Source organism: Pongo pygmaeus, chromosome 7, assembly GCF_028885625.2.
Source record: "Pongo pygmaeus isolate AG05252 chromosome 7, NHGRI_mPonPyg2-v2.0_pri, whole genome shotgun sequence".
Classification (NCBI taxonomy): Eukaryota; Metazoa; Chordata; class Mammalia; order Primates; family Hominidae; genus Pongo; species Pongo pygmaeus.
In genome coordinates this window covers 40,448,113-40,592,291 of record NC_072380.2, presented here as the reverse complement: position 1 = coordinate 40,592,291, position 144,179 = coordinate 40,448,113, and the positions used below count along the sequence as shown (strand labels likewise).

At 38.8% G+C, this 144,179-nt stretch overlaps 1 protein-coding gene and 1 long non-coding RNA gene across 3 annotated transcripts; both read right to left on the bottom strand.

Annotated features, from left to right (window-relative positions):
• Nucleotides 1–69,643: 69,643 nt before the first annotated feature.
• LOC134740104 (uncharacterized) lies at nucleotides 69,644–137,679 on the bottom strand. 2 transcript variants are annotated; one of them, XR_010127340.1, is made up of 8 exons: nucleotides 137,444–137,679; nucleotides 115,490–115,701; nucleotides 113,952–114,040; nucleotides 80,187–80,444; nucleotides 79,300–79,397; nucleotides 78,110–78,216; nucleotides 70,926–71,002; nucleotides 69,644–70,414 (listed from the first exon to the last, which is right to left on the bottom strand). It is a non-coding gene; the product is annotated as an uncharacterized LOC134740104 (long non-coding RNA). The 2 variants fall into 2 exon arrangements; XR_010127339.1 differs by lacking the exon at nucleotides 80,187–80,444 and adding an exon at nucleotides 75,271–75,614 and having other exon boundaries at nucleotides 78,022–78,149.
• TCIM (transcriptional and immune response regulator) lies at nucleotides 86,058–87,440 on the bottom strand. Its single transcript, XM_054499605.2, has one exon. The coding sequence runs from the start codon at nucleotides 87,330–87,332 to the stop codon at nucleotides 87,012–87,014; it is 321 nt and encodes a 106-aa protein (XP_054355580.1). The 5' UTR covers nucleotides 87,333–87,440; the 3' UTR covers nucleotides 86,058–87,011.
• Nucleotides 137,680–144,179: the final 6,500 nt, after the last annotated feature.

Here is a 144,179-nt window from a genome sequence, read left to right as displayed (position 1 = left end):
TTATTTTATCGGTTCTAGGAGATTTCTGGAGGAGTCTTTAGGGTTTTTGAGGTAAACAATCATATCGTCAGGAAACAATGACAATTTGACTTCCTCTTTACTGAAACAAGACAAGGATGCCCACTCTCACAACTCCTCTTCAACATAGAACTCCTCTTCAACTGGAAGTCTAGCCAGAGCAGTCAGACAAGAGAAAGAAATAAAGGGCATCTAAATCTGTAATCCATTTTGATTTAGTTTTTGTGTATGATGATAGTCTAACATCATTCTTCCTCATATGGATATCTAGTTTTACCAGCACCATTTATTGAAAAGACGTCTTTTCTCGGTGTATGTTCTTGGTGCCTTTGTCAAAAATAAGTTGACTATAAATGCATGCATTTATTTCTATGCTTTGTATTTTGTTTAACTGGTATCTTTGTCTGTTTTTATGCCAGCATCACACTGTTTTGGTTACTAAAGCTTTGTAGTATACTTTGAAATAAGGTAGTGTGATGCCTCTAGCTTTGTTCTTTTTATTCAGGATAGTCGTTAGCTATCCTTAGTCTTTGTATCTTGAGTTTCTACATAAATTTTAGGATTATTTTTTCTATTTCAGTGAAGAATGTCATTGGCATTTTAATAGGGATTGCACTGCATCTGTAGATAGCTTTGTGTAATATGGACATTTTAACAATGTTGATTCTATCTGTGAATATAGAATATCTTCCCCATGTTTTGATGTCCTCTTCAATATCTTTTAGTAATGTTTTATAATTTTCATGGTAGATAACTTTCACTTCTTTGGTTAAGGTTATTTCTAGGTATTTTATTTTATTTGTAGCTACTATAAATGGGATTACTTTTAAAATTTCTTTTTCAGATTGTTTGCTCTTGGCATATATACATCCTACTAATTTTTGTATGTTGATTTTATGTCCTGAAACTTTACTGAATTTGTTGATCACTTCCAAGAGTTTTTTTTATAGAGTCTTTAAGTTTTTCTAAATATTTATTTATTTTTCTGGTTCAATTGCTCTGGTTAGGACTTCCAGTACTATGTTGAATAGAAGTGCTAAAAGTGAGCATCCCTGTCTGTTTCTAGATCTTAAAGGAAAGGCTTTCAGTCTTAGGGCACCTCTTAGTGCTGAAACAGCTGCAATGACAACAAGCTTTGGTCACAACACTCAATCCTCTAAATTCTTGGAAAGTCCTCTTAAGAAGGATGAATACAAACAAGCCCGGACTATGAAGATTAAAATAAATACTAACTCTTCAATTCCTAGACATTGATAAATGTCTGCAAACATCAAGTACGTGCAGAAAAGCATGACCTCACAAAACAGACTGAATAACATACCAAGGACCAATTCTGGAATGATGAAGCTATATGACCTCTCAGACAGGAAATTCAAAATAGTGGTTTTGAGAAGTCTCAACGAACTTTAAGATAGCACTTAGAGGGAATTCAGAATTCTGTCAGAGAAATTTAACAAACAGATTAAAATTTTTTTTAAAGTTCAAGAAGAAATTCAGGTGCAGAAAATTCAATTGACAAACTGAAAAATGCATTAGTCTTTCAACAGCTCAATTGTTCATGCCAAAAAATAATTGGTGAGCTTGATTATATAAAAATGCACAGTCAGAAGAGAAAAAATAATTTTAAAAATGAAGCACACCTACAAGATCTAGAAAATAGCTCCAAAATGGTAAATCTAAGAGCTTTTGGCCTGGAAGTAGATGTTAACAGAGTGATCAGATTAGAAAATTTATTCAAAGGAATAATAACAGAGAACTTTCCAAAACTAGAAAAAGATAGGAATACTAAGGTACAGGAAATTCAAAGAACCCTAAGAGGATTCAACCTCAAGGCATGTAATAATCAATCTCTCAAAGATCAAGGAAAAATAAAGGACTCTAAAAGCAGCAAGAGAAAAGAAGCGAATAATACATAAAGGAGCTCTGATACATCTGGCATTAGATTCCCCCGTGGAAATCTTACAGGCCAGGAGGGAGTGAGATGATATATTCAAAGTACTGAAGAAAAAAATAAAAACACATCTAACCTAGACTATTATATCCAGCAAATGTGATGGAGAAATAAAAGCATTCCCAGACAAACAAAAACTGAGAAGTTTTATCAACATCAGACTTGTCTTACAATAAATACTAAGGGGAATTCTTCAACCTGAAAAAAAGGGATGGTAATAAGGAACAAGAAATTATCTGAAGGCATAAAACTCACTGGTAAAAAAGTAAGTATACAGACAAATAAAAAATACTCTAACACTGTAATTGCAGTGTATAAACCACTCATCTCTTTAGTAGGAAGACTAAAAGACAAACCTGTCCAAAACAGTAAATAACACAATTTTTAAGAGATGGACAATGTAAAAAGATATAAATACAATGAAAAGTCCAAATTTAGGGGAGATGTTGATGAAGTATGGAAGTGTTAGTTTTCTCTTTGCTTGTTTTTTTTTTTTAAACTACATTTGTGATGAGTGTTAAGTTGTCCTCAAAGTAATTGGTTATGTTATTTTCAAACCTCATGGTAACTTCAAAATGGAAACCTATAGTAGATACACAAAAAATGAAAAACAAGAAATTAAAACGTGCTATCAAAGTAAACCACTTTTATACAAAGGAAGTTAGGAAAAAAGGAAGAGTGGACCAACAAAACAACCAGAAAACAAATAACAAAATGGTGGTAGTTAGTCCTTACTTATGAATCATAAAAATAAATATAAATGGACTAAATTCTCCAATCAAAAAATATAGAGTGGATGCATGGATTTTTAAAAAAACAAGACCTAACTACATGCTGCCTACAAAAACAGTCACTTCACCTATAAAGACATACATAGACTGAAAATGAAAAAAAAATTCCATGGAAATGAAAATCCATAAAGATCAAAAGTACTATTCTTATATTTAGATAAAATAGATTTTAAGTCAAAAACTGTCAAGAGACAAAGAATGTCATTATATAACATAATAATAAAGGTTTCAATTCATGAATATATTTTAAATATATTTATACCCAATGCTTAAGCACCCAGACATATAAAAATATTATTAGAGCTCATCCTATTTAAGAGAGAGAGACTCCCCCATACAATAATAGCCAGGGACTTCAACATCCCACTTTTAGCATTGGACAGATCATCTGAACAGAAAATCAACAAAGAAACGTCAGACTTAGTCTGTATACTATAGACCAAATGGACCTAAAAGGCATTTACAGAACATTTCTTCCAGCACATGGAATATTCTCAAAGATAAACCATATATTAGGCGATGAAACAAGTCTCAAAATATTTAAAAAATTGAAATCATATCAAGTATTTTTTCTAGCCATAATAGAAAATAAACTAGAAATCAATAATAAAAGGAACTTTGGAAACTATACAAACATGGAAATTAAGTAAAATGCTCCTGAATGACCACTGAGTCAGTGAACAAATTAAAAAGAAAATTTTAAAATGTCCAAAAACAAAATTGGGAACACAACATACCAAAATCTATGGGATACAACAAAAGCAGTACTAAGAGGAGGTTTGCAGTAATAAATACCTACATCAAGAAAGTAGAAAAACTGGAAATAAACAACCTAATGATGAATCTTAAAGAATTAGAAAAGGAAAAGCAAACCAAACCCAATATTAGTAGAAGAAAAGAAATAGTAAAGATCAGAGAAGAAATAAATAAGATTAAGACTACAAAAAATCAATGCAACACAAAGTTGTTGTTTTTAAAAAAAAGATGAACAAAATCAATAAACTTTTAACCAGACTAATAAGAGAGAGAAGATCCAAATAAATACAATCAGAGATGAAAAGAAGATATTACAACTGATACCACAGAAATTCAAAAGATTGCTAGAGACTATTATGACAAACTATATGCCAATAAACTAAGAAATTCAGAAAAAAGGGTAAATTCTTAAACATATACAACCTACTAAGATTGAACCATGAAGAAACCCAAAACCTAAATAGACCAATAACAAGTAACAAGATAGATATAGTGATAAAAATGATCCCATCAAAGGAAAGACCAGGACCTCATTTTCTGGCATTTAAGATCAGGAAGGAAGGGAGGGAGAGAAGGAATGAGGGAGGAAGGAATGAAGGATGGGATGGAGGGAGAGTGGGAGGAAGAAAGGGAGAGGAGGGAGAAGAAAGAGAGAAAAAGATATGAAGCTTCTATGTATTTTTTTCCCTCAGGAAGTTGCTACAAGATGTGCTTCACCAGAATGATGCGAATGTAAACCCCAGGAAACCAAGAATCCAACAACAGAAAGCGTAGTAAGAAAATTCCCAGAATGTCCACTATGCTGCCAGCATAGAAAGCAATCAATCCAGATGGGGAGTGGAGAAAGGAGGGATCTAGGATGGAACTGTCATTAGGAGTCAGGGAGTGGAGGAGAAAAAAAAGAGGAAAATGAAAGAAGAAAGGATGGAAGAGAGAAGAGGGAGGAGGGAGAGAAAGAAAGGAGGGTGGAGGGAGAGAAAGAAAGGAGGGTGGAGGGAGAGAAAGAGGAAAAATTGAGCCAATCTGTTTCCACATAGCTTAATTATCAGAACTAAGAACTGAGATACTCTCTGTCAAAATAACATTCTTCTTTTCATGCAGGAAAATAAGACAGGAAACAATAAATAATGTCATTGTTAACTTTAGGAAATTTCCGAAAACCAATTTGTCTGTGCAAATAATTTTTCATTTTGGCAAACAGCTCTTCAATCAAAAAAAAAATTCAAGCCACTTACTTATCAAACAACAGTAAACTTACAAAGACTCACTTTAAGAGCATGTCTCCTTGTTCTAACCTATTTTTTCACTAACATTGCCCAATCCCAGCAAATTCCCAACTATACATTATTTGAGCCCAAATTCCAAAGCCTTATAAAAATTCTCCTCTACGTTTTCTGACATACTATTACAGCTCTGTCAAGGTAGTGTTCTCCCTTACAGCAAGAAGTTTAATGAACATCTTTGCTTGACTCATAGGTTCTTCTGGTGTATATATACACCAGACCACCTGATGTATTCGATTAAACAGAAATAGTATTGTGAGGGGACCAGGCAGGGTGGCTCACGCCTATAATCCCAGCACTTTGGGAGCCAAAGGTGGGCAGATCACTTGAGCTCAGGAGTTTGAGACCAGCCTGGGCAACCTAGTGAAACTCTGTCTCCACAAAAAATACAAAAATAAGCCGGGTGTGCTGGCAGGCACCTGTGGTCCCAGCTACTTGGGAGGCCAAAGCAGGAGAATCACTTGAGCCCAGGAGGCAGAGGTTGCAGTAAGCCAAGATTGCACCCACTGCACTCCAGCCTGGTTGATGGGAGTGAAACCTTGTCTCAAAAAAAAAAAAAAAAGGAATGCTATTGTGAGAAATTTACAGATGTGTTGGAGAAAATTTTGTTATATGTATACATATTACGTAATTTCATATATAAATGTATACAAAATATGTGTATGTATAACAAAATTTTCTCCAACACATCTCCATATATATGTACACACATGTATGAAATACATATATATGAAACATCTGAGAAAGTTATTTACTCCAAGAAAAATAATAAAAATACAAAAAATAAAGCATAATCATAATTCATTAGTTGGGTTAGTAGCAAATAACATAATATTTTCATTGCTATATGGTAAAAACTGAATTAGGATTTAGATGGAAATTGTGACATAAATGTTAGGAGAGAAGAGAAGTAAGAATATGGGAAAGAAATAGTATAAAAACCCTAAATTCTCCTTCGCTGTAAGAGGAAATTGAAAAAAGAAGGGAGTGTATAGCACATATTGGAAGACAAATAGCAACAATTATAAAAGGTAAAAGAGCTAGGTGTGTTGGTGTGCACCTATAGTCCCAGCTACTGCAGAGGCCAAGTCAAGGGGATTACTTAAGGCCAGGAGTTCAAGACCTGCCTGGGCAATATAGCAAGACCCCATCTCTATAATTAATTAATTAATTAAGTAAAAGATTTGAAAGCATTGGCAAATCAACTGGCCCCAAATCCTTAGAACAGTGATCTAGCCTCCTAGGTAACAGAGAAGACTGGAGATTATATTGAATGCTAGAGAGATCAGAGGTAGCAAGTATAAAAGAAAGTCTCTTTCTTTTCTTTCTTTCTTTTTCTCTTTCTCTTTCTTCCTTTCTTTCTTTCTTCTTTCTTTCTTTTTATCTCTCTCTTTATAGAGAAATGTTGAGACTATATTCCCCAAATGTTGGCAATAGTTATTTCTGAGATTTTCTTTATTCTTTTTAACTTTTTTCACGGATAAAATACTTATAATAAATAAAACAAAAATACATGTATGTTTTTATAAAAGTAATAGCTCTTTTTTAATTAAAAAAATAAAAATGGAATTGGAGTTCAACAATAACAACATGAAAGAAAACCACGCTACCTAAAATAAAGTAAGTCTTTGGCTAGAACTCAATCACCTGTTCATGGAAAACTGCAAGACAGGTTGAGTAATGAAGGCTTGCTATTTGTGCAGGAAGTGAAGTAAGTGGTTTGGGTGAACAGCTACTCTGTCTCTGTTACAATTTCTTACAGTAAAAGAACAAATACAGAATCAGATGATTTAGCATGTAGCAGCTAGCACTCTGCCTCTCTCACTGCGGTGCTGCAGAAATCACAAACAGCTTTGATTGATATTTTAACACAACAGAGTTTATGCAGGTGTCAAATCATCCAAAGGAAAGCTAAGGAAACCTACAGGATTTCTAGAAACTCTTTAGTTCTGCCTGAATATTAGAATTTTGGCCAACAGAGCTGATAGAACTCATAATCATTTCATAAAATTCTTCCAAGCCCCCATTATCAGTTTTCTTTTTAAAATCTATATCTTCTTTCTCTACTCAGTAATTACATCTATTGCCACAAGTTGAGATCAAACCCTAGAGCTTCTGCAGAATTTCTGATGCTGCCTTTATGAGACTCCTGAGTCTCTTGGAAGAAACAAATTGAAGATCTTCAGGTTGTATGATCACAGGCAAAGCTTCTACCCATGAGATAGCCTGTAATTTCCAGCTGGTACTAAATATGATCAATGAAACATTTCTACGAGATTGATTTTATACAGGATCTTGGGAAATTCAACCTCTCAACAGATCATCCTTTACTGGCTGCCAACAGAATATGATAGATTGTTTTCCTTCTCTGTGTGATTCATTGTAGTCCAGGACACAGAACATCAAAGAACTTCTACTGAGCATGGAAAGAAGAGGGTAGATGCAGAAGATGCAGTGTCTGAGAATTTTCAAGCTTGTATTTCTCTCATAAGCATCAATCACAGTGCATCTTTTTTCATATTTTTTGGTACATACACAGGCGCAGAGCTGTGATTGTAGGGTCATGAGTTATCTCTCTTGTTCACCACCCTCCTCTGTTTAGTATCATTTTTCTTTTTAAGGATCATTAATTTACTGAATGCTGTTGAATATTGACATATGTTCACAGCATCATGGTTAGTACCTTTCTCCTCTCCATATCCCAAGGGCACAAGGATCCTATTTTGATGACATTTTAACTGGTGAAGCATATAAATTTATTATAAGCCTAATTCTTTCTGCAGCTAAGCATTGCTGCTCCCTGAAAAACAATCTTTATTCAGGTGACCCAAGCAACAACATTATGACATAGAAATCAGAACCGTCCCTATGACACACTGTTTGGTACATTTCTATGTTTAGCAATACCCATTACAATTATCTGGCAGTTTTTCCAGAGAAATGGTGTATTTCATTAGTTAAAAATACATACTTTGGTATCAGATTGCCTGAGTTTGCGTCTACCAGCTACTAGCTGTGTTTGCAGAGTAAGGATATTATAAAAATATAAGAAAAAATCAAAGGGCTATTTCAAGGATTAAATGAGATAATGTATGTAAAGCTTCAACAATATCTCACCACATTTAAATGTTGATGGTGATGAAATCCTAATTCCAATTCAGCATCCTGTTTCATTTCAATATCAAACAAGGTATTTAAAGAGATATACTTAGCTTCGAGTGGACTGAAGTCTACAGAACATGTTTGAGTGTGAGGTATTACAGTGTACTGGTTAAGAACTTAATCTCTGCAGAAGCCCAGATCATGAGATTCAAATCCTTATTTCACTATTTACTAAATATGAGCCCTGGGCAAGTTACTTATTTATTCTGTGTCCCACTTTCCCTAACCGTAGAATGAAGAAAAATAATGGTAGCTTCTTCATAGGGTTCACCTAAGCTCTTTAAATTTTATTTATACAAATTAAAACCTCTTGTTTGAAGCTGAAACTTCCCTGAAAAGTTTGAGATAAATAAACCATTGCTTACAATCACTAAATATCCAGCTCAATTTCCTACATCAGAAATTCCCCCACATCAGGACCCATTCCAAGATTGATATGCTTCATTGTTTTTTTTCCAGATAAGCTCATTTATTAACTACTATGTCCTGAGTATGATGACGGAGTGGTGGCAGGAATAATAAAGCATGGCTATTCCACTGACAAAACTTCCAGTGTAACCTGGAATAAGGCAGGGAAAGCTGGGGAAATCAAAATATAGTTTTTTCTCTGCATGATCTTGGGTGTGTTATTTCACCTTGGTTGGATTATGCTATTTCACCTTTATTTGTTGCTCATGTTTATCTAATTTGGGAACCTAATCTTCAGGTTATACTTTTAAATCTTCAAAAATCTCCATCTCTACTGGCTGTACATGACTTCAGGCTTGTACCATTATTTCATCTTCTTCTTTCCTTCCTTTCTCCCTCCTTTCCTCCCTTCCTTCCCTTCTTTCTTCCAATGTTTCTCCCATTCTATCTTTGTGTCTTCACTTTCCATTTTATATAAAAATATCTCCAAAAGATTTTAATAAATTCTATCAGGCAATTCCAACCTTATGTAATTTAGGTTCATCAGAGTTTCACTACAACTGAGAAAGAGCAGGTGCTTGAGGGCATCAGACTTTTTCTAGAAGCAAGAATGGAAACGTGCAATCTCGAAGCTGAGGCTGAGTTCTTGAAGGCATGGTTTGAGAGGAAAACTGATCAAAATTGGATTTTCCAGAGAATAGGAGGATGACCCAGAGTTCTTGGAGAAGAGTGAATTGGCCAGGCATGGAAAAGAACTGAAGCATTATTGGATGTGTAATTCAGACAAATTCAGGACAGATTCTTCCTGCCCACTGCAAATACAAAATCAATTCACTGAGACTGTGCTGTTGCAATAAAGTGTTTTATTAATGTGAGGCTGTTGAGTGGGAAGACTGGAGTTATCACTCAAATCAGCCTCCCCAAAGGCTTGGAGGTTAGGGTTTTTCAAGAATAGTTTGGTAGGCAGAGGACTAAAGAATGGATGCTGCTGATTTGTTAGGAATGCAATCATAGGGGTGTGGAAAATAATCTATGTACACTGAGTCCACCTTGAGGTGGGGCCACAGAACCAGTTGAATCATGAGTCATGAGTCCAGGTGGGAACAGTTGCCAGGATGCAAAAGTCTAAGAAACATCTCAAGAGACCAATCTTAAGTTCTACAATGGTGATGTTATCTATAGGAGCAATTGAGGAAGTCACAATTCTTGTGACCTCTGGCCACAGGACTCCCACGCAGTAAGGGATTACAGAAACTACATCTACATTTTAGCAGAGTTCAGACCCCTCTCACCATCCTTATTTTGTGGCCTTTTGTTAGTTTTCAGTCCCTGACCAAGACAGGGGTTAGTTTTAGGGAAGGATTATTATCATTTTTGCTTGCAAGTTAAACTATGAACTAAATTCCTCCCGTGTCTAGGTTGGCCTATGCCCAGGAATGAGCAATGACAGCCAGCCTGTGAGGCTAGAAGCAAGATGGAGTCATCCATGCCAGACTTCTCTTGCTATCATAATCTTTGCAAAGGTGATCTCAGAAGGACTCAGAATTATGTTTTTTTCAGTTCAATTTTTTTGAATGCTAACATTGGAAAAACGAAGGGTAGTGGTGGAAAGGAGGAAAGATCTTTATTGCCAGCTCTGTTATCAATATAATCTGGAATTTAATTTTAAGAATGTTTATTGAGCATTTGTTATATGTGTAGAGGAGGAAAAAATAATTTTCCCTCTCCTCTTTCTGAATTCGTAGCGGGAACTCCCAGTAACAAAAGACAGATTAATAAAAGAAAAGCATGCAGACATGTATTACATGATACCCCATATATACATGGAAGATACCCAGAAAAATGAGGAAATCTCAAAAATTGGCTTAGAATTCAGGCTTAAATACCATCTTCAGTTGAAACAAAAACAAAAGTGTGTGAGAGACCAATTATGGGAAGTAACCAAGAAAAGCTCAGTAGATAAGGGTAAAGTATATTATGCAGATTTAAGTTCCTTTTCCATTGATAAGATTCTTTTATGATTTAGAGTCACGCTTCTCTTCCTTGTACAGAGAGGGAGACACCCTTACAAATGAAGATTTCCTTTATAGATGGAAATTATTCTTACAAAAGGGAACTTCTACTCTGTTTTCAGAATTTCTCCTGTCTTTGCTGTTTCCCAAAATAATCAGCTTAAAATAATCCTTGTGCCAAAGAAGATATTTTGGGGTGGCATATTCTAGTCTTCCACTGTGCAAGGCACTGTGCCATGTGTGGGAGATACAAAGGTAGAAAAGCTGGTGAATGTGTCCAAATATATACACTTTTCATTCTCTTTTCTCTTTCGCAGTTTGATGTAGTACAGAGGTTCTCAACCTTTTCTGTCCTCCTCAACATTATTGAGGGATAAAACTTAACCACTTTCAGTAAGAGTAATTCAATGAAAACAATGATTTTCAATGGAGAATTTGGGGAAAGGGTATCTGGAAGCAAGCTATGCATACTTGGAGCTTGGTCAGGGGGTGCAGTTGGGGCATATGGGGTATGTGTAGTTTGGAAAAAGGTCCCTATGATTTGATGTTTATACTGTGAAATAAATAATTCAAATTAAAGCTGTTGGAACCTAAAATTATTTGAGCCTTAAAGAAAATGTGATTGTGGGACCTGAGTCATGTAACAGGCAGCTACAATCTTTGTTTCTCTGATGATAAATTAACTTTTTCCTTATCTAGATTGTTTTGTAAAATGTCATAAAAGACTAAGTGGCACCAGAAATAAGACCCTTTCCCTCTTAATTGTTGACTCTTATTATAGATTAACCTTCTTATTTCTTCTCTCACAGCAATTCAGAACAGATAGCGCAATAAACTATCATACTGCTCAAGAAATGTTACATATACCTTTTTCAGAAAGGAACGAGCTGTAACCAATTAAATGACTGTTAACATGTAGACCAGCCTTGTATGGAAAATGTTGTAATTCTGCCAAACTCCTTTGTTTATACCTATGTAAGTAAAATCTTAACTTTTCTTCTTCACAGCACTGAACTCATCCTGTTGGAGTCTGTATTTCCCAGGTGGTCATCCTTAAACTTTGCGCTTGAATAAACTTTCTAGAACTGGATTCTTCCCTTTCTGATTATTTCAGGTTGATAGTATTTATGGGTCAGGGTCATGGGGTCAGCTCTCCTCTCTTACTTCCTTTATGAGGATCACTGTCTATGAAATAAACCAGCTCCCATAAACCCCAAACACCAAATCTCCACACTCCTGGTCTTTCTTCAGTGTTCCATATAACTCACTTTGGTCAAACAAGAAAATAGGCAAGCACAAGCTTCATAAATCATGAATTCAAGGTTTGTGCTCTTTGACCAAAACCTTCCCTCCATCTAGCTTGTTTGGTAAGCTATTCCCTTGTGTCAACACCATCAGGAAATCTAGTTTATTGCTATTTTAAAATTGTTCTAAACCCTTACTCCTCTATCTTTTTCACTTCTATCCTTATCTAGTTTAGATTTCATAGTTCAACATTCTAAAAACACTCTTGCCAATATCATAAATTCTCTTGCCTTCCTGTGATTCTTGTCACACCCACCTGACATCAACCCCACTCAAGAAAAACCCAATCCTACTTTTCCTCTGCCAAAGATAGAAATCTTGCAGTCACTTAACACTTTCATCCCTTTTCCCCATACCCCAGCAATATCCAATCCAGTTAATTTTGAATGAATTTAGTCACTCTTAATTTTTTGGCTGCCATTTTTAACATCCCTTTTTATCATATCCCATATATTCAACTGATTAGCAGCTTCTACTGATTTTTTTTGCTCATCCATAACTTTGGGTAAAAAAATCTACAAGTTGATTTCTCAAGGCCAATTTGGCACAAATTATCTCTATCTTTCACATTTCAGCTAGATGATTTTTTTCCCCTAAATTGTAGTTATAAGATACCATAGTTATGTAGTTATAATTATACCATTATTATATAGTTATGTAGTTATAGGATACCATAGTTGTGTAGTTATAATTATACCATTCTTAAGTATAAATTGCTTAAGTGGAAGTTCATTTATAATAAAGATGAAAATACTTACCGTGGCCTACAAGTTGCTCATGACTTGGTGTATACCCTTTCCAACTCTATCTTACCTTTGCTCTCTGTACCTGAGCCATATGGGTCTCCTTTCAGTATCTCAATTGTGACATTTTTCTTCCAGATCACTTCCTCTGTCCGGAATGCTCTTTTTTTTAAATTTGATCACCTCCTACTCTTTCTTCAGATTTCATATCAAATATCATGTAAGGGTGACAGGAATTTTTCCCTCCCCCTCTAAAGGTTTGAATCTGCTGAAATAAACTGACAATAGAGTAACAGAAGAAAAGGCTAACAAATGTATGTGCAGATGTGCATGGGAGCCATGTAAAATATGAGACTCAAAGAAGGGCCAGATGGTTGAGGTTTACATACGTTCTTTATAAGGAGAGGGCAGTGGGGGAGGTAGGCAATTTTGAGAGGTAGTAAATGATTTTCAGGGGCACTGAATGGGCCCAAAGAACAGACAGGAGTTTGTAAATGATTCTCTCTAGAAGATGAATGAACAAAAGAGCAGAAAATAGCTTGTGACAAAGTCTGTCTAGGTGTGATACATTCTTCAGTCTTTCTTTCTGTAATGTGAGTTTAATAGCCCCTGGGTCATGGAATCTCAGGGAGTGGATCCAATGCAATCGTGTTCCTTCTGGAGGAGCTTCAGATGAGAAACTTCAGGGAGAGCTCCATCCCGCACTTGGGGAGAGAAACAGGAGAAGGTCAGAAAGTCCTTGGTTCTGAGCCTGCTTCTAAGGTCTTTTAATTTCCTTTGGCTCAAAGTGTGCAGCCTGCCAAAGAACCCCACTTTGGGGTATCATTTTCTACACTCCTGTGGTCACTCGCTCAAGAAGACTTCTTGTATCCAATCTAGATTGAGTTCTCTTCATGCACTCTTACAGATTCAATTTTCTTTACTTTGAAACATAACATTTTATAATACTATACACATTATTTTAATTATGTGGGGTTTTTTCTTTCTTATTACAATGTCAACTACATGATTTAGAAGCCATATTGAATTTGTTTTCCATTATGTCTCCAGTAAAGACTACAGTGCCTGCAACAGGGTAGAGGTTCGATATCAAGGAGAATCTACTATTCAATATTACATTTATGATATTTTTGTTTCTGGTCTAGCACAAATTCTACCAGTATTACACCCTTGAGAGGATTAGTCACTGTGGAAAGATGAAAGGTTCAGTGGTGGGTAGGGAATTAATTTATTTCCCCCGTTTCAGAGATCTACTTCCCTCCTGCCACACACAAACCTACCCTTTGGGAAATTAACTGTACTGTCCAAGAAGGGGGTTGTAAACAGCCTTTTTGTTAGGAATCAAAAAGTTAAAGCTGTCAGGTGAATATCTGCTCTGCTGACAAGACAATCAATAAATAAGCTTCTATTTTTGTTTCAGTCTGTGCCCCGTTGGAGTTGCTCAGTTGAAGGGAAGTATTAGAGCCTTTTTAGACTTTGAGGATTAGGACTATATGAATATATTCCTCATAAGACTCCCCATGATCAGGAAAGGAAAAAGCTGAGAGTTCTATTATGAACAAAGCTGTTACCAATGAAGACAAAGGGCGCAGCATGACCAGGCAGATGTATGAACAAAAATATGAAACATTAAGAAAATCCAGCAAAGTAGGACTAAGGAAGTAAAGCTACATTCCTCCTAAAGGCTTTGTTATCCTAGAAGCTGAGCAAGGGAGAGTTTGCTGCTAGGTGGTCCAGCAGGAAAGGAGAACTAGCACTCACAAGAATACTATGTGTCAGCAATGACTGTACCTGATTCTCAAAAGGGAGTTTGAAAAACATCATATTTGGAAATGTCTTCCAATGCTAGGTGGCTACTTCTCTTTACACCTTGAGAAGTGCAGGCTTTGTCTCACGGTTACTGAGGCTTTAGTAATTCTCAGAAGGTTGGTGCCATTGTCACACCCAATGAATCAGAAAAATATTTGATTGGAGAAACCAAATTCTCAGGCTTATTAAGGATGCCACAAAGTCCCTTTATGATTCACAGGGACATTATCAGTCCCAAGCCCAGAGAATTGCTAAGTTCTTTACATCTCATTTTTCAAACCAAAGATAGGCTGTGTGGCAGATCAAAGATGTCACCACATTCTTTGACATTCTTCCTTTCCAGAAGTAGTGTCTATTTCATCTTCCCTTTACCCTGGCCTTGCCTGTGACTGCTTTAACCAATAGAGTCAATGGAAATTATGCTATTCCAATTCTGAAGCTGATTTAAAATGATGATCACTTTCTGCCTTGCCCTCTAGGGAAGCCCTGAGCCGTGAAATAAGAGGTCTGACTATGCTGCAGAAGAGATCATAAGGAGAGATCCTGAGACTTCAGGGAGAGGAAGACAGAGTGATCCAGGGCAGCCTATCATTCCACCCACCTGTCACAGGCACCAAGCATGTGAATAATGCCATTGTGGCCCAGATCAGATGGATAGCAGACTGGCCACCAGCAAAACAGCACTGAGTTAGTTATCCCATGTGGTGTAGAAGTATAGCTCATCTGAGCCCTGGCTGAATTTCTGACCGACAAAATTGTGACATTAATAAAATGGTTGTTATTTTATGTCACTATCTTTGGGGATAGTTTGTTACACGGCACTAGTTAAATGGAACCATCTGGGTGGAAGTTGAAGACTGGTGATCCAATCAATCACCAAAGTGTTCATGAAACTCGTCTTTTGCTATCCCTCTGTCTATATTTTTATCACTGAGAGATTCTTTGTAAGGGTGAATATATCAGATCTAGAGGTTATAGGTTTTAGACTCTTATCCCTGGAGAAGGCATAGACTTGTAGCCTTGTATGCAATTTTATACCCTGAGATTCTAGTTCAGCAACTGGTTATAAATGTGTGCTATACCTTGTATATCTGCTGAAAATTTAAAACATAGCAATGATTAATTAAATGAAATGCCAAAGCAAATTGTATGAGAAGGGATCAATTTCTGTAATGGCAGTAAGAACCATGGCAAACTTGCTCTCCCTCTAAAACAACAAAAATACAGTCATTTTTTGGTCAACAACAAATTGCATATAGGAGAGTGGTCTTATAAGATTCTAGTACCATGATTTTATTGTTTCTTTTTACATTTAGATGTGTTTAGATACACAAATGCTTACCATTGTGTTACAATTGCCTACAGTATTCAGTACAGTAACATGCTGTACAGGATTGCAGCTTAGGAGCAATAGACTATACCATATAGCCTAGGTGTGTAGTAGGCTACACCATCTAGGTTAGTATAAGTGCACTCTATGTTCTCACAATGACAAAATTGCCTAACTACATATTTATCAGAATGTATCCCTGTCATTAAGCAATGCATAACTGTACAGGCAAAAATATTGAAGTCAACCAACTCAAAACTCAACAATTGACCAAAGCATATAGCAACCTGAAAACCATGTATCCAAGCAAAAGTATTAAATTTGAGTTACATGGAAGGAACTCTGTGAAGTTTTAACTTGGAGATATTTACATGTCCCTTCCTGTTCCAGCTCAGTGGCATGGTAGACAAAAGCCAGCAATGATGAAGGCAAAAGAGAGCTGACCACTTTTAGATCTTCTGTAAAGGCACCACTTCCAGAACACAGTCAATATTTTGTCCATGTTTGCAGCTTCCTGGGAAATCTTTATTCTCTGAGCATAATGGTGATGTGATTTGACTCAGCTCAGCTCCTTCCCAGCAGCATCTCAGCTGCTTAAATGAAAGGCTGTGATTTCAGTTGAGGCAAATAGCAGGCTGGCTGGGAATTTAAAAGAAAATCCAGGAAAACTAGACAACCATGGGAAACTCTGAAAAGCTTCCACATATTTCTGGGGGTTGAAAAAGTAGTGGGAAAGTCTAGAAAAAAAAAAACTGGGAATGGAGAAGGCACCAGCCACTCACCTCTGGCTGACTTTGAGGCCATGTACAAGTAGGAAGTGAGAGCGAAGGCTGTTTCATAAATTGCCTGTAGTGTGATGGCTTGCCTTCTCATACAGATTCCTTTTGCAAAGGGTAGAGATAAAAAGGCAAGGCATTTTTTTAAAAAATCTGATCTATTATGGCTGCTCACATATTGATTTCTGTGTGACCCCTAGGAAGCCAGCCTTAAAAATAAAAACAAGGACTTAAGAAAAAAGAAATTACTAGAGAACTCAACTCAAAAGCCATACACTGCGGAGAATACAAAATCTACAGAATTAGTCCAGGGAAGTCACTAAATGAATAAACAGAAACAAGAAAAACAATAGCAAAAACAACAAATCAGCTACAACAAACCTATGTGAACAGGAGAATCTGATACTAGCATTGCAACAATACATCTAAAATGTCCAGTTTTCAACAAAAAAAGACAAGAGGAATTGAAAAACATGGCGCATTCATAGGAAAAAAGAGAGCCAACAGAAAATATCCATGAGGATGCTCAGATTGTCTTCCTAGAAAACAAAGATTTTAAATCAGCAATTATAAGTAAAATATGTTTAAAGAACTGAAGGAAAGTAGGACAATGATGCCGGTCCAAATAGACAACATCAATATAGAGACAAAATTATTTCTTAAAAAACCTCTGGAATCCAGAAGTATAACTGCAATGAAATATTTGTTAGAGGCACTGAACAACAGATTTGAGCTGGGAGGAGAAAGAATCAGTGAACTTGAAGACAGATCAGTAGGTATTATCCAGTATGTAAAGATGAAAAAAGAATGGGAGAGAAAAAGAATGATGAAAAAATGAATAAATCCTCAGACATTTGTCAGAAACCATCACGTGTTCCAACATATACATGAGAACCCCAGAAAAATAAAATTGAAATATAAAAGGGCAGAAAAATATTACAGAAATATGCCAAATGCTTTTCAAATTTAATGAAAAATATGAATCAACACTTTAAACAGGCTCAACAGGCTGGGCACGGTGGCTCACGCCTGTAATCTCAGCACTTTGGGAGGCGGAGGTGGGCAGATCACAAGGTCAGGAGTTTGAGACCAGCCTGACCAGCATGGTGAAACCCCGTCTCTACTAAAAATACAAAAAATTAGCCAGGCGTGGTGGCAAGTGCCTGTAATCCCAGCTACTCAGGAGGCTGAGTCAGGAGAATCGCTTGAACCCAGGAGGCGGAGACTGCAGTGAGCCAAGATTATGCCATTATACTCCAGCCTGGGTGACAGAGCAAGACTCCGTCTGAAGAAAAAAAAACGACACTGAAGAAAAAAAAAAAGACACTTTAAGTAGAGTAAACTCAGAAAGACCCATAGCTAGACGTAACACAATCAAATTAATAAAAATCAAAGAAAAAGATAAAATCTTGAGATTAGCAAGAGAAAAAGGACTTATGACGGACATAGTATCCTTAATAAGATTAATGACTAACTTACTAGAAACCTTGGAGAGTAGAAGACAGTGGAATGACATCTTCAAAGTACTGAAAGAAAGGCACTGTCAACCAAGATTTCTACATCTAGCTAAACTCTTCAAAATTGAGGGAGAAATTAAAATATTTTCAGAAAGATAAAAACTGAGAATTTATCACTAGCAGACTACAAGAAATAGTAAAGGGATTTCCTTCAGACTGAAAGAAAAGGACACTAGATGGTAACTTGAATCCACACAAAAATACACAGAGGACCAATAAAATTAACTACATGGGCATTATAAAAAACAATATCAACATATTTATTATGTTTGTAACACTTTTCCTATCCCATGTTTTAAAAGGCAACTGTATAAAGCAATAATTAAAAACTGTGTTTATCTATTCACAATAGGAAAGGATGTAGAATCAACCTAAATGCCCATCAGTGACAGACTGGATAAAGAAAATATGGTACATATACACTATGGAATATTATGCAACCATAAAAAAGAATGAGAACATGTCTTTTGCAAGAACATGGGCGGAGCTGAAGGCTATCATCCTTAGCAAACTAATGGAGGAACAGAAACAAACTACTACATGTTCTCACTTAAAAGTGGGAGCTAAATAATAACTTATGAACATAAAGAAGAAAACAACAGACACTGGGATTTATTTGAGAGAAGAGGGCGGGAAGAGGCAGAGGAGTAGAAAATATAGTTATTGGGTACTGGGCTTAATACCTGGGTAATGAAATAATATGTACAACAAACCCCCATAATACGTGTTTACCTGCTTAACAAACTTTCACATATACCCTCAAACCTAAAATAAAAGTTAAAAAAATTAAAAACCTGTGTTTATATATTTATAATATTTAAAAGTATAATCAAAGGCCAGGCACAGTGGCTCATGGCTGTGGCTCATCCCAGCACTTCGGGAGGGTGAGGTGGGTGGATCATCTGAGGTCAGGAGTTCAAGACCAGCCTGATCAATATGGCAAAACCCTATCTCTACTAAAAATACAAAAATTATCTGAGTGTGGTGGCACGTGCCTATAGTCCCAGCTACTCAGGAGGCTGAGACAGGAGAATTGCTCAAACCTGGGAAACAGAGGCTGCAGTGAGCCAAGATCACGCCACTCTACTCCAACCTGGGTGACAGAGTGAAACTCCATCTCAAGAAAAAATATATATATGTATATATATATTCTATATAATAAAAATTGTGCAAAGGAGGAAGCAGAAAACTGAGATGTATTGGAGCAAAGCTTTACATTCTATTACAATTAAATTAGAATTAATCCTTACTCATTTGTTTTAAGTTACACCATCACCTCTCCTAGGTCTCAAGATTGCTGACTAAAGAGCTTGAACTTCTAGTCTCCATAATTGTATGAGCCAATTTCTTATAGTAATTTTATATTTCCTATTGATTCCGTTTCTCTGGAGAACCCAAACTTACACATTGATTCACAAATGAAACGCAATCTAAGTTCTATGAAAATCCTAACTTTTCTTATGGAAATCAATAAGCTGATCATAAAATTCATATGAAAATGCAACATATCCAGAATAGCCAAACAATCTTGAAAAAGAAGATCAAAGGGAGGAGTCACACTTCCTCATTTAAAACTACACTCATTGAAAAAGTGTGGCACAGGCATTAAAATAGACATATAGATCAGTGGAATAGAATTGAGAGTCCAGAAAATATTTATGATTAATTGATTTTAACAAAAATACCAAGACATGTCAATGAAAAAAGAATATCTTCTTCAACAAATATTCTCAGACAACTCTATATCCATAAGCCTTCAGTAAAGTTGAATCTCCATCTCACTCCATACACAAAAATTAACTGAAAATGAGTCATAGGCCTAAATGCAAGAGCTAAAACTATAAAACTCTGAGAAGAAAATATAGGAATAAATTTTGTGACCTTAGATTAGGGAATGGCTTAGTTAGTATGATAACAAAAGCACAAGTGATATAAGAAAAGTTAGATAAATTTTACTTCATAAAATCAAAAACTTTTTTGTGTTGGGCTGGGCGCAGTGGCTCATGCCTGTAACCCCAGCACTTTGGGAGGCCGAGGTGGGTGAATCACGAGGTCAGGAGTTTAAGACCAACCTGGCCAAGATGGTGAAACCCTGTCTCTACTAAAAATACAAAAAAATTAGCCAGGCGTGATGGCAAATGCCTGTAATCCCAGCTACTCGGGAGGCTGAGGCAGAGAATTGCTCGAACCTGGGAGGCGGAGGTTGCAGTGAGCCAGAATCACGCCACTGCACTCCAGCCTGGGTAACAGAGGGAGACTCCATCTCAAAAAAAAAAAAAAAAAAAACAAAATTAAAAAAAAACTTTCTTGTGTCAAAGTATACCACCATCAAGAAAGAAAAAATAACTCACAGAATGGGAAAATGTATTTGTAAATTATATATCTAATAAGGCAATTATATCCAGAATATATAAAAAAATTCTTAAAACTCAGCAATAAAAAGACAAGCCAGTTTAAAAACAGATAAAGAATTTGAATAGTTAGTTCTCCCAAAGAATATACACAATATATATTTCATGTGTTCATTAAACACTTGAAAGTATGCTCAATATCATTAGTCTTCAGAGAAATACAAATTAAACCGATAACGAGATACCATTTTGCACCCACTAGGATGGATAAAATTTAAAAGACTACCAAGTATTGGCAAGAATGTGGCAAATCATTGCTGGTGAGAACTTAAAATGGTGTAAAAATTTTAGAAAGTAGTTTGGAGTTTCTCAAGATGCTAAACATAGATTTACCATGTGACCCAGAAATTCTACTTCTTGTTTTATACCCAAGATAAATGAAAATATATGTCCACATAAGACTTGTACACACATGTTCATAGCATACTTATATTTACAGTAGTCAAAAGGTAAAAATAGCTTAGAAGCCCATCAACTGATGAGTAGCTAGCAAAATACGGTATATCCAAACAGTGAAATATTCAGAAATTTTAAAAAAAGAATTAGTGAAGTACTGACACATGCTAAAATATGGATGAACCTTGAAAACATTAGCTAAGTGATAAAAACCAGTCATTAAAGACCACATACTGTGTGATTCAATTTATGCTAAAGGTCCTGAATAGGAAAATTCATAGCAACTGAAAGTATATTAGCTGTTGCTTAGAGCAGGTAGAAATGAACAGTGGGAGACAGGGAGGAGCTGCTATTCATATGAAGCTTCTTTTTGCCTTGTTGAAAATGTTCTAAACTCAGGTTGCGGTGATGGCTGCTCAACTCTGTGAATATGCTAAACACAGTGAACATTTTAAATAGATGCATTTTATGATGACAAATGTATCTCAATAAAGGTATCAATACTGTATGAGAAAGATGAACCCAACCTCTGAGCTAGATTATCAGAATTATTTAACTGATTAGTAAATTATATCTGGTTTTTTTCCCTGACAAAAATCATTTTTAACCAAGGAAATACATAAAGATCCAGTTGTATATTCAGGTGTTTATCAAGTTTGACGTGTTTTCTTTTTTCTTTTTCTTTTTTTTTTTCTAGACACAGACTCTGGCTCTTTCGCCTAGGCTGGAGTGCAGTGGCTTGATCTTGGCTCACTGCAACCTCTACCTCCTGGGTTCAAGTGATTCTCTTGCTTCAGCCTCCCGAGTAGCTGGGATTACAGGTGTCCACCACCATGCCTGGCTAATTTTTTTTTTGGATTTTTAGTAGAGACGGGGTTTCACTGTATGTTGGCCAGGCTGGTCTTGAACTCCTGACCTCAAGTGATCCACCCACCTCGGCCTCCCAAAGTGCTGGGATTACAGGCGTGGGCCACCGCTCCCGGCCAACATGTTTTTCATGCAACTGAAATTGACCAAAAAATATAAAGCCCTTAAATAAATATTTCTCCAAAATGTATTTATTTCTTCTCACTTTGGCTTCATGAACTTTTTTCTTCCATGTTTTGCTCTTTTTTGCTTCAATGTTAATAGCTCCATTTCTGATACCATCATCCAAAACTCATGTGTGCACTGTGCTATCTCTCATCTATTACTTTCCTGATTACATTATCTGCTTCTCAGGCTTATCAGCTTCAGTAGGACCTTACAGCAGTGGCAAACTCTGAGGACTAGAAAATCAAGAGTTAACCCTGTACCTTAGCCTAGACTGTAAAATTAGTTCACATAGATAGTTTTGGTTGTTCGGTTTTTTTTTTCTTGTTTGTCTGTTTTTTGAGAAGGAGTCTCGCTCTGTCGCCCAGGCTGGAGTGCGGTGGCACGATCTTGGCTCACTGCAAGCTCCGCCTCCCAGGTTCACGCCATTCTCCTGCCTCAGCCTCCGGAGTAGCTGGGACTACAGGCGCCCGCTAACACGCCCGGCTAATTTTTTGTATTTTTAGTAGAGATGAAGTTTCACCGTGTTAGCCAGGATGGTCTCGATCTCCTGACCTCATGATCCGCCCGCCTTGGTCTCCCAAAGTGCTGGGATTACAAGAGTGAGCCACCACGCCTGGCCGGTTGTTCGTTTTTTAATCCTCTCTGGTAGTTGCCATTTCACTGTTCTATTTCTATGGCTTTATTTACAAATGAAAGAAGAGAATCAAAATTAAAGGCAATGGTGACAGAGGTGCTTCAGAAGCTTTTTATTCTGTTCTCTTTCTTTGGCTATGCACTAAGTGGAAACTATGGATTTCCTAATAAGGGTAGGAATATGACTAGAGCCCAGATCACTTTCTAGATAAGGATTTCATTAAACTGGAGAGGTATTCTTTTTTATGACTTCTAAATAAATAAGTCACTAGATTTACAAAAATTAAAGAAATGCTAATGGGTCATCATAAAGAGCCACATGGCTGTGAGCTGGAATTGATTTTCCATGAATCGAGCATGCTCCTAAACGGTCAAGGATGGATGCAGCTCTTCCATTTTACATTGGATTATGTCAGAAACAGTAAGCCCAGAGTCTGATTTAATTTGAAATATAATAAAATTATATTTCTCTGCTGATTCACCAGGTGGTAGAAGTAGATGAAGAAGGTTTTTGTTTATTTTTTTTTTTTGCTTTTTTTTTTTTAATTTCATTTTCCACCAGTCCTCCCTAAATTAATTTGACAGAAATGGCTTTTACAACAAGACAGCATGTGATAGGAATTGCATCAAGGATAATGAAAGTGTCAGACAAATGGCAAAATGTAATTGGGGTAGCTTGTTTTCTTTTCTCTGAAATTGTAATACATTTGACAAACCAAGATGTTGTGTCTGCTATGAAAACCTAAGTAGGCCAATTGTCTGGTAGTACTAGCTAGTTGATACTAATTAATAACAACAGGAAAAATATTCCAAACAAAATGTCTTAGAGATGTAGAGGAGATTAAATTTGTATGACCAAAGCTAAAATCGATGTTTTCGTTTCTCTCAGGGTAAAAAAGTGAGATTTGTGTTGAGGATATCTCAAAAATAATTGAGATGGGCATGGTGGTTCAGGCCTATAGTCCCAGCACTTTGGGAGGCCGAAGTGGAAAAATCATTTGAGCCAGGAGTTCACGATCACGCTGGGCAACATAGTGAGACCTTATCTCTACAGAAAATAAAAAAATAAAATATTGAAAGCACAAAGGCTTCTGTTTAGTTCTGAAGCAATTGACTATGTGACCTTAAGTAAGTTTCATTTTAATAATTGTTGCATACATTCTTTTTAGGCATGTATATACATATATATATACATATATATACAATGTGTGTGTGCATATATATATACACACACATACACATATATGTTTGGGTTTTGGGGCTTTTTTTTAAGGGTGTGTCAAGTCTTTTTTTAAATCCTCTTTACAAAAAACCATTAGATATGTCTTAAGAATCTCAATTCCTGGTTGAAAGAGCTAAAATGTTTGAGGGATTTTAGAGGATCCCCTTTATTATATCAAATGCTGATATAAAACATTTTCTAAAAATAGATCTAATTGAGGGGTTTAAAAGAAAAATTATACCATTTTATTTCTCTCTCATGTACAAGTGTCAGCAAGATTTGCCCAGATCAATGGAGAACTGTTGATTACAGTCTTTCAGGGATCCATGTCTCAAGTCACCACTTTGCCATGTTCTTTATGGTAGTGTATTAGTGCGTTTTCATGCTGCTGATAAAGACACACCCGAGACTGGGTAATTTATAAAGAAAAAGACGTTTAATGGATTCACAGTTCCACATGGCTAGGAGGCCTCACAATCATGGTGGAAGGCAAAAGTCACATCTTATATGGCAGCAGACAAGAAAGAATGAGAGCCAAGCAGAAGGGGAAACCCCTTATAAAACCATCAGGTCTCGTGAAACTTATCTGCTACCATGAGAACAGTATGGGGAAAACCGCCCCCACGATTCAATTATCTCCCACCGGCTCCCTCCCTCAACATGTGGAAATTATGGAATCTACAATTCAAGATGAGATTTGGGTCGGGACACAGCGAAACCATATCAGATAGTGTTGTTGTCTACACAGTGGACGCTGGGTCACTTTCACAGGAAGAGAATGTGTTCAACCAATGACTGAAAACCTGGGCTTCGAAATGTGCATATCACTCCTATTCATAGTCACATAGCCAAACCCCAAACTAAGGGAGTCTGGGAAATTTGCCCTGGCTTGGCAGCCATAATGCCCAAGAAATGAAGAGATGAGATTTTAGTGGCAACTAGCTTCCTTTGAGAAAGAAAGGAAGTTCGGAAAGCACAGTAGTCACTGTATTTCTCATCTGTAAAATATAATATTAAATTTAAGTTAATTTAAGTCTTTGAAAGGAAGGCCGGGCACAGTGGCTCATGCCTGTAATCCTAGCACTTTGGGAGGCCGAGGCAGGAGGATCACCTGAGGTCAGGAGTGCGAGACCAGCCTGGCCAACATGGTGAAACCCCGTCTCTACTAAAAATACAAAAATTAGCTGGGCATGGTGGCATGTGCCTGTAATCCCAGCCACCCAGGAGGTTGAGGCAGGAGAATCGCTGGAACCTGGGAGGTGGAGGATGCAGTGAGCTGAGATCAGGCCACCATACATCAACCTGGGCCACAGAACAAGACTCCATCTCAAAAAAAAAAAAAGGAAGGCTCTTTCGTACAAGACAATCTCTAATGTGCATAAAAACACAAAAATGTAAAATAAAAGATTACAAGTTTGAAAGTACAATACACATTTAAAAATGTGATTCTTTACACATATATTTATTTTAGATCCAAGAGGTACATGTGCCTGTTTGCTGCATGGGGATATTGCATAATGGTGGGAATTTTGCTTCTAATATACTTACCTTTCAGTCGTAAACTGTGGATCCAAGAGATACCTTCTGTGGCTAATTTATTTTTCTTTTTAATTATGATCATCAACAGTCATCCTTAAATAACTAGAGTCTAAATTCTGTGGCATTCTATGCATATTAGGCATCATAAATATTCTTTCCTGGCACATTTAAATGTTTAACCTAAAACATTTTTAAATGTTTGGCTAAGGTAAGTGTGGCTCTACCTTCAGTAGCCCCAGACTTATATTTTTGTTAAGATTGGAGGTCATCTTAAGGATCTTTTAAATCATCTCTACGTCCCTTTCTGTTCAAAAAGATTCTAGGTGTGGAAGTAGAGTTTAATGTTAGTTTGGTCCTTATTAGTATTAATAATAAATGACAAGTGATTACTGACCATGAGGACACATCAAAATCACAAATGCAAAATCCAAAATACATATGCTTGTTCAAAGCCCAGAGACACTGGTTCAATAGCTTTCTGCGTTCCCAGTGGCTTCATTTCTTGTAAATTCATAATCCTGATTGAGAATCATTATTATTGGAATTCCAAGAACAGAAAAGAGTAAAGAATTACTTTCCCCCAAATCTGAGCTGTTCTAAAGGTCTTCAAAGGCCTAAAGTGAATTGGACTGAGGCCATTAGAAGTGACAGTTGGAGAGAGGAAGAAAACAGAGACAGAAAGAGAGCACCTTTGCAGGCTAACCTTGGGTCCCCTTTTGAGGCTGTGCCCCTACCTAATTCAGAGAGTCTGGAACCAACCCCACTCTGCTTTGAAGTTTCTGTTTTGAATCAACTTTGGAAAATGTTTTCCCAAGAACCCTTTTTTACATGTTAGTCTATTACAGTTAGAATGAAACTATTTTTCTGAAGGAAATCCCTAAGCTTCCTGGGGAAGATTTGCTAGCTTTGAGCAGATGTGACACTTCACTTTTAGGTCAGCTCTGTAGAAAATCAGCAAGGTGAAACAGAGGATGGAATCCCACTTTCCTGGCATCTCATCTTTGAGTTCTTTAAGAAGGTAGCACAGGAAGAGAGATCTTTTCATCATTCAGAACTTATCAGTGTCACCCAAGGAACAAGTAATAGCATCAGGGGGATATTTAGGTCATCAACTTTTATCCACAAAGACTTGGCTATATTCAATTTTCCATGGACTTTAAACTCAATTTAATAAATACATTATTATTTTAAACATTTTGTTAATCACTCATGATAGCAGAATATTTAAATTCTTAAAACCAACTAATTAGATCAATTTATTTTGTACACCCATCATGGATAGAGTGGATGTAGTGGTTAAAGGAATCGAGGAAAATGAAGTAAGAAAGCCAGAATCTTTCTCTCCCCCTACCTCCCTTTTACTCTCCTTTACTCTCCACCCCTTTCTTCCCTCTCCTTCCTTTTCTCTTCCTCTAAATCCCTTTGGAATCTGCCTTCTAGGCACTTTTTCCACTGCACTGTGTTTCTACTTGATACCAGTGGGATGATTTTCATCCAAACAGACCATTTAGCAAGCCTTGCCTATGGTGCTTGACTGCTTGAATAGAAGCAGTTTAATCTGCTTTCAAGAGGACCTACCCTACTGTGGGAGATAATTATCATATTTACTCATATAATTTCACCTTTTAGTTTAATATTAAAAGTGAACTTTTTATTGTGTCAGTAGTGATGAACATGCTCTTGTCCACATAGAAAAAGCCTACTTATCTTTCAAGATCCAGTTAAATGCCTCTTACATTCTGATTCCATCCCTTGAAGATTGTCATTCCCTGCCTTCAGTGGAAGTTGGTTTTTCGCCCTTGCTGTTCTTATATTTTGTGCTTTCTTCTATTATATGACTACTTTTTCGTATGCCCATCTTCTACTGTAGACTGAGTGATATCCAATTTTATAACTTCAGCTACAAGGCTGGCTTAATTTTTTTTTTTTTTTTTTTTTTTTGCTAACTGAGTGATTAAACAAATGAATAGTCATTTAAAGCCTTTCTTTCTTGGCCAGAAAGCAGTTAAAGCAGTACAACTATAGCCGAACTTTTCTCTTTTTTCCCTTCAAATTTATTTAATTAAGTACAACAATTACCTAGTCTTCCAAATTTCAGGGCTAAGGACTGTTACTGTTAAATGTATTCCCTATTCCTTCCGGGACTTGGAAAAGCAAATTTTAAAAGTTGTAAATAAAGAAAGTACAAATATTCAAAACAATAATTTAAGACAACACTAAATGGTAGCATTTTATGTGTTCAATGCATTATACTTTTTGATCTATTTATTCATTTGACCTTGACAACTACTGTTTGAGGGAAGTAAATTAAGTATTATCTCACCATCTATAGACAGAGAGGGCAGGGATATTAGGGAACTTACCAAGGTTGCATAGCAAGTGGTGGTACCAGAACTATTCTCAGATTATAGGCGCAGTATTCGTTTCACTACATCTTCTTACAGATGACAAATGAGGAGACACTTAGTTAGTATACTTAATGAAAAATGGCAGATTCTCTCCTTTTAATCCAGACTTTTTGTTTTGATGTGTGTGTGTGTGTGTGTGTGTGTGTGTGTGTGTCTTTGTGCTTTAAATGGTCTGGATTTCAACTGCCCATTTAGGAGTTCTACAGTTGTGCCTGAAAGTCCAATAGACATGAAGAGAACAGAATAGGTTTTTTTTTTTTTTTGAACAGTCACGCAGCCCCTGAGCTGACCTCACCCGGCACTGCAAGGCGGTGCTCTTCCATGCAAGCGACTGATATTTGCAGAGTGACCTAAATCTAAACATGCACTTGATGACATGAGGTTTTGAAAAGTGGCTCGTTTCCCAGTTTTATAAGCTGCCTTTTACATTTTGCAAGTTTCATTTAATTGTCTCCATTGAATTGCCAAAGATAAATTATGCCACTGGGACCTTTTCCTTCTGGCATCTCTATCATTGCGGTATTTTATTAAAATAAATATCAAGAATAACCACGAAAGGTAAAATCAGCAGAGAAGCTGACTTCCCAGGGCAGCAGGCCCTGATGGAGAATTGTGGAAAGGGTGAGACATGCTTGCAAAGAAGCTTGGCCAAGCCCCATTCCTGTTGCTTTGGTGACGTCACAGGTGTCTATGTGAGTGGAGGTGATCATACTGCTGGTGGCCAGGCTACAGGAAGAAGACAGGGAAGTAATAAATACCAATGGTCAGCATCCATGTTTGTCCTCTGCTTCTCTAATGATGCAGAAATGCCAGCAACTTGGGGCTCACAGCAATACAGGCAGCCACTCCAATTTGCCAGGACATTGAGATGAATTCATGTAGAGGAGAACCTGAGTCCTTGATTGGCTTCTCAAACAAAAGTATAGTTTCCTGATTGTGATTAACAAAGCTCAGAGCAACTGTGCTGTGAGCTAGCTTTTTTTTCCCCTAATTTTCTGGTTATTACAGGAAATAGCTTACAAAACAGGAAACTTTTTTCTTGTTCCAGGTGATTTCTCAGACTTATTTGCCGTGAAATGTCACCTTTTCAGGTGAAAGAACAGGATTTATCACAGTTAAAGAAAGATTTGACATGTGACTTTAAGTGGTTCAAAAGTGTCTCTCAACTTTGAGTCTCTACATTTGTTAGACGTGCACATGTGCATGGAAAATTTATTACAACTGTAAATGTTACGTGTTCTTCAAGAATGATTATATCATTTTTATTGCTTTCAGCAGTGTCTGCTGCAAGAAAACTTTCTCGTCTTTGAGAAACTAATGAACCGTGTTTATGATCTACAAATGTGGACTGAGTAGTAAAGCAATATTCACTGACCTGCTGGAGCACTGGCTCTCCACCTTATGCTATATTACTACCCAAAGTGAGCAAAACAAATTAGAATAATTATTTGAGAGAGAGGCATATGATGCTTCCAAGTATAATTGTCTCCAACCAATTGATAAGGTGTGAATACATTAACATCTGATTATAGTAGATTAGAAAGGGACTGCAATTTAAGTCCCTGAACAGCCTTCTACATCTGGGATTGTTACATCCACTGTCTAGCAAACTTTAACAGAAAATATTGTTGCCCTCCATAGTTATTAGCTGTAGAATTTGATTCTTGATTGTGTTGGCTTCTGTTAGAAATTTGGAGGAGCTAATGACATCTTTCTTCTTTATCTGAACACATTGGGAAATAATCAAGGAGGCAAATGGGAATCAAATATGTTGCTAGTTTTATCAATGGATTCCTGATAGCTCTCAAAGCATAGGGCTCCCTGGTAACATTAAATTAAAGAAAGTATCAGGGCTGACTACCTCTTTCCTCTAACTAAACTTTTCCAATGAAGCTGGAGAAAGTAGAATATTCCTGAAGAGAGAGACCTTTCCCTGGTGAGTTTATTACATGAAGACAAGAAACACAGTAAAGTGTTAGCAAACCATGAAGATCAAGCAACTGGCCCCTTTGTTATTTCAGTGCAATGACCCCATTTCCTGGTTAACATTGTCCAGTGGAAAGCAATATTTTACCTCCCTGCTCTATGAGAAAAATTGAGTAGTGTGACAAAGAGAAGAACCAGATCTGCACCTCCCCACCTAGCTCCTTCTTGTGGAAGATAGGACAACACTCTATTAGCTCTTCTTCAAAGGATCCGCTTTGAAGCTTCTCCTGTTTAAGAAATCCTTAGAGTTTGGGTTAGTCTAAATACAAAATAAACAAACAACAAAACTTTGAAAAACTTTATAATTATAACTAAATTCCGTTAAGATAATTAAATAGGTCATCTTGTTTTTTTTTTTTTTTTTTTTTTTTTTGTGAGATGGAGTCTTGCTCTGTCGCCCAGACTGGAGTGCGTGGCGCCATCTCTGCTTACTGCAAGCTCTGCCTCCTGGGTTCACGCCATTCTCCTGCCTCAGCCTCCTGAGTAGCTGGGACTACAGGTGCCTGCCACCACGCTTGGCTAATTTTTTGTATTTTTAGTAGAGATGGGGTTTCACCGTGTTAGCCAGGGTGGTCTCGAACTCCTGACCTCGTGATTCACCTGGCTTGGCCTCTCAAAGTGCTGGGATTACAGGTGTGAGCCACCGCGCCCAGCCCATTAAGATAATTAAATAGGTCATCTTTTCTCCTTGCCCTTGGAGAATCAAGAAGCATCGGTCCCACTCCTTTAGCAGGAATGAAATCCATGTTCTTATAAAATAGTGCCAACCCAAGACAGAGTAGACTCGGGGAGGTGTGGATGGCAGTGGGTCAGAGTAGACGTCCTTCTCCCCGATCTTCACACTCAAATAACAAAGTCTGGTGTTCATTATTTACGTAAAATATTTCAAATTAGTTTTAAAATGTTTCAATATCATATAGCAATGAGACTAAGTAGATTTCTTTAGTCCAAGAATAAAATAAAATCATGATGAAGTAAACCAAGTTCTGATTTTCACATTCTCAGTAATAAGCAATCTAGCCTAGTGGGAACACCTTGGAATATGATTCAGGGACTGAAGTCCTTGTCTACTGCTGTTTAAATGTATGAGCTTGAGCAAGTTACTAAGGGCCTTTGCTCCCATCTGAATGCACTCTAAAAGAAAGCTACAGCATTTCAGTTCTAGAAGAAACTGTATATATAACCTATTCAAATTCCTTTTACTACAGATTAAAGATAAAAAGAACCTGAGGACAAAGCTTAGGGGTCTTTCCCAAGATCAGATCAATTAAAAAAAAAGAAAAAAAAAACAAAACACAAGAATAGGACCAAAGTCTCTTGCTTTAGAATGCCTTTTCTTCCAGTGCAGAGCTGTGGTGCAGATAATATCAGAATGCGTTATGCCAAAGAATGGCATTGTATAAATCTAAATAAGTATTACTAATGCTTGTTTGTGTATCACTGAGGAAAAAGAACCACAAAAATTGGATTTGATACATGGAACAGAAAGAAATCTGAGAAATTGAGTTTACAATAAAAAAAACACTGTCAAGATTTACTTTAGCATTTAGAGGGGAAAAGTTCCTTGGAAATGTTTTAAAACTACAGTTGATGGTTTCTTCCCATTCAGCATCATTATAAATACTTTGTCACTTGTATTAATTGTGTTTCATTGCGTTAATTCTGGCTCCATTGGTCTCTGCCAGTTCCGTTGCAAATAAAATGAACAAAGGAAATCTGGGATACAAAAAGTTTTCTAAGATATGTGTTAATGATAGTATCTAGAAGAAATAAGACCAGATCTAAAATCTGCACTCTAAAGGCTTTGGAGAAATAGCAGTGATTAAACATACATTAACGAGGGCTGTTACTACCTGGTGCTCATGACCCTTGGTCCACTGATAATTCGCCGTAAAGAGATTAAAATGTAATAGTACTTTTCTGAGGAGACTGCAGTAACCATCTTTAACAGGCATCCGTGGCTGTGTTATTGTGATTTGCAGTTTCCCTGGTGACCGCCCTTCCGGATGTCCTTCGGAAGAACAATCAACTTCTGCCCTTCCTCCAAACCAAACTGACTCAGATGATCTGTCCTCATTGAATTAAGTGGCATCCAAGCTTTAGGCGTCCTGTTCTTATCTCATTTGTGTCCTCTAAACCAGCCTATGTGCAACACCCACTGATACTTAGAGAATGATCACAGCACACATAGCCTCGGTTGCAGGCAGGTCCTGGTTTACTTGATGAATGTCTCCAGAAATTGTATACACACTACAGTCTGGTGAGTTAAATCACATCTTAAATAAGCTAGAAGAACTCATTTTTTAAAAAAGGTCCACAGAAAATCTTCCCCCCCAAGTCCTTAATTTACCTGAATTATAGCTCTGAATTGTTACAAACAATATTAAATCTATTTAAAAATCAGCTTAACTGCAAATATCCAATACAATTAATAGTTTAGGGGAAGGAGAAAGGTATGGCACATTGAAGAAATCGACAGTTTTGAGTTTTGAATCCAGCTTTTGGTTTTGCCCTTATTAAGGTTTGTAGCCCAGTGCCTGACACTGGTTCTTGATTATATAGTTTATTGCACAACTGGTAATGGATAAATAAAATAAATTCAAAAAGAAATAACTGTATTATTACTAATGAATTTAATTTGCTTTTGAAAATATTTTATTTCATTTAACTGTAATGGTTGTAAAAAGTTGCAGAATTTGCAGAAATATTTCATTATATTTGGCATTTATCATTTGTTTATCACTTTTGCCAACAATGTAAGGAGGTGATGAATTCAAATTTGAAAATAAACATTGAATGTGTTCAGTCTGAATTGTTTGCTTAGCATGAATTACACTTAAAGGACTATTCAGTTTTATGTGAGGTAATGGAAATACCATTCTGGGTCAATGGAAATATTAAGAAGAGTTTGGTTAGAGAAATTTCTGCATTTTGAGGAGATGGTTCCAGATCAATGGCTTGAATCCTTTGTTAGACTTCAGAATGACAAATGAAGTTGAGTAAATAACAAAAACAGAAAAAGAAAACAAAACAAAAACAAAAAAACTGGTGTCTAACTTCCACGCCTGATTCTCTTGTTTGTATTTGGGTCTGGGTATAAATATTATTTGAAAGCTCCCTAATATGCAACCACAGTTGAAAACCGTTCCTCTAGAAGATTTCATTATTTCTTTCTAGCACTAAGATTTTGCCCTTCCTAGAAAGTGTTTTACTTTATTGTAGCTTAAGGAACAGGAAAAAAAGAGTGTGTATTTTAGTTTTGCAAGTAAAAATATTAATTGGGATTGAACGAATCTTCTGATGCAAGTAACGTAAAATCACTTTTAACGAAAAAAATTAAATATTTATACAAATGTCTGCTATGTTCCATGCATGGTATACATAGTTTACATATATGAACTAATTGAACTCTTGAATTATAGCCTATTAACTAATATTACAATAATTATATGAGGATGGTAACATCAGCATCATCATCATTATCCCCATTACAGATAAACTGATACGGTTGTTAAGGAGTATGTTTATCTATCAGTAAGTGGAAAAACTGAAACCAGGCAGTTGGCTTTAGGGGCTACATAGTTACCCCAAACACTCTACTGCCTGTCACAGTTTTACAAACAGGACCTGCCACAATGTGTACACCCAAATCCTTCATCCAGCCCAGTGCCCCTTTTTTAGGGCATTATAGGGCACTTGGGAAAAAACTGATTTATTTTCAATGAATAAGTGCAGAATTCAGCCCTGTCTAAAAGAATGAGCTATAGTCTCCAGTATCGTCTTGACATTCCATTAGAAACACCTTGAAGACAGATGGAAATTCATCCCTGTTGTGAAACCCTCCAGAAAATGATATGACACAATATCCCTGAGGTTATACATTTTAATACCTAACTTCTTCTTTCCCCAAGTTTCTTCTTATATCCAATCCAAATGTCTCATATTCTAGTTTTAACGGTTTTATTTTATTATCTTCTCCTTTGTCTAGAGAGGAGCTTGAAAAAAAAATCTGACTTGGAACAGTTTCATTTTCCTCAGCCGGCAGCTGGGATATAGGTGGAGCTTTGAGCTCTGTTCCTACCAGATGGCTGAAACTGCTGCCCCAGTGGCGGACAACCATGAATGGGTGCCAGCATTACTCAGGAGCTTTGAAAAGTGACCCATGGCCAAGCCCCACCCTAGACCAATTCCATGCTGTGGCCATCTGTCCATGTCAAAATAGCTACTACTTCCTAACTGTTAATATCTCTTCACACAATGTCCTTTATGCATTGCTGGTGATTTTAATAAACTTTGGTTGACCTTTTATATTGTATTGGCCAGTGTTGAACAGCATTCCGTAGGTAGCTACTCACACTGCCTCCCTGCGGGGCCAGTTCACCCAGTGAGCATGATCTCCTGCCTAAGGATCACAGACTTCCGTAGACCACAGAGGGCATTGTGCTAAGTGCCACAATTGCTGATTCTCCAAACACTGGACACATGTTTAAATTCCTCAGCTTTCATCAAGGGTGGAGGTTCTGTCTGGCGTTATCAGTTATCTTGGTTGTGGCTGTAGTGAAAAAGTGCTGAAACATCGGGAGAAGGGACTCTGATTCTTTGCATGTCGGGGTCAATTTGCCACTCTGGGGAAAATTCTAACCAGAAAGCAGAGGCCTGTGTTGCAGTAGCTGGGCCATAGGAATGCAGCCCGCACGTGGTGGCAAAACCTCAAACAGAGGTAAGGCTAGTAAAAATCAGTGCTTATGAAAGAAGGAGTATGAATCATGAAAATAAAGCTTCTCATTTCAATTTTTTAAAGAGTTGTACTTCGCTCATATAAACATTTTATTTCTATCCCCCAAATGTCAGCTGAATCCATTCCTCCCTAAGCTCTGTTAAAGTGAGGCTAAGGAGAACGTCTCCTCCACTTCATTGCACACATGTGTCTTCTCCCTAAACAAAAAGCAGATGCTCTCCTTTATCTTCAGAATTGCACCAAGTGACTTATTGCAAGCCTATTTCCAAATTGTATAGGTGAAAATAATTAGACATGGACTGTAAGGTTAATAGGTTGACAAGCAGCTAGATATTTTCTTAAGTCTTTTTATTTATTTAACAGCAGTATTTTTGAAAATTGAAGAGCATAGAATATATGATTGTGCCAACCAACAATCAATGCACATGTATTGTAATAGAGGTTGTTTTGAAAACGAAAAGAAAGAGAAAAAAGAACAGAAAAAGAGCCTTGATAGAACAATAAAATCAAAGCAACTACCTGGTTGTTTCAAACAACAGACCTGTTTATTTTCATTTTGGAAACATTGCTGTCATTATTGATTTACGCCAAAATGATTCTGAGCTATAAAATAACAAACTAAAACACCCATACCTGTTCCAGGGAGAGCAAAATATCAAGAACACAAAATCAAGCAACACAAACATCCCAACACTGACAGCAATAACATTAACAACAGAACACGCACAGTCTCAGAGTCGGGGGGAACAGCAGCCTCTGAAGGGCAGCCACATCCTATGCGCTGAGCACAGGGTGGGAGCCGAGAACAGGAGAAAGGGGTCCACTTCTCATTTCTACCTCAGTTTTTTTTTTCACAAGAGCTACCAATTCTCTCCTTAGTGATTTATTACTCTCACTTCGGGGGGACATTTAATATTTGGTTTAGAAAAATGGCATGAAATTCAAGGGTACCGAGAAATGCTCGAAGCTTCTCTGGGGATGGGAGGAGCAGTCAGGAGGTTTCTGCGAGCTGCAGTTTTGTTTATTGGATAGTGGCCAATTTGTATAAAAACCTACTTTTTGAGCTTCAAGTTTCCCTTTTTCTGTTCTTAAAGGAAGAATAAAGTGGCTTGGCTCTGTGAGGAATCAAACCTTCCACACAGACAGGAGCTCATTTGGAGGCAAGAGCTGCTCTGCATGTGTGGCCGGCATCTCTGGGAGGGCTGGGTCCCTATGTTTTTGTTAGAGGGTCACACAGCGGCCTTGGGGTTCTCCTGCATGTCCAAGCTGTGGCAACAGAATGTCCTGAGCCGCTGCCTCTCAGCACCCACATCATATCCCTAACGTCTTCTGGTGTTCATTGTGAGGACAAACCTGCATATCAGTTTTCTGTACCAGGGGCTAAGAATCTAAATTCAGGGAACTTTCATTACCTGTGGGCAAATCAGTCTGTCAGGGCCACCAATATCTAACTGAGGTAGAAGACCAGCAGGACTTATTTCCCCATCCTGACAGGATTAAGTAAAAAACCAGCAGGAACCAGCAAGTAGTGAAGAAGGCAACTTCTAGTCACTGTCACTGCTCATTAGCATAAGATGCTCCCACCAGCACCACGACAGTTTGCAAATGCCATGGCAACAATCTGGAAGTTACCATCTCTTCTCATGAAAATGACCTGGAATTCACCACGCCTTTCCTAGAAACTTCTGAATAACCCACCCTGCAATTTGAATTAACCTGCCCCTGAATTTGGATGTAATTACAGGTGAGTATATATACAGTTGCCAAGAACCTATGCACTGCTGACTCTGGGCACATGGCCTGTGAGTTAGCCCTGCTCCCCAAGGAGCAGTACCCTTTAATAAAAGATTACTTCCGGGAGCAGTGGCTCACGCCTGTAATCCCAGCACTTTGGGAGGCAGAGGTGGGTGGATCACAAGGTCAGGAGATCGAGACCATCCTGGCCAACATGGTGAAACCCTGTCTCTACTAAAAATACAAAAATTAGCTGGGTGTGGTGGTGCATGCCTGTAGTCCCAGATACTTGGGAGGCTGGGGCAGGAGAATCGCTTGAACACAGTAGGGGGAGGTTGTAGGGAGCCGAGATCATGCCAATGTATTCCAGTCTGGCGACAGAGTGAGACTCCATCTCAAAAAAATAAAAATAAAAAATAAAATAAATAAAAATAAAAGATTAAAAGATTACTTCTAACACTGCTGGCTCACCCTTGAATTCTTCCCTGGCAAAGCCAGGAACCATCCCTGGCTAAGCTCCAACTTGGGGGCTTATCTCTTCTGAATCTTAACCTTTAAAACAATGTCTAGGGATGGGGATAATTAAAATAATCTCTATAGGTCCTTCTGTAACCCAAGGTCCCTGGGTTTTCGGGTACACACTGTGAAAAAGTACCCACTTGTGTCTATTACACATTGACTTCTTGCCATTTCAAAAAGTTCCAGAAAAGACAGAAAACCAAATACCACATATTCTTACTTATAAGTGGGTGCTAAATATTGGGTACTCATGGGCATAAAGATGGCACCAGTAGACACTGGAGACTACAGAGATGAGAAGGATAGAGTCAGGGAGGGTTGAAAAACTAACTGTTGGGAACTGTGCTCAGTACATGGGTGACAGAATCATTCATACCCCAAACCTCCCCATTGGCAATCAACCTTGGTAACAAACCTACACATGTACCCCAGACTCTAAAATAGAAGTTGAAAAAGGAAAAAAAAGTTCCAGGAAGAAACTTAGCCCTGGAAAAAACAGTAAAGAGTTGGATACAGATTCCTGAGTTGGAAGTGCACTTTGGCCAACTCCCTTCATTATCATACTAAAATCCCTGCCCAAGGCAGAGCTTACTCACCATTTTCTATACATGTGACATACGTAGAAGCATGATCAGCAACTGTGCCTGTGAGTAAAGCTGCCTTTTCTCCATCTCTACGCACAGTGACTCAGCTAACTGGCTCAATAAAAGCCCTATTTCACCATTGTTCGAGAAGGTACTGCTTCAGGGAATTACTCCCAGTGCCCTCTTTACTTGCTGTAAGTATTAAGATCCTCTTGTTAAATGCTCCTTGGTTGTGGTGATTGACAGTTACCCACCAAGCAATGGAGCCCACCCATTGTGTGGGTAACACTTCCAACCTTGACATTGTATAATTAGTGATTTAATTTTTACAACAGCTGTCCACGGATGGCAGGATGGCGATCTATCTTTTTACATGCTCCCATGTGCACACACGTAGCTCCACAGTTGGATAAACCATGGTGTAAAGTGTTAAGAGCTGTATTTTTTTTTAATCCATATGGACACTGAGCTGAGTCAAGCAGAGAGAATTTTCTAAGTTTTCATATTTGCTGATTCCATTTTAATGGTAAGCCTCTGGGATAGCTTACCCTGTACCTATAGCGTGAGTAAAAACAACAGGGTACTAGTATTTTTTTCAGCCACTAATTACAGTTACTTTGGCATATTTGATATATATTTAGATGTGGCAAAGATTATTAACCTTTAAGTGTTCCCATCCTCCTACCCGTGCCTAATTTCATCCAAGGAGAGTTGGATTTTTTTGCCTTTTCAACTTCTTGTCTATCCTCAGAAGGCCTCTCCCCTCTTTCTAGGTCTTTACCACCCTTGAGTTTTTATCATGCAAAAACTGGGAACTTAGCTGCAAAAGAATTCCAGATACCTACCGGAGGAAAAGAGGGAGGATTAAAACATGTAAATTGTTTGTTTGGTTTTGTTTGTTTGTTTTTGAGACGGAGTCTCACTCTGTCACCCAGGCTGGAGTGCAGTGGCAAGATCTCAGCTCACTTCAACTTCTGCCTCCTGGGTTCAAGCGATTCTCCTGTCTTAGCCTCTCAAGTAGCTGGGATTCCAGGTGCGCACCACCACACCCAGCAAATTTTTCTATTTTTAGTAGAGACGGGGTTTCACCATGTTGGCCAGGCTGGTCATGAACTCCTGACCTCAAGTGATCCACCTGCGTCTGACTCCCAAAGTGCTGGGATTACAGGGGTGAGCCAACGTGCCCGGCCAAAATATGTAAATTGAATTAAATAATACAGAGATGATAGAGAGGAGAGCAAACTTATCAAGACTGGAATAGGAAGTCATTTTGTTTGGGGGCTTTTAAGAGAGGTGCATCTCAGCAGCTAAAGAGTATAATGGAAGAAAATAGGAAGGAAAGGGAGATTTTTACAAAGCTGTCTTGGACCATGTATTTAGATCTTCTTCAGGCTTTTCAAGAAAAGTAAACAAAATATTTGAGCTGTTTTTGCATTCTGTTGACTGTTCCACAGCTCTGAGACTGAACCACATAAGACCTGGTAATTATAAGGGTTTTGGTTCTTTTTAACAAGAAGAAAAAGAAAAGGAGGCTTCAAAGATAAAAACTTTGTTTAAGGCCTGGCATGGTGGCATGTGCTGGTAATCTCAGCACTTTGGGAAGCCAAGTTGCTAGGATTGCTTAAGGCTAGGAGTTCAAGAGCAGCTCCATCTCTACAAAAATTTAAAAAAAAAAAAAATTAGCCAGGTATGGTGGTGCACGCCTCTGGTCCCAGCTACTTGAGAGGCTGAGGTGGGAGAATCTCTTGAGCCTGGGAGGTCAAGGCTGTAGTGAGCCATGATCCCGCCACTGCACTCCAGCCTGGGTGACAAAGTGTGAGACCCTGTCTCAAAAAACAAAAACAAACACCCAGATTTTGTTTAGCTCGCAATTTGTGCCAAACTTATTTATGATAAAAACAAACCTCTCCATCCCAAAGGCAAACTGAAGCAACTAATATTTATTAAATTCATTAAATCTTGATTTCAGATCATATTCTCAGTGCTTAAGGCATGGGCTATATAAACGGAGATGCCCCCTTTGCTTCTTTCAAATGCTTTTTTTTTCCCAGCTAAAATGACAATTATGATGGCCATAGGAAGCTACTCTGTTATTCATGCTTTTGGCACAAATGCATGACTGTCAGTATACCAATAAACAAGCCAAGGCAGATGCTAACAAGACCAGTGCTGAACTCTGTCCAGTCTCACACAGTGCTTCCTGAGCGATGAGTCTCCAACTTGCCATTTGTAATATCAGTATAATGACCAGGAAGTGATCCTCAGATTCTCAGCAATGTCTGATTGGGCTGAGAGTTCACTGAGATGGAGAAAAGCAGGCCTATAATGGAAAGGGTTAAGAGTCCACCTCCCCATTTGGAGTCATTGTCAAGTCAGCCATGTAGACGAGGGAGAGAGTTCACTATTTCTGTGAATTAATTATCTGCAAGTGAATTCTGTGAATTCATATCTTTGGAAAGAAAAAAGCTATTATATATTAAGATATTCATTAATAAATTAATCATTTATAAAATTAGAACTCACTCAATCATCTCTCTCTGATAACACTGCAGAGCAAGCCTAAAAACGTTCAAAGAGGCAGAATCACATGTAGTTGACAAGGGTGGTGTTGGAAAACTGCCAGAATCATCAGCCAATGCAGATCTGGGAAAATTACTCCCCTTGAAGTTTGAAGAAAATGGATAAGGATGTTGACGTGATGGATTGTTCAAAAGGGAAAGATTTGGGCTTAGAAAGATGAGAGAGGCCCTTGGGAAAATTGATGTATCCACTGAAGGCTTTTGCAAACATCTTCTATGATTGTTGTGTTAAACTTGAAGTGATTGGCATTGTATCTTGCTATTATATAATTCTGTTTGAAAATCATGCTTTTAAAAAATCTACATTTAATTTGTTTTTTGTTTATTCTAGGAATTAGTACAGAATGCAATTATATCCCAAATCTTTCCAAATATACAATAAAAACTTATTTTTTCTATCTGTAATGTTTCATTTCTTCCATCAGAATATCTGAAGCAAATCCACCCATGTATGTATGTGTGTGTATGTATGTGTATATATGGCTATTTTCTCTGACCAATTATTCCACATTATCCCAGAATATACCACTTCTTTGATCTGATAACTGGTTTTTATGCTAGCAGTAACAGGAATGATAACTATGGAGTAGATAGCAGGAAACTGGTACCTCTCCCTGCCCTCCCTGTCCTCACCATTCAAACTGATCTTAAATTGTTTCTCAAAGACTGGCTGTGTTAGAATCCTATCTGCAGCTTTCCCATCAGGACACATGAATTCTCTAGAGTAAAGCATCGGGTAGTGTCAGCCAGTAGAGGGCACCAGCATTGCAGAATGTGTCGTCTGTTGTTCAGACAGCTGGAGTCCTTGGCATGTAGCAATTTTTGTCAGCCGTTTTCAGAAAGGAAGCAGTTGGCTTTTAATGCTGGCAGGCGGTCATTGGTAGGTGACTGCTGTATTATGGAGCAAAACTTTGCAGGTGATCATTGGCAGTTGACTATTATGTAGCAGAACTTTGCCCATTACTTTAAGATAAACAAATAAAAAGCATAGCTCATTCCTAAATCTTAAATCCTTTGCTTGTCAGTGATACTAACCCACACCCCACAAACCTCTTTCAGCTTTTACTTATAAGGGCCACTCTGGAAAATTCCATGCCATAGGGGGGACAAGATATGACAGAATCATTAAAAAGGTAAAGGAGGATAGAAGAGTGTGTCCCATTAAAGAAAATATCTTCAGTATTGATAACCAGGAAACTAGAATACATTCATTTCTATGAATGAGAAAACAAGTATGTTGAAGAGATATCAAAGGACATCGTTTCAAGAATTTAGGGAACTCAATGTTAAATTAAAGTCTCGTGCCAGTGGGATTCGAGTGGAACCAGGCCAGAGATGAGGAGGCAGATGACATTTCTTGTTCTGGTGCTCATATAAAAATGTTCCATTTTGGTAATACAAAATAATTGAATTAAATGAATATGACAGTAAGCAAGTGATGTCCATTTAGCAATGGTGGATCATTTCCTCTGCAGATTATTCATGAAAAACTTTAGTATTAAGTAGTCTGATGGATTTATAAGGGAGAGCCCATAAATTTTAATGGTAATCTGAAAAAAATGAATTTGGAAAAATGAATTCTCTTCTTCAAATTACCATTATAACCCATTCCAAAGATGAAAAGAAATGACAATTGGATTATCTGTTCTACAGTCCTGTTTCCTTAATGCAGACTCATATTTGAATGCAATTTGGAAATGTTACTTGAAGAAAGTAACAGCCAAGCAGAATTAAGAGCAGATAGATCAATAGATAAGCCATTAGGCCCTCTATTCAAAATGTCACTGCTCAGTGCTGTGACCCATGTGTTTGTGATTTGCTGTTCTTTTCACTGTCACTTCATTCTCCTGGTCCTGCAAGTTCATTCTCTTGATCCTGTTAGTTCAGCCGATTAGAAGAGCATGGCGCTAAAAATAAAACCAAGGTCACGGGTTTGACTCCCATACACTCAGGATACTGAGATTTTAAGGCTTCACATTGCATTTTTACAGCCTCCTTGCAAAGACTAGTCCCCACTCTGCCCAGCTAGCAATGGCTTCTCTGTACAAACCCTTATTCCAGCAAGTCCAGAATTGATCCCGTTTTCAGTTCTATTTTTTTCTTGTGTGTGGAATCTTTTTCCAAGCCTGATATCTAGTGGTAAAAGTGTGCTCATCATTTCAGGTCCAGGTGACACACCACATGCTATACAAAGCCCTCCCTGATTGCCACTGCCTCACGAAGCATTTTCCTCCTTTGGTCTCTTCCTGCACTGTGTGTCACTTCATGAAAGCTGTCATATATGTCACTTGCAATCGTATCTTTTATCTTGTAATTTATTATTTATGTATGTTTATGTCACTTGAGATTACATATCTTGTCTTCTAATATATCTTCTAATATATTACTTTTTGTATTTCCCACACTACTGATATGTTGCTTTGTGAAAATTAGAGGCTCCAAAAGAAATTATTGTCTATATTAATACATTAGTTAACAAATTAACTGATGTTGAGAGAGACTGGCCTGGTTTGGCTCTTGAAAAACCAATTAAATAACACGTTCGAGTGGCAGTAGGTCTGTGTATAAAGGAAAGGGCTCTTTTTATTTTCCTTTTTCCTTAAATGACAGTTGCTGTGTGTACTCTGGACTGAGAGGTAATAAACTACCATGCTGAATACAACAAAGTCAGGAATAAAATATGAACACTCACTATTCACACTTATGCTTTGATTTATCCCTAGCACATGCAGCATGAAAAGAGGTGAGTGGCAAGCTGGCTATTTTACGTTTCAGATCCGTATTTTCTCTCTCTGGGGTGGAATAGAGGAAATTCTTTGGGAAGGAGGGCAATTTTTAAGGCAGAAGACTGCATTACACTAAAGGAACACAAGAGGGAGCCCTTTTTCAACTCAGACGTAGGGAAAAAAAGAAGTCTGCCCTTCTTTTGAAGGGCGGCTGAGTTCCCTAACCCGTTTGAGGGATTTACTGACATGGGCAATTCGCTTTCGCCTTTTAAAATTTCAAAAACATGCAAAATAAAAAATAACAATTATATTATGATATATCGTGAGTTTTGAAGAAGTATGTTGAGATTGTATCTAATAAAAATATTTCCCCTAAATTTTGTTTTTTCTTTTTATGCTAGAAGCAACAAACTGAATCCATTTTGTTTAGCAGTACATATTTATCTGTACTTATATATATGTGTTTACACTGGATATGCGATCTGGTATTTCATGTGGTTTGCTGTGTGCATTGTGATTTGAGGGAAATTCAGGGAATTTCAATTTCAAGGGAAATTCAGAGAGATCTGAATTTAATCCCATTTATCCCATTGCCTGACTTTAGATGATTAATCACGTTCTCCCGTTTCTCAGTTTGCATAATCAGAAGGCCAAATTCGATGATTTCAAAGGTTCTTTTCAGGGTAAATAGTTTACTGCGTCTGTGAACTATGACTGTTTTTTTAATTCTTTGATAAATATTTATGATTTTTAGGATTTGGCTATCAAATGGATATAGCTTATAGTTTCCTTAGTAAAAGAGTCAGTAGAAAATTGAATATGTTGAAGATACAGTGTTTTAGCAACCAGGAGGGAATATGTAGGTACCTGCTGGTCTTTGAGGTCAAAATATTTTTGTGTATTTTCTACACAAATATATTACTCAAATGGTCTTGTGGTGACTCATCTTTGGTTGCTGGGTTAGTTCTATAAATACATGAAGACATTGCTTAATCTTTCTTTTTGATTAGTGTGTTGGGTTAAATGACCCAAGGAAAAGTTCTTTTTTTCTTCTTCTTTTATTTTTTTAATTTTTTATTTTTGGTAAGGAGGTTGTAATGGCTAGTTTTCTTGTTTGTTTGTTTTTTTGGGTTTTTTTAGCAGTCTTTTTTAAGAATCTGTATTTAGAGGATTAAATACAACTGCACTAGATTAAGATACTGTTTAAAGCACTTACATAATAACTGTCTAAGTTGAGGGGTAGGTACCATTATCACCAAAATGCTGAGCTGAATTACTTCGATTGTGTCTTCAGCCCATGGGTGAGGTTATCACGCTAGCTTGTACTCAAAATCTGCCTCTGTTTGCAGAGACTCTTTTTTCTCCCACCACCTTCCTCGCCTTGTCCTTGTTCTCTCCTGGGGGCTGAGAATCTCCTATTCCTCTATCAGGGCAAAGGAATCTGATAGTAAAATGGCCTGACTAACAAGCACAGTAGAGAATGTAAAAACATTTGAATGGATGAGGGCTCAGGAAATTATTTTCTGGAGCAAAGTAACAGAAACGCAGTGGCTTTAGTAGTTTTGGGAAAGGAAAGGCGAAAGGATAATCTGGCGGCCGCAGGAGTGTAGCGCATTGGTTATGTCATTGAAAGGGGAAAGATACATATGGAAAATAATGTAAAATATGTAACCATCATGTAAACAATTTGGAGTATATAGATATTCTAAGGCTTGGGAATACACTTCCTCCTTTCATTCATTCATTGTCTCAGCAAGCACTTGAGCACCTTCTATGTGTCATGTACCATATACCAGGCCCTTGATATTGACATTGAATTAGACCTGTTTCATGGTTGTAAGATTATTGGTGTCTGAATAGGAAAGTAAACAGGTAAACACATTAAAGTGGAAAAGAATAGGCATATACCAGAGAGAGTGGGGGCACACGGGAGGCATACTTGTTCAGGCAGCTTTGGGCAGGAATGGGATTGCAAGCAGAAGAAAATGCTTTGCAATCGCACAAGGATAACAATGGCACAGTGTGTTTAGGGACCTAACGTTGTTTCGAATTATTGAAGATCAAAGGTCAAAGGAAGGAGTGGAGGGGAGGGAGGCTGGAGAATCAGGAATGAATCAAACCATAGGAAGCTTTGTAAGCCATGTTAAAAATGCATGGCAGTTTATGTTAAAGGTGACACATCTCATGTGGGGAAAATGTGTTTTATGTGGAGGAAAAGAATGGTAAGATGAACACTTTAGGGAGATCACTGCAAAAGCTCTGAGAGATGGATGTAAGTGAGATAAGAATGAAGGCATGGAGACCAGATAGCGGGCTCTAGACCAGAATTGATGAGGATTGATTGAGAATAAGTTTTCTATAAGAGCAAGCTGCACCCTTATCTATCTTTACTGACTTTATTTTGCATGAATATACCACTCATCACAGTGATTGTATATTTTGAGTTTGAGAGTATTTTCCTAATTTTAAAAGCCTTTTCTCCACATTCCCCTCCCCCCACCCTTTTGTCCTCTTGTCTGGTAAGAAAGACAAAAAGGCATCGCTAAGCTCCTTTTCCACATGGGGAGACTAAGCAGAGAGTCGGTAATGAAACTGGGATTAAAACTTGCACTATTGCATCTGAATTTGTATCATTTTCCTTCTTTTTCTTTAATTTTTTTAGAAGCCCTTCTCCTAAGCTGCCAAAGAAAGACGTTATGTTGAAGTGAGGCAGTGGCCAATTGTAGTTAATATGGTTGCTTAAAAAACAAACAAAAATCAAGAAAGTGAATTTCACCGGGTGAAAAACTCAGCTGCCAAACACATACACATGTATGCATATATGTGCATGTGTGTATGTGTGCATGTGTGTATGTGCATATAGGTTGTGTGCTTTCTTTTTTCTTTTCATTTTTTTTTTTTTTGAGATGATGGAGTCCTGCTTTGTTGCCCAGGCTGGAGTGCAGTGGTACAATCTCTGCTCACTGCAACATCCCCCTCCTGGGTTCAAGCAATTCTCCTGCCTCAGGCTCTCAAGCAGCTGGGACTACAGGCGCACGCCACCACGCCCAGCTAATTTTTGTATTTTTAGTAGAGATGGGGTTTCACCATCTTGCCCAGGTTGATCTCAAACTCCTGGCCTCAAGTGATCTGCCTGTCTTGGCCTCCCAAACATTACAGGCGTGAGCCACCATGCCCCACCGGTTATGTGCTTTCTGACACAGATGAATATGGGTGTACATGGTAGCCGCTTTGTACCTTTGTCCTCGGACTTCATTTGTTTTACAACTTTGTCCTTGATTTTCTCCATGCATGCATTAGGAAAAAACACTGTGGAGCAAGGTCAGTGGCACCTGGTCTCTTAGAAATGGGTTCTGTAGGTACCTTTCAAATGAAAAGCATTGAGCAAGAACTGTTATTGCCGACCGTGTGATTCTCTGCTGCTGGCTGACAGAGTCCAACCAGCAATCCTATTACCAGAAAGAACACATTTCTTTAAAGGCTAAATTTGTCCATGGGGATTTTTTTAAACTTTTTTTTTGTACAAAACCTGCACAACCTGAAATGCCTTTACTAGGGTTAGCACCTGGTGACAATTATACATTTTTCTCTTATTATTGGATATAAAGAGGCAGGTTGTACACCGAGGCATCATTTTCCTTGCTAAAAATAAGCTAATCTCTCTTACCAGGTCTTCAGGCACTAAACAAGGAAATTTTCTTCTTTGGTAAGTTTGGTTTTTGCTTATCTAAAGTCATGTCCCTGGAAGGGTAATTAGTCATAAGGGTTCTGGCATTGAGTGCCAGCAGTACTGTAACCACATATGTCAAAGAATAAAAATTCTCTGGAAAAAAGAAATGACTTAAGAGTTTCCCAGATGTCTCAGTATCCATGTAATAACCAGTACAAATTGCTTTGGCCTCCTGATTGACTCAGCTGTTGAGTCCTTGATAATGTGTATCGGTATTATCTCAGAAATGCCACAGAGAAAAACAGGGATTGTCCCGGAGGTGTGCTGAGTATAGCCCCTCTTCCTCTCTTTATTCTAATTGCAGTTAAATCAAAAATAGTTTATTTATCTGATTAAGGTGGACCTGGCTTAGAAACAAATGCTATGCTGACTTTAAAATGTGGAAGGCATGATTTCTCTAGAGATAAAAATATGCAGGGGAAGCACAGCTGTGAAGCATGGGGATGAAGACTTAAGGGAAGGATTATTCTTTCCCCGGCTCCTTGTTCTCCTGTGTGTGCTTTAGCATCTCTGCACTTTTAGGACCCTTTTTATACCAAGATCAGAATTAATGGAGCTGTTCGCTTGAGCTCAATTATAGAGCACTCACCTGAGAAACTGTAAGGAACAGAACTGTAAATCTTATAACCAAATGTTGAATTATGTCTAATTTATTTACTTAGAGAATTGAGAACCCTGAGTTCTACAATCAAATGTGTAAAGATTCATTATGAAAGGACATTTTTAAGAGCAAGAGGAACAAAGCTTGTAGTATTTTTTCTATAGTAGAAATGTCTCCTAAATAGCAGGGTTGTTAAAAGCTAAACCTAATTTAGAAAGTAGAGGCATATACCAGACTATGGGACACTGCAGCAAAACCACCTTCAAAAATTATTGCCCAACACTCTCTCGCCACCTGTCAAAAATGAAATGCAAACCTGCGTTGTTTCCTCATACACAGAAACCAAACGAAGCTGCAGAGACTACTATAGCATTGGTTTTGCTCTCTGACCCTCCCATGTTAAAGGAACATAGAAATTATCCAAGACAGTATTTTCAACCACATATCATGGGCCTTTGAGATGATGTAGCATCAATAAACTTACCATATGGCTTTGAGAATTCTTATTGTCCACGTTTTATAATCTTCCAATAGAGTAGACAATTCTGACAATTGTGTATTTGCTTCTTCTTGTTTCTTTAAAGGTACAGAATTAGAGACTGCTGAATTGGCTTTCGCAGAGGATTGATGATTATAGAATCAAATGTATTCCACATGCACCCTACTATAAATTTTGTTCCTACAACATCTTGAAGTTAAAAAGCCAGACCATATTAAATATTCACCAACAAGAACTATACCTAAGATACGCCTTAGATTTTTAGAGGTGATTGATTATATAAAATATCAAACTTAGCAGACAAAAGTCTTAGTGACAAACAGTGGAGCCTCAGTTTACACAATATAAACCTGAAACAGTTGCTATGAATCTTGTACTTGTAAGATAAAACCAAAGTTATGATCGACAGATGAAGGTGAAATTGTATTTCTGAATCACCAATGGGACTTCCTCACTGCTGGTGGTCTAGCATCTTGGAAGGGAGGGGAGGGGTTGGAGGATGTGCAGAGATGGAGGACATATAGTTAGAGAAAGTCTCACAGGTTATGCCGATGTGAACACCTACCCCCAAACCCACACAGTTTGGAAGTTCATTAATTTAAATCAGTGGTTTTTCTGATGTCATCTCCCAAGGGACATTTGGCAATGTCTGGAGACATTGTTGGTTGTCACAACTGCAAGAGGTATGAGCGGGAGTGCAACTGGTATTTAGTGAACAGGGGGTAGGGATGTTGTTGAGCACACGTTCAAGACAGCTCCCACAACAAAGAATTATCTGGCCAAAACGTCAATAGTGCTGAGGCTGAGAAATCTGATTTAAAGAAACTCTGGATCAAAGGTTGGCAGGCTACCACCTGTGGGTTAAATCTGGCCCACTGCATGTTTTTGTAAATAAAGTTTTATAGGAACAAAACCATATACATTCATTTTTGTATTGTCTATGGCTGTTTTCATACTACAAAGACACAGTGGAGTAGTTGTGACAAAGATCATGTGACCTGAAAAATCTAAGATATTTATTATTTTGCCCTTTACAATTGAGCACTTTGTAATGTAAATAATCATTTAATTTTCAGGTAGATTTAAATGAAAATTAGGTGATTATTAGACATTTAAATAGTTTTGGATTGTCTATCTGTGAGTCATTGTTAATTCTTAAGGTTCCGCTCTTAAAACTTGTTCAACTAAAAAACATAATAATATTCAATGAAGTCTATATCCAAGAAGTTCTGTGGTTCTAGGTAGGGTGGGGCCTCAATTGTATATAATTTTACATGATTTCCTTTTTTTTTTTTTTTTTTTTTTGAGACAGAGTCTCAGTCTGTCGCCAGGCTGGAGTGCAGTGGCGTGATCTCGGCTCACTGCCTCCCGGGTTCAGGCAGTTCTCCCTCCTCAGCCTCCCGAGTAGTTGGGACTACAGACATGCGCCACCACACCGAGCTAATTTTTGTATTTTTAGTAGAGATGTGGTTTCACCATGTTGGCCAGGATGATCTCTATCTCTTGACCTCGTGATCCGCCCGCCTGGGCCTCCCAAAGTGCTGGGATTACAGGCTTGCGCCACCACTCACGGCCTACGATTTCTCTTTTTTTTTTTTGAGTTGGAGTCTCGCTCTGTCGCCCAAGCTGGAGTGCAGTGGCGCTATCTCGGCTCACCGAAAGCTCCGCCTCCTGGGTTCACGCCATTCTCCTGCCTCAGCCTCCCGAGTAGCTGGGACTACAAGCGCCCGCCACCACGCCCGGCTAATTTTTTGCATTTTTTAGTAGAGACAGGGTTTCACCGTGTTAGCCAGGATGGTCTCCATCTCCTGACCTCGTGATCCACCTGTCTTGGCCTCCCAAAGTGCTGGGATTTCAGGCGTCAGCCACCACGCCCGGCCTATGATTTATTTAAGAATTGCATATTTGCTTATGATGAGAAAATAAATCTAAACAAATTATTGGAGCCTTGCATATTCAAGTCCCTTTCTTCTGACACCTGTTTGGTAGGTTTTCCAGAAGTGCTTGCATCAAACTGCTTCCTGATTGCAACCTGACATACCTTCTTCTAGAACACCAAATCGCAGCAATTCTGAGCACCCACAGGGTGCTGCTGCAACCCAGGGGCTTTGAACTCTTTGCCCACTTCCCTATATATTCAATTCTGCACAAATGTGTCTGGCAGGACTTTTTTTTCAATGATTAACCAGCACCTGAAAATCTGGGCTTTGATTCTGGCTTTGCCGCTCATTTGCTGTGTGATCTTGGGCAAGTGAGTACGTCTCTGTGTCTTACTTTACTATACAGTGAGAATGTAGACTGTTCCTTTAAGTGTCTAATCTCTATAAGCCATCGCTCAATTTTCTTTCATTTCAAAAATTTGAATTATCTTGGATTTGTCTTAGAAAGTTTTTATTAAATCTGTTATATTGCCATTTCTCCCCCAGTTAAAGGAAAATTGGTATCTTCAGACAAATATTCTTATTCAGTTTCAGCTCTATTCTATCCTAGACATTTAAATAGTTCTGAATTGTCTGCCTATGAATCATTACTATTCCTTACAGTTTCTCTCTTACAGTTTATTCTACTAAGCCTGCTCCGTCGAAACATATATTTTCTTCTTTGTGGCTTATTTTTTATGCTTAGAAATATGCTTGATGCACTCTATGTAAGAAGGTCAAATAATTCATCTGTGAGAATCTAAGAGAAATATCTTTTTCCTCTTAAGATTTTTCTGAACATGCAAAGAACTACAAATCTTATTTATTTTCCCCCAGATTATCAACAGATTTTTAACTCCATTGTTCATGTTTCAAACATGAATAATCCCTTCACTGGATTTTTCATCCAAATGAGCTCTCTAACACATAACTTTAAACTACAGTCTAATTTTAGTCTGGGTATTCAGCTCAAGAACTAAAGAACTGCCACTTCGAGTTAGGCCAAGGATTCATCCTGCCCAAACTACTAACTCTGACAATGGCACCAAGAAACTTGGGGAAGGAGGATATACAGCATCAGTGAAGAGTGGCGAGATGGGAGAAAGGGGGCTATAATGAGGGACAGAGAAAACAACCATCATTACCACCAACTGCCATGTCCATGATATTCCTAGACATTTCAATTTTATTATGCAAGATGAATTTATATGCCTGTATCCCTATGTCTGAGACCTCTTCCTACCTAGCCCTGATTATACGAGGTTATGGCAGAATCATAGCTAGTGAGCATTGCTATAGAGCACCTTAGAGAGGGTTTTCTATATGGGGAAACTAAAGTGCAGATAATTTTTAAAAACTTTAAAAAATATTAATTTTAGCTGTTATCAAAGTAATATAAGCATATCAATAAAAAATATGGAAAGGCCTTTAACACACAACAGCTTTGCTCACCTACCCTCCCAAGCCTGCAGTCACACTCCTTAGAGGCAAATATTTTGGCTGATCTTCTGTTTCCTTTTGTGTTTGCCTCCATAATTCTACATGAGATGCTTATGTAATCATTTCCTGATTTCCGTTTATAGACATAAGCTATTACTTGCTGGCTCTGCTAGCTGACTGGAGGAGCAATACTGGGTAGAAGTTACAAATAAGAACAGTGGAGCCAGGCTGCCTGGGCTTAATGCTTGAGACCACTCCTTCCCAGCTGTGTGGCTTTGAACCAGGTACTTTATATGTCCCACGTGCCTTGTACGTTTGATGCATGATATAGACTCATTAGGTAATTGTGAGAGTTAAATGGATGAGAACATGTAAAGCATCTAGAACAGCCCTCAGTACATAGTGTCAATAAACACAAGCTGTTTTTATTTTTAATTAATAATTTTTGTTTTTTAGAGACAGGGTCTCACTCTGTCACCAAGACTGGGATACAGAGCTGCCATCGTAGCTCACTGCAGCCTCCAACTCCTAGACTCAAGCGATCCTCCCACTGCCTCCTGAGTTACTGGGAATATAGGCGTGAAGCTTTTTTTTTTTTTTTTTTTTGAGATGGAGTCTCACTCTGTTGCCCAGGCTGGAGTGCAGTGGTGCGATCTCGGCTCACTGCAACCTCTGCCTCCCGAGTTCAAGCGATTCTCCTGCCTCAGCCTCCCAAGTAGGTGGGACTACAGTCACGCACCACCACTCCTGGCTAATTTTTGTATTTTTAGTAGAGACGGAGTTTCATCATGTTGGTCAGGCTGGTCTCAAACTCTTGACCTTGTGATCCGCCCGCCTTGGCCTCCAAAGTGCCGGGATTACAGGCAAGAGCCACTGCACGCCATAGGTTTAGCAGTTATATGCCACTCCCCTGCCTTATGTTCTGCTCTCCCAATACCATATTGACAGGTAAATCTCTAGTGAGTGAATATATTATTATCATCTAAAACTATTTATGAACAACAAGCTCTGAGACTCTTGCAGTTACATTTCCATTCTTGACTAATGTGTTGGGTTTTTTCCCAGAAACCACTTATTCCCCAAAATTAGTAGCACCTTCATTGATTTTTTAAAATTTTTAGGCATTTTCATGACACTTGTTATTTGGAATATTCCTAACTGATGACTATTTATATTAAAAAGTTAAAATCACGTCCTGGCAAAATGCTCTTTTATCACTATTTAGAATTTCCTATTTTGTGAATCCCATGTCCTCCTCTTTCTTTTTAATTTCCTCATTTTATGGGAGCATATTTCCCAGTAACTTCCACAGAAAGTGTTCATGGAATATGCATTTTTGATAGCAAAACTGCCTTTTTTCTGTATCATACTTGACAGACAGCTTGGGCTCTATGTAGTATTCTAGGGTGAACATCATTGCCTGCAGAATGTTGAAGGTGGTATTTTCCAACTTTTTTTTTCTTTTTTTTGAGACAGAGTCTCGCTCTGTTGCCCAGGCTGGAGTGCACTGGTGTGATCTCGGCTCACTGCAAGCTCCACCTCTCGGGTTCAAGCTATTCTCCTGCCTCAGCCTCCCGAGTAGCTGGGATTATAGGCGTGTGCAGCCACGCCCGGCTAATTTTTGTATTTTTAGTAGAGACGGGGTTTCACCATGTTGGCCAGGCTGGTCTCGATCTCCTGACCTCAGGTAATCCACCTGCCTTGGCCTTCCAAAGTGCTAGAATTACAGGTGTGAGCCACCGTGCCCAGCCCCTATTTTCCAACTTTAAAAGGAATTGATTACTTTTCTGATTAATGGTATTTGTTTGTAACCTGTTTTTATTCTTCCGAAATCCTGTAAAATCTTTAACCTAAGTGACACTTTATAATAATGTGGCAGATTTTGTTTGTTTTGTATGTCATTGTATTTGATACTTGGTGAATCATTTACATTTAAAAACTCATGTTCTTCAATTCTAGAAAATTTTCTTGAATTATTTCTGTAATAAATCTCCTCCTGTTCAATTTCTGCATTCTCTTTATGGAACTCTTAATAGTTAAATAATGGACAACCTGCGGTGATTTTTCGAAATTTTTTCTTTTTTTTCTGACAGGTCTTTTGTTCTTTTTCTGGGGAATTTCCTCAGCTTTATGCTCTGGTTCTTCCACAAGAGTCTCCGGTTTTTGCAATCACGTGTTTTATTGTCAAGAAGTCTCACATATTTTCTGACAGTTTGCTTTTACTTGGCATCCTGTTCTTATTTCCCGGCTTTAGTGTGGACAGGAAGGACTCACTGAGGTTTTGAAGAATCCTATATATCCACCCGGTTTCATATGGTGGTGATCACAGTCCTGCGTGTGATCCCCAGCTTTATAAATCTGAGGGTAACAAGGTTGTAAGAGATAAGTTCCCAGGAATAAAATTCATAACAAAATCAATTTACAGAGACAGATCTGCCAGGATGATAAGAGAATTGAGATATGCTGGCTAGGGCAGTCTTCCCCAGGATCAAGATTCTTAGAAACATTATCTCTAAGTTTGATAAGCATGGAATTTTTGAGCAAATGAGTTGTATGGTATGAAATAATAATAATTTTATTTACACATGAAAATGTTCAAATGTGTATTTACTTTCTATTTCTGTTCTTGTCCTAGCCATATTGACCTACTTTCCAATTCTACCTACACTCAGGCTTGAAAACAGCCAAATGAATAGACCAGAACCTAACTGGGCTTTAACATGACCCGGGAAACGAGTTAAAGTTGTGTGTGTGTGCATATATGCATGTATGTATATGTATGTGTATGCATATACAGTATAGACATATGCATACATCAGGCTACATCCCAGACTTGCTGAATCGAATTTATTAGGCGTGGATCTCAGCATCTATTTCAAGCATGTCCCCTAATTCTGGGCCTGTATACCTGAAAATTCTGAAATAAATGTTCAGACTGGTCTCCATCTAATGTTTGTGCCAGAGACAAGAGTTAATCTCACAGCCATGGCCTCTTGGGAGCTCCTCCTTTCCTTAAAGCTCTGACTCTACTTGGCTCTGAGCTACTGGCCAGACTGACTTCATTGTCAGACAGAGATGGATTTTCATCTAAGTTCTGCCAAGATGTGTGATCTTGGCCAAGTTATTTAACCTCCATGAGCCTGAAGGCACTCATCTGCAAGCAGGGAATGATAAGTACCAATATAGTAGAAAAGATGCCTAATATGTGATAGAACATCAAAAAATGCTAGTTTGCTTCCTTTTTTGATGGCATTTTGGATGAGCGCTTCCTGATGAGGGAGGAGATCATAGGCTCACTGATAAAGTGTCGCCAGCTACCCGACATGATGACTTTCTCTTGGTAGACCTCTTGCACGTAGTGGGCCCCATCCACAGGGTGTGGGTCTTCCTTAGATTCAGTCCTAGACAGTGGCACTTCCTGATGAGTGCCTTGTCCTTTTCCTGACTTTGTCATTTTCTGACCTTGTACATATGAAGAGGCCGTCGTGGTTGAAGGGAAATAGTGTTGGGACTTGGAGATTGCCATGGCTTTCTTCTCTGAGTAACTGAATAACCTTGGAAGTTTCAAAGATTTTTAAGTTATATGTTCTCTTTGTGCATTTTTATGCCACTTTTCATCTATATAATGTGACTGTTGGGTGCATTTTATAGTTACTATATGTAGCGTGTGATTCTTCGCTTAATGTATGCCTGTTTTTTGGAATGCTAAGCTCCATGTCCATTCTGCTCAGCACTGCATCCCCAGCACACCTTGCATAGGGATGATCACCTAATAAAATCTCAAAACATATGTATTGAATGAATGAATGAATTATTAAATGAATAATATAAAGTCATCTGCTCTTTCTTCCTCATGTTAATTATACAGATCAAATTAGATAAAGTACATGCAAATGCTTTGAAAGCTGTAGTAATACAAGTGTAAAATACTTCACTTTTTTTTTTTTTTTTGAGATGGAGTTTCACTCTTGTCACCCAGGCTGGAGTGCAATGGCACAATCTTGGGTCACTGCAACCTCCGCTTCCTGGGTCCAAGCGATTATCCTGTCTCAGCCTCCTGAGCAGCTGGGACTACAGGTGCCTGCCACCATGCCCAGCTAATTTTTGTATTTTTTAGTAGAGACAGGGTTTCACCATGTTGGCCAGACTGGTCTCAAACTCCTGACCTCAGGTGAGCCACCTGCCTTGGCCTCCAAAATGCTGGGATTACAGACTTGAGCCACTGCACCTGACCTAAAATACCTCACTTTTGTTAACCTATACCTCTGCCATTTGTTAACAAACAGCATTGATCCTAAAAAGTGTGCTTTAAATAGCCAGCAACAACAGCAAAAGATGTGTAGACACTACCCAACACGAACTAAATCAGAACCTCCGAAGGTGGTGCCCAGGAATGTGTGTTTTCATAAGCCCTCTAGGAAGCGATTCAGACACATGCTGAAGTATAAGAACTATTATTCTGTAGGACATTCTTGACAAGGCTATTAGAATGGCATAAATTACCATTCATCTTTATGATTATTATTTTATTTACCTAAACAATTCCTTTAAATTTCATCTTCTTTCAACCATTTTGATCTCAGAAAGACCAAATCATCAGAAAGGCCTTCCCTAGACACCTATTCTGGACATTAGTTCCTTGTTTATTAACTTCATAGATCATAATGTATATTTACTTTATTGTTTCTGGTCTGTTTACTTTTTTAGTCTGTCTCCTCAAAATAGGTAAGTATTCTACAAGGAAGGGGGGAGTTTTTCTTTACCAAAAATTTTCCCCGGTTCTCAACACAGTGGTGCCTAGCAGAGTTCAAGGAATGTTTGTTAACTGGATATGCGCCCTTAACAATATATAATTGACAATGAGTGTCTATGGATTAATAAAATATAGACTTCATACTGAGTCATGGTTAGGCTCATATTAAAATTCATGCCTGCTTTCTGAGAATCAATACAGATTTATCAGACTCTCAAATTCTCTAAATTTTAATTTTCCTTTTTCTTTCATAAAGGAAGTTGAGATTTCATCCAGTAATAAGGACTGAATGGCGTCTGTGCTCTGTGGCCAATATCATTCAATCTTTTTTTGCAGTAACTTGAGGGCTTTCTCAACACAGTGTCTCCTGTATAGTTAACTCTTGATTGTCTGTGGGCAAAATATTTTTGATGAATCTTGCTTTGAGGTCCTTGATGAAATTGTATCGATTTATATTTTTAAGCCCTCCATCAGTCCTAGCAGAATTCAGCCCATCGGAGTTTCTTTTTAAATAAATAATCACCTCTCCTAAGATGTAAGTGTGTGCATAATAAATACAGCAAGTTTATTCTGACTGGTTTGAGAAGAGCAACTGTCTTCCACACTTCCTTAGCTGGTAAATAGGGAACATCCAGAGCGTTTGCACCAACCGTGACAGATGCCAGCTTTCTGGCTGTGCTGATTTACCTCTTTGTCCAGTGTGAGTTGATTGTATTAAAAGAATTGGGCTTTAGGCAAGGCGCAGTGGCTCAAGCCTATAATCCCAGCACTTTGGGAGGCCGAGGTGGGTGGATCACGAGGTCAAGAGATTGAGACCATCCTGGCCAAAATGATGAAACCCCATCTCTACTAAAAAATACAAAAATTAGCCAGGCATGGTGGCATGCGCCTGTAGTCCCAGCTACTTGGGAGGCTGAGGCAGGAGAATCATTTGAACCCGGGAGGTGGAGGTTGCAGTGAGCTGAGATCGTGCCACTGCACTCCAGCCTGGCGACAGAGCAAGACTCAGTCTCAAGAAAATAAAAAATTAAAAAAAAAAAAAAAGAATTAGGCTCTAAATAGTCAGTGAGGCTACTACCTTTCATTTAGATTAGTTTTTTTCTAAAATATTTGCCACTGGATTATAGATACCATGATTCTGTTTTATTTTCTGATGAGTCAAGGGAAGACAGTTTATATAAAACAGCATTTGCATTATTACCCAAACAAGGAGATACACCTTGTATTTAAGAATAATTCAATTAGGAAGAAAGAAAGCAATTCCTAAGAGATCCAATAATATTGTCTCCCTAGGAAAGGAAATTATCTTTCTTGAGCCTCACTGTCAGGCAATTTACTTAGGCAGCAGCGGCCCCTTTTCCCCTTGAAACCAGGATGGCTAACAATAACTTTCTTTTCCTCCCACACTACAGAAATCACCTCCTGGTCATTAGCCTGCTTCCCTTCCCTTCTTTTTAGGCTACTGCCATCTATTCAAATCCTTACAGGTCTGTTTTTCCAAGATGGGCTGTGATGTGCTCAGTATCTCCTAAGGCAGGCATTGAGCACTTTTAGAGTGAAAGTTTTAACTGCTACACCCTAAAAGGAAAAGCAACAGAAAATATCAAAAGTAACAAATATGGATAAATTGGAGCATGGCTTAGAGCTCTTGAATTCTGGCCTGTAGTCCATACTTCTACATTGGTAGAGGGAATCACACTGGGAATATTGTTTCCTGTTTTTATTCCTGATGTTGTATTTCATCAAACTTAGCCTTTTTTTTAATTGAAGAGTTGAAGAAGAACTTCATCTTCCAAGAAGATTCCAAAGTCCAGCCTAAGGAGGAAACCTGAAGGATTTGCTGTAATGGATAAATAACATTTCTAACAACCTTTAGATCAGGCCACACTTAATAGGTCTCTGCCCCCAGCAGAAATGATTCCTCTGGGATATTATTTTTGTATACTTTATGAAGTATATGTTATGATCTCAATTTTTATAGGAAATGAAATGCCAAATATACAAAAAGCTTAAATTTATTGACCAAAGTCACACAGTCAATTTTCTAAGGGAGGATGGGCTCGAATGAGGGCTGCTATGTTACAACTCAAAGGAGAATCAGATGATAGTCTATGTGGATGGTGCCCATAAGCCTGGGCAGAGTCTTAGTCCATTTGGGTTGCCATAACAAAGTACCATCAGTGAAGTAATTTCTACATAAGAGAAATTTGTTTCTCATATTTCTGGAGGTTGGGAAATCCAAGGACAAGGTGCCAGCAAACTCAGTGTCTGCTGAGGGCTTGCTTCCTGGTTCGCAGACAGCCATCTTCTTGCTGTGTCCTCACATGGTGGAAGGGGCAAGGGCGCTCCCTCAGGCCTCTTTTCACTAATTTCATTCATGAAAGCAAAGCCCCCATGACCTAATCTCCTCTCCTAATGCCATCACCTTGGAAGTTAGGATTTCAAATAGGAATTTTGGAGGGACACATTCACCATGGCAGGCAATGTGCAGCCTGCAGAGCCCAAGTGCTGACCCTGGTTTGACCTGATGCCTTGCCATGCCACACTGCTTATTGCTATCTAAAGCAGGGCACTCCACAAATTGTTTGCACAGTGGGAACCATCACTAATGAAAATAAAAGGAATCAGCAACATTTATCTATCATCTCTCTACCTACTTATCTACCTATTTATTTATTCACATTTAATAAATAGATTTTATTTTTAGAGCAGTTTCAGGGTCAAAGAAAAATTGAGTGGGAAGTATGGAGTCCCTGTATGCCTCCTGACCCCACAGGCACAACCTCCACCAATATCAATATCCCCCACCAGAGTGGTACACTTGTTATGATTGATTAACCAAATTGACACATCATTATCACCCAAAGTCTATAGTTTACCTTAGGGTTCACACTCTTGGTGTTGTAAATTCTACAGGTTTTGACAAATGTATAATGATGTATCCACCATTATATAGAATAGCTTCTCTATACTAAATATACTCTGTGTTTTACCTATTCATCCCTCCCTCCCCTACATACCCTGGTAACCATTGTTTTTTTTTAATCTGTTCACTGTCTCCATAGTTTAGCCTTTTCCAGAATGTCATAAAGTTGGAATCATATAGTATGATAGTATGATAGTATAATTGGGTTCGCTTACTTTGCAATATACACTTCAGTTTCTTGAACATTTTTTTATGGCTTGATAGTTCATTTCTTTTATCACTAAATAATATTCTATTTTATGGATGACCACCGTTCATAACAACATTTTTTTCTGAAGAAATAAAGAAATAAGTGTTACTATGAATTAGAGAAATTTTAGTAAAATAAGTTACTTAAAAATTCCAACTACTTAACAATAAGATCCTGAAAGTTTCTTTTTTTGCCCTTTTGCTAAGATTATGTCACAAAATAATATGTTTATGGTCTGCATAACTTTTAAAAAATAATTACAAAATGAAATAAATACCAGACTAGCAATTAGAAGACCAGTGATTAGTGTCCCCTATAAAATGTGACATTGGTAGAGATCAAACCAAGTAACCTATTTGGACATAAATTTGCTAATTTGTCAAAAAAGGGAAGTTGAAGAGCTTTAGTATTCCTAATGAGCAAGAAATCTAGTCCACAAACCTGTATTTCATGATAAGTGAATATTAAGTACATTTTGTTTGTACTTGATTTTTTTTTTGTCTATTATTACCCTGGACTCCTCTTAACATATCAAATTTTTATCCAGGAATTAAAGGCAGTATACTATAACATTTCTTCACTATCAAATGTTTTATCTCTTTCTAAATCCATTCAACAAACAAGACTCTTTCAGCAGAGATGTTTTAGATATTAAAGCATCCCAGTAATTTCTTTTTGCGTAAGGTGGTGGGTTTCTTCAGATATAATAAAACTAGCATCTTCAAACTTCTGAAACGTGGTGCAATATCCTTCATGAATTCCATAATACTTATTGAACACCTACTGTATACTGTGCCAAGTAATGTAATTGTGAACAAAAGAGACACGGTCACTACCCTCCTGATATGCACAGATTGGTGAAGTGTGAAACACTGAGCAAGGAGGCACACAAATGAATATATAATTGCACGGTGTGATAAACATCATGAGAGAGAGGGATGATGCAACAGAGAGAGTTCATTTAGACCAGGACAGTGAGGGAGACTTCTCTGAGAAAATACAATTGAGAACTGAGTGTTAAGCAGGTATTGAAAACTTCCAGTTAGGATTAAGAGCTTGATTTTGGATAAGTCTGAAAGTTATTTTCCTGAGCTATGGAAGTATAATTAGGGAATCTTCAGCTTCATATAAAAGTTGGGAGCTTGGAAGAAAGATCAACTTTAGAGCAAGATTTACAATAGAGCAAACATCTCTATGTACTCAAAGGTTAGCCTAAAATAGAGTTTGAACAAATATTTTAAAGGTGCAAAATACTATTAGAAAATACTATTTGAGGCCGTGTGTGGTGGCTCACGCCTGTAAATTCCAGCACTTTGGAAGGCCAAGACAGGCCAATCATTTGAGGTCAGGGGAGTTCAAGACCAGCCTGGCCAACACAGTAAAACCCTGTCTCTACTAAAAATACAAAATTAGCCATGTGTGGTGGCAGGTACGGGGATGTAATCCCAGCTACTTGGGAGGCTGAGGCAGGAGAATCGCTTGTACCCCGGAGGCAGAGGTTGCAGTGAGCTGAGATCACACCACTGCACTCCAGTCCAGGTGACAGAGCAAGACACTGTCTAAAATAAATAAAGGTTAACCAAAGCCAGAAATGACTAACAGCATGAGCAACAATCTAAACTGCACTTGGACCAGTGTGGTGGCTTACATCTGTGATTCTAGCACTGTGGGATGCCGAGGTGGGAGGATCACTTGAGGCCAGAAGTTTGAGACCGGCCTGGGCAACATAATGAGTTTAGCCGGGCTTGGTGGTACACCCCTGTGATCCCAGCTACTTGGGAGGCTGAGGTGGGAGGATCACTTGAGTCCAGGAGGTTGAGGCTGCAATGAGCTAGGATCACACCTCAGCATTCCAGCCTGGACAACAGGGAGAGCCCTTGTCTAAAAAAGAGAAAATATATAAATAAATAAACTATAGCGTCCGCAGATAATCTGAGCCCAGCTGTTCACTGGCTGTGCATGAGGCTCTGCTTTGGATGTTCCTTTCAAAGTTGCAGAAAGAGTGTGGCAGCTGACCTGGGTGATGGTCAGCCAGTGTGAGCCTGCCTAGGTCCACTGTCTCCTCACTCTTTATATGCCCATATTGATTGACAGATAAATCTGTCTACTTTGGAGATTTATTTCATCCACAACAAACAAACATCTGCTGCTTCTAGAGATAAGTATTCCAAGCTCCTGAGTAACTCTTCCATAACATTATATGGTGATTTATCACTGAACCAACCCAAATGTCCAACAATGATAGACTGGATTAAGAAAATGTGGCACATATACACCATGGAATACTATGCAGCCATAAAAAATGATGAGTTCATGTCCTTTGTAGGGACATGGATGAAATTGGAAATCATCATTCTCAGTAAACTATCGCAAGAACAAAAAACCAAACACCGCATGTTCTCACTCATAGGTGGGAATTGAACAATGAGAACACATGGACACAGGAAGGGGAACATCACACTTCGGGGACTGTTGTGGGGTGGGGGGAGGGGGGAGGGATAGCATTGGGAGATATACCTAATGCTAGATGACGAGTTGGTGGATGCAGCACACCAGCATGGCACATGTATACATATGTAACTTACCTGCACATTGCGCACATGTACCATAAAACCTAAAGTATAATAATAATAATAATAATAATAATAATAAAAGAAAAAAAAAAAGAACAAAAAACTAACAATAATTGAAATGTGGGTGTTTTTACTTTCAAGACAATGACCCAGTCTTGTTAATGACCTAAAAGTCATGTACTCTTAAATATTTACTTCTTTTAAAGGATACCATAAAGTACTGTCGGCTTTGCTGTAATAAAAAAGCAAATAGACAATCACCAGGACACAAAACTCTGATTTTACAGGTGAAGGAACTAAGGAACTGAGAAGTTAAGACTCCTTTAACCACTTAAGTCCAGTTACTTAAACCCCTGTAACCAGTCGTCAATTCTACACCTAGAGTATATCCTCCTTTTTCTTCCTTGTTGCAGAATTCCATTTTGTTCAGGCACTCATGGTGAGATTTAGGAAGAGTTTTACTAAAAGGGAGAAACAATTATTCTAAGCATTGTCTCATCTATATCTGATTTCTAGAAATGTGGCAACGATCTTGTGATAGCAAAAGGAACTAGCCTAGGACAGGCTTAAATACCAAGGATGCACAACCAAAAGATTGAAAGAACCCAGGTGCTTGACACATCCTTGAGCCATCAGATTAACTAGCACTGGCATGGCCTCTATCTCTGGGTTAACTACTATGTAAAATAGTGCTGCTTTCTGTTGTTGAAGCCATTTAGGGGTGTGTGGTTGCTCTGTTTCTTCCTGTTGAAAGCACCAAACTAAACTACACCTTTAGTACACCATTCTAGATGATACCTTTTGAAGGTTTAAGTCCCTGCTTTATTGAATGAAGATCAAAATAGCTCTATCATTGAGTTGTTGAAAGAGGTTAATGAGATAATGTTAATAAATTATTTGGGCCAGGTGTGGAGGCTCATGCCTGTAATCCCAGCACTTTAAGAGGCCAAGGAGGGCAGATACCTTAAGGCCAGGAGTTCAAGACCAGCCTGGTCAACATGGTGAAACCCCGTCTCTACTAGAAAATACAAAAATTAGCCAGGAGTGGCAGGTGCCTGTAATCCCAGCTACTTGGGAGGCTGAGGCAGAAGAATCACTTGAACCCAGGAGGAAGAGGTTGCAGTGAGCTGAGATCACGCCACTGCACTCTAGCCCAGCAACAGAGTGAGACGCTGTCTTAAATAAATAAATAAATTAGCATGGTGTCTGGTATAGAGTTCCACACATGATAGCTAGTATCACTCTAGGTCAATGTTCCTTTTATTGTAATACCCTGCCTTCTAGACAATTTCAAAGTATAACCAGACATTAAATTGTAAATTACATTTGAGAGACCAAGATATAATAGATATGATATTCTAAAGTAAGGTTACAGACCAAGATGCAAAGCGTCAAATGTTTTAGGTTTTGTTTGTTTGTTTTTAATAAAAAGCAGTTCCCTGACTGCTGAACTCCTCTTCTATATCTAAAGTACAAAAGCTTAAGAAAGAATGTTCAGGAATATTTACTTGGAGAGAGAGCTGTGATGTGAGTTCTGCCCCCTCCCCTAAACACATCAACACCCCAAGTGGGAGGACATTTTTCTCACCATCTCAAGCCAAGAGAGAAACTTGAAGGAAACTGATCAGAGGACAGAATATGTGTGGTCTGAAGCATTTAGCAGGGTGGGAAGAGGGACAGACTTGACTGGTTTAACAAAGAGGAAGGGTGGAATAAGGATATTTCCCTGCTGCTGAAAGATGAGTAGAAGCAAGGCTACACTGGATTTGGCCCTTGGAGGGCAAAGGGTGCATGAGAATTTCCAGGGAACCAGATGTGGACCATCCATACAAAGGAATATCTAGAACTTTCCAATAGGGCCACCATGAGGGGTGATCTGGCTGAAGGGTTGCTGTATTCGTAGAAGCTAAGGAGGGACAAAGTGACAAACCAGAAAGGTATAAATCATTCTTGTCAAGAGAATTGTAGCCACCCAGTGATGGGGGAGATAAACTCTAAAGAACTCATAAAAGCATCCATGAAAGAAACAGGTTGTAACCACTGGCCAGGTCTAGAGAACACAGGCCCATCTTGTCACGGCATCCATCTTATTAGGCCTCACCAGCTCCTCTTGTACCTTATCTCCCCAGTCCTTGCATGTTGCTGGCTGGCTGTGAGCCTTAGACAAGAGAGAAGACTCTACTTCAGTGAAGATGAAACCTTTCATTCTTACATAGGTTTAGTATTCTAAGTACTGAATTGAGGCTGTTTTGTGACATAAAGTGATTCTAGGGCTTTTAATTTCTTGGTGCCTATCCAAATTTTTATCTAGGATTATTTCAAAAAAACTACCAAAATGAATGGCTTAAAGGGAAAATAAAAATCAAACATTAAGTTGCTTACATGTTTATACCCCATGACTTCAGCTCTTCCAACACACTAGTTACACAATTTCCTATTACATGCTCACTACGTGTTCTGCACTAGGATAAGTCTTTCAGAGATTAATAGAATCAGACCCAATAACCAAATTGTATTGTATATTCCACTACATTGTATATTGCTGGGGATACAGAGACTGGCTCGTATCTGCTACTCAATCCATTATAACTGTTAGTGCAAGGCCGTCTCTCTAAAACCTTGCAAACTATTGGTAGAGATGGGAATGGCAGTTATAAAATAATTAGAAGAACTGGGTTCTAGTTAATGTTTTGTTACTGAGAAGCACTGAGACATAGGCTATTCACCCCACTTTTGTGATGCTTCATTAGCATATCCGTAAATTGAGAGGAACTGGCCACATAAGCCATATGGCATCTTCTAAAATTCTATAATTCTATAGCAGCATTATTCACAATAGCCAAAATTTGGAAACAACTCAAATGTACATTAAATCCTGAATGGGTAAATAGAATGTGGTGCATCCATACAATGGAATATTATTTGGCAATAAAAGGAATGAAGTCCTGACCCATGCTTCAGCATGGATGAAACTTGAAAACATGATGCTAAGTAAAAGAAGCCAGAGACAAAAGACCACATATTATATGATTCCTTATATGTGAAAGTCCAGAATAGAGAAACCTATAGAAACAGGAATTAGATTAGTGGTTGCCTAGAGTTGTGGAAGTGAGGCAGGGAAGCTGAGTGACTATAGGGAGATGAGGGTTTTTTGATAGGCGATAAAATGTTCTTGAATTTATTGCGATGGTGGCTGTATCACTCTGTGCATATACTAAAAATAATTTCATTTACATTTTAAATCAGCGAATTGCAGGGTATGTGAATTTTATGTCAATAACATTGTTATTTAAAAATTCTAAAAATTTTTTATATAAATTGGAGTAAGAAAGTCAGAAGACACATTGAATGTTGAATAATGAAGTAACAGTTGTTTTCTAATAACCCTATATTCACTAAAAGAGAAGATAGCTTTGTAAATATTTTTATTTGTTGCATTTCAGTAATCTAGATTCAGATATAATTTATGAAAGGATGAAAGAAAAAATAAAACTTTTAGGATCAACAGACTGATTTTACCATTCTCCTTTTAACTTCTAAGTACTGACAGTAAAATTATTGTTAATGTCATCATTTATTGATTAATGAATCATTAAAATATACATGTAATTATCAACCTTGTTTTTAATTTCACCTTATTCTTCTATTAAGGAAAAAGAAGAGTACATGCATTAAGCCATTACTATTAGGCCTTGTGCCAGCTGAGCTTATGTATAGCATCTGATTCACTCCTCAGGGCAACCCTTGACAAAAGTAAAATTATCCCAGTTTCACAGAAGAATAACTGATGCTTAGAAAGTGTACATTATTTGCACAAAGGTACACAATAACACTAAGCAGATTTTGGATTGAATTCTAACTCATTAAAAATAATATACAGAAATCAACTTGAGTTTTAACTATGTCTGTCTTCAGTGGCTCTACATAGAGCCTGTTAGATTTATGACTAACTCCCCTACCTAGCACTGAACGCATTTGCTAATCTGGTTCTATTTTTAAATGATCTCTCAAGACTGTAATCACAAATTCTCCAGTCCATTTTGGGAGTTTTCATACTGTTCTTCAACTAGAATTTCCTTTTCACATATACATTTTGTATTTCCTTAGCGGAGGGCCTTAGCTTAAACTTAAGTTGATATTCTCTCCTATTTGAACATATTTGCTAAATAATGAATGAGGACTTTGGGGATTAATTTTCATGAACATGTGAGACTGGAAGAGAGAGGGAAACACAGCAACACTATTTCACCTGGAGAGAAAATCCCCTGCCATGGGTATGAACATGAATATTCACAAACAGAGCACCACTGTCATCGGCAGTGATGAGTGACCTCCCCTAAGTGGCTTCACAGGTGGCCAACTTCTAGAAGTGATGAACTGATGGACCCAAGAAGGCTATGGGGAGCTGATGTGAAATCCGTGCTCACCCATAGAAATATTAGAATGTGATTTTTCAAGAGATTGAGTTCCTAATGAGAGCAAGCACAAGCTCCATGCTGGTCTCTTCTCCAACTTGCATTTTTCTTTTGTGCAGTTTCTAAAAGATAAATTGTATATTCATTGGGGTTAGCAGTGTGAAAGAAAACAGAATCTTGGGGCCCCAAACACACTATGACAAGAGAAAGTTAAGCTTGGGAATGGACACTGTTTTCCTTTTGTTCCCAAATAGCTGTAATTTCACAACCCTGTGCCATAGCCCTATTTCCTCTGCTCCCTCTTTTCATGAGGTTACTTTAGCTATGTCAATGTAGTTGACTGAGCACAGGACAATGCGTCATTGACTTTTTCCCCTACTCCCCCTTCTTCTTATGTAAAATGTAGATTTACTGAAGCTAATCGGAGCCTCACAAGAATGTCACCATCTGCCTCACTGCCTATCCTCCCTCTCTTTTTTCCCTTCCTGCTTGCTTTTTTCCTTTAATACTGAAGTTCCAAAAGCTCCCTGTTGACAAAAAGAGTCAAACTGTAAAATATTTGAAGAGATTTATTCTGAGCCAAATAAGAGTTACCAATGGCCTCTGACACATTCCCAGGAGATCCTGACAACCCATAACCCAGGTGGCCAGCTACAGCTTGGTTTTATACATTTTAGGGAGTCATAAGGCATCAGTCAATACATGTAAGATGTACATTGGTTTGGTCCAGAAAGCCAAGACAACTGGAAGTGGGGGCTTCCAGGTCATAGGTGGATTCAAACATTTTCTGATTGGTTGTATTATTATCTAAAGATCTGGAATCAATAGAAAGAAATGTCTGGGCTATGATAATGGGTTGTGGAGAGCAAGGTTTTATCACGCAGGCGAAGCCTCCGGGTAGGAGGCTTCAGAAAGAACAGATTGTAAATGTTTCTTATCAGACTTAAAGAGTCTGTTTTACCAGTTCTAAGGTCTCTGTGTTGATGTTAATGCTAGTCAGCTGTGGCTGAATTCCAAAAGGGAGGAAGGTATAATGAGGCACGTCTGACTCCCATGATAGGAACATCACGGCCTGAACCAGTTTTTCAGGTTAACTTTGGAATGCCCTTGGCTGAGAGGAGGGGTTCATTCTGATGGCTGTGGGGCTTAGAATTTTATTTTTGGTTTACCACCTTTTGGAAAAAAACACACGTCACAGATACTCTTGGGAATTATAATTGCCCCAGCCATGTCTTTAACCTTGGCAAAATACCTCTCTATGGATTGAGACCTGCCCCAGTCCCTTTTTAGTTAACAGTCAAAATACACATTGCTTCCGTTACATCAGTTAAAATGCCTGGCTTCAGGATTACATGCTCCAACCTTCTCAGTTTATGGTCACAGCACAGAAGTTACATGGCTTCCTATGTTAAATCACACATCTAAGTTTAGAAGGAACACCTGGATGGCTTTCAGGCTCTCTTAATTGGAACTTTATAAAAATTCCACATTCTTTGTCTATTCCTGCTCATCTGCAACTGGAAGTTGTATTGGTCAACAACATGGCCACAAAGCAGCTAGTGCAATGGAAAAGGAAAGGAAATTAACATTTGCTGAGTGCCTACTATGTATAAAAACCTGTTCTAGGCAATTTGCATGTTAAACTTGCTTAGTCTTCATAACAACCCATGGGATAGTTGTTAATAGCACTGTCTTGTAGATGGATAACAGAGGCTCACAAAGGTAATTTACCTACTCAGTCAAGCAATTATTAAATGGTAGAACCAGACAATGGCTCCAGGTCTGTCTGATTTAGATTCCTTGCTGAAGAAGCCAAAAAACTCATCACCTGTCTTTGAATAATCGGGAGGCACCATGGACATAAAACTTTCTTGTGTCTGAGTTTCAAAGATCTGCAGATATCTCAAAGAAGTTCAAGTAAAAAAATATGTCAAACATCTCTCTAAAGTGCATATTTCCCAGAGTAAACCCAGTGGCTATTAAGATTGGGCTGGAGATTTTGCCAAAAGATTGGGATGAACCCAAAAAAGACAGCATGAAGAAGTCGTAAATTCTTTTCACATGTGTATCATTTTTATGTTAGCAAGGGGGCCACTTTGATCCTACAATCAGATAACCTAGGAAGTGATTTGGAATTCTTTTAAATATCTGTACCATCCTCAGGGCAGGACACAAGGGCAAGTCTATTATTTTGATTCATGTGAAAAGACCAGAGTGGACTCTAGGCAGTATTGAGCTCTTCAGCTTCCAATCTGAACAGGGAAGGAAGTAGCTAAAGATTAACAAAGTAAGCAAACTTGTTTGCTGTACAAACTATGCATAAGTTTGAGGCCAACTTCAGGAATTCTGAACCCTCAGGCTGTGCTGTGTAGTTTCCATAACAACTAGTGACAGAAAATGAGGCAAACAGACGTGACTCACACAAAATGTTTCGGTCCAGTTCTCAGAGGCCAAATTTGGTCATTGGAGACCTTTAAAGAATAGAGTCATCTCTGTCTTACTAATCACATTCAAAGGGCAAAATGTTCCTCAGTAAGAACAGCTGTCTCCACGGGCCACCAAGGAAGTCTATTCAATCATCAGTGCAGAACAATGGGGAGTCCCTGTTGTTCACACATGGCTACTCTCTGCCAAGTTCCCTCTGTAAAGGGGCGTTCGAGAACCTCATAGTGTTACTGCTTGATTGTATTGTACATGGTGACTGACTGCAGTTAGGTCCACAGAGGATTGGGCAGCAAGCTGGTGTCATGTTTTGATGGTTGGGTCAGCATTGCTTCATGGGCTAGGTTCACCTGCCCATGAATCAGGGATGGGGCAGCAGGGGTAAGGAAGAAAATGAGGGGGCTCTTCTTGATATCCTTAAAAAATGTCTGTAGTTCACAGCAATCTGCAAACCACTTCCCCCCAACCCTCGTCCTGCAACTACCACAAGTCTGTATAAAGCCTGCCTCTCTGATTTCATGCCTCACTGACCTGTTTTGCTATATCCCAAGGACTTTGTGCACAGCCTCACTCTCAGACAGGTTCTTTGCCCATTTGCACTTCCCTCTACTCCTTCCATTAATTTCATCCTTTCCCACCATCCCCTTAATGCTTGTTGGGACCACATTTCTCTCTCTTTTTTGAGACAGGGTCTCACTCTCACCCAGGCTGGAGTATAGTGGCATGATCTTGGCTCACTGCAGCCTCAACCTCCCAGGCTCAAGTGATCCTCCCACATCATCCTTCTGGGTAGCTGGGACTACAGGTGCACAACCACAGGATAATTTTTGTAATTTTTATAGAGACAGGGTCTTGAAATGTTGCTCAGGCTGGTCTCATACTCTTGGACTCAAGAGATGCTGCTCTCTGGGCTTCCCAAAGTGCTGGGATTACAGGTGTGAGACACTGCACCCGGCCACATTTCTCCTATTCTCTCCATTTCTGCTTTTGTTCTTTATCCTATCTGTTTCCCACACGGCAATTCAAATGAGTTTTTAAAAATGTGGACCCACTTTGCCATCTTTCCCTTAGAAATGCTTCACTGACTTTGCCTTACTCTGAGAGTAAAATAAAAACTACAGGAGCTCCACCCCACGCACCAAGTTTGACTTCGATTCCTAAAGCCACCAGGCTACTTTGGTCTCAGCCTTTTTTTTTTTTTTTTTTTTTTGAGATGGAGTCTCACTCTTTTGCCTAGGTTAGAGTGCAGTGCAGTGGTGCAGTCTCAGCTCACTGCAACCTCCGCCTCCCAGGTTCAAGCGATTCTCTTGCCTCAGCCTCCCGAGTACGTGGGACTACAGGTGCCTGCCACTATGCCCGGCTAATTTTAATTTTTTGTATTTTTAGTAGAGATGGGGTTTCACTGTGTTAGCCAGGATGGTCTCAAACTCCTGGCCTCGTGATCCACCTGCTTCGGCCTCCCAAAGTGCTGGGATTACAGGAGTGAACCGCTGTGTCCAGCCTGGTCTCAGCCTTTTGTACACCCAGATCCTTCTGTCTCTTCCTCCCATTTTTCACCTAGCTGACTCATTCTTTCCATCTCACTTTTAATACCTTTTTCTCAGTGAGGACCCATGTAAACATAGTGGAAGAAGGTGCAAAAGTGGAATGATGCCTACTCCTAGGTACTTCCTTCATCCTTAGGCAGAGACTTCCAAAGTACACCACGCAAGAGACATCCCTTATTTCACAATTTTTGAAACCTGTTGAATCACTGAGTAGGCTATTCACGGAAGGTTGGTGATGCAAGCTCCTTATTATCCCATGCGCAGAGGAAGCTAACACACTTGCTTTGGCTAATTCTGGTCTTGAATCATTTCCTGTTAGCTCTTGAGACTCCTCGCATGTGGTACCAGCTTGCTGAGCAATGATCTCAGTTTATAGCAGGTTGCTTTGGGCTCTGGGATGTTGGTCCTGTGTGGCAAAGCCATGATCCAAGGAAGTTTCCCAGGGAAGCCCTGGGATTTGGAATTGGTAAGTCAGTTGAGACTGACAAAAATCAGTTTGTCAAAGAGAGGCTGTCTGAAAAATATTCTGCATGGTGATAAACTGCCTTTTTCCCCCCTTAGGGCAATGCTAAAATTACAAAACAGAAATACATTCAGAAGAAATTCTAATCATAATAAAAGATGAAAATGGAAGTATTTGGAATCTGAAATGTTGATTGCTTTTGTTTTGATGCCTTCAAATTTAAATCAGAGTACGGAAGGAGTGGAAATTCTTAAGACAAGTTACTTATAGGCTCATGTATAGAAGAGCAAGCCTCTGAAATAGGCAAAACTCTCTACATCATTCCAGTAAGGAGAATGAAGCCAAGAGAGGTTAAACGATGTGCCCATTGTCACAAAGCCAACGAATGATGCACCAGGATGGGTCCCCAGAGCCCAGGCTCATGCAGGCTTATGCAGGGGCCAAGATGGCTCTGAGTGCTGTGTTCCCTGGAGAATACAGGCTTCCTATAAACAAAAAGAAACATTTATATACATAGCCAGTATAATCAAAATGCTGGGAAATCACACAGAAATCTGTTTACTTTTCTAAAATATTGAGTTGGAATAATTGGGACAAAATGTGCCATTCTCTTTATTGGATAACGTATTTTAGTATAAATCATATAAAGTTGGCATTTTTGTAACTCAGAAGCAGTGAAACATTGGCAATTTGAAATTACATTTGTCTTTGAATTGGCTATCTCTCCTGATTCAACTGTATTTTATCTCTGGTTTTAGCACTCAGCACATTGCCAAGTAAGTACGTAGGAAAAACCCAGGAAATGTTTATTGAAGAAATGAACAAAATGAGATTCTGTTATCTAAGATACAGACAGCCTTGTGTGTTATGCTTCTTACACAGACATGACATTTTAATAAAATAGATGGTAGGTTTATAAGGGCCTCTTGATAGAGAGGGATGCATGTAGGCTTTGGCAACGAGAAGAGAAGTCAGAGTTTCACCTGCAGTACTTACTATGTGAGACCGTGGGCAAATTACTTAGCCACTCTGACAGCATTTCCTCATTGCAGAATGGGAATGATGATAGATACCTGCAAAGATTATTATGAGAATCAAGTGAGATTGTGTTTATACTGAATCAGTCTTACAGTAGCCACTCAGCAAATGTTATTCTTGATTCCAAATCCTGCTACTAGGTTACTACTTAATGCTTTACATAAAAACATGGAGTTCTAAAAAGGTTGTTTTTTTAATGCTGGCTTCAGCTAAGCAGTGCTGACTAAAATGCTTCTTAGGCAATAAACATTTTTGAATTATTTTTTAAAACATCACTCAAATAAAAATAGAGAATGAAGCAGCATTTCCCAAGTATTAATGACATGAATGCCTTACTATATTAATACAGCACAGTAATATCAACAGATTGAAGAAAGTAAAAATTCTAGTTGCTTTTCCTTTTTGGGAGAGGCATCTGTGTAATAAGGAATTCTATTTTAATACTGAGAAATGGTAAACTTCCTGTGTTCTATTTCATTATAATTGCCCCGCCCTTTGAAGATGATAAGGGTCTGCAAAACAGAGCTATTTTGGTACCAAGTAAAGCTGCAAAATCTCCCTCATCAGCAAAATTGAAGCAGAAGCAAGGAAAAAGCGTTTATGTTTGCAATTAACTGGGTCTTTTTTGATATTCAATAGTAAGAAAAACAAAGTTTTTGTTGATCTACAATAATTTGATATTTTAGGAAAAAACAATTCACATGGAAAAATGTCTTCAATTTAGTTTTGCTGCCATGTCTGAAGATATTCTTAGTGAAAAAAAAAATGTAATGTGCATTCACTATAGGGGAAGATTTTCAGATTTTTTTTGGCTTGTATTTATTATTGTTTATTTTTGTTTTTGTCTTAGATCTTAACATAGCTTTAACCACTTCCTTTTCCAGGGGTTACAATTGTGTTTATTCATAGAACTAAATTTCAGTACCTTCTCCCTTTATTCATTTAGAATTCCACAAATATTTATTGATTATAACAACGTACATGACACGGGCTTAGACTCAGGGGGACCCAGTGACCTACTAGAAGAAAAGTGTTTCGCCTTCATCAAATTTATATTGGAGGTAATTTCTGCCACCCTGATCATTATCATCTATGTTAATTTATATTTTATTATAATTCATGGTGACACAATGCTAAAATGACCTGGTTTGTCTATGTATTCTGATCTAGTCATTATATAGTACATTGTATATATACATTGTATCTATAGTATATTGTATAGTACATAGCACATTGAATAGGACATATGCATACACAAACACACTTATATAAGCACACAAATACACATTTAATCCATATGCAATATACGTATATATATATATATATATATATATATGTATTTTTTTTTTTGAGATGGAGTTTCACTCTTATTGCCCAGGCTAGAGTGCAATGGCAAGGTCTCAGCTCACTGCAACCTCCACTTCTCAGGTTCAAGTGATTCTCCTGCCTCAGCTTCCCGAGTAACTGGGAATACAGGCATCTGCCATCATGCCCAGTTAATTTTTGTATTTTTAGTAGAGATGCAGCTTTACCATGTTGGCCAGGCTGGTCTCAAACTCCTGACCTCAGGTGATCCACCTACCTTAGACTTCCAAAGTGCTGGGATTACAGGTGCGAGCCACTGCGCCAGGACTGCCATAATGTTTTAAATTCAATTCAAATTCAAAGGAGCAAGTATTTAAGGCCCAACTCTATAACAGACAGCATCCAGGGGTTTGGATGAATGTGACCAAGTCCTTCCCTCAAGGAGCCTTCAGTTCATTAAGGAAAAAGACCTGGAGAGAAAGATTTGCCAGGGAGTGGAGAGAAAAACTGCACTGATTTGCAGTGAGGGTGTAATCATGCTCACTCCAGCCTCAACCTCCCGGGCTCAAGTGACCTTGATCCTCCCACCTTAGCCTCCTGAGTAGCTGGGACTACAGGTGCACAACACCACACCCAGCTAATTTTTGTATTTTTGTAGAGACAGGGTTTTGCCACATTGCCCATGCTGGCATTGAACTCCTGGGCTCAGGTGACCCACCTACCTCGGCCTGGGAGGTAGTTTGGGAAAGTGCTGGGATTACAGGCATGAGCCACCATGGCTGGCCAGTCCATGTTAAAGCAATGTGCTAGGTAGGTTTAGAGAGACCAGATTACAATGGGCCTTGAATGCCCAGCTAAGGAAGCTGGACTTAATACTGTAGGCAATGGGTAGACTTTGAAAGTGCTGAGCAGGGAAGTTATGTGTGTAGAGTGGCATTTTAGAAAGCTAAATCTAGCTGTAATATAAAAGACCCACTTAAGGGTAAGAGCAGAAGGCAGTGAACTCCTTTAGCTATCGCAACACTCTAGTGGAAGATGGTAGAGGCTCAGTGAAGGTGACTATGACACCGGGGGGAAATGATTAATTGGGAAATCATAATGCAGAGGATGAAGCCAATGCATCTTCAAATTCTGGTGATGCTTTCTCCCTAATTACCTCTAACACTCAACTACTTTCCATCTCTTCTTCATGTGCTCTAATCTAGACAACTATAGTAGCTGCCTATAGCATGTTATGCTCTCTACCCTCTGTTTCTTCCCCAAAATGCTGCCAGCTTGATCTTTTAAAAACACGAATAAAAATATTGATATTCTCTAGCTTGAAAGTCTACAATGGCTCTATTAGTATTATCTATAGCACAATGTAAACTTTAACCCAGCCTCAAGTGCTTTGGCCCTGCCTGTCTCCATTTCTAGCTCATGCTATCCTTTCTCCTGCTCTCTGAGTTTAAGCAACATTGCTCCAGAAAATTGCTCTAGTTTTATTGAACATGTTATGCTTTTTCCAAAATAGAATCTTGTTTTAAACTAGTTCCCCTCTTTAAAATTCTCCTTTCTCCATCTTTTGCCGGGATAACTTCTCATCCTTTTCACTGGGGCTTATAATGCAGATGAGTGTAATCTTAGTCCCCCTGTAAGCCTGTAAATCTGCAATATTTTAAAGGTCACTAAATAATTTGGAAATTGAATGATGCAAACATTTCTAAAAAAAAAAGTGAATTCTTTTTTGAATTATTGTGTTTTGTTACTGAAATTCAAACCACATTTTTTTTAACTTCCTTTTTTAAATTGTAGTTTCATTTACCACTTCAACTATATTTAGGTAAATATTTTAGGGGCATAAAGTACATTTAAATGCTGAGAAACTATCATCTAACTCCAGAGCTCTTTTCTTTTCCCAAACTGAAACGCTGTACCCACTAAACATTAAGCCCCCCATTTCTCCTCTCCTGAGCCCAGCCTCTATGAATTTGGCTACTCTAGGTATCTCATATAAGCGGAATCACACAGTATTTGTTCTTTTATGATTGACTTATTTCACTTTGCAATAATGTCTTCAAGGTTGACCCATGTTGTAGCTTGTGTTAGAATTCTCTTCCTCTTTAAGGATGGATCATATTCCGTTGTATGTATATACCATTTTTTGTTTATCCATTCATGTGTTGATGAACATGGGTGTTGTTCTCACATTTAGACTATTGTAAATAATGCTGCTATGAACACAAGTGTATCTACTCATGTTCCTAATTTCATTTTTTTAATATATTACCAGAAGTGGAATTACAGGATTTCTGTGACAATTCTACGCTTCATGTTTTGAGGAGCTGCTGAACTATTTTCCACAATGGGTGCACCATTTTACAATCTTGCCAGCAGTGCACAGTGGATCCAATTTATCCACCTTCTCTTCAATACTTCTTTTCCATTTTTTTTACTTGCCATCCTAATGAATGTGGAGCCCATACCACATTTTGTAACACAGTTATAAATTTAGGAATTAGAAGGGCTGTCATCTCATTTAGTCCTAGTCTCTTACGTTCCAGAAGAAGATGAAACCCAGAATGTTAAGTGACTTATCCCATGTCACCTATCAGAATGGGGCTAGAACCAGGTCTCTTCCTTGCCAATGTTTCATAGAGCCTCTTAGACATGGTATATAAGATTAGGGAGAAAAAAGCAGTTAAGCGTCAGACTTGGGAATACGTCAGAGCTGACATAAAATCATATATGAAATTGAGATAGAAGTCTGACTTTATACTTTCCTACCTTACGAAGTTAGACTGGCACAGAAAAGTTGGTGAACCTCCAGAGCTTCAGTTTCCTGATCTATCAGATGCATATAGTAATACTTGCCTTGTAGAAATTTTGAAAAGATTAAATTAAATTATTCAAGATCCTATATAGTCCTGAAGCTATTTAGACATTGAAAAAATATTCCTTCCACTGCCAACATCTAGCACAATTTGGGATACATGTTAGGTGCTAAACCAACACTTACTAATTTGACTTGCTTTGACATCAGGGTCTAAAACTGCTTTAGGCTTCAGATTTCTTCTGGCAATTTATTTCCAATTTAGGGTGGGTGCTAACAAAAGGTCAGAGGAACAACAAAAGCAGATGGTCTTCCTGAAGCGTGTGCCAAAAGGATTTGTGAGTGTCTTGGGGTGACGTCTCCACCCATCGCACGGCTTGGAGGCTCAAGGGCAGATCCCCAACATTGTACTGGTCCCTTCCTGAGCACTCCCTGGTGCAGACTCCAAGTCTGACAAGGAAAATGTGCTGTGATCATCCTACGGGGGACACAGCAGCTGCTCCAAGGTGGAGTCTATTGTCAAGGTCCTCCTGGTAACAAAAAGAGGAAAAGGTCTATCAAAGCATTTCCTGCCTGCGGGAGCCATGTGCTTCCATTAATTCTTTTCCCTGAGTCAGTCTGTCTCCCTCAGCTCATGTCTCTCTATGTCCACTGTCCAGAGAAAAGAACAGGCATTTTTAGCAGTTGATTTGAAAACCTTTCCACAAAGTGAGGTTAACAAGAGGAACAAGCTCAGATATTCAGTGGTATGCATCTATATATTTCATAAGGAAGCTGGCACTAAGAAAGGGTGGTTTACGGCATTTATGATTTTTCAGAGATCTGCTCATGCCTTTCAACTGCTTTGGCACTGCCATGGGTACCTGAGGATAAGAGAGATGTCTCTGCCATCCCTGCACAATCAAGAAATTACAGAAAAACCACAGTGAATATTCTCGGAATATTACATTGGTAACATTCACACATTATAGAAAAAATTAGTTAGTGATGCGAGTGAGTAAACAGTATTTCTGAATGAGTGACTGAGTTTGGTGAATCAAATTTGTTAGCCATGGGAGTCCATAAAAATATATTTCTAAATGAGTGACTGAGTTTCATGAACTAATCTGAATCTCAGTTCAGGGAAGAAGGCCTGGAGGGTGACTCTGATGAATAAGGTAAAATGTGGTCATTTATAGTGCACCCTGTTCCAGAAAAGATAATGTCACAAAGAAAGAAGACGGTGAGCATGGTGTCTACAAACAGAGCAAAGAGAAAGATAGAATTTGACAAATGCTTATCCAGCACTGTTATGATGAAAGCCCCTAAGTGCTAATATGGCAGATTGCAAAAAATGGTGGAAGAGAGTCAAGATGCCGTGGCCAACAACCTGCCAATCGGACATGTGAGTGAAGTCATCCTATATCACCCAGCTACCAACTGACCACAGATGCCTGAGAGAGCTCAGCAGACAAGAGTTGAGTTGGCCCAGGCCAGAAGAACCCAAGCTAACCCACAGAATCATGAGTTAAATTGAATGTCATTTTAAGTTGCTAAGTACTGGGGCAGCTTGTTATGCAGCAAAAGGTAAATGTTGTAGTGGTCAGTAGCTAAGAGGTCTCTGCTGTGAAGCTAATCCTTCAAACCTTGCCAAAGCCAAGGAGAAATTGCCTTCAAGACTCTTGATCTTGCTTGGCTTTCACTTATAATTTTTCCTCCTCCTTGGCACTTAAATTTTTCCCATGGATGAATAAATTAATGGTCCTACGTTATTTATTTATTTATTTATTTATTTATTTATTTATTTATTATGTTTTGAGACAGGGTCTCACTCTGTCACCCAGGCTGGAGTGCAGTGGCATGGTCCTGGTTCACTGCAGCCTCAAATTCCTGGGCTCAAGCAATCCTCCCACCTCAGCCAGGCCCCCAAGTAGCTGGGACCACAGGCACATGGCACCACACCCAGCTAATTTTAAAATTTTTTGTAGAGATGAAGTCTTGCTATGTTACCCAGGTTGGCCTTAAATTCCTAGACTCAAGAAATCCTTCCTCTTTGGCCTCCCAAAGTAATGAAATTATAAGTGTGAGCCACCAAGCCTGGTCCTTGTTCATATTGCAGGCTGTGAGTTTAGCTGGCATAAGTAAGCCTCCCCATCTCTCAACCATGGTGCCTAGAGTATTGAATTTCTGGTGTTTCTTAGCTGAAGAGCAGAGTTTTGAGTGGTTATGCCTCTGGCATGCACTTGTCCTGCCCAAGAAACCAGCTCTGTCTTATTCGTGTTGAATTTTTACAAACGTCTCTAATAGCAAAACTGAGCCCCTAAAATTGAAAGAGAAAAATTTAATCAGTTTCTTACATCAATTTAACTTTTTTTAAAGGTATAAAGGAATAGTAACTGAAATACATATGAAATCTATTCAATATATACAGAATCCTGGTCTTGACATCCCTCAAGGATGACTGAGAGTCCACATGCCAGGCTAGATAATCATTGAAGAATCCCAGGCCTCTTTGATCCTGTAAACAAGATGAGGATGTAGGTATCTTCATCTTCCAAATATATGTAGAATGAAATGACAACACTGGCTTATGTCTACTCAGCAGGATTATGTGATCATTAACAATGAAAAGTTAAAAACCAGACATTCAGATTGTTATTTTGGCCACATGGTATCCCACCCTTGCTTGGCTAATTTATTTTAGTCAATTGATTTTGTTAAGTTATTTTTCTGTGTCAAAGTAATAGGGTCTTCAGAGTTGATATGATATACATTTAGTAATTTTTTTTTCAAATTGAAATTAGATAGTAGCCAATGGCATTTGATCTCCAACAACATCGTGCAGGGCTCTATTCCACCAAGATTCCCACACTTCTTGAGCACAGATTATGAAGCCCTCTAAACTAATTCTATTCATGCTGAAATTCCTACTATATAAGGTAAGATAGATAGAATTACTTTTGTGACGAGCACAGCCTTTTTCCTCGTATATCACTTGGAGATTTTAAACCTTCCCAGCATTGCTCCCTTCCCTCCTTTCACTCACCCAAATGAAATGCCCAGAGCTGTGACATATGACCCTGAAGCTGGAAGGAGAATAGGAGAAAACAATACGAGAACTTGTTCACTTCCACTGAACATTTGAAGCCATTCCTGTATAATGAAAAGCAAACAAAGTTTTTAGTGGCAGAAATGCACCATTGCACAATGCCATTTTGACATGGCTCTTTCAGCATGAACTGTGGTTCATCCCCAGGTTCAGCTATTTAACGCTAATGGAACACTGTTGACTTAGCCCTCCTTAGAGATGCTTAAGAGACAAAAAGGGTACAGATGTTGACTTCAGAGGTTAATAAACAAATACCTCATTTTTAAGGGATATTTGTGTGTTCATGTTCAGAAAACACTTATGAGGAACCCACCCCACGCCAGAGTCTGTGCAAGAAGCTTTGCAGAATTCAACCATGAGCAAAGTGCTGTCCTGGCCCCCAAGGACCTTACCCTCACAGATATCATACTGAACTTGTGGGTGTTTTCACATATGTTGCCTTATGTTATGCTTACAACAAGCAAGAGAAAGAAATACAAAGATGTTATGAGCTGAACTCTGTTTCCCCAACCAAAATTTACGTGTTGCGGTCTTAATCCCCAGCACTTCAGAATGCAACTGCATTTAGAGACAGGTCCTTGCAAGAGGTTGGTAAGTTAAACTAAAGTATTTAATGTGGGCCCTAATTCAATATAACTAGTGCCGTTATAAGAAGAGGAGATTAGGATACGGACACACACAGAGGGTGAAGATACAGGGAGAAGATGGCCATGTACAAGTCAAGAAGAAACCAACCCAGCTGACAGCTTGATCTCAGACTTTCCCCCTCCAGAACTGTGAAGAGGTAAGTTTCTGTTGTTTAAGCCACCCAATTGGTAGTACCTTGTTACAGAAGCCTTAGTAAACTAATACAGAAGGTATTATTGTCCCTATTTCATAAATGTTAAAGTGAGGTTATGAGACATTAAGTAATTTACTCAAAATTTACACATACCTCATAAATAGCTGAGGCAGGATTAGAATCCAGGTCTTCATAAACCCTATAAACTCCTCTATTGATCTTTCTACTGCCAACCACGCTGTACGCACATCGAGCTATCCCACTATGTAACAGCCAAGACAAGGGCTAGGAAAAATTAAGATGTTTTTCTTAGTGAAATACTACCTTTGGTTGTTTTCTTCCTTACCAATTTCAGGTGTTCTCTGTTCTTGGTTTCAATCTTTCTGTTCTTCTGCCACTCTCCCTGTATGATTAAAACCACATGATCTCAGTGGAAGATATTTGCTGTTAGGAAGAAAGTGCTTTGTTAAATGCTGGTATTCTAGTTTATAGAAGTGACTGCTAGTGATAAGTGCTACTCATTCTTTTTTTTTTTTTTTTTTGACAGGGTCTCACTCTGTTGCCTAGGCTGGAATGCAGTGGTGCGATCACAGCTCACTGCAGCCTCGACTGCCCAGGCTCGAGGAATCCTTCTGCCTCAGCCTCACCATGCTTGTATTTTTTGTAGACAGGGTTTTGCCGTGTTGCCCTGGCTGGTCTTGAACTCATGAGCTCAAGAGATCCTCCTGCCTCGGCCTCCCAAAGTGCTGGGATTACAGGCGTGAGTCATCACGCCCAGCCTAATTCTTATTTTTTAAAAGTCAAACTTCTCTGGACTAAGAAATGAATCTCCATAATAGCAGGCAAGTGGTAAATATATTTAGGCAGAGATAGCCCTTACATTCTTTGGAAAAATGTGTTTTCATTGCTGCAACTGTATGCTTTATGGGAGCCTGATGGGAGTTAGATAATGATGTGATCATTGTGAGTTGGTAGGATTTCTTAAAACAAATAAAATTTAGAGCAAAATCAAAATGATAGTATTATTTGAATTAGAAATAGTAGGAATAAGGTATTCCACAGTAAAGTCCTAGTCACATTTTGCTGCAGTTGTTCGGTCCAAAAGGTATTGAGGCCTGCAATATGCCTGGGGATACATGGATGAACTGAAATGAGCCGTGTCCTCACACCGTGCACAGTTTGTGATTTTAATCTAGGCCAGTGCTTCTCAATATGACCGAGCAGCAAAATCACCTGGGGAGTGATTGAAGCATGGAGCTGGCAGGTGTCCAGCCCCAGAAACTCTGAATCATTAAGTCCAAAGGCCTGGATTTTTAAAAGTCCCCAAGGAGACTGTGATAAGAGTAGGCCTGGAAACAGTTGCTCTGTCCTAGGTATTCTGCAGTGTCAGGGGAAGATGGGCCTAGACACAGCATTTCAGATACTGTGGCTGCCAGTACCCTTCAGGATCAGGATCACTGGGCTTCTCTGGAATCTTTCAGATGATAAAACCTGGGCATAAATAATAAACATAGACAAATTGCAAAAAAATTTAAAGGATAGGTAGTGGTAAGAAACAGTAACTTTCTTTTTGGTCAAACATACATGTATCAGGGTAGATAAATATCAGACCAAAATTCAAGAAAGAAAAAACCCAGAATGAATTAATTAACATAAATACATACTGTAATTATTCTCCTGAAAATATATTTATTTTTGGAGGGTATCTGTATTAGTCTGTTTCTACACTACTATAAAGATACTACCTGAGACTAGGTAATTTATAAACAAAAGAGGTTTAATTGACTCACAGTTCCACATGGCTGGGGAGGCCTCAGGAAACTTGCAATCATGGCAGAAGGTGAAAGGGAAGCAAGGCATGTCTTACATGGTGGCAGGAGAGAGAGTGGTCAGGGGAAGCTGCCACTTTTAAACCATCAGCTCTCATGAAAACTCTCTCACTATCACAAGAACAGCATTGGGGAAACTGTCTCCATGATCCAATCACCTTCCACCAGGTCCCTCCCTCAACATGTGGGGATTACAATTCAAGAGGAGATTTGGGAGGGGACACTGAGCCAAACCCTATCAGTATCATTTTCAATTAATGACAGAATTAATATGGTAAAACAAATTCTACTAATGCCATGAAATCAAACCCTCTTTCTTGGTCTTTATGTTATGAAATGCTACCAACAGAAGTGCCAATGTAACGTAAGAAATGGTTCCATATATCTCATGTTCTTTATAGTTGACTGTAGAGCTTTGTACAAATACCTAGTCCTAAAAACAATGCCTGAAGAGTTTGGGACTAAGAATCTCTATTTTTAAAACTTTACATATGAATGCAATTCTCACCAACAGTGAAGATTGTCTCAGTGACTCTGTCATTGCTTGGCTATGGAAGAGATAGTCAAAATATTGACAGCCAGCCAGCCCTGGCACAGGCACCAACCAACCAGAATGCAGGCAGGCTATGAAAAAGCAGAGATATACATACAAAAACTGATTTTCCTCACATTGTGCCTTCAGCAACCACTGGCTAAAGATGAAAACTTTTTAATTAGGCCTTTATCATACTTAGGAGAAATTCTTATCATATATGCAATACCAGAAAAAAATCCTATCACGTAAGGTGGCACAGTTGCTATTTCCCATTGATGTAGAATATAAGAGCTGATAAAGGTCACAGACATCATCCATCTGGTCTAGCTGTTTTTTTTTCTTACAGATGAAACCCAGAGATAAAAAAGGAATTTGTCTAAGGCAGGGCCGGGAAAAACCCCAGAATTCCAGGCTCAGTCTGGGGTTGTTTGCTCAACATGATGCAATTGTCCACAGATGAGGAAACAAAAGCTCAGGGAAAAAAACTGATATACTTCTAGTAGGATTATGTATCTGTAGTGTGTGTGTGCACATGTGTGTGCATGTGTCTGTGTGCACGTGTGTGTATGTGTGTGTGCATGCTTGTGTGTGTGTAAGGAGTACAGAGGGGAGAAAGTAGCTACACTAAAAGTCTTCTGATTACTCATCCACTTTTAATTTAAACAACAACAACAACAACAACACTGCTAAATCTTACTGGCACAGGATGCTTATTTCCAAAGCTCTGTAACATAGTTTTGCCAGTACTTTGCTGAACCATATCCACTGTCAATGTGTATAGACATTGAAATAGAACACATTTGCATTACCCATGATAATCACTTAAACTATCTGGAAACTGTTTGCAGAAGAGTTTTTCAAGAGAAAAAAAAGAGCTTATAACCATTTATTTATAATACTTGTTAAATAATAAGACACATTATAAGGATCAGGTATAGTCACAATTTCTTAAGTATTTAATTAGGCAATATATTAGTTTACTGTTTCCACAATCTGGCCTCACAGTGCTTTTCTTCATAATCTTTTACTTCTGTTTTATCTTCAGCTGCCACATTGCTGCCCACTGTTATTGAACTGCAAAGGTCCTCTATAGCTTTTCATTCAGTGTGAAGCTACAGAGTTCTGCAGAATCTGACCAAGTTCAACTGCTAGATGGTGGATTATTTTTCAAGCTATTAACCGTATCTTTTCCTAGGACCCAATACACAGTAGCTAGACAGTAAATGTTACTTTTAATGTTTCTCTATTACCTCCAGAATAAAATTAATACTTACGCTTGTCATTTAAGACCCAGCTGCCTTTCTTTTTTTCAAGGTGGAGTCTCGCTGTGTAGCCCAGGCTGGAAGTACAGTGGCGCCATCTCGGCTCACTGCAACTTCCGCCTCCCAGGTTCAAGTGATTCTCACGCCTCAGCCTCCCAAGTAGCTGGGTTTACGGGCACGCACCACCATACCCTGCTAATTTTTGTATTTTTTAGTAGAGACAGGGTTTCACCATGTTGGCCAGGCTGGTCTGGAACTCCTGACCGCAAGTGATCTGCCTGCCTCGGCCTCCCAAAGTGCTGGGCTTACAGGAGTGAGCCACGGCACCCGGCCCTGGCTGCCATCCTAATTATTAGCTGGGAATGCTTAGGCCTCTAGTCAGACTGAACTGCCTGGAGATTCTCAAATACTCTTTCCTGCCTCCTTGTCTTTGCAAATACTATAGACATAGGCTGAAATAAAAATTTTTCTCTCTACTCCCCCAACTCCTACTTTCAAACCGGGAAAATTCTCTGTGGAATTTGCTAGGGTTTCCTCCAACTGGATTAGACCTCCTCCAATTCTCCTGCTACTCCCCAAACACACACTCAGACATACAGACACAGGCACACACAAGCACACGCACACATGCGCAAGCACACACGCACACACAAACACAAACACGCGCGCACACACACACACACATAATTCCTGCCTTATGCTTCCAGAGCATTCTGTCTAAACTCCCATCACACTTCTCACCGTGTGATACCCCTTTTAAAAACCTTTCCTGTTCTTCTGATATGGAGAACTAGGATCCATTCTGGCCATGGAGGCTCCCACATATGGGTGCTTACTATATTTTTGTTGCATGAATGGGTAAGATACAAATGCTGCCCTGCCTCCCACATCTGTTCTGCTGGGAATCCATACAGGCTGTTCTGAGAAACCCTCATGTGGAGTATAGAAAGGTCAATTAAATACTCTGAAAAAACATGCAATCCCCAGGCCATGGCTTCATTATTAGTTTACTAGCAGATGAAACTTTCTAAGGGAATGTCAATTGTGTACCCTGGTTACCCTCCGATGATGAGAAAAATATAGTCAACCATACACCCTGGACCCCTTTCTCAGAAAATCCTATCTGCTAGACAAATCCCCCTTTGCTGTGGGCCAGGGGATGAACTGAGTGAATAAAATATTGAATCCATGGTTTCTGAGTTCCTTCAATGAACAAACTAAGACCTAACGCCTTGACTGACTAGAAGAGAGCTTACCTGTGGCCTTGTGTTCCAGGATGCTAATACAAGTGTTATTTTAACTGCAGCCTTGAAAGCCTATATCTAAGCACATCCTTGATACAATTAAAACCATTAAACTAAGACGCTTTCCCCATGTAGCACATGTAACAAATAAATAGACAAACATACCCAGGTCAGAAAAAAGTGATGCTTCAGAGTCCAGGCCTTCCTGTCTTCATGACTGACTAACATAGAAGTGTCATTACTTAAAAGAAAAAGAGAAGGTTGGTTTCTCCTAAAGAACCAGTATAGTCTAGTGGCTGGGAATGAAGGCCAGAGTTCCTGGATTTGATTTCTGGAGTTATTAGCTGCGTGTCATTGACCAAGTTACTGCACCTCTCTGTGCTTCAGTTTTATTACTATATTACACACACACATGCCCTTAGCATTTATGTCATGGCACTAATTAAGTGATGTATTAGTAATGCACAAAAAAACACTTAGAAAATTGTCTGACTGAGAGTAAATACTCAGTGAAAGTTATTATTGTGAACTCATGATACAAATATGATTAATGAGCTATTTAATCTTTGCTGCTTTTATTTCTTCAATTACAGTGAGATGTCCTGAGATATATTTGTTTATCGTTGTGCCATAAATTTCTAAACTGAACCAATCCTCCCTGTTCTAATGATGTTTATTTTCACCTCACATTAAGTAATGAATGTATTATGAAGCTAAAAATCATCCTTATGCAATTAAATTGATTCCAACTTTTGTTCTCCACGAATGGTAAAGACAACATGTTTGTGATAATCTACTGGATGTGTTATTATTCTCCATACCATTGTGGAGTGCATCCAAATTGCTTTTTAATTTGTCTCCCATGTTACAGCCTTGAAATCAGAAAATAACGTAATATACTGCAAGAAAACAACTTAATACATGCTAATGTGAAAAGAGGAGAAGATATACTTTGTACCCTATTGAAAACAACAGTGGCAGAGTAAATAATTATGAGTATATATAATACACTTAACCCTTGAACTACATTTAGCATCCAAGTGTGCTTCAATTTTTGAATAGAAAGTAAAGATTTTCACTGATGGGCCCTATCAGGAGGAGGAAGTTATTTCTAGCACACGCAGCAAACATCAAGAAAGCTCAGTTCATAAGGATGGGAAAGTAGGGTTATGGAACCGAGGGCCTCTTTACAGCCTTCTCTTTCATACTCCCGTAACACAGCACAGGGAAAATGAAACAGGGAAAATTTCTATGGAATTGTCTAGGATGACCCCAGCCGGGGTTAGGCTTCCTCCAATCCTCCTGCTACTCCCCAAACCCTTTTTTTTGTTTATAACTTTTTTTGGAGTTATAGCTGTCTCTACAAATCTCGTGAAAATTATCAATATTCCTCCTAGAAAAATGCACACACACACACACACACACACAATTTTGCATATTAATGCGTTATCTTCCTGAATGCTCTCTTGGAAAGAACTCTTTTTTAATAAAGTGATTTGCATTATCTTCAGTGAATGAGTAAATTACTATTTGAAAATAGAATTTGCCATTTGATTTTCTTTTTAAAAACATAGTATTTATAATCCTGACTTGTAACCCTCCCAGCAGATGTGAGGTAGTTCACTTGTTTTGACTTACTATGATCAGCATTTTGAAAAACACTTTAGGTGTTTCTAAAATGCTTAACTTCTGGAAAAATTTTATTTTTGTTAGGAAAGCATAGCAGGCATTTATGTATGCTGTCCTAGAAACATTTTATTATAGTTTTAATGGGAAATAAGCAAAGAGATAATATTATTTCTATATTTGTTCCTATTAAACAAACAGTAGTAACACACAGAATCTTGGTCATCACTCAGACTCTAAACCCAAAACATATTGCTTGGGAAAAATAGATGTACACATGTACATAGCTACTGTAATTATAGAAGAAATTTTTCAAAAGTATGAAGACAAAGCCTTTTAAAACTCATCCTTAATGGATGCATAAATAGCAATGCCAAGGAGTCAATCTATGAATTTCTATATCTATATTTTATATTTTAAGATTGGGACAGAGAAACTTCCCAGATATTTGATGTAAGAATTTGTTTTGAAAAAGTTTGGTAATTAATATAAAGCTACTCTAAAATTAACTTTTATTGTTAGAGACACATCTTTAGAAAAGTTTGTAAATATCAACATTTACCATCTTATTTTTTCCTTTGAGACCAAGCATCACAGACCAAAAGCCACAAAGTTTATAATAATTTATTATTGTTGCATGACATTTGCCAGTAAAATAAATTATAGAAACTATAGTGTCTTTATAAACTATTTTGTATATCATATTCACTTCCTAATGCTTACTGCAGTGACTGTATGAAATTTAATTAGATTACGTTTTAGCATTAGTCAGAAGATTTAAAAAATATATAAAATGTTTTCACAGTACTTTGGATTTATAAAATACCCCATTATTTTAACTTTTGTGCAACCTGTTTGAAATGTATAAAAAACCTTTTACAAACCAAAAGGTGGCGTATGGTTTTACTGAGTTGCTGAAGACATCTTACTTTCTTGAATTTGTACTTAACATCCATGTGGTGCACTTTTTCAGGCATTGTAATAAGTGCAAATAAATAATCAATTATTGATTTCTAAAAATCTATACCAATAGACAATATTCAGGCTTGGCAATATTTTGAACGTTCAGATATAAAAATTCAGTAAACAATTTATGCGTGGTATTTTCTCTCCCTGTCCTCCCTCTCCCTCCTCCCTTCCCCTATCTATTTGGTTAAAAAAAAAAAAAAGTTCAGCTTCAATTTAAGTCCTAGGGCCTGACAAAGTGACCCTGGATATATGTCATCTCCAGCCATCTGTTTCCTTTAGTTCTCATTACATCTGTCCAGGCTCTTCTATCAGCATCAATCCTTTCCTGCAGGGACGGGAGTTTTCAAATCCTTGCTGAAAGCATTTTGTTCTTCACTGTAACAGCACAGGGCATGAAATTGTTTGGAGTCTTTGTAACCAGTCTGTTCAGTCCTGGTCCCTTTCCAGTCCCTGTCCCTTTCCAGCCTCTGGAGTCCTGACAGAAGAGAAGCTTGCAAGGTAGCAGCAAAATGCTGCATCTGTTAGAATCTCACAAACTCACTTGGTCTTTGAATGTCCATTCTTGGATAACGTCCTTATCCATCCTCTTCTCCTCAGTGAACTTTGATGGAATATTTCCGCAGCTTCAGAAACTGGAAAAGCTTGTCTTTTGTCCTCTTCTTCAAGGCCATCAGGGCACGTGTTTTCTCCTCCACATCTTGATCTATGGCAAAAATGATCTTGGCCCTCTCCTCTGCTTTCTTGTCTCCAGAGTTTCTGAAGAGCCTTTGTAGTGATTCCTGGTCTATGTTTTCAAAGATGTTGCCCACGGCTTTCTTACGAGAGGCTGTGTCGAAGTGGTAGCCATGGATGGACGGGCTGACTCGTAGCGACGTGGACATGATGATGGCTTGGTGGCTTCGCTTTGCTTTCATCGATGTGGGGATCTTCCGGAATTCAGCTCCCAGGCTTTCCAGAGAGTCTGTAGTGAAATCATTCTGGGACTGCTATTTAAAGTGTGAACAAAAGCTCCAGGCTCAAATTACACTGGTGACATCAGAGTGATCTCCAGGAAGAATAATCACAGAAAGCCTTAACAGTTGAGTTGCCAATATCCTGTTCTTGTGTAAAACGTTCCTAAAAGCTGTGTTCAGTAATTAGGGGCAGGGCTGTGAGTATTCATTTTACTTCATATGTGGCAGTAGGATAATACAGACCTGGGCCTTCCTTTAAGAAAATAGCTGAATACAGGAAAATGCAAAGATAAGACATAAACGAGGTTGCTTAGACTCTCAAATCTTCCCAAACGACAGCTAGAACAAGGAGTTCTGCTAACCACAGGAAACCTTTCATTCCCAGAGAAGTAATTAAAGTGCACTGCAAACATTTGGCAGTCCGCATCAGTGCCCTTTGGACGTCCGTATCAGGGGCAACTCCAGAGCCACTGAGAGAGAGCTGAGCAATCAAGGATAATAATTTGGGGTGTGATCAATTCTAGGATGGGATTTTACATACAAAATGCTGACATGACACAGCTTGAAACGGTGACTTTTCAAAGATTGTATACAAGTGCTAAGTGTCACTGAAGACAATTGTAATTTGAGTGTAGTAATAATATGAATAGTAGAGGCTATCTCCTTAGGCTTGTGTATACATCCACAACAATATAGTAATAATATGAATAGTAGAGGCTATCTCCTTAGGCTTGTGTATACATCCACAACAATATAGTAATAATATGAATAGTAGAGGCTATCTCCTTAGGCTTGTGTATACATCCACAACAATATAGTAATAATATGAATAGTAGAGGCTATCTCCTTAGGCTTGTGTATACATCCACAACAATATAGTAATAATATGAATAGTAGAGGCTATCTCCTTAGGCTTGTGTATACATCCACAACAATAGCTATCAAAAAAGCCAGCAGGAAAAGTTAATCAAGTGTTTTACGTGCACAGTACCCAAAATGAACGAGGTGATCTTTTGTTTTCAAATTTATTTTGGCATTACCCAGACATAGAGCAATAACTTCTTTGGAAGCATATAAACGTGTTCTTCCTGTCTTCCACAATATTCAAGCCAGCCAGTGTCCTCACTGACCTATGGAGTTGTCATATGCTAAATGTGAGCTTCAAAGGGTCCTGGAGATTCTCTTTGTGGATCTTACGCCTGGTCCACTTTCTAGTCCTTTAAGAAAGCAGGACGGGTCTTTTCATTTTTCTTTTTATCTAGTCAGGTAAGATCTAGAAAATGCGCAAAGGGAGACACCATGGGGAAGGTACCTCACTAGGAAATTAAGTTAGAGACTCTCCTTATATTTTAATTCATTCATTCACTTACTCATTTATCCACTCGTTTATTTAATCAATATTTATTAAAGGTATGTTATTAGCCAGAACTTTTTGAGGCATTGGAAATGAAACAGTAAACCGAACAAAACCAACCAAACCAAACCATGCAAAGAATCCCTTTTTTACCTTAAAGAAGTTTATGTTCTACTGGGAAATAGACAATAGAAACATACATTTATAATATATATCATGTCAGAGTAAGGAATATTATGAGTAAAAATGAAGCAGAGTTGTACAGGAGTGGAAGGAGAAGGTTGAGATTTTCCTAGGATATTCAGGCACAGCTTCTTGTAATGAGACATTGTGCAAAGACTTGAAGGTGGTGAGGGAGGCAGTCAGCTATATGGATATCTGTAGGAAGGGTGCTGTCAGAGGAGCAAGTGCAGAGGGTTGAAGAAAAGAGTGTGCAAAGAGTGTATGGAGAACAGCCAGGGACCAGTGTGGTCAGAGCAGAGTGAGCAGGGCAGAGTGGGAGGAGATGAGGTAAGAGCGAGTAGGCAGTGGAAAGAGGGCAGGAGCAGGCTGTGTGCAACCTCACAGGCTTTGATTGTGGATTTAGCTCATACACTGTAGGAGACAGGTAGGCTTTGGAGAATTTGGAGCAGAGAAATGGCATAGTTTTCCTTATAATTTTAAAAGATTACTGACACTTCTTAGAAGAGAATAGATTTCAGGGAAGCAAGCAGGGAGTGGGGAGCAGGAAGACTAGTCAGGAGATGTTCAATAATCCAAGAAAGAGAGGATGAAGGCTTCCACTAGGGAGAATGTGGAGGTAGTGAGAACTGATCCAATTCTGGCATATTGTGAAGGTAAAGCTAAGAGGATGGCTGAAAAATTAGATGCGAGGAATGAATAACAAACAGGAGCCCAGGCTGATCTCTTCTGAAGGATGCCTCCTTGAAAGACATTTCTAGGTGTGCCAGTGGTCAACTCTCCAACCATGCAGTTCATGTGTGTTCCAGTTTTTCCAAGGGTTCCAGAAGAGCTTTTGTTCTGCTGTCTACGGCTATGGATTTACAGGCCTATATAGCACACCTTTGTGGCAGCATCGTTTCCCTTGCTAAATTAAAAAAAAAGTTATTATTATGGCAACAAGGATTTACTGAGCTTTTATTATGTGCCAAGCAGAGGACAAGAGATTCACAAAACCTCTCTTAATTATTGTCATAACTCAAGGATTTATCAAAGTTCTCTCTTTTTTTTTTTTTTTTTTTTTGAGACGGAGTTTTGCCCTTGTTGCCCAGGCTGGAGTGCAATGGCGTGGTCTCTGCTCACCACAACCTCCGCCTCCTGGTTCAAGTGACTCTCCTGCCTCAACCTCCCGGGTAGTTGGGATTACAGGCATGCACCACCATGCCAAGCTAATTTTGTATTTTTTTTTTAGTAGAGACGGGGCTTCACCATGTTGGTCAGGCTGGTCTCGAACTCCTGATCTCAGGTGATCCACCCGCCTCGGCCTCCCAAAGTGCTGGGATTACAGGCGTGAGCCACCATGCCTGGCCTCAGCCTTCTTATACTATGTTCTTTCTTGAAGTGATTCTTATGTGGGTTCATGCTTTTTCTGATACCCTACTTGTGGATTACTCCTAAATTTCGATCCCTACCTAGCCCTGGCCTCTGAAGTATAAACTCATTTATTCATCTAACTAATCAATACAAATATATAAAAATATGTTATACATATTCATTCTGTTATAAAATAAATCTGGCTATGATCCTTAATAACTCCTTTTCTTTCTCTCCATATACATAATCTATGGCCAAGTTCTGTCAGTTCTATCTAGAAAATGTTCCCAAAGCCATCTACTTTCTCTCTATTTTCATTGCCATTTATGCCAGCCCTTCATATGGTGGATGCTGTGATGCGTGATCCAGAATTCCCTTTAAGATTTTCCCAGGTGCTCAGCTATCAGCCCTCTTTGGGGACTGATATTACTGAAGAAGTTTACGTCACCTAAGGGTACCGTTTTTCCCTTCCAGGTGCAGCTATATCCAGTGACTGATCCACATGGGGGTGTAAAATCCTGCTCTCCTTGTCTGTATCAACTCTAAGGGGTCATCTAAACTTCAGAGCACCTTTCAGGGTAGGCTGAGATCTCCCTCTGTCCAATCCTGCATCTTTCCCATCTGCAGGCATTGATCCCAACAGCACTCTACAACCAGTCACCTGACTGCTGCTCTGCATCTCAGAGTTTGCTTCCTAGGGACCCCAGCCTAAAACACTGTATCATCTCTCGCTAGACTAAGATCAAGGAACTCACTTTCCTGGTGTTCCTGATTTGCCTCTTGCCCCAAATTCCCTACACAGCCCCAGAGCCATATTTCCTAATAAGCGCTCTGATTGAACCACTCTTGACGTAAACTTTGCATGACCTCTTTGAACATGACCTGCTATGTCTTTATGCCTTCAGATTCCTTGGATACACCACATTCATTCCTGTGGGGAGGATTTGCATATCTTTTTCCTTTTTCTGGAATGTTCTTTTATACTTTTTGTCTCAGGTAGGTAATTCCTGGTTATTCATACAATCTCAACTAAAAGCTACTTGCTCAGAGAGGCTTTCCTAATTCTTGCCAACATACCCATTACTCTTCCTTAGTAGCACTTTGTATTAGAGTTTGCAAACATACCTTTATTTGGGGGATTCTCATTTAAAGGCTCTATCAAGAGCAGGGATTGGATTTACCTTTCTCACTATGTTCAAAGTTCCAAGGTCACTTAATAAAAGGATTGTTTTTATAGTAATGTTAAATGACAGCATATGTAATTATATTTAATTCTCATAATGACCCTTTGCAATAGGAACTATTGCAGATCTTAAGTCAAAGATAAGAGAACTGAGGCGATAAATGGAATGATGTAATAAATGGAATGATGTCCATGTTTTAATCCCTGAAATTTATGAATATAAGCAAAATGGAACTTTAAATAGCAAAAGAGATTTTGCAGGTATGAACAAGTTAAACATCTTCAGATGTGGAGATTTAGCTTGGATTATCTGGGGCAGCCCATGTAATCATGAGTTCTTATAAGAGGGAGTTAGAAGGTCAGAAAGGAGAGAAGATGCTGGGTTGTTGTCTTTGAAGATGGAGGAAGGAGCCGTGCTCCAAGGAATGTGGACAGCAGTTAGAAACTGGAACAGGCAAGGAAACAGATTCTCCCCTAGATCCTCCAGAAAGAACAGATTCCTGCAGACCCATTTTAGACATCTGGCATTCTAAACTATAAGATAATAAATTTGTGTTGTTTTAACTCATTAAATTCATGTCAGTTTTTTACAGCAGCAATGGGAAAAGAATATACTCCCCTCATCCGTCAGCTGTAAGACAACCTGAAGCCAGGGCTACTTGACTCCAAAGTCCATGATCTTAAACTCTATCCTGCATTGCTTTCAAATTAGCTGCAAGCTCTGTCTTCAGAAAGTCTGGATTATATTTTTACATGACATTGAACAGCTCTCCTTGAGTACTGCCTACAAGCATTCAGATGAATTTGAGAGATTAAGGAGTTTCAAAATTGTTTAGAGGACAAGACCATCTGCAGGGAAACAATGTCAGTTTCTGTTTCCCAGAAATGTGACACATGCCCTAAGGTTATGATTTGCTGATCCTTTTTGCCAAAGGTAACTCTATGTATGCTTGGAAAGATGTTTACTGTTGCCATCCTGTTCTTTCCCTTCTTTGTATAAATATTTTCAGTGAATGATGTGGATAACAGGATCTAAAAAGATATTCGCAAGATTCACAAATTGCATGTGGACACCTTACGGAATTGTGCTTTCTGCAGTAAAGACAGAAGATAATGAAGGCTGATTAAAAGAAGCAGCTTCTGGTCTAGCGTATTTTCTTCTGTGCATCAGTTTTCCTGTATTTGTTCATTATACAAAGAGATTTAGTATCTATTTGCCAGCAATAAATGAGCTTCATTAGTTTTGTGTCCAATAAAGAGATTTGAGAAAAAAAGATAAAGAAGAAAACAAAAATTTATTAAGTTACTAGTATATCTGGTTTTCTACATATAATAACTAAATGACTCTACAACCACATTGGAGGTAGGTATTATTGACCTTAATTTTCAACACAAGCAAGGAATTGGACTCATTGAGGCTAAACAATATGTCTGTGCTAAGTGTAAAACCTGAATTCATTTCCAAAATTTTTTTATATCTCCAAAATCTTTTCTGCCAGGAGTTTCCTGAATCTTTGTTGCTCCTCTGTTTGCCATGCACTGTGCCTTAGGTTTATTACCTTTTTAAATGAAAAATGATGGTGCATTCTTACTTATAGCTTTAGTCCATGGTATAGAAGCTGGTACATAGTGTACATCCAATGAACTGTTATTTAATTATTACATTAATAGGTAAAAGAAATTAAGTGCACAGAATTTACGTTGATGCTGTCTTTGTGCACTAGTTTACCTCTGTGGCAATTTCCTGAATGCGACTGGAGTGTAGAGGCCAGCGATCTGAAATTTGTACTTTAAACATGAGCTGAATTATCCCTGGACATTTTTGCTTTAACACAAAAAAATTCATGCTGTGTTCAAATTTAAAAAGCACTTTCACATATATTATCTCATTTGACTTTCACTACATCACTGGTATTATCTTCATTTTACAGTTGAAAAAATATAAGATTACAGAAGTTAAATGAGTTTTCCAAAATCTTAGAGCTAATTAAATGAAGAGCTAACCCTGGAACTTTTATTTTCTAACCTCAAATTCTGTGTTCTTTTCTATCGTGGCATAGCTTCTTCATTATACTTATTATCTATTCATCTCCTACAGTTTAAAGATTCTACTGCAGCTTTCTTCCATTTGTCTTTTCATGAACTTATTCAGTGATTTATAGATTTATTCACAAATATTTGTTGAATGCCTACTCCATGTCAGGCATACATTGAGAGGGAAATGGACATGGCCCTTGTATTTGTGAAACATGAGGTCTAAAGAAGGAAAGAGACTTTAAACAAATAAGTAAACTTGTAATTATATGAAGAAAATGTTTATACATGCTAGCGAATGAAAATCATCCAAAGACATAAAAGAGAAAACAAGGCGAGGCTTCATTTAAATTGGTCGGGTCCTGGAAAGCCTGTGAAAGAGCACAGCAAGGAGCTTTGGAGATGGAAGGAACATCCTGTGCAAAGGCCCTGTGGTAGGAATGAGTTAGAAGACAGAAAGGCAGACATAAAGACAACATACATGGGGAACAGAAACAAACGAGGAGAGTAGAGGAAGACGAGGCTAGATTGGCAGGCAGAAGCCGAATGCTGCAGGGCGCTGAAGGCCACGTTAGAGATTTAAAATGTTATCCCAAGTGCAAATGGCAGTCTTTACAAGGTTACAAGCATGGAAGGAACACTGCTCAAGTATTTAGATTTTGTTTTCTTCTGAAGTCACTTTGCTCACTGAGCTTTCCTAATTCCTGCCAATATACCCATTGCTCTTCTTTACTAGCACTTACCAGAGTTTGCAAACATACATTTATTTTGGGGATTATTCATTTAAAGCCTATCTCTATCAAAATCAGGGATTGGATTTACCTTTGTCACTATGTTCAAAGTCCCTAGATCACTTAATAAAAGGATTGTTTTTATAGTAATGTTAAATAACAACATACGCAATTTTATTTAATTCCCATAATGACCCTTTGCACTTTGGCTGTTGGGCCATTAAAGACAACAACCAAAAAAGAACAATCGTGGTTTCAGAGAGCAAGCAGGTTATTTGAAAGGCATTTTGGAATTAAAGGCAATGGGATCTGGTGATTTGGATAGAGGGTAGGGTAAGGGTCAAGGAGCTCCCAGGTTGAGTCTTGAGCAGCTTGGTCAGGAACGCTGAGGTTGGGGAGGTGAAGGTGGAGAGGGCATGAGAGAAAGATCGAGAGTTCAGACATGCAAAGCAGTAAACCTGAAATGCCTGCAGCACAGCCAAGGAGGCAGCTGAATATAGGAAACCAGAGCTCAGAGGAGAAATCTGAAATGTAAGTTTAATTCTTTATTCCTTTTTAGTAAAAATTGTCAAGAAATCAACATTGCCTGTAGCTTTCTTCACTCAACTTATGTATAAATCCAGAAACCAAAATGATGCCTGGCATGAAGTAAATTTTAAATAGTTTTAGAATTCTTTCACATAAAAAATAATTAGTATTTAGCCCAGGGAGGGATAAGCAACATACAAAGATAAAAGGGCTGCTTAGTGGCTGTGTTGTTTCTATTTTTCTGATGTTGAATATCTTTCATTTTTCTATACTTAACAACTGAAGTGACAATCGTTCTCCTAAACAATTAGTTGTTCAGGGTCATTTTCACACAAGGTCTATTCTAGGTTTCTATTCTTCCATATTTGTGGTTGATCTCTTTTTAAAACTAATCAGCTAACATTTTTCTTTTAACAAATTTTGTTAGATACATTTTTAATATTTAATTATTGCTGATAAGAAAGAGTAGTAGTTTAATTTAGAAATTTCAATTCTAACATTTATTTTGAATCATAGAGAGGAAATAGGAATAAATTCTGAAGCAATACAAACTTCAAAAAACAAATCTGGTGAAATGCATTTTCAAAGGGTTTCTGTCAAAATATGGTGAAAAATCTGCAACTTTATTGAAAAGAATTATAGCCAAAACAATTTTTTAGAAGTGCCTCTTTTCACATGATGTTTTTGCATGTGAAATGAAACAGCTGTCTTTTGTTAAACCATCAGTCTATATTTGAAATGTTTCCTAAAAAAGGAACGGAAGATAAGCTGTTATTTTTTAAAAATTTTAATTAGCTGTTCAGATTCAGATATTGAGGCCCTGGTATTTATAGCTTCTTTAAAAAGAAAACAGTTGTGAACATAAACTAGCAAGTTTTTCTCAGGAAGTGAGCATGAGATATTTATATGTATTTATACTAGCATGTGCGTTTCTAAAATCTATGACTAAAGCCAAAATAAGTCTTTATGAACTATCTCTTCCCATTCCTCACTCCAACTCGCTCAGTGCGTGCTTCTGGCTGAGCTCTGTGACATTGCCACACTTCAATCGTTCTCCAAGAGGGATCCATAAGGGAAATAAAACTTCTTACATGAGCTTCCCAGATGTTATAAGTAGTATCGTAAATGATACCCAGCGCCATTCCTGAAGCTCGTCGCCTATTTTTCTTTTCCTGATCAGGGTGCAGCCACATCCGGCTCTTCTCTTTGCAGGACAATCTAATTCTATCTTTCTAAGAGCGATATGCAGCCCAAACAGGTGAGGGTATATAGAGAAATTTAATCAGCAAAGGTTCATAACATCAACTGAGTTGAAGCCCAGAATGCTTTGTGAGGTGAAGCGAAACCTCAGCAGGGACAACATGTCTCAGTTCAAATGTTTGAAGGGTTATTGTGTGGAAGAAAAACTAAGCTTGTCTGAAAGGCGTCTACGGATAGATTGAAATTGGGCTAAACAGTAAGCTCCAGGAAGACATATTCTGACTCAGCAAAATTAAAGAGACAGTTCATGAAAGAATAAGCAGTGACGGCATTCACATAGAGTCAGGATGACCACCAAGCAGGTGTAGAGCAGAGGCATGTCATTAGTGGGAGTAGATTAGTGTTTATTTTTATTTATCTTATTTTTTGCCTATGACCTGTAGCCTATGTCACCAAGTTACACACACATATAATAGTGTAACAGGTTTGTTTCAGTTATTATAATAAAAGAACAGGCCAAATGTGGTGGCTCGCACCTGTAATCCCAGCATTTTGAGAGGCCTAAGTGGGTGGATCATTTGAGGTCAGGAGTCCGAGACCAGCCTGTCAACATGGAGAAACCCCGTCTCTACTAAAAATACAAAAAATTAGCTAGGCATGTTGGTGTGCGCCTGTAGTCCCAGCTACTCCGGAGGCTGAATTGCTTGATCCTGGGAGGTGGAGGTTGCAGTGAGCTGGAATCACACCACTGCACTCTAGCCTGGGCGACAGAATGAGAATCTGATTTAAAAAATTTAAAAAGGGGGATGGAGCCAAGATGGCCAAATAGGAAAAGCTCCAATCTACAGCTCCCAGCATGAGCGACCCAGAAGATGAATGATTTCTACATTTCCAACTGAGGTACCGAGTTCATCTCACAGGGGACTGTCAGACAGTGGGTGCAGCGCACCAAGTGTGAGCTGAAGCAAGACGAGTCATCGCCTCACCACAAGGGGTCAGGGAATTCCCTTCCCAAGCCAGGGAAAGAGGAGACAGACGGCACATGGAAAATCGGGTCACTCCCACCCTAATACTGTGCTTTTCCAACGGTCTTAGCAAACGGTACACCAGGAGATTATATCCCGCTTCTGGCTCAGAGGGTCCTATGCCCACGGAGCCTCGCTCATTGCTAGCACAGCAGTCTGAGATCAAACTGCAAGGCAGCAGCAAGGCTGGGGGAGGGGCGCCCACCATAGCCAAGGCTTGAGTAGGTAAACGAAGCAGCCCAGAAGCTCGAACTGGGTGGAGCCCACTGCAGCTCAAGGAGGCCTGCCTGCCTCTGTAGATTCCACCTCTGGGGGCAGGGCACAGCCAAACAAAAGGCAGCAGAAACCTCTACAGTCTTAAATGTCCCTGTCAGACAGCTTTGAAAAGAGTAGTGGTTCTCCCAGCACGCAGCTTGAGATCTGAGAATGGACAGACTGCCTATTCAAGTGGGTCCCTGAACCCTGAGTAGCCCAACTTGGAGGCACCCCCCAGTAGGGGCAGACTGACACCTCACACGGCCAGGTACTCCTCTGAGACAAAACTTCCAGAGGAATGAGCAGACAGCAACATTTGCTGTTCACCAATATCCGCCGTTCTGCAGCCTCCACTGCTGATACCCAGGCAAACAGGATCTGGAGTGGATCTCCAGCAAACTCCAACAGACATGCAGCTGAGGGTCCTGACTGTTAGAAAGAAAACTAACAAACAGAAAGGACATCCGCACCAAAACCCCATCTGTATGTCACCATCATCAAAGACCAAAGGTAGATAAAACCACAAAGATGGGGAAAAAACAGAGCAGAAAAACTGGAAATTCTAAAATCAGAGTGCCTCTTGTCCTCCAAAGGAACTCAGCTCCTCAGCAGCAACGGAACAAAGCTGGAGAGAGAATAACTTTGATGAGTTGAGAGAACAAGGCTTCAGACGATCAAACTACTCAGAGCTAAAGGAGAAAGTTCGAACCCATGGCAAAGAAGTTAAAAACCTTGAAAAAAGATTAGATGAATGGCTAACTAGAATAACCAATGCAGAGAAGGCCTTAAAGGACCTGATGGAGATTAAAACCATGGCGTGAGAACTACGTGACAAATGCACAAGCCTCAATAGTCAATTCGATCAACTGGAAGAAAGGGTATCAGTGATGAAAGATCAAATGAGTGAAATGAAGCGAGAAGAGAAGTTTAGAGAAAAAAGAATAAAAAGAAATGAACAAAGCCTCCAAGAAATATGGGACTATGTGAAAAGACCAAATCTACATCTGACTGGTGTACCTGAAAGTGACAGGGAGAATGGAATAATGTTGGAAAACACTCTGCAGGATATTATCCAGGAGAAATTCCCCAATCTAGCAAGGCAGGCCAACATTCGAATTCAGGAAATGCAGAGAATGCCACAAAGATACTCCTCGAGAAGAGAAACTCCAAGACACATAATTGTCAGATTCACCAAAGTTGAAATGAAGGAAAAAATGTTAAGGGCAGCCAGAGAGAAAGGTCAGGTTACCCACAAAGGGAAGCCCATTAGACTAACAGTGGATCTCTCAGCAGAAACTCTACAAGCCAGAAGAGAGTGGGGGCCGATATTCAACATTCTTAAAGAAAAGAATTTTCAACACAGAATTTCATATCCAGCAAAACTAAGCTTCATAAGTGAAGGAGAAATAAAATCCTTTACAGACAAGCAAATGCTGAGAGATTTTGTCACCACCAGGCCTGCCCTAAAAGAGCTCCTGAAGGAAGCACTAAATATGGAAAGGAACAACTGGTACCAGCCACTACAAAAACAAGCCAAATGGTAAAGACCATCTAGGCTAGGAAGAAACTGCATAAACTAACGAGCAAAAAAACCAGCTAACATCATACTGACAGCATCAAATTCACACATTACAATATTAACCTTAAATGTAAATGGGCTAAATGCTCCAATTAAAAGACACAGACTGGCAAATTGGATAAAGAGTCAAGACCCATCAGTGTGCTGTATTCAGGAAACCCATCTCACCTGCAGAGACACACATAGGCTCAAAATAAAGGGATGGAGGAAGATCTACCAAGCAAATGGAAAACAAAAAAAAGCGGGGGTTGTGATCCTAATCTCTGATAAAACAGACTTTAAACCAACAAAGATCAAAAGAGACAAAGAAGGCCATTACATAATGGTAAAGAGATCATTTCAACAAGAAGAGCTAACTATCCTAAATATATACGCACCCAATACAGCAGCACCCAGATTCATAAAGCAAGTCCTGAGTGACCTACAAAGAGACTCAGACTCCCACACAATAATAACGGGAGACTTTAACACCCCATTGTCCCATTAGACAGATCAATGAGACAGAAAATTACAAGGATATCCAGGAATGAACTCAGCTCTGCACCAAGCGGACCTAATAGACATCTATAGAATTCTCCACCCCAAATCAACAGAATATACATTCTTTTCAGCACCACATCACACCTATTCCAAAATTGACTCCTCAGCAAATGTAAAAGAACAGAAATTATAACTGTCTCTCAGACCACAGTGCAATCAAACTAGAACTCAGGACTAAGAAACTCACTCAAAACCGCTCAACTACATGGAAACTGAACAATCTGCTCCTGAATGACTACTGGGTACATAACGAAATGAAGGGAGAAATAAAGATGTTCTTTGAAACCAGTGAGAACAAAGACACAACATACCAGAATCTCTGGGACACATTCAAAGCAGTGTGTAGAGGGAAATTAATAGCACTAAATGCCCACAAGAGAAAGCAGGAAGGAACTAAAATTGACACCCTAACATCACAGTTAAAAGAACTAGAGAAGCAAGAGCAAACACATACAAAAGCTAGCAAAAGGCAAGAAATAACTAAGATCAGAGCAGAACTGAAGGAAATAGAGACACAAAAAACCCTTCAAAAAAATCAATGAATCCAGGAGCTGGTTTTTTTGAAAAGATCAACAAAATTGATAGACCGCTAGCGAGACTAATGAAGAAAAGAGAGAAGAATCAAATAGATGCAATAAAAAATGATAAAGGGGATATCACCACTGATTCCACAGAAATACAAACTACCATCAGAGAATACTATAAACACCTCTACGCAAATAAACTAGAAAGCCCAGAAGAAATGGATAAATTCCTCAACGCATACACCCTCCCAAGACTAAACCAGGAAGAAGTTGAATCTCTGAATAGACTAATAACAGGCTCTGAAATTGAGGCAATAATTAATAGCTTACCAACCAAAAAAAGTCCAGGGCCAGATGGATTCACAGCCAAATTCTACCAGAGGTAAAAGGAGGAGCTGGTACCATTCCTTCTGAAACTATTACAGTCAATAGAAAAAGAGGGAATCCTCCCTAACTCATTTATGAGGCCAGCATCATCCTGATACCAAAGCCTGGCAGAGACACAACGAAAAAAGAGAATTTTAGACCAATATCCCTGATGAACATCGATGCAAAAATCCTCAGTAAAATACTGGCAAACTGAATCCAGCAGCACATCAAAAAGCTTATCCGCCATGACCAAGTGGGCTTCATCCCTGGGATGCAAGGCTGGTTCAACATACACAAATCAATAAACGTAATCCAGCATATAAGCAGAACCAAAGACAAAAACCACATGATTATCTCAATAGATGCAGAAAAGGCCTTTGACAAAATTCAACAGCCCTTCATGCTAAAAACTCTCAATAAATTAGGTATTGATGGGACATATCTCAAAATAGTAAGAGCTATCTATGACAAACCAACAGCCAATATCATACTGAATGGGCAAAAACTGGAAGCATTCCCTTTGAAAACTGCCACAAGACAGGGATGCCTTCTCTCACCACTCCTATTCAACATAGTGTTGGAAGTTCTGGCCAGGGCAATCAGGCAGGAGAAGGAAATAAAGGATATTCAATTAGGAAAAGAGGAAGTCAAATTGTCCCTGTTTGCAGATGACATGACTCTATATCTAGAAAACCCCATTGTCTCAGCCCAAAATCTCCTTAACCTGATAAGCAACTTCAGCAAAGTCTCAGGATACAAAATCAATGTACAAAAATCACAAGCATTCTTATATACCAATAACAGACAAACAGAGAGCCAAATCATGAGTGAACTCCCATTCACAATTGCTTCAAAGTGAATAAAATACATAGAAATCCAACTTACAAGGGATGTGAAAAACCTCTTCAAGGAGAACTACAAACCACTGCTCAAGGAAATAAAAGAGGATACAAACAAATGGAAGAACATTCCATGCTCATGGGTAGGAAGAATCAACATCGTGAAAATGGCCATACTGCCCAAGGTAATTTATAGATTCAATGCCATTCCCATCAAACTACCAATGACTTTCTTCACAGAATTGGACAAAACTACTTTAAAGTTCATATGGAACCAAAAAAGAGCCTGCATTGCCAAGTCAATCCTAAGCCAAAAGAACAAAGCTGGAGGCATCATGCTACCTGACTTCAAACTATACTACAAGGCTATAGTAACCAAAACACCATGATACTGGTACCAAAACAGAGATATAGACCAATGGAACAGAACAGAGCCCTCAGAAACAATGCCACATATCTACAACTATCTGATCTTTGACAAGCCTGACAAAAACAAGAAATTGGGAAAGGATTCCCTATTTAATCAATGGTGCTGGGAAAACTGGCTAGCCATATGGAGAAAGCTGAAACTGGATCCCTTCCTTACACCTTATACAAAAGTTAATTCAAGATTAAATTTTAATCTTAACTTAAATGTTAGACCTAAAACCATAAAAACCCTAAAAGAAAACTTAGGCAATACCATTCAGGACATAGGCATGGGCAAAGACTTCACGTCTATAACACCAAAAGCAATGGCAACAAAAGCCAAAATTGACAAACGGGATCTAATTAAACTAAAGAGCTTCTGCATAGCAAAAGAAACTACCATCAGAGTGAATAGGCAACCCACATAATGGGAGCAAATTTTTGCAATATACTCATCTGACAAAGGGCTAATATCCAGAATCTACAATGAACACAAACAAATTTACAAGAAAAAAACAAGCAACCCCATCAACAAGTGGGCGAAGGAAATGAACAGACACTTCTCAAAAGAAGACATTTATGCAGCAGCAAAACACATGAAAAAATGCTCACGGGCCATCAGAGAAATGCAGATCAAAACCACAATGAGATACCGTCTCACACCAGTTAGAATGGCAATCACTGAAAAGTCAGGAAACAACAGGTGCTGGAGAGGATGTGGAGAAATAGGAACACTTTTACACTGTTGGTGGGACTGTAAACTAGTTCAACCATTGTGGAAGTCAGTGTGGCGATTCCTCAGGGATCTAGAACTAGAAATACCATTTGACCCAGCCATCTCATTACTGGGTATATACCCAAAGGATTATAAATCATGCTACTATAAAGACACATGCACACATATGTTTATTGTGGCACTATTCACAATAGTAAAGACTTGGAACCACCCAAATGTCCACCAGTGTTAGACTGGATTAAGAAAATGTGGCACATATACACCATAGAATACTATGCAGCCATAAAAAAGGATGAGTTCATGTCCTTCATAGGGACATGGATGAAGCTGGAAACCATCATTCTCAGCAAACTATCGCAAGGACAAAAAACCAAACACCGCATGTTCTCACTCATAGGTGGGAATTGAACAATGAGAACACAAGGACACAGGAAGGGGAACATCACATACCGGGGCGTGCTGGGGGGTAGGGGGAGGGGGGAGAGATAGCATTAGGAGATATACCTAATGTTAAATGACGAGTTAATGGGTGCAGCACACCAACATGGCACATGTATACATATGTAACAAACCTGCATGTTGTGCACATGTACCCTAAAACTTAAAGTATAATAAAAAATTTAAAAAGTTTTAAAAAGGATGTTTGTGTGTGCGTGTGTAGGGCACAAATATAATTGACACACATTATAACTGAAACACAAGTTTCAAAAAGAAGTAAATTTACTAGCCTTATGCCCTGTATTGTTTTTCATTCTATTGTATTCTATTCTATCATTTTTTACAAAAAACTGCTCCCAGCCCATGGACCCGATCTCAGAACTCACTAGCGGGCCATAACGTGCAGTTTGAAAACCTCTCAACTAGACAGTTTTAATGACCTTTCCACTGCTGTGCAGGGGAGATAGTTATCATTTTCTTCAATAAACTTTTGCATAATGAGTTGTTGCTGCTGCTGTTTTGGGCAATTTTGTGTAAGACCTTCAACATAACTACCCTGCACTGATAGATAATCCAGTACTACACGACCATCATTTTTGGAGTTGTTTTAAAAATATCTCTTTAACTAAATTGTAGGACCATATAAAAATGTCTCAATAATTTAGACCATACGGACACTCATTCATGTCTTTCTTTGTGTATTTGTCCTTTTACTTAATAAAATAAAGTTTCAATTTTATTTCTAATGTCTTCCATCCACTTTGCTGTCTCCTAGAGAAACAAATACTATATATGTTTATTAGTCGTGTTAGTCACTCCTTCAAACATCCCAAAGTGTCCCTTCTTCCATTTATAGAGGGATAATGAAAAGGAAGCTGGAGGACCAAGGTAGTGAGAAGAGGACAATGAGAAAGGACACTAGTGGCGCTGTTGGGTATGGGGTGAGGTCCTGAGTAGCTCTGGGTAAAAGTTGATAAATACACTCCCAAGAGCTAACCACACTCCCTACTCAACAGCCATCTGTTTTAGAAGGCATGGCATGAAAAACTGACCTGCAGCTAATTTACTATTTGTTGATATATCGATTAGGACAACCTAAAATGCCAGGCAAGTTCATATAACTGCATAAAATCTAAGCATGTATCTCTAGAGAGAAACTTAGTTTTCCGCTAGAGTATGTCAAACCTAAGTTTTTAGACAATCTAAATGGGTTAAGGCTATTCTGGGAAGGAAGAGAATGTAGCTTTTAGTATAGTAATGTGTTTCAGGATCACTCATAGATTAGCACTCAAAAAGGATATATTATGGATTTTAAGTCTCAGATGCAGAGGAAATGGATCAGTCTCTGAACTTCGTAGTCGTTTTGAACGTTGATTAACATTGGAAGTAAATGCAATGGGGTCTAGTGATTTGGATAGAGGTGGGGGTAAGGGTCAACGGAGCTCCCAGGTTGAGTCAAATAAGTGTTTGATATCAAATAAGTGTTTGATATTGATCACTGAACAATATCAAATAAGTGTTTGATATTGATCACTGAACAATATCAAATAAGTGTTTACTGAGCCCATTAGCATGTACTGACTTTCATTTATTTTCCCATAATTTTACTTTATGAAAAGTCCCTGACATCAACTTACTGTGTTATCTTTTGTCGTTTTTCTTCTCAAGGTATAATATTCTACATACACTCACAAATCTTGTTAAGTGTTATTTCTAGTTAACTGCATTCTAAGTTTTACTTTAGGATTATTTAGAAACTACCCGCATTAAATAATCCCTCTAGTGATTAAAATGGGTTCAGCTGAAATGTTGACTGAACTATGCCATATGTCCTACCATGTAGATTTTTTAAACATGGAATTTTAAAGAATGGAACCACCATAACCTTTTTTAAAATTTTATTTATTTTACTTTAAGTTCCGGGATACATGTGCAGAACATGCAGGTTTGTTACATAGATATACATATGCCATGGTGGTTTGCTGCACCTATCAACCCATCATCTAGGTTTTAAGCTCCACATGCATTAGGTATTTGTCCTGATGCTCTCCCTCTCCTTGTCCCCCACCCCCTGACAGGCCCCGGTGTGCGATGTTCCCCTCCCTGTGTCCATGTGTTCTCATTGTTCAACTATCACTTATAAGTGAGGACATGCGATGCTTGGTTTTCTGTTCCTTTATTAGTTTGCTGAGAATGATGGATTCCAGCTTCATCCATGTCCCTCCCTGCAAAGGATATGAACTCGTTCTTTTTATGGCTGCACAGTGTTCCATGGTGTATGTGTGCCACATTTTCTTTATCCAGTCTATCATTGATGGGCATTTATTAGAACGTCAGGAAACAACAGATGCTGGAGAGGATGTGGAGAAATTGGAATGCTTTTACACTGTTGGTGGAAGTGTAAATAAGTTCAACCATTGTGGAAGGCTGTATGGCGATTCCTCAAGGATCTAGAACCAGAAATACCATTTGACCCAGCAATCCCAATAATGGGTATATACCCAAAGGATTATAAATCATTCTACTATAAAGACACATGTACAAGTATGTTTATTGCAGCACTATTTACAATAGCAAAAACTTGGAACCATAACCTTTAAAAAAATTATAAATATAGGGCCTTGCTATCTTGACCAAGCTAGTTTTGAACTCCTGAGCTCAAGAGATCCTCTTGGCTCAGCCTCCCAAAGTGCTGAGATTACAGGCGTGAGCCACCAACCATCGCAACCTTTTTAACAGATTAGACTGCACAGTTGAGGAACTTTTCTGAGGGGCATAAGCTGACTTTTGGTGCCCCAGCCTAGATTAAACAAACCAAAGGCTGAGCTCCTACAAATCTGGATAGTGGACAAAGTACGTCTTTAGTGTTCCAGCGTCCTGCCTGCTTCTTTCTGGATGACAAATGCCTTTCCTTCTGTTAAACCTACTTTGCAACAGGATAGAGAATCAGTGCTTATAAGAATAACTTTCAGTAGTGCTTTTTAGAGCAGGTATTTGCATTCAAGCCTTATTTCTCTCCTAACACAGTGCAGAGCTTCAGCTTCATGCAGTCAACGAAACTACAGTCAACTCTCCTTCCTGGTGACAATTTCTACTTGGTTGCTTAACCGTTGATCCTTATTGGATTTCACAACCAACCATGCTATTTATGAATAAAGACCATTTATTCATTAATCACAAAGTATATGTTGAGGGTCTGCTAGGTGTCTAGTCTGAAGCTCACTTATTTTGACTTTCCAAAGAAATATGCACAGCATTCTGGCAAATTCTGCTCACTTGAACTGTGGCTGTTTCTCTCTTTTCAATTCCCAGCTCATTACCAACATTCTGTTTTTCTAACCTTAAAGACATTTCAGAACACTGAGTTCCCGGACATTCCCCTTGTCCAATCAGGTTCTGTGTTCACAGAGTGTGCTGCAGATCATCCCCAGCTCTTCATCCAGAGGGAAGTAGGAAGCCCAGCCAGAGGCTGTACCATGAGCAGCTGCGAGGTTACGCGCCCACTGGCCCTTCATGCTTCTGAGGCCCAAATCCCTGGGGTTACACAAAAGGCCCAGGCTGTGTCAAAACGGAATCGGCTGTTCTGGCTCCCTCACCTTCCTTCCTCTTTGTACTCCTGGCAGGAAGTCACTAATATCAAAAGATACTTTAAAAAAAAGAAAAGAAAAGCAATAACAGAATGCTGCCTAAATCTCGGGCTTAGTTCATCATATTCTACTTGCATAGGAGCCACTAAAACCATTAAAGACCACATCAGATGGCAGCATCTATTTAGCAGGTATTTTGAGAAAGACCTTGTTGCTGAATCCTTTACCTATAACCAAATCCCATGAGCATGGCATCTGATCATTTTAGAGCTGAGAAGGGTGCAATCTTTTAGAAGAGATGTGGCAGAAGGATCAGAGTGATATGCTGCAGAGCTCCAATCCCCCTTTCAGAAGTTTGCTGTTGTTTCTCTGAGACTTGAGTGACTGCAGCACAACTCAAGACTTAGTTTTTTAGAGACCCCCATCCACCCTCCCGAGAACTACAGGGAGCAAGAAGACATCTTACTTTTCAACTCCCACCTCTGGTTCAGACCACACATTCATCATTTTAGGAAACAGTTAAGAGGTTTTCCTAACTTTGCTCTTATACCCCTGGCATTCCTCTCAGTTATCAACTATCTTTATTTTGGCGATAGTAAGAGAGGCCAAATTCATTTCTTTTTTAGAAACGCTGGAGAAGAGTTCGTGTGAAAAATTACTGTCTGAAATTGAACACTAGATAGATGATTACCATAAATACCCAGCATCCTGTCAAGCAGGGATCCACACGTGGGCAGAGGAAAGAGGGAGGGAAAGTAACATTTCATGTTTCCCCTGCCCTAGGCACCTTTCATACACTTTTCAAATCATCACCGCAGTCCCACAAGGTGGGTAGGTAGTCAGACATTTGTGGAAACTGAGGCTCAGTTAATAAATGAATACACAGGGCCTTGGTCTTTGTTTGGGTCTATCTGAATGCAAAGCCAGATGGCTTTTCACCAAATGGCTGCATCGCCAATCATTGTCCTAGTCGGGGCTTCTGCCTCTCCCATGTCTGATCCATAGTGTGCTTTAGCCACAACATTATACTCCATATATTATCTAAAGCAATTATCACAGCAACGTGTTAAACTCTAGAAATAACTAAGCTGTAGGGCAGTTAAGTATCGCATAGGACGTTAGATAGCTAAGATGGAATGGCTATCCCAGTTCCTGTGACTCTAGGTCCCTGCTTTTTCTACAGAGCCAACACCTGTGTGTGAGACATTTGGAAGTGGGCTTTATGCATGCAAATAATTTTCCAGCTGTGTTAAACCCAAGAGAACCAAGAAGGAAGAGCTCTACGAAAGAGAGAGAAAACATTTAAATGGGGTCAAGAAGGAAGGGAAGTCATAAATTAAATGAAGAGTCTAACAGGGTTTGGAGAGATGGATAACATACATTTTTCATATATTTTTCAAGTGTTTACTCTGTACCATAGCAGTATACTTTCTCCATTCAAGAATTTATACCAATGGAGGAGATAGACATAAGAAAAACAAAAACAACCAGAAAACCACAACTCAGTCTCTACTCCATCCCATAGTCCACAACATTCTTTCCCTCCCAGCCCATCTTGTCTTAGTTAATGGCAGCAATACCCACCTGGGCATCTTTCCCTCATCTCATTTCCCCTCTTCCTCCCACCTCACATTCCATTTCACGAATTCTGAATGATGGACCAGCTTCCCCAAATTTTTCTCCTCCACTGACTCTTCTGCTACCACCACATTCTAGCTCCACTGTTTTTCCTGTGAACTACCACAAGTGTGTCTTATTTTGTTTTATTTTTATTTTATTTTATTTTATTTTTGAGATAGAGTCTTGCTCTGTGGCCCAGGTTGGAGTGCAGTGGCACCATCTTGGCTCACTGCAACCTCTGCCTCCCGGGTTCAAGCAGTTCTCCTGCCTCAGCCACCCCAGTAGCTGGGATTACAGGTGCATGTTACCAAGTCTGGCTGACTTTTGTAATTTTAGTAGAAAGGGAATTTCACCATGTTGGCCAGGCTGGTCTTGAACTCCTGGCCTCAAGTGATCCACCAGCCACAGCCTCCCCAAGTGCTGGGATTACAAGTGTGAACCACAGCGCCCAGCCAACAAGTGTGATGGTTTCCTTAAAATATAGATAATAACTTTTCTCCAAATAAAACTATTCAGCTTCACGTTGAATAAAATAAAATCAGAACTTCTTATGTCAGCTTACAAAGCTCACTGTGATTTGGTTCTTGCCCACATATATGGCCTGTATGGCCTGACTTACTTTCTCTCTCTCTCCACCCGCCGCACCACCCCCCATCCCCCCCACAACCCCTTTTAGTCACATTGGTCTTTCTGCCTCTTAACCTTAACATCTTGAGGATTTTTATACTGTCCTTTACATGGAAGTATTTTTCCCCCGGGCTGCCTTGGGCTTTCTTTTTCTCATTAATCAGATCCTCATTCTAATGGCCCCTTCCCATAGAGGCCATTATTGTATCCCCAAAAAGATAAGTTGGCATCCTAACCTCCAAAGTCTGTGAATATGACCTTATTTGGAAATAGTCTTTGCAAATATAATCAAATCAAGTTAAAGGCATACTGGGTTAGGATGGGCCCTAATGAGTTAATGGTATCCTTAAAAGAAGAGGGAAATTTTAGACACAGACACACCGGGAAGAAAGCCATGTGAAGGCGAAGGAATGTATTGGAGTGATGCATCTGTAAGCCAAGAAATTGCAGGAATTTCCAGCCACCACCAGCAACTAGCAGAAGTAAAGGAGAATTTCTCCCCAAGAGCCTTCAGAGAGAACATGCCCTGCTGCTATCTTGGTGTCTAACTTCTAGCTCTCTTAATAGGGAGAATACATTTCTATGAAAAAATAAATTTCTTGCTGGGCACGGTGGCTCACGCCTGTAATCTCAGCACTTTGGGAGACCAAGGTGGCAGATTACTTGAGGTCAGGAGTCCAAGACCAGCCTGGCCAACATGGTGAAACCTCGTCTCTACTAAAAATACAAAAATTAGCTGGGCATGCTGGCGTGTGTCTGTAGTCCTAGCTACTTGGGAAGTTGAGGCAGGAGAATCATTTTAACCCAGGACATGGAGGTCGCAGTGAGCTGAGATCGTGCCACTGCACTCCAGCCTAGGTGACAGAGTGAGACTCCATCTCAAAAAACAAACAAACAAATTTCTGTTGTTTTATGCAACCCACTTTGTGGTAACTCATATGGCAGCCCCAGGAAATTAATTTAGAATTCAATCAGAATTTTCCAGCTGTGTTAGACCTAACAGAACAGAGAGAGAACAGCTCTATAAAAGAGAGAGAAGACATACAAATTCAGTCGAGGAAGGAGAATCATAAATTAGACAAAAAGTCTAACAGGATTTAGAGAGATGAGTAACATATATTTTAAATATTGTTCAAGTGATTTGTGGTTGGTTCCCCCATAACCAACTCTTTATTGCATAATTCAGTTTTTTTTTATTCATAGTATTTATCACTCTCTGAAACAGTTTTAGGTCACTACATATGCAGCAAATACATACATTTATAATGTTGTTTGTATATGCATATTTATCATATGTATATCTGCTTATCCTTATACAATATATAAATATTTGAAAGTGAAAAGTTTATTTACCTGGTTCACCCAACACCTAGAAGATAGCCTGGATATACAAATATCTGCTCAATGAATACATGAACTTGGTGAATTTAGTAGTATAACTAAACTCGGATAATCTCTGAATAAAAGCCTTTATTATAAATTTGATTTTGTATCACATTTAAGGAATATGTAATATGTTTGAGTGATTCTTATAGCAAAGGTCTATATTTGAAATGATAACAATAACTAGTTAATCCAAGAAGAATTGAGAAGGCCAACTAAACCAAATATATCAGGTGAAAAGATCCCATTCATTTACTTTTAGCTGTCCCCATTGCTTAAAGAATGAGATAGGATATTCCCAAACAGCTGTGATTTTTCCTATGACTTGGAAAATAACTTCATTTTCAAATCTGAGTTTAGATTCTGCTAAAATGAGTGTGGCAGTTTATGCTCTAATTTATCATGTCATCTGCTTAATTAAGTTTGAACTGATATTACTTTTGGTTTCCTAACTATACAGCCTCTCAGATGTGTTGAGTATCATCGAGGGTGCTTGTGCAGAAAAATCAAGTTTGTTCCAGTGGGCAAAACTCAGGTTTCCAGAATCAAAACCTTCCGATTTCCATCACAATGTACTACATAATCATAGATAAATAACCCTAATTTTCTGAGCATAATATATAATTGTTTGTCATATCATTTGTTTCATTTTTAAAAGTTATTATGTCCAAGCACAGTAGCTCATGCCTGTAATCTCAGCACTTTGGGAGGCCAAGGTGGGAGGATCACTTTGAGTCCAGGAGTTCAATACCAACCTGGGCAACATGGTGAAACCCTGTCTCTACAAAAAATGCAAAAATTAGCCAGGAGTGATGGTGTGTGCCTGTAGTCCCAGCTACTTGGGAGGCTAAAGAGGGAGGGTTTCCTGAGCCCAGGAGGTTGAGGCTTCAGTGAGCTGTGATTGTGCCACTGTACTCCAGCCTGGGTAACAGAGTGAGACCCTGTCTCAAAAAAAAAAAAAAAAAAATACTATAAAGGTGATAGAAGTTTATAAAAACAATTTAGAAAATACAAAAAGTATAAACCAGTCACAATATTACCAGCCTCAAATAAGAACTGTTAACATGTTGATGTATTTTGTTTTAGTTGGTTTTGTGTGCACATATGCCTAAACACAGAGGCACAGAAATATGGATATGCTGTTAAACATTAGGAGCATATGTTATGCAATATATAGCTTATATCATGCTTTATTTTAGGGCTATATAAATATTGGTTTCTTTTACTCGTTCTATGTGAATTTTTCCTGTGACCGTGACTTTAAGTGTCAGCCTTACATTTAATTACATGGAGACGCTATAAATTAACAAGCATTTTTTGTCAAATTAGCTATTGTTAATTTATAAAAGATTTTTCAGTAAATTTTGGTGTCCATAAGTCTTCATTTACATCTGATTAATTTCTCAAGGGAAAATTCATATAAGTAGAATTGTAGGGTCAAAGTGCATGAATACTTTTAAGGCTTTCCCATTCCTTCTAGAAGTATATTTATATCCCCTCTACACATACAGCATACAGTCATATACCTGATTTCTACCTAAATAAAAATGAAATTTTATTATTTTAATGTCCTTTTATAAGACATTTTGCAAATACTTTATTGTTTATCTTATAATTTTATTCTTAATTTTTTAATGTAGATTTTTTTAAGTCTACAGGCAAGTTTATCAATCTTTCTGATTATATTTTCTTCAATTTGTATATTGGAAATAATATCCTCACCATAAAATTATTCTAGAAATTTCTACCAAATGACCATTACATAGCCGACACTGATCTAGGTGCTGGGGTTGTAAAAATGATGCAGCCAAAATTCCTGCCTTCATTGAGTTTGCAATCTAGTCACAGCAGATTTACAATAATCAACATAAATGGTCTACTAATTAAATAAACAAGCTGTTTCAGATAGTGATAGGTTCATAAAGAAAAAAAATAGGACAATTGAAAATTGAGTGCCCATGCATGTGAGGAGTGCATGTTTAAACTTAGTCTCAGATGAAGACTTCAGGAGGAGGCATTAGAAATGAAACCAAATGATAAGAAAGAGACAGTCCTAGGCATGTGTGGGGAAGCCTCATTGCAAGTAGAGATAATGATGGTGAGTGCAAAGACTTGGAAATGAGAGCAGGCTTGGTGGGTTCCATGACAGAAAGAAGGCCAGTCTGACTCAAATATGGCAGGTGATGCAGAATGCAACCTTGGGAATATAACAGGACCAGATCCCATGGTTCTTTATAAATCGTGAGGAGGAGTTTGGATTTCAAACTTTAGAACTTTTGGAAAGTTTCCAGTGAGAAGATGATATGTTCACTTTGTCTGCTTTGTGGAAAAATGGCTTGGAAGTGGGTCTAAATAGAAGAAAAAGAACAAGATAGGAGGCTATTAGTATAACCTGGCAGAGAGAATATGGTATATATGTCTAGGGTTATAGCCACAGACTCTATTTTGTGGTTTCACTAATTATACTTAAATTTATAGTTATCTGAAAATAACCTATTTATTATAGTTAACTTTTATTCCATCTTGAAGTAAACTATAGAGTTCTCCTCTCTCTCTCTTTCTCTCTCTCTCTCTCTCTCCTGCTATAATGTCTCTCTTTCTGTGCCAGTGTCAGCATTTTGACTATTGTAGCTTGAAAATGTTTCAGTTTACTAGTAAATCCCCCATCGTTACTTTTGTTTTCAAAATTTTCTTTGCTAATACATTTTCTTCTTTTTTTTTTTCAGATGATCCTTGAACATTTCCTCAAATCTCTTTTACCAATACACACACACACACACACACACACACACACACACATCTGTGAGATTTTGAATGGTAATGCATTAAAACTATTTGTAAATGTTGTGGTTCTGAGAGGAACTGGGCTCAGCTACGTGGCTTTCTATTCTAATTTTTCAGATGCTTGAAGGCAGGTGTTGTTAGGGGCTTCAGTCCTCTAAAAGCTCAAATTGGTTGCATATCCCAAGATAAACTCATTCACGTGGCTGAAAGATCATGCTGGCATTGGCTGGAAATGTACGTGGAGCTTGTGAATATGGTCTTTCCATGGGCTTTTCACACTAAGGCAAATGGATTCCAAAAACGAATCCCCCAAGAACAAATTCTCCAAGATATCCAGACAGAGGCTGTAATGATGCTTATATGAGTTTGAGTCATCAATAATAGACAGAGGCTGTAACGACGCTTACATGAGTTTGAGTCATCAATAATAGACTGTCACATCTCCCACATTCTATTGGCCAAATGAGTTTGTTAAGGTCAGTAAGGATTCAAGGGAAAGATAATGAGACCACAACTTTTGATGGAGAAGTGACAAGGTCCTTTCCAGAAGATCACACAGGATGGGATACTGTGGCTCTCCTTGGTTACAGTCTGCCAGAATCCACCTCCTCAGTCCACAACAATTCACATCCCTCCCATCTGCAAAATACACTTACCACTCCTCTAAGATCCCTGTAATTTTATCCCAATGCAGTGATCTTGAAATCTAGGATCTCTTCAGACAAATCAAATGCAGATGAAGAAGAGGTTTATGGGTACAATTCCTCAAGAACATTTTCTTCCTGTCTGAAAACCTGTAAACAAGTTAGCAGCTCCTGTGCACACACCCAACATACAAGGGTGATCAGGAAAATAATTGTTATTGGTTAAATTGTGCCCCCTCGAAATTCATATGTTGAAGTTGTAATCCCCAGTACCTCAGAATGTGAAATTATTTGGAAGTAGACTCATTGCATATGTAAATAGGATGAGGTCATATTAGAGTAGGGTGGGCTTTTAATCCAATACACCTGGCATTCTTATAAAAAGGGGAAATTTTGACACAGACATACATAGAAGAAAGACAATCTGAAGAGGAACAGGGAGAAGATGGTCATCCATAAGCCAAGGAGAGAGGCTTGGAACAGATTCCTTCCTCACAGTCCTCAGAAGGAACCAATTCTGCCACCACCTTGATTTTGGACGTCCAGCCTCCAGAACTGTGAAGCAATAAATTCCTGTTGTCTAAGCCACCCAGTTGGTGGCACTTTGTTATAACAGCCCTGGCAAACTAATACAAAAATAATTGAAGCTGAGCATACACCTGTAGTCCCAGCTACTGGGGAAGTTGAGGCAGGAGGCTTTGTTGAGCCCTGGAGTTTGAGGCCAGCCTGAACAACATAGACTCTGTCTCTAAAATATAAATATAAAAATAAAAACAAAAATTAATTAAAATAGACACTCTCATTGAAAAAGAAAAGAAATAGAGGACATATAGCAGCCATTAGTCCACAGCAATTCCAAAATTTCATCAAAAATGTATCACTAATATCTTAATCAGATGCTCCTTGGATCTGCTTTTTTGTTGATCTTAGTTCTGCTCTCAGGACTCTAAGCTCTGCACTCTGAAATATCTCTTCTTTCTCATAAGAAATGGCTTATTTTAGGCTGGATGCAGTGGCTCACGCCTGTAATCCTAGCACTTTGGGAGGCTGAGGCGGGCAGATGATCTGAGGTCAGGTGTTCGAGACCAACCTGGTCAACATGGTGAAACCCCATCTCTACTAAAAATCCAAAAATTAGTGGGGCATGGTGGCTCACAACTATAATCCCAGCCACTTGGGAAACTGAGGAAGGAGAATCGCTTGAACCCGGGAGGCGGAGGTTACAGTGAGCCGAGATGGTGCCAATGCACTCCAGCCTGGGCGACAGAGCGAGACTCTGTCTCAAAAAAAAAAAAGGCTTATTTTTTGCAGATGAGTAACTTTCTCTAATTGCTTCCTTCAGGAAGTTAGGAGTTCAAAGATGCTTTTTGTCTCTATCCTTTTTAATCCAAGCATCGAATGCTTCTGCTAGTATAATTATAGTAAAACATCTTATAGGTTTTCTGTAAATCTTGTTAGGGTTCATTCCATTAAACAAAATCCATTCCTCCACATTTCTGGCTTAGGCTGAGAATCTGGATGCTGTAAGACAAAACCCTTATATTTCTCAGACACCTTTTGGTTTAGTTGAAAGGGTTTATGAGGCATGTACTTAAATCATTTTGAAGTTTTAATAAAGGGTCTTATACCCAAACTCTTGATTTTTTTTTCTTTACCCTGAGGTTATTTCTTACTTTGAGAGTCTTTTTTCATGTAGAGAAGTTAGAAATAAAAAAATAGTTTTACTTTCAAATCCATCAAGGCCTGACTCCTGAATATTGCTTCAAACTTCTATGCTTAGAAACAGACATAGTACTTTATTTTAGCTTATCTTTATCTATTGATACTTTATCATATGTAGCTAAAATAAATTAATTGGCATTTCTATTTCATTAGTCATATTTTCTATTTTCCATGTTACCACAGACCATAGTTTTGGTAAAATTTCTGCCATTACATAACACAAATTTCTTTGTATTCGGTGTTCAATGACAATTTTCTTACTATCCTTTAAGGCCACTATCAAAGACATTCCAGTTTTTGCCCACTACATAGTCCCAAAGAGAATACTCCATGTTTTAGTTTTACATTATGACAGTACCATAATTCCAGGCACCAACTTAGGCATTGGATGGGGCAACTTAGGTATCAAATCAGGCAAACAAAACTACTAAGAATGACATGGAATAAGAAATTTTTTATAGGAATTAGACCTTACTCATTTGCGAGAGTTGGTAAAGACATATGGGAAGATTGTCCCTTGAATTCAGTGGTGGGAATAAGCTTCCTGTAGGTCAGTAGAACCAAACTCAAAGTGACTCAGGGGAGAGTGAAGGCAAGCTGAACCTGGTGTGGGGGACGAATTGGAACTTACAAAGATACCTGCAATCTGTGTCTCTCACCACCTCTGACCTTGACAGTGTCAGTGACCTGCAACAGAAATAAGGGTACTTTGCTGCAGATTTGCATACATACACCTGATTTGTGGTCCAAAGAAGCAAAAGGACCAGATCCAATGGAAGTTGGAAAAGCTGGGTGAGCTGAGACCAAGCACTGTCCCACGCTAATACAGTCAGCTGATTAGAGATCCACCAAGGGACCTGGCACCCAGCATCTCTGCACTGCAGTGGCGACTTCATCACTATCACCTTCCAATAAAAATTCTCAAACAAAAGGTAGTTGTGCTCTGTTTATATAGTTGTAGGCAGGAGAAGGGCACACATTGATTAAAATCTGATGTCTGTAGTCATAATTCACACAATGGACTTTTTATTATGAGACCAAACTCTAAGAGGATATGGAATCTCTTGATGTAATGGTTTCCTCAGAATTCATGGGGTAGTAAGGAATTTGTATGTTACGGATTTCCAATTTTTGCTTCAGCTGCAAGAAACTCACAATTAAATTGTGACATTCAATTTTTGCAAATATCTTTAGCCAACATTTCCTGGCTTAATGACTGCTTCCCTTTCGTTATGACTTTTTACATTTTCTGTTCATTATTTTAATTATTTAACATTTAATTTTGTAGGTCAGGCACCAACTTAGGCATTAGATAGGGCAATTTAGGTATCTCAAATAACTTCTGGAAGTAGGTTGAATAGAGATACAACGTGTTTTTTTGTGGTAGTTTTATAGCTGTTGCCAAGGTTTTCCCTCTTTTTCTACATCTGGTTGACTCATTTCTGTTTCCCTTTGTCTTTCTTTTTTTTTTTTTTTGGCTTGTATTTTTGTTTTTGCTTTGCTTTTGTCTTTTATCTTTTGTGCAAAGCTGAGCTCTTAGAATTACGAAAGAGATGTTGGATGAAATTCAAGGCTATTATATGATTTTTCAAGAGAGCAATGTCTAAGGGCTCCTTTTCATGCAACAGAGTACTACAGACAATGTAAAGGAAGATGGCAGAAAATCCTCAAAAGAAGCATGACTCCTCCCCTGAACACTCTAAGCTAGAGTTTTGCACGCCAGTCTTTAGCTTCTCCTTATCTTATACATGGGTAAGTTAATCTCCTTATGCACAACCAGGAAAAAAAGAATATGATGAATTTGAGATTCTCATTGAGAATTAATCGTCTGATACTTCCCATAAATTCAGTGCCATTTCCTGAGTTCTTAGTAGCACAGTACAAGACAAGATAAATTACCAGTGACTTTAGGTAAATTATAGAGATTTACCAATCTTAGACACAAAGCTGAAACTTGTGACATTTGCAAAATGTTCACCAGGCAACATGAAACAACTCCCAATTAAGGTAGAAATCAGCAACCATGAACTCACACAGAAGGCCTTGCTTCATATGTTTTTAAAAACAACTTCCTTGTCTAGAATATTTTTGTACAGAACCAAGAAACTGAAAGCTGAGGATACATGCTCTCACACACACACACATGCAAACACACACAGTTGCAAGCACACACCCCTCTCTTATATCATTTTGTAGGCAGTGCTGCTCACAGGCGTGCAGCTTTGTCTAGGTAAGAAGCAAATGGCAAAAGGGCTCAAAGATAAGTGTACTCTTTTTCTTTTTTCCTCTCTCTCTCTCTTTCTCTCTTTCTTTCTTTCTTTGATGGAGTCTCGCTCTGTCACCCAAGCTGGAAGGCAGTGGCGTGATCCCGGCTCACTGCAACCTCTACCTCCTGGTTCAAGCGATTCTCCTCCCTCAGCCTCCCGAGTAGCTGGGATTACAGGCACCCACCATCAGGACTGGCTAATTTTTGTATTTTAGTAGAGGCAGGGTTTTGCTATGTTGGCAAGGCTGGTCTTGAACTCTTGGCTTCAAGCAATCTACCTGCCTCGGGCTTCCAAACTGCTGGGATTACAGGTGTGAGCCACCGTGCCCAGCCCCTCCCTCCCTTCATTCCTTCCTGCCTCCCTCCCTTCTTCTTTTCCTTCCTTCCTTCCTTCCTCTCTCTCTTTCTTTCTCTTTCTTTCGTTCTTTCTTTCTTTCCTCCTTCTTTCATCTCTTCCTTCCTTTTCTTCTCTCTTTCTCTCTTCCTTTCTCTTTCTTTTTAAAAAGTATTTCTTGATTGCTCTTGGTTACTGCTCCATCAGACCCTACATTCCCTGAGAAATCAGTCACTTTTTTATCTCCCAGAATTATTTAAATAGTCCACAATGAATACTAGGTAAATGTTCATTATATAAATTAGTGGTGTTAAATAGTCTTAAGTGAGCAGAGCCTTGGGTAGGTTTCTGTGTACGTTATGTGTGTGTAAAAAAGAAAGAGAGATAGAGAGATAAAGAAGAGAAGGTAGAGAATGTAACAGGCACAGTGGCTCATAACTGTAATCCTAGAACTTCAGGAGGCTGAGGCGGGGGAATTGCTTGAGGCCAGGAGTTTGAGACCAGCCTGGGCAATGAAGTGAGACCTCATCTCTACAAAAAGTAAAAAAAAATAGCTGGGCATGGTGCCATGAACCTGTGGTCCCAGTTACATGGGAGGTTGAGGCAGGAGGATTGCTTGATCCCAGGAGTTCGAGGCTGCAGTGAGCCGTAACCATGCCACTGCACTCTAGCCTAAGTGACAGAGCAAGACCCTATTTCAAAAAAAAGAAAAGAAAAGACAAGAAAGAGAGAGAAAGAATATAGTATGGTGGTCAGCTTCTAGTGACACCACCCGCTAGAATTACTGGAAACCCTTGGCTACCAGAGTTACCTATGCGTGCTATTAGAAAGAGACTGTTTTTCTATGAAAAGCAGCTCCATGTAGATATTAACTGGAAAACAGAAATGATGAAAAAGATTCGGACTCTAACACCCACTAAAAGAGCACAAAATTACATTCTGTCAATCTTATTATTCAAAAAAGGATTGTTGGAAAATCTGCTTTTTCTGTGGGCTCTTTTTCTATAGCTGAGAATAATGACCTCTTGAGTTTCGTAACATAGGTAGTTAGACCGTGGAGGCATGAAATCAAGAAAAATAAAGGTCTGCGTCTTCTGGTTTGATTGTGAAAGGTCTAATATAGGGGCCACCTAAATCAGAAAACTATTAATTATTGTTATCTGTGGTAGTTATGTTCTATAAAGTCACCAGGAACACTGAATTTGTGAATACTGAATCACTGCTTTTAGGGGAAATGTAGGGTGAGGGTCCCACCAGCCTCTACTCACAACATTTTCATGAACAAATCAATACATACCTTATTTTACATGTGTCTCTGCTTAAAGACACATTATTTAACATATATTGTTGAATGATTAACATTGAACTCATGGCCAGCAGCACTACATACATTCTTGAACAAAGTTGCCTATCAACATATTTTCTCTGTAAGAGAAATGCCAGCTTTCTTGCACTTAGAAGGCCGGAACAGCACTACCCTGTGGGGGTGAGGGTAACAGAAAAATTACCAGCAAAAAGAACAAAAATGCAGAAAAGGTGGCTCTAAACAGACTGGAAAAAGGACACTTGTTAATAGAGAGTATAGAACATGAGAGCAGAAGATCACTTTGTTAGATCTCAATTTTTCCCCACTTGTGCATGTCTGCAAATGACCGAACGGCACTACAGGTATTGATTGAAGAGTTACAGATACATTCTAGCTAGTAGGGAAATTCACAAATATGAAATCTTAATAATGAGGATTAACTTTATATACATTAGTGGGCAAGTTGAGATTCCTGAAATTAAATGCAACTGACTGCTCTACATTTCTAACCCTAAGTATTATGCATTAACATGGGTTCAAGTGGAAGCAAAAATAAATGATTCCTACAACATGCTTCCTAGTAAATGTGTTTTTCCATTTAATGTGTGATGGAAGAAAGGCTTAACTACTTTACATCACAATGAAAATTCTGAAGAAAATACCTATATCATTTAAGACCTAAAGGCATAAATGAAGAATATAAAAATGTGACTTGACAAGTGAAAACAGAAATGAAGTCTCTTGAGAAAAGTTGTCCAATGATATTTTTGTGATATTTGACATGTCCCTGGGTTGGTGCAAGCCATTAGACACTATTTCTAAAAGAGAAATAATTAACATCTAACTGGGCAGAGCTATAGGGATCTTTTCTTTTTTTTTTTTGATATAGGCAAAAAATCCAAAGAAATGGAACTGTCCCTAGATTAACAGATTGAAGAGTCCTAGAAAGTTTCAATGTAGAACTTTATTTGAAAGAGTTAATTATGGCTAGCCCAAGCAGTTTGTAACTCAACATTGCTGAAAATCCTCACGCCTGTAATCCCAGCACTTTGGGAGCCCTAGGCTGGTGGATCACCTGAGGTCAGCAGTTTGAGACCAGCCTGGCCAAGATGGTGAGGCCCTGTCGCTACTAAAAATACAAAAATTAGCCGGGCCCCGTGGCGGACGCCTGTAATCCCAGCTACCCGGGAGGCTGAGGCAGGAGAACTGCTTGAACCCGGGAGGCTGTGGTTGCAGTGAGCCAAGATCATGCCACGGCACCGTAGCCTGGGTGACAGAGCAAGGCTCTATCTCAAAAAAAAAACCTCCTAAATAATGCAGGAGAGAACAATGAACATAAGGCAACATAGAAACACTTCATGATCTAGATATTTTTATGCACATTTAACACTAGAAGAATTTTATTTTCTTAATGATTGTTCAAAGTATTGTATAAATGAATAATTATTGCCAAAATTTAAAATAGGACTCACAAAGTTGAAGTGATGCTCCATGCATGGCAGCTATTATTATTTTGAAACCAGCTGCTAACTAAGTAGTACTTCATGGGGAAACAAAGGAGCTTTTGATACTACATTGTCTAGACAAGCTTCTGAGCAGGAATGGGCAGTGCAGTGCACTTCTTCATCATAGCAGAAACTGTAGCCTGCAAATTATCTATTTCCTCCCTTTCATTTCTAAAAAGGCCTAACATCATATTCTCCAAGCCTTGCTTGCAGTGAGATGTGTCCAGGTGACTGTTTTCTGGCCATTTAAGTATAAGAGGAAACCACTGAGTAGGATTTCTGGAAAAGCTCTTTAAAAGGTACTCATCGAACCCCTCCTCCCCACACCTGAAGGCCCAGCTATTGGGGAGACTGAGGTGGGAGGATCACTTGAACCCGGGAACTCAAGGCTGCAGGGAGCTATGATCGTGCCATCGTACTCCAGCCTGGGCAACAGAGCGGGACCCTATCTCAAATAAATAAATAAATAGGATGATTGCAGCTGACATACTGTTTTCCATCCCTTTTTTCCCTGCATGATGGCTCTTGAGGTCTTTTTGAGAGTGAGGATAAAGGTCATACTCTAAGGAGGGAAAGTACAAAACTAAAGCAATACTCACTTCATGACAAAATTGTGAAGCCTCCATACCAGCACTTGACTACCAATCTCCCATGAGAAAAAATAAACAAACCCTATGTTGCTTAAGTCATTGAGTTTGGGGTTTTTGACACTAGCAGACAAATACAATTCCTAACCAACAGACCTAGGGATGATGCCCTTGCCTGGTGTTCAGGAGCATTTATTAGGTCCCTGTGTGGATTATACTCAAGATTTTCAGCTTTCCCTAGAAAAGAAGAGTGCCATGTTGTAACAAAGAAAGTGAGACATACACGTGGTGGCTCACGCCTGTAATCCCAGCACTTTGGGAGGCCGAGGCAGGTGGATCATGAGGTCAAGAGTTTGAGACCAGCCTGAGCAACATGGTGAAACGCCTTCTCCACCAAAAATTAAAAATCAGCCGGGCTTGGTGGTGTGCACCTGTAATCCCAGCTACTCAAGAGGCTGAGGCAGGAGAATCACTTGAACCCTACAGATGAAGGTTGTAGTGAGCTGAAATCATGGCATTGCACTCCATCCTGGGTGACAGAGCAAGACTCTGTCTGAAAAAAAAAGAAAGAAAGAAAGAAAAGAAAGTGAGACTTAACATCTGTCATTCATTTAAGGCAGATACACTGACTTAAACTTATTCTCCTCCTCTCTGTATGTTGATGAGAATAGTGTAGAGTACATGACATTGGGCTGACACTGCTTGGATTGGTAGGTTTTCATGGCCGTTGTTGAGTGGTGATGAATGATGGCATTGAGTCTATAGAAGTATGAATTTTAAAATATAATTTTCTCCTCTTTTGTATGCTGGGTTTAAAAATAGAAGAATTCATGTCAAAACTATGGTCCATGCATTTCTTTTAAAGAGGTGAATTTCCAGGTTTTAGGTTTATATTTTATTTGAATAACCATGTCTAAAATGTCCTGTGTAAACAGGCATTTAAGCAATCCAGCGCATGGCCTCCAGATAAAATTTAGTTCACTCATAATGAATTATGTCTGTCTTTGGAGCAGATCACCAGTTCTTCCAGGTGTTACTTTCCATTTCCTTATCATTTTACCCAGCTTCAGAAAGACTGGCCTGAGTTAAAACTTTTTGCCTTCATTTTGGTTGACAGCAGACCCCTCCCCTTTACTGAAAAGAATGTTGCAGATTTCCTGTTTAACAGATGATGGTGAAGAGGGGGCAGAGCGTGAGGCGTCAGTGATCCTACCTATGAAAAGAAGGCACATGCTTTGCTAAAAAAGGATAAAGATGAAAGGTCTCTAAGTGGCTGTGTATTCATCCATTGTTTAGTGCAGGAGACGCTGACTCACTGTGCTGACGGCCAGGGGAAATCCTGTATTTCCCTCTCTGGGACTTTTGGATTCAGCTTGCTTAAGAGAGGCAACCACTTTATTGTTCTGCTGGAGCCTTGGTGCCACTATTCCAGACATACTCGTGTCAAGTTTCAGGTGGCTTCTATAAATCATGTCATTGGAAGTTAGGGAGGTGACTTTTTCCTCTTCTGTTGTTTGGACCTACAAGCGTGGTACGTGTACGCATCTTCCCACTCAACTGAACTATGGGGCCAGGTCTTCATGGGAGCATCCTCCTATGGCCACTTGTCATTTTCAAGGAAAGTGAATCCCAGCCTTTTCATCATATTAGAATAACTCCATGTAATTGCTAAGTGCGTATGTCATCAAATTAAGAAAATACTGTATAAGTCATCCACGATTTACAATATCATGCACTCAACAGTGTTCTCATCCATTTACAGAGAGGAAAAAAACATTTAAAATATGGTATCTGTCTTAAATAAATGACAACAATAAGACAACCAACTTGAGAACTATATGGCCTAGAACTTGCATAATTTCTCATTCATATAAATGAAACTGAAGACCATGAAGGACTTAGACTGTAAGCTACACAGACTATAGTTAAGAAAGTATTGGCTGGGCATGGTGGCTCACGCCTGTAATCCCAGCACTTTGGGAGGCTGAGGCGGGTGGATCACCAGGTCAAGAGATAGAGACCATCCTGTCTAACACAGTGAAACCCCATCTCTACTAAAAATTCAAAAAATTAGCCGGCGTGGTAGCGGGCGCCTGTAGTCCCAGCTACTCGGGAGGCTGAGGCAGGAGAATGGCGTGAACCCGGGAGGTGGAGGTTGCAGTGAGCCGAGAGCCCGCCACTGTACTCCAGCCTGGGCGACAGAACGAGACAAAAATTAGCTGGGCGTGGTGGCACATGCCTGTAGTCCCAGCTACTCTGGAGGCTGAGGCAGGAGAATCGCTTGAACCCGGGAGGCAGAGGTTACAGTGAACCAAGATCACGCCACTGCACTCCAGCCTGGCAGCAGAGTGAGACTCCGTCTCAAAAAAAAAAAAAAAAAAGGAAAAGTATTCACCAAGAAGGGGATGAGTGACTTGGGGGGGTTAATGTTTATGTAGCCTTTGAATTAGAAAGGGGAAAAAGTCAATTCTAGCAAGAAACAGCATGTGTAAAACCTTGGAATCGAGCTAAATACATGTGGCCGAGAACAGTAAATTAAAAATCTTGTCTTAAAAAAAGAGAATTTGTTGCATTTTAAGAGCTGTAAAAGGATTTGTAAAATAGTAAGAGATTTTAAGAGAACTGGTAGCATTTTAAGAATTAAGTGAGGCAACATGATGGAAGGTGTTTGAGCTTGATCACTGGGAAACAGAAAATCTTCAGATACACTCAGAGATTCAGTGAAAACAATGTCTGAGAAGAAAAACTTTGGCAAGTGTCCATGACTATTGATATAATGCTTACAAAATGAATAATAAAATTAAAATTTAACGTAGGGATGTTTAAAATTACTTGAAAGGAAAAACTGTTTACTTACATTAAAGATTTAATTAATGGACAATTATGATGCTTTATCCAAATTACAGAATAAGAAAACTGGTAAGACAAAAGAAATAATTTCATTCAATCTTCTAACACTTCTAATGGAGAATTTCCTCTAGGCTGTTGACTACAGTATGTGATCTATTATCTTAACTAATGAACACTGGCGTAGACAGCCTGATGCAGGTCACATGACTTTAAAATATTACATCATTGGCCAGACGCTGTGGCTCATGCCTGTAATCCCAGCACTTTGGAAGGCAGAGGCGGGTGGATCACCTGAGGTCGGGGGTTCAAGACCAGCCTGACCAACATGGAGAAACTTCATCTCTACTAAAAATACAAAATTAGCCGGGTGTGGTGGCGCATGCCTATAATCCCAGCTACTCGGGAGGCTGAGGCAGGAGAATTCACTTGAACCTGGGAGACAGAAGTTGTGGTGAGCCGGGATCGCACCATTGCACTCCAGCCTGGGTACTATGAGCGAAACTCTGTCTCAAAAACAAACAAAAAAAAAAGGCCGCGCGTGGTGGCATGTGCCTGTAATCCCAGCTACTCAGGAGGCTGAGGCAGGAGAATCGCTTGAATGTGGGAGGCAGAGGTTGCAGTGAGCTGAGATCACGCCACTGCACTCCAACCTGAGTGACAGAGTGAGATTCTGTCTCAAAAAAAAAAAAAAAAAAAATCCATCATTCAGAATGAAGCTAGGTTTTTACTAATTGCTATGAAATAGTGAGGGTTTAAACAGTTGGAGTAAACAAACTCTGCTGTGATGTTCAAGGTTATAGTGAGTTGGCAAACCTATGCAGATAGAGATGGCATTAAAAGGGCTATTGTAATAAACTGAGATTGTTGCTCATGTCCATTGCATATAATTTACTTTCCAATTCAGCTCCTCTGAACAACAATTTGAACTTGGAAATTATTTTTGTTGAAAGTCCAGTTTTTTCATAGATTTAAAATCAGTTTATTCAAGTTATTTTTCTTGCCCTCTATTTTTCCTACCCTCTTTATTTTTCTTTGTCATATTATTGCCTGTTTCTTCAGGCTCAACGAGCTCTCCTTTAGCTCATGTAAAATTGGATGGATTTAATCTTTCTTATTTGGCACCTTGGTTATTTCCCATGATGGTTCTCCCGGGTGAGATTTGACTCTCATTTGTCATTTTGGGAGGAATCTAATATTAAAGAATCTTCCAGTATTCATCTGTTGGGTTTTGTGGATGTTACTCAGGAATGTCTGTCAGAATTCTGGCATGCAAAGCGACAGCCAGTAGGTTCAACTTTGATAATTTTTATTTTCTTGCTATATGAAATAGCTTTATCCAAGGGTTTTAACTGTAAAAGACAGTCATCTGAGTAATAAGCAGGTCAAATCTTTGGATATAGCATCTCTCAGTTTCTAGAAGGGAAATTTCATTCTTCATTTAGGGAATGTTTGGGCTATGTGTGAGCTTTTAGTTTCCAAGTTCTCAATTTGCATGTTCTCTTTATCATTTGCATATAATTTATATATTGCAGGGTCTTGTTCTCACATCAGAGTTTTAAGATGAAAAGATTTCATAATCATTAAGTGTCTCTCGCCAACGTGATTTGAATTGCCAATGCTATAACAGGGTAGGCCTCAGTTCCGGAAAGAGGACCTGGGAAACACAGACAAGAATTGCCTCTTCATTGCTGAGAAAAAAATACAGCTTGCTTTATTTCAAACTTTTAATATACCTTATATTCCCTTGAATTCGAGAACTAATTTTTCTGTTGTATTTCACAATGTGTTCTGATATGTTTACCAACCAGGAAGCTCCACCAAACTTCAGGGTCCACAGTTATTAAGGTTTCATTACACAGTACAATTTGTTGTATCACTGGCCACGTCTTTGGACTCAATCTCCAGTCCCCTCTCTTCCACCGAGGTTGGGAGATTGTGCTGACATATAAGTGTGGTCCCAGAGATCCATTGTGAATAACAAAGGCACTCTTATCATTTAGAAAATTCCGAGAATTTAGAGTCTCCCTTCCAGGAACCAGGGACAAAGACCAGTTAAATTATTTATTATACAACCGAGTTTAATAAATGTAGCTAGTTGTATTAATGTTATTATACCGTTGAGTATCATAATAACTTTGTGAGGCGGAGAGAGATAACTTTGTGAGGCAGAGAGAGTTTTTCCTATAAATGTTCACATTGTTTTTTAGTGATGAGAAAAAAAGGGCAGATGGGAACATATGTTCCATTGAAGATAAAATTTCTGACACTCGGAAAAATTAAATACTTTAAGAAAGTAAAGAAGAACATCAAGTGCTTCACACATTTTCAACTTTCAGGCTTGTAAGCAAAAGAGTAACAGGGTTAACTATAACATATTTCTCTAAGTTAAGTCAAATAAGAATACATACTTAAATTCTGTTCAAATTATGTACAACAGCTATCAAAAAAATGACTTATGTGAAAAAGCAGATTAACTTTCATTCTTAGAAGAACAGATACATGGAAGGTAAGCTGGAAACCTCCAAAAGACAAGATACAGATGTCTGGCATATGCTGTTTACAACCATTATCATTGCCTGATGGCGACTAAGGAAAATGAACTTCTGTCAAATGCTTTGAATTTTGCTGCATCAGTGTAGGTTTGATTTACCTCATATTCCTCCCAGAGAAGCAATAACAGATTTAAAAAGATTACATTAGCATTTTTATACCTTTATAGCAGTGGGGTAGGTGATGGCTTTGCATCTTTTTAAACAAAAATAAACATATTTAAAGTGTTCTGCTACAGTTATGAAATGTAGGAGCCTTGTGGTTTACTTACCCATTCCAGCTGGCTCCTGACTCAGCAAAAGAGCAACATAAGAAAACTGACTGGCTTCACCAATAGCAGAGTTTGAAGAGGAAGATTAATTAACAGGTCATTGAGAGGGGAAATTAAGAAAGCCTCTCTTGCCGGGCACAATGGCTCACGCCTGTAATCCCAACACTTTAGGAGGCCTGGGGCGGGCAGATCACTTGAGGTCGGGAGTTCAAGACCAGCCTGGCCAACTTGATGAAACCCCTTCTCTACTAAAAATGCAAAATTAGTCGGGTGTGGCACACACCTGTAATCCCAGCTACGAGGGAGGTTCAGACGGGAGAATTGCTTGAACCCAGGAGGTAGGGGTTGCAGTGAGTCCAGATCATGCCACTGCACTCCAGCCTGGGGACAGAGTGAAGGCTCTGTCTCAAAAAAAGAAAGGAAGGAAGGAAGAAGAAATGAAGGAAGGAAGGAAGGAAGAAAGAAAGAAAGGAAGGCAGGCAGGCAGGCAAGCTTCTCTTCTGATTTCCTTCCTTCAGACAGTTCAACAATTTGGTAACATTTTACATATGAGACAACTATGGCCAAAAATGAAGTCATTTGATCAAGGCTCAATGGTAGATCCTGTGTAAATAAGAATACTACAACAACGAAACCCCAAAGTCAATGAGTTTACTACGTTTCCAAGCAATCCACCTACTTTATATGAAGGTATAAATGATAGAGGCTGTTAAGAAATTATTTACAAGAAAACTGTGGCTTCACCCAAAAAGAAGTAGTTATTTTAGCATTCAGAGTTATCTATTTTGTATCACATTTAAGTAGACACTTTGCTTGTCAGATTCCTTGTGTCAGATTGGCATGATTTAATGGGATGATTATCTTAAAGTTTTAAGAGAAATTGGTCCCTCTGTGGTGTTGGAAACTCTGTTAATATAATGTGTCAGGATCATAAACCATCAGCGGGGACTGTTTGGTTACTAGGCAACTACAGGAGACATTGTTTTCTTCTGTTGTTTCTCGCAGAAAAGACTGCAGAGAAGGGTTGAACCTAAGGACAGAGACAGATGCAAACCAACACACAGGCACCAGAACTCTTCCATTTCTGGGTAAAGGAAAAGGTAAAATAAATTCCAACCATGAGCAACATAATTGGTTGCCTTTATGGCATGAATATGGAGTCCTCAAAGGGACCATCATTTGGTAAGATCCGGTTTCTGTAGAGTTCTCTCCCAGCATTGGTTATTTCACCATGAACAGTTTGTGAGTCCTATTTGTGACCCAGGTCCTTGTCTATAAAGCCCAAGATTTCATATTAGGAACATATAAGATGGGCAAGTGATTGATATTTGTAATGTATAAAGAACTGTTAAACAAAAAGATGAATATCTAACAGAAAAAGGGGTGAATGGTATTGAAGCAGCCATGTTGTCTGGGATATATGCCCTGGGGTTCATTGTTGCCTGCCAGGAAAATTTAGGACATGGACACACACGAAGAGTTTAGGAGTGGAAGTTTAATAGGCAGAAGAGAAGACAAGGAGATAGAGAAAGGGGTCTCCAAGTGGAAAGGACCAGATAGTAGCAGATGCACTGGATTTTATATTCGAGCATGAGGAGGTGGTGTCTGATTTACATAGGGCTGACAGATTGGTTCGATCAGGTATGATGTTTAAATAGCATGCGAGGAAGTCTGGTCACCCCACCCTAATCTTATTATGCAAATGGGCTTTCCAGTTGATCCCAGCCATCTTGTCTGCTCCTTACAGTACAAGTGACTGACAAAGGGAAGGGAAGATGGAGCTGCCATCTGCAACATGTCTAGTCCTTAGTTCCTGCTGGCATTCACCTTGCAAGCTCTCAGCTTGCTTGTCTATGTCTGCAGGTTGACTTTACAGGCTGCTCTTTGTTAGACAATGATTTGGGGCTGCTTTTCATTAAAAAGGAAAGGCTTATGTAGGACTCCCATACCCTTACTATCTGCCTACATGATTTCTTAACCCTGTATTAACATGTAACAGCAACTTAAAAAAGGAGAAAGCAAATAGCCAATAAAAATTTTGGAAAAGTGTTCAACATCACTAGCAATCAAATAAATGTGATTGGTAAAATATTTAGCAATTTTTATTTACCCAATTGACAAGTATATAAAAATGATGCAATCTTCATTTAATGTCCCAGGAGGCTGGTCCATGACTGCATGAAAAGCTTCCCTTGCCTTCTCTCTTTCATTTGGACTCTCACTGGGGTGAGGAGTAGGCATCAAGAGATCAGGATACCCCATGAGTTTCTCCCTGCCAGCAAGACTGTGTCTCTGCAAAAGGCATGAGCCATTTCAAGCTGCAGCATGCTCTTCAGTTCTGGGCTGCAGAAACCACTCTATTCTTTAGCTCCTTCTTTCCTTATAGTAACCATTGGACAGCAGTATGATAATAAACTTGAGTAGTTTTTCTAAGTTTTATATTTTTGAAACAGAAATTTTACTTTGAAGAATTTATATTACATAAGAGATACGCAAAGATGCTGTTGAAAATGGGTGTTCATTGCAGTGAAAACTGGAAACAATGTAACCTTCTAACTACATGAAAATTCTTAAATTATAAGACAGCTTTATGATGAAATACTTATTATACAGTGATCAACATCATCTTCTCCAAGTACAATTAGCCTATGGAAATATCTTCATGATATATTAAGAACAAAAGGAAGATTTCAAAAATGAAGTATGATTCCTAGTAGGTATAAAAGATGTTATACATTAAAAAATTACTGGAAGCATAAGCTAAAATTTTAATACCAGGTATCTCTAGGTATGGAAATACATTTAATTTCTTTGTTTCTTCTTTATTCTTTTTCTATTTCTTATGTGAAACGCAAATAACCTTTAGAGTCAGAGAAAACGACAAATGTTATTTTCCCAAAAGAAATTAGAGGCAGGGTGGATAGAAAGATCTTTAATCTAAGAAGGAAATTAATAGCCTTTCATCATCAACATTTTGAGATTCTTTTTTTGGAAAGAAAGTATGTTCACACATGGTCACACTTTAGTCAGTTAATGGGGATTTATTTTGCATATCATCTTAGTCCTATGTGGCATGCCTCTAAACTAAATAGACATGAGGAAATAAACATTTTGAATGGAATAAAATGGAGTCCAAAATTTTAGGAGGCCTTGGATGCTTACTAAAGAAGAGCATGGACTCTCACTACTAGCCTGAAGCTGACTGTATAGCAGTAGCAGAAAAGACACCTTTTCCATTATTCTTTCTAAACTTTGAGTGCAGAGTTTTCACAGACATTGTCCAGGGCAGCATTTCTCCAGATTTTAAAACAATACTCACACAAATAAGCCCATTTTATGTAGCAACACAGTACACAAGTACAGGTGAAAGCAGGCACACATGCACACATACAAACACACACACATACACACACAAGTACAGGTGAACACAGGCACACACACGCACACCCCACTCAAGGACAGGTGAACGCAGGCACACACACACATACCCCCCACACAAGGACAGTTGAACACAGGCACACACACACATCCCACAAAAGGGCAGGTGAACACAGGCACACACACATTCCCCCACACAAGGACAGGTGAACGCAGGCACACACAAACATACCCCCCACACAAGGACAAGTGAACACAGGTACACACATACTCCCCACACAAGGACAGGTGAACACAGGCACACACACACATTCCCCCACACAAGTGACAAAAAAGTTTCAAACACACACACACACACAAACTTACCACCCTTACCACATATTGATACTTCTATATACCACTTCATTTTTATAAAAACAGGATTATAATAGTCTAGAACTTTGCATTGTGAAGGAAGCTCAAAAAATCATAACCACGAAAGAATAGAAATAAGCACTAGAGATGGAGGAAGATCAGGTCACCAAAGTTGGGGAAACTGATTGAGGTGAGTGAAAAAAAGAGCTTGAACTTTTATTCATATTAATTTATTATTTCAATGTCAAATTATGTGTCCTTTAAAATAATGTATATATTAGAACTTCACATGCATATAATTTATAAACATATAACTAAACGTAGTCCAGAAAACTATGCTTAATTTTTTTTTTCTTCAGAAGCTCTGTGATCAAAAAGTTTGGAGAACATGGATTTGGATTATGGGTGCAGGAAGAGTTGAGAGTAAAAGACATTTCTGGGAATATGTCATTAACAAAGTTCCCCAGAAAATAATATAATCTGATATGGGCCTTAAAAGATGGGTACTCTCTGGCCAGACATATGTTAAAAGATGTCATGTAGCAGTTTTGTATTCAGAGGATCAGGTTGCAGGAGCAGAGGGGTCTTTGGAGGATCCCAAGAGAGGTGGGAATCAGATATTAAATTAAAACAAACAACATAGGAAAATAAGTGAGATGGATCAGCCAGTCTCCCTTCCTTTTGAAGACACTAGGGCTAGGGATGTTTTCTGAAGCTCCTCTGTTACTGATGCCTTAGAAGCTGTGATGGATGGCTTCCATGGACTCCTCCAGATTTATTCCCCACTCATACACACCTGCTTAATGGCCCAGGAGGCTGGTCTATGGCTGCATGCAAGGCTTTCCTTGCCCTCTCTCTTTCATTTGGACTCTCACTGGGGTAAGGTGTAGGCATCAAGAGATCAAAGCACCCCATGAGTCTTTCCCTGCCAGCAAGACTGTGTCTCTCCAAAAGGCTATGAGTCATTTCAGGCTCTGCCGTGCTCCTCAGGTCTGGGCTGCGGAAGCCACTCTATTTTTTTTTTTTTTTTTTTTTTGAGACAGAGTCTCGCTCTGTTGCCCAATCTGGAGTGCAGTCACGGGATCTCGACTCACTGCAAGCTCCACCTCCCAGGTTCATGCCATTCTTCTGCCTCAGCCTCCTGAGTAGCTGGGACTACAGGCACCCGCCACCACGCCCGGCTAATTTTTTTTTGTATTTTTAGTAGAGACGGGGTTTCACTGTGTTAGCCAGGATGGTCTCGATCTCCTGACCTCATGATCTGCCCACCTCGGCCTCCCAAAGTATTGGGATTACAGGTGTAAGCCACCTCGCCCGGCCAGAAGTCACTGTATTCTTTGCCCCTTTCATAGCAGGATGGTATGAGTTCTCCTCCACTGCTAGCCCAGGGATAATACATGATTTTTCTATTGATTTCCCTAAATTCTGTTCAGACCTCTAAAACAAACAAACAAAAGATTTCTATTAAAAATTATCCTCAAAATGTGAATGTGCTGTCTATTTCTTGCTGGAACCCTGACTGATATAGATGCAAAATAGGTGGGATTGGATGTCTAGAAGGTGGAATGTGGCACAACTGTGGTCTGAGCACTTGGAGAAAAAGCCAGCACACAAAGAGAGGTAGATGTTAGGTGGGAATGCCAATAAGAGGTTTATCAGGCCGTTTCCAGATATACTCTTACGCAGAAGGGGCCTGAGGAAGCAAGTGCATCCTGAGGTTTCACATCCCAGCCCAAGAAGAGAACAATGAAAGGGAAGTACACTCAGGGGATTTCTTAGGTTCTGCAAATGGTCAATACCTTAATCTGGCAGTCAAGGTACAGATATTCATTTTATTGTTTACTCTTGTGATTATACACAAAGATTTTATACACTCTTCTGTACTTAAGATGTATTTCAAAATAAAATGAATGGGGAAGGGGAAGAGTGAATGATGGTAGGCATGGTGAACAATGTCACACGGGATTCTGTCAATACAGTGTTCAATATGTTTTACATACTATTTCATCTCTTATTTAATTTCATATTAGGATTGTGAGGCAGAACTCATCATCTTTTGTTTCAGATATTTGCAGGGATGTAGGAAAGTGGTACACGCTAGCTGTCAATATTTTATGGGACAATTTAATCAGAACAAAAGTTGTGAAAGACTGCCCAGATTATTGAGCCTCATTTTGCAAAAAAATCCTTGCTTGCCATCTCAAATCAATTTGTGAACCAAGAGTGGTTTTAATGAGTAATTATTATCTTCTAAAAAGAGTCTTTAATCACTTACAGGAAATGTTAAAGTGCAGTTGATGCAACATCAAAACTCTTGCCAGCTTGGGAAACAACCTTAAAATCTAGCTTTAAAATATTTACCATATTTTTGTCATTCTGGCTTTCAAAAGCAAAGAAAAAATTCAGTTTATCTCAGTTATCACAACAACGTGGGATGCTTATAAAAACCAAAGCAGGATGAAGTTTGGCGTTATATCTGGTTTCTAAACAGAAACTTCCCTAGTACATATGTGCACAGAGTCCCCTTGAGATTGACCTAGCAATGGAGATTAGTTTCAGGGATAAAGACAGAAAAGTGTTTGTGATACTCATTCCCTACTGAGAAAATAAGTAAGTAAAGACATTATTATTAAACAGCTTTTGAATTAGATTTTTTTTTCCTCCAACAACTCACATTATTGTGGTTAGTTTCATTTTAAAGTCAATGTAAATTCAGATGCGAGGAAGGAAATGCTTTATTCATATGAAATTTCTGTCGTGATTTATACACGAAAGCTTCAGGCAAAAAGTAAGATGAAATCAGTTTACTCCCTATTTAGATTTATTTTCTACAGCTTTTAAGTAAAATTCCTTCTTACTGGTTAATGAGTTTAAAGCCACCCCAAGCCCTGAAAAAATCATGAGAGAGATGTTCTCTACTTGGACTAAGTCCCATCCTATTATCAAAGATGCTTAGGCAAAAGGTTCTAGAGTCTCAGCAGCAAAGATATAAGAAACTAGCCAAGATGAGTCTACAAAAACACACAGAGTATATAGTCTGACTTGATTTCTGCGGTGGGCTACTAAGTTAAAAAGTAGAAGCAATTGGACAGGGTTGGATATTTGACAGCCTTGAAAACTACAATGAAAACTTAGCAGTTTTCACTTACCAATAGTAAATCATTATATGTTCTTGAGAAATAGAATAATTCAATACAGGTAGTATTTCAAGAGAATTAGTCTGACTGCAGTGTACCAGTTGAATCTTATGCAGAGAGGACAAACTTTTGGAGTAACCCACAACTGCAGCATTGTTCTGAAAATGTTCAATACCTTAATCTGGAAGTCAATTCACTGGTGTTCATTTTGTTGTTTACTCTTGTAATTAGACACATGAATTTTATACTCTCTTTTGTACACATGCTGTATTTCAAAATTACAGACCTGTGACCTGAAAGGAGAGATGGACAGGGAGGTCGCTTGAATGGTAATTTCAAAGAAAGAGGAAGATTTTGAGGGAAATACAGACATATAAAAGAAGGAGCTGGAAAAATAAAATATAATCATAAAGGTTCTGTCCTTCAAGATTGAGAAGATGGTAGTCAGAGCAAGACCACTGGGAATGAATTTGTAATCTGCATATGGGTTCGGGTGAGCAGACCAGTTTGATTTAGGCATGTTAAGTTTCTGATGACATGCAACATTCAGCTAGATGTATTTGATGGGTAGTATGAGTGGAATGGTACAATCTATGTAAAAATATTTATATATTGATAGTGGCTAATTCTCCAAGGGAATTAGAAAGAAAAAGAAGAGCAGAGGGGATTATGAAGACCTGCAGTGAAAGAGAAAAATCTGTCATGAAGGCAAAGTGAAGGAAAAGGAAGAGAAATAGGAGGAGAAACAGGATGATGCAATGTTATGGAAACAAGTAGAAGAGCTTCAAGAAGTTGATGGATACCAGGGTCAAACATTTCACTGATGTCAAAGATGGATGTGGAATTTGAGAATAAGCCCCCTCGGATGGAGCAGCTGAATTTAATGGGGTGGTCAGGGTGAAAGTCAGAGCATAGCAGCTGAAAGTAGATTGAAGACAGGCAGCTAAATGAAGATGTTGAATGCAGGTCACAGTGAGAAATGAGCAGAGGCAAGGAGAAACTGGGGGGCTGAAAATGTGATTACAGTTATAGAGCTAGCAGTGTCAACTAAAAAGTGGGTTTTTTGTTCTTATTTATTTATTTGGCGGGAGGGGGCTTGAGATTGTTGTGGCATGGGAAGACTTTTGGACCTGAGGTCAGGAGGCTAAGTATTTCCAAATAGAGTATTATCATGTCTTAAGGTGTTGTGATGAGCCTGGATAAAGAGTCCAGTGCCAAGGGTTGGTCTGGGGTTTTATACTTGTGGCTTGAAATGTGAGTTTCAAAGACCAGCTTTCATTAATAAAAAGGAGAAAGAAAAAATGCTAAAATGCTTTTATGTACTCAATCTATAAAAGACAACCTCACAGCCCCCTCCTTAGTGGTCAGAAACCAGTATCTTCAGAACCCACTTTCTTCCTGCTCCAACTGTGAGGATAGACTAGAACCAGATGTGTCTTGACCTTCTCAAAACCTACACACAGGCAGGAGGCCATAACATACTGTTCAAATACAGCCCACGTGTGGCTAATACAGGACCTCATTTTCCATGATGTACCCAACAGGCGGGGGCATAGCCAGCTGCAAAGGCCCGAGGCTAGAATCTGGCAAAGAACGCATTCCACTGGGAGGAAAGGCTGTGCTGTGCCCAGATTAGTCCCAGAGTGGCCACTCCTCTACACGGAGATGCTTCACTTTAGGCTTAAGCCACGTAGGAGAAATCCGACATATAATTTTGACCCTTTTCAGTATCCTTATAACGAATGGAAGAAATGAAGATGGGTTTTTGAAAGGTCAACTTTCAGAAACTGGGAAAGTTTTAGTTTTGTTTTTGTTTTTCCAAAACTCAAGCAATAGTTTGAGTTTTGGAAACTCTTGCTTACTTCCCATGCGGTTCAGTTCCACCATCCACATTATCTCTCGTTGGGAATTTTATCTTTTTAATTCAGCTTTGACATTTTACTTAATTTTTTTTCCATTGCTCCTTTTAGGCCACCCTGAACAAATTTTTCTTTTATTTTTCAAGCTCTCTCTCTCTCTCTCTCTCTCTCTCTCTCACACACACACACACACACACACACACGCACACACACACACGACTCTTTTTATCTCTGTCTCTCTCTTTGTTCTTACAGGACTTAGGTAATGTTTTATTTTCACCTTCAAGTTTCAGTTCAACAAATGTGTACTGAATATCAACTGTGCACTAAGCAGTCATTTGTTCTCGTTTTATTTTGAAAATAGCTATATTGCTTTTGGGAAAAAAAATCATAAAGGGTTTCTGTTGACATATATAAAGAAGAAAAATTCAAGAAAATATTTCCAATCCCACCATCCAAATGCCATTCAATATTAACCATAGGTTAGTTATTCATTATCCCTTCTTGCATATTTATAAAAATGGATATATATATATGTTTATAATTTTTCCAAATAGAATCATGTACCTGTTTTATGAACAGCTTCTTTTACTCAATATGCCATGAATATTTTCCTGGTCAAAAATGTATCATTACATCCTCATTTTTAATACAATCATCCATCACATAATGATGTTTTGGTCAATGACAGATTACATTTATGAAGGTGGTCCCATAAGATTACAGTAGAGCTGTAAACATTTCTGTCACATACTTACCACGTAGCTGTTATAAGGTTGTAGAGCAACGCATTACTCATGTGTTTGTGGTGATGCTTGTACTGCCAGTTGTATAAAACTCCAGCACATATAATCATGTACAGTGCGTAATGTTTGGTAATGATAATAAATGACTATGTTACTGGCTTATGTATTTACTGTTCTATACATTTTATTGTTATGTTAGAGCACACTCCTTCCATGTGCAAAAAAGTTTACTGTAAAACAGCCTGAGGCAAGTCCTTCAAAAAGGATTTCAGAAAAAGGCATTGCTATTGCAGGAGATGACAGCTTCATGTGTGTTATTGCCCCTAAAGACCTTCCCGTGGGACAAGGTGTGGAGGTGGAAGACAGTGATATTGATGATCCTGACCTTGTGTAGGCCTAGGCTAATGTGTGTGTTTGTATCTTAGTTTTTAACAAAAATGTTTAACAAGTAAAAAATCAAAATAAAAAATTAAAATAGAAAGCTTATAAAATAAGGATATAAAGAAAGAAAACATTTTTGTACAGCTCTGCAATGTGTTTATGTTTTAAGCTCAGTGTTATTACAAAATTTAAATGAAATTTCAAAGTTCATGAAGTAAAAATGTAAGGTAAGGTTAATTTATTATTATTATTACTTAAATTTTTTTTTTTGCCCATGACACAGCCCCAGGAGGCCCTGAGAATATGTGCCGATAGTTAACTTATCATTGAGGAAATAAAATTTTAAAAATAATTTAGTGTAGCCGAAGCACAGGTGTTTGTAACATCTATGGTAGGGTGCTGGAATGTCCCAGACCTTCACATTCACTCACTCACTCGCTCACTCACTCACCCAGAGCAACTTCCAGTCCTGCAAGTTCCATTCATAGTAAGTGTCCTATACATAGACAATTTGTGTATTTTAGATAAACAAATACTTACCATTGTATTACAATTACCTATAGTATTAAGTAAAGAAACATGCCGTACAGGTTTGTAGCTTGGGAACAATAGGCTATACCTTATAACCAAGGTGTGTAGTAGGCCATACTATGCAGGTTTGCGTAAGTACACTCATGTTTGCACAAGGATAAAATCACCCAATAATACATTTCTCAGAACATAGCCCTATTGTTGGGCAACATGTGACTGTAGTTGCATCACATCACATGATAAACATACATGGTAATTTTCTTAACCAATCTCCCAGTGATGGTCATCTAAGTTATTGTGATTTTTTTCTATTCAAACTTCTATAAGTAACCTTATGCACATATAGTTTTTCATTTGTTCCCCTAAGTGCTTACTGTTTGTTGGTAGGTCAAGAGGTCTTTTCCCCAGTTGCTTCATCTGCCTACTCCAGGTTGACTGCGGGCTTGAGAGTGATCTTTAAATACATGAAGAGCTTTCAAAGAAGCCACATTTTTTTTTGTGCTCCTCCCAGAAAATGAGATCAAAGGATGGAACACTCACATGTTGGCAGATTTGGGCTCAACACACAGAAGTAAATAAGTAATATAGATGAAAAAGTGCGCTGAGAGTTGCATAGTGAAATAATTGTTAAACAAATACCATTATTATTGTGTAATTATGGAAGAAATTGCTTCATCACTTGGTGAATTTCTAGGTCTTTACTCTGCTTGTCTGAAGCTGGGTGAATAACTTTTAGCAATTACAAAGTATTTTTGTCCTAGGTGGAACTTTCAACAGATTGACCTCTTATTTATTAGGCTCCTAAAAGTTTCTATCCATGACGGGGCTAAAATCGACTTGGGTTTTAACCTCAACATCATCTCCCCAAATCCTCCATAAATGCCCCAAACTATTTATGCCTTAATAAGAGACTTATGAAAGCCTTAATTTTGGCAGATTCTTGACAGGTAGGCAGAAAGAGATATTTGGGGTCAGAGAGCCTTTCAGGGCCCCCATTTAAATCACAACTTTTATAATTATCTATTTATAAGAGAAGCTTCCAACTCAAAGGTCATGTGTCTCAAATAAGACAACTCCCCCTACCCCCTTCTCTTGCCCACATCCAGAGTTTCAGCCTATATCATTTGCTAGGTTTGGGGTCACTGCATGGATGAAAAAGAAATAGCAATAAGAAGAAACATGAACATCCCTGTAGTGCCTTATATCCCCAGTTGTAAATCATGAAAAGATATCATATGCTAGACATCAAAGCAACGTAAATCAAGGTTGTCAATCAAAAGCACAGGCAACATAGACACCCTGTTTTGAGAGTTAATTCCTCCCAACAGCCTCAAGAACATCCACCCTTCCAAGGAACCATCCCTGTCCCGCTCCCAGAAGCTGGGCCCAGCCAACATACAGGAAAAGTCTCAATTGCAATGTTCTTAGCCAGATTCATACAAGTAAATTAAGGGAAAGTAGTAGTATCTCACCAAATAAGAAAGGCCTCATTGTTGCAGAGTGATCTGTACCTGAAAATTTATTATTTAACAAGATGGAATCATTCTCAAATAAACTTTTGATTTTTTAATAAAGAAACAGTGGTCTCAAGGAGCAAAATGCATATATTTTTCCAGGTGGGGAAATACATTCCCCAGTGTAGCCCTTTATTGGCCTCTGATCCATTCTTGGAAGAATATGCTGAAATAAAAATGAAATAATGTATGTGCCAATGATTTGAAGAGGTAAAGATTGTCCATGTTTAGCAATGATTGTTGTATGTGCCAATGATTTGAAGAGGTAAAGATTGCCCATGTTTAGCAATGACTGTGGTGATCTTCACCTCTGTCCTGTGTAGGGAAACCTTAAGAAAAGGAAAGATCCCCAAGAACAGAATAGGTTGGCATTTGTCTGCAGCTCTTGTTTCCTTTTTAAAGTGTGCCTGGCCTGGTGCAGTGGCTCACACTTGTAATCCCAGCAATTTGGGAGACCAAGTTGGGCAGATTGCTTAAGCCTAGGAGTTAGAGACCAGCCTGGGCAACATGGCAAAACCTAGTTCTTCCAAAAACAAAAAATACAAAAATTAGCCCAGCATGGTGGCTTGCCCCTACTAGTGCCAGCTACTTGGGAGGCTAAGATGGGAAGATTGCTTAAGCCTGGGAGGTTGAGGTTGCAGTGAGCCAAGATCGTGCCACTGCACTTCAGCCTGGATGACAGGAGTGAGATATTTTCTCAAAAAAAAAAATATATCTTACCTTCAGCTAGTGTAAGAGTCTCTTTTCAAAATATTTATAGTGGTTTTCTGTAGCCTAAGGCTGGTGCTTTTTATTTGGAATGCTCTTACCTCAAGGATTCTTAGAAATGGGGGGGGGGTACTTAAAGCTCTAATTAAAGCTCTAAGAAAAGACATATCCTACATGTTGGATTTTTCTGGAAGTTTTGATAAAAGAAAATCATAATTATTATAGAACAACCAAAATAAATAAGATGCAGTAGAATGCAACATTCATGGACATTATTTTAGCTTTAAAAATAATCCACTATACATTGTTAGATAAAACTTTAAAATTTTTGCAGTCAAATGAGACAATATTCCTATCACCCTTAGGGAAATTTTTGAGAAGCATTAACCTAAAAGCAGAGCACAGACTCCCAGCCTGGTATTTAAAATCCCTCATAATGTGGTCTCAATATTCCTCTTTGAACTTTTTCCACAAGCCTCTTATCTGAAATCTGAATTCCCCCTGGCATGTCCTCAACCTCTTGATCCTCCAGGTGTCCCACAAAATGCCTCGTTCAGTTTTCCCTCCTATAATGTTTCTTCCTCTCCTTCTTCTTCTCCCTCGCTTCTGATTTCCAAAGTTCAGCTCAGGCAAACTCTTCCAGAATCCCCAAATATCTTAGTGATCATTGTTTCCTCTCTACCACATTTACAGTTTCTCTTATGTTATTTGCCATTCACAGCAAAATACATTCCTTGGTTTAAAAAAAAAATACAATGTATTGTTTTAATTGTATTGTTTATCTTTCCAACTTAGACCGAATATTCCCAGAAAGGGGGAATTTTAATATTCTTTGTAACTCCTGACAAGTGTCAAGCTCATGGCAACAGATTATAATATGTAGACAGCATTTTAGAGGTCATGGAATTTTGATTTCTAATTTCGTGGATAGAAAAATTGATCAGTGGAAAAACAAATAGGAAAAAAGAAAGAAAACCTGGAGGAAATGACAAAACAGTAAGTTACACTGGGTCATTCTCCTTTTTACTTTTGTGAAGGTCAATTTACATACAGGTTTTGGGAAATTAATTGAGAAAGAGGGACGGGGAAGAGAGAAGGAGATATTTTCACTCTAGCCTGTAGCACATAGATTAGGTCAGAAATAAGGAATTCTGTCTGATGGAAAGGACAGATCTGGCCCCTGATCTTTCGTGTTGATCTGAAGGAGGTCAGCATTTCCCGAAGCAGGAGAAACAGCATTTTTGTGATCTTCCTCATCTACACCAAGCACTAGCTTGGTCTTCATGTTAGCATGGGTTCATTTTAGCATTCACCGATTCACATGCAACACCATAAACCCCATGCCAATCTTCTGAAAAGTTATTTACACTCTTTTTCAGCATTTTTACATCACCACTGAATTGGTGTGTTTGAGTGTGCCAAGCCTCTTTCTTTATTGTGATGTCATTGGAGGGGTCTGGTGAAGGCTGAGCTTTGAAAAAAAATGCAAATGGTGGAGCTAACAAATGAGACTTGTGGTTCCTAGTGCATAATTCGAGAGGGCAGGTGAGATAGGGCTTCTGTATTTATATTCTCTTAAGAGCATACATTTATATTATTATATGAATTGATATATGCACCGTACATTTATTAACTCATTTTATTCTCATATCAACCCTAGGTGATAAGTATCATTGTAATCAGAAACTGGGGACAGAAAGTTTACAGCTCACCCAAGTAATCCAGCTTACTAGGTGTCAGTACCAGTATTTGAAAACAGAAATTCCAGATTCAGAGTCTGTGTTTTCATCTACTACACTACAGTGCCTCTCAAGGGAGACATTTAAGTTAGAAGTAAAATTAATTTAGAAATAATTTTAATATATAAAAGAAGTTTAAGGCAGTGAAATTTACAATGGTGGACTCATACCCCACATGACTTAAATTATTTCTAGGATCTGGATTGATCATGATTATATATGCAACTTTAGAAAACTTACAGAGAAAAAGTGCAGTTGTCAAAGCAACGAACAGTTCAAACATTTACCTAACTCAAAATGTGAACACTCCTTGCTAGCCCAAGAAGCCAATGTGATGAAGACTGTATGGAAAGATATGACATTCATCAGTGAGAGACCTCAGATACTCATCTACAGGTGAAGCCCTGCCTATGTTGAAACATCAAACATAAAAATCACTCCTAAGTGACTCAGGCTGACACATGTTTATCTTTACGTTTCCTGTAAGAGAGGTTCTTGAGAAAGGAGGGTGAGTAACGTGGTGAAAGTTATGTTTGCAGAATATTTGGTATACAGAAAGGATAGGAGATAAGTGAAGGCAAAGACCGGGAAAAGGAGAAACCCATTAGGAGACTACACCAGTAATTCAGGGAAGGCGTGTCAGTCTCACAAAATGCAGTAAGAATGCCGTGAAACACTCATTGGAAATCTATGACTGAGTAGAAACGAAAGGTGAAAGATGGGCAAATAGCAAAGGACTGAACGGTTTGCAGTCAGGGAGGTAGAGATAATGGAAGTGTCAGTGAGAGGTATAAGCTGAGGGGGGCTGTAGTGGAATGGGAGATTTATGAGGGCAGGGAGTACCCCCAGTGCTTGACACCTAATAAATCCACAACAGATGCTGAGTAAGAGTTTGCAATTTTAGTCTCGGGAAAGAGGAATTACTCTTAGAGGAAGGTGATGGGCTGACTCAGTTTTGTAAAATGACTTTGAGTCCAGGATGCTGTATTTGTTTGCTGGGCTGCCACGACAAACTACCATAGTTTGGATGGTTTGAACAACATCAACTCATGTTCTCACAATTGTGGAGTGTAGTTCAAGACCAACGTGGTGCCAGGTTTGATTTCTTCTGCCCTCTCTCTCCTCAGCTTGCAGGTGGCCATCTTCTCCCTTTGTCCTCACTTAACCTTCTCTCTATGTGTGTCTATGTCCTCATCTCTTTTTATAAAGATATGCATCTTACTGGATTAGGTCTCACCCATACGATCTCATTTTACCTTAATGACAACTTAAAAGACAGAATCTCCAAATAGATTCTGAGGTACAGGTGTATAGTACTTCAATATATGAATTTTGGAGAGACACAATTCCACCCGTAACAGATGGTATTCACATGCATATCCTGTAAGCAACTGGAAATACAGGATTATAGCATGGAAAACAGGCCCAAGCTAATGAGAGGGACTTGAGGAATTTAGTGTAGATGATGCAGTCATGAGACATACTGTGTTTTGCATAGCAACTTGCCCTGAATAGAAAAAAATAAAAAGAACAAATATGGGAGTTTCTCAGATAAGAACTGGGGAATGACTGAATCTAGGTGGGACCAGGAAATAATAAAAAGAATAGAGCTAAGTCATGACTATAATCACAAATCCAACAGTGCTAATCTAGAGGAGCTCCCAACTCCCATCCCCACTGAGTGCGGTTTAGGGCAATTGCTCAACTGAGCCACATCATTTTGTGTCTCAGGCAAACCCTCACATGGTAAACTGATTTGGTGAGTCCCCAGAGTATAAAAGATATTTTAGGTTTGTGATTGTCACCCTAATTCTTTTTTTTTTTTTTTTTTTTTTTGAGACAGAGTTTCACTCTTATTGCCCAGGCTGGAGTGCAGTGGTGCAATCTTGGCTCACTGCAACCTCCGCCTCCCGGGTTCAAGCGATTCTCGTGCCTCAGCCCCTCAAGTAGCTGGGATTACAGGCACATGCCACCAAGCCTGGCTAATTTCTTTTTTGCATTTTTAGTAGAGATGGGGTTTCACCATGTTGGTCAGGCTGGTCTCAAACTCCTGACCTCAAGTGATCCACCCGCTTCGGCCTCCAAAAGTGCTGGGATTACAGGCGTGAACCACTGTGCCCAGCCCCCTAATTCTTGCTAGGCCAAGTTTGGCATTACATGCTCCAAAGAGAAATGTGTATTCACAGCTGAATTTTCTACATTTTAGACAAAGGAAGCTCACTGTCTCTTCAATTCCCACTTTCCTCTCTACTCTCACTTTCATCTCTACTTTAATACTACATTGGTGCGGTTGTATCCACAGGGTAGATGTTACCAGTAGTGTTCTCCTAACTCTAGGATTTGTCCTAAATCATAGCTATTATGGTGCTGATGTTATAAAGGTAAATCAATGGAGTGATACATTGGCTTCACAAAGAGGAAGAAAAAAGTCAACTGTAGCTGCACTTTACTACCAGGAAATGTCATAACAATTTTCAAAATAGGATGATGTGAGTCAGAATGCAGTGTGGAAATTAAATATAAAAACTCTATAAAGGCTTCTCCTTACACTTAAATAGAGACCTTCAAACATGGCTTACCAAGTTTTGCATAATCTGGCCATGCTGAACTCTCTAGCCCAGTTTCTCAGCACTTCATAGTCATTCTCTTTTTATCATGCAAATCCTCACCCCCACCCATCCCACCTCACTGACTTCTACCATTTGCAAGACCTCAGCTCAAATATGATGCCACAATTGAAGTTCACACCAGGTTGGGTCCTGATAGATCCTTTTATTATTTTGATTATATCCTCATATTATTTTTTCTTCGTAATACTTATTAAATATGACTAATTGATATCTATCCACTTCCCAAGACTGGAAGCTCTATAAGGTGCCGACATCACATCCTCTTTATTTGCACTCTACATTTAGTGTCTAGAATAGTGCTGGATCAAAGCAGTCATGAAATCAGTATTCATTTAATTAGTGCATGTATTTATTAGTAGGTATTTGACTGGTCTTTTCAGCACCTCGAGTTTGTTTGTATGTTTGTTTGTTTTAATAGCAAGTAATATGGTATGATAGAAAGATCGCAGGTTGTAGAATTAGACACATCCGAGTTTAAATGGAGTTGTCATATTTTATTTGTCTAGAGTCAGATGAAAG

Bases quoted from the DNA above. Each gene is read 5' to 3' on its own strand.
- TCIM (XM_054499605.2), bottom strand. From the start codon at position 87,332: ATGAAAGCAAAGCGAAGCCACCAAGCCATCATCATGTCCACGTCGCTA.